This window comes from Anoplopoma fimbria, chromosome 23 (assembly GCF_027596085.1).
Source record: "Anoplopoma fimbria isolate UVic2021 breed Golden Eagle Sablefish chromosome 23, Afim_UVic_2022, whole genome shotgun sequence".
NCBI classification, from domain to species: domain Eukaryota; kingdom Metazoa; phylum Chordata; class Actinopteri; order Perciformes; family Anoplopomatidae; genus Anoplopoma; species Anoplopoma fimbria.
Genome location: NC_072471.1, coordinates 3,510,539 through 3,654,717, shown reverse-complemented (window position 1 = coordinate 3,654,717; position 144,179 = coordinate 3,510,539). Strand labels below are relative to the sequence as shown.

The following is a 144,179-nucleotide window of genomic DNA, read 5'->3' as shown; positions in this document are numbered from 1 at the left end:
TTTTATAATTAAAATGAGGATTACCCCTTAAAACATTTGACCCTAAAGTGAGTCAGCACATCTGGATTTTTTTTTTGCCTTAGAAGCCAAACAGCTGGTCCATCAGCACAAACACAAAACACACACAACCATCCCTCCGCACTAACCCAGATCTCCAGCTTGCCGTTCTCCTTCTTGCATCGCGTCGCCAGCGAGTCCAGAGCCACCGTGGCCTCAGACTTCAGCTCGGCCGTCCTGTCCTTCACCATCACGTGCATGATGCGTCCGCGGTGGATGTGGGCATCGAACGTGGTGTTCCACGGCGGGTACATGGTCGGCTTCTTCTGCTTGTGCACTTGGCCCTTTTCTGGAAAAAAAAACCAAAAAGCAATATAGATGAAAAGACTCTTTTTTTTTTTTTTCTTTTTTTTATATTGGCAGGAGTTTTACTTTGAGCTTTAGTCGGCAGCGCACAGGAAATAAGATGAAAAGAAAACTGCACTGGGTGATTTTCACTTTGACTTTCACTTCAATACCTAGAAATCCTGTGCGTCAGCAAATACATTCTTGTTACTGGCAGCTTCGAAGATGAGACCATCACTGGAGAGTCAAATATTCTCTCGACAGACTGAGTGTATGTTCTATATATACATATATATATATAAAAATACTTTTACAGAGAACTGGGGGAAGGAAGTGCCAACGACTAATAATGGTTGAAGAAATCTTCTTAATGGAAACACTGACACATCTTAAGACTAGAAGAGGCACAACTGGAATAGAAAATATTGACATTATACAAGACTCAAAATGATGGCAACATGACTGAATAACTGATGGAAAATATGTGAAATATTTTCCCCAAACAGTTTTTATGTTACTGTCATTGCTTTATGTTGCAAATCTTCTGCCCCACTAGAGCACTAAATGTGTATTAATCCGCCAATGCAAATAGTCCCCCAAAAAATGCAGTTTTTACTTCAGTTTGAGTTGCCTCTTCTGAAAACAACAATGCCCTGCTGATTTAGGAATTTATTGAGCATTTCATTTAAATGAAAGAATAAATTAATGATGTTTTTAAAGATTTGTCTTCAAAACAAACAAAAGGGCATGGGCAGGGAGTCATGGGTAAGATTGCCATGAGAGAGAACTTCTCTGTTATTTGTTGACAATAACAAAAGTATAGAATATCACATGCCTCGAAAGTTTTGATTAGTATCTGGAAGATGGCGAAGGGTTTCCTGCCAGAGACGAAAACCAACACCAGGAATGAATCTGGGAAAACTGGATGAATGTTTAGAGTGTCACTCTCAGGGGATTAAATGTTCCCTCACAGTCCAAAGCTGTCATTTAAAGCTGAAATACGTCAAAATATGTTATTCTAATTCCATATGCAAGTGTTGTTAGATGTAATAACTTCACAGTCATATTCTCCTCTGTTTTCATTGGTAATAACATTTATTTGCATTGCAGGATGTTTGATATTCCATATGAATGTTTCACCACCTGTCGAGCAGATCGTTATGATTATCTTCTCACAGTGTTGAGGGATTTTCTATCGCTTCACATGGCCAGAAAAAAAACGAACGCTTTCTGGTCTTCATAATTGACATCTGCTGATTTTTCCACGCAATAACATCCCATATCCACTTGCATAACAACCACATGCCATCCATCCTGCTGCCTCCACGATAAAGCCTAGCTAAGCTTTTTACTCCCAAAGTGATCTGCGGGCCTTCTCCATCATCGGCTCATCGGCCGTCCGTCCACCGGCTCTGCCAGCTGCTGTCTGTTCCGATTAAATCACACAGAGAGGAAAATATGTCTGCTTTCTCCCCAGACCCATGAGCTTCCCTTTTCAAAGAAAGTTACGTGGCGTTATGCAGAGAGAGAGAGAGAGAGAGAGGGAGAGAGGTGACATGTTTTGATGTCAGCCAGTTCCTGTGTTATTCTGTGAAAAAGTATTTATACTCAAGCGTGCTCTCATACCTCTGCTGCTCTGAAGGAGTTTAACATTTCCCTCTTTTAACTGTAGGCGTGTTATCAAAGATCTTTAATAAGGACTTAAATTGGAGTTTGTTTGAGTCGTTAAATTCAAAGTTATTGCTTCGTCCTTTCAAACCAGCTCAGGTATAAACACAGCACAGCTGGAGCTCCTCTTGATCACTAAATCCTCCTAAACCCAAAATCTAAAGAAAGTCTATTAGCAGCATTTTTTTTTTTTTTAAGTACAAGCGCCCTTGACTCAGCGTGCAGGTTTGCCTCATTTGAATCTAAAAGTGGAAGTTTACCAAGAATGGCCCACTGTTTGACTCCAGCAACAAACTGTGGAACGAGCCTTTTTTCAATTACCACAGGGGATTTATTTCATGTTAGGGAAACACAAAAAAAGGAAACTGCTAAGAGTCGATTACATAAGCAATTACAGACAAACAGAGCACTTTAACAAGTTGTGTTATCATGAGTGTCGCTGAAGAGATACATTGGCTTGATGTCATTAAAACCCAATCAAAAGAAACCAGCAATGACTGTATCTACTAACAATTGTTGTCTATGATCTTTGCCATATAACTCTATTAAAAACTCACTGTTGCACTCGATGACATGTTCCTTAATCACCACGAACACACACACACTGTAGTTTATTTTTAATCAATCCCACATACAAATACTCACTAAACCACCAAATGTGGATTTATTCCGCCCCCAATAATGCACTACTTCCTCCTTTGTGACTACTTTTTGCTAAAAAGTACAGTGATCAGCTTTTTTAGGAAATGCCTAATCCTTTCATAAAAGTGGAACTATATATATATGTGAGCTGTTTTTTAGATTTGTGTCCTCAGTAGGAATCAATGGGCTTTGGTAGGCAAGTCAGAAAGTATTGAGAGAGATATCATCATTGGTTTTCTGGGTTTTCATAAGGCCTGTTGACAAATAGAAATAGAATATCGCCAGTCTTATTATTTAAGGAAAGAGCTTATGAACAAGCTTGTGGAAATACAAGTACAGCTACAGAGGTACAATTTGCATCAAAAGGCATCACTTAAAGGAACAGGGTGTAGATTTTAGGGGTATTTATTGGCAGAAATGGAATATACTATCCTCTGTGTTTCGTTAGTTTAGAGTGAGGAAGGAAAATAACTCTGGATTAGGCTACTAGTGCATGTTACCCAAAAACAAAATTACAAATGTTTCCTTCCCAATGTAAGTCTATTTGTGTCACTTTGGGACCAAAGGCATCACGTGACGGACCCGAAAATTGTAATTCCACCGTTTGGCCAATATATAAAAATTTGCCTCAAAGTGCGGTCCTCTTAATGGGGGCTTGGTTTCTACCAAACACTGGCTCTAAAGAAAGCCTTTTAGCTTTTTAAATAACTTGCAGGCCACCGTAGTTCTTTGAAAAGTTTGGAAATGGAGGGGTGAGAGGAGGGGTAAGCAGTGTGTTGCAATCTGCAACTTCACCACTAGATGCCTCTAAATCCAACAAACTGGTCCTTAAAAAATACTACTACTATGTTTACTTGATACCTACAGTAAGTCGATTAAAAACATTTTATATTTATATTATTTTAAAGACTAAACATTAAATTGATTCATAAAAAAAACCCTAAAATGTACAAGTATTTAAAGCCCTTTTAATCTTTATTTGCTGGAATAGACAGGCCGAGAGAAGTTAACTGAGCTTCCTACGAGTTGAGCTGAAGCTTTTGGCCAATCCTGATGCCTACTTTATATTTTAAAAACAAAATACCATGAAAACAAAATGACTAGGCGATCCTTTCATGCTGCATTTCTGTAAACGACTTCATGCTTAGCCGAGTCAAAAAAAGACTAAGAGAGACTTTGTAGAGGATTTCAAAAGAAAAGCTGTTTATTGAAGATTTCCATCTGTTTTGTTTGAAGATGAAATCAGCCGCAGTGAGTCAGAGTGTCTGATGGGAGATATAAGTGTTTTTTTTGTTTTTTTTTTCGAGGTGATTCATCATCAGCTCTTAATTTAACAGACTCAGCATGGTGCCACTGAGGTGACGTGTCCGCCAAAAAGCTGTGAAACCAGAGGTGGAATGTAACTAAGTATATTTACTGAAACACTGTACTGTATTTCCAATTCTGAGGTACTTATACTTTACTTTTTATTTCTACTCCACCAAATTTCAGAGACAGATATTGTTCTTTTAGTTCCACTACATTTATCTGACAGCTTTAGTTACTTTGTAGATTAAATAATAAGTACAAAATGTATATAAACTAATAAATTATGATATATTATTAAAGGTTAAGCTACCCAGCAGGACATTAAGTTATTAATAAGCTCCACCTTTCTATAACATTTCAAATATGAACACATTGATGCACCACCAGTTATCATTCAGTAAGATAATATATATGTATCTGAAATGGGCCATTCTGCATCATTAGTACTTTTCCTTTCAGTCCTTTTTTTTAGGCAGAATTAATAGGATTTTCCATAAAGAAACAATGTACAGACAAAATATAATCATAACTTATGACCCACTAGAAGTGAGTGACGGTGTCTGGTTCTGCAGAGACCCTGCCTTCTGCCTTCTAAGTACATTTTGATACTAACATGTTTGTACTTTTACTTAAATACTATTAAATAATTGACTGATTGATTCATTTGCTTTATTTTCGTGTCATGTACATAACGTTCCTAACCCTCATAGGGTTTATAATGCACCAAGGACACAGCTGCAGTGGTCAAACATTTCATAACATTTCATTAATTTACAAAATTGCAGATAATTTCATCACTTGGTGTTAAACATTATATTCTGCCTTCTCTCCATGGCTTGGCAAATACAATCTGCTACAAGAAAGGTTCTCTTCCTGTAGTTTTTCATAGTCATCTAGCTAAAAGAAACCAACATTAAAGGCAGGATTTTTACCTGTAAGTAGAGTATGTTGTACTTTTACTTAGGTTTGTAATTGTTCAGTTAAATGTTGTTCGTGTTTACAAATAGAATCCATGGCAGTTTCAGTGTAAACACATCATATGAGCTGTAATACTATGAGTAGTGTCATCGCCTCAAAGTCTCCAGTGTATTCAGTCTTGAACAAAGGTGAAGGGAAATGAAACTAAGAGACATTTAACGTAAATGAATGCACGTGGTCTCTCTCTGCAGCCTCGTTCAGGACCTTCTTGTGGTTTCAGAGAGGAAAGAGAAGCACCAGGGCCCTCCTCTTTCCTCTCAGTGACTCTGCTCTGTTTTTAGCTTCATCCTGCACTCATATTCACCAGTGGTTAAAGATAGACGGATGCAGAACAGAGATATCTGCTCTGAGTCTGTTATCACGCTGGGAAGTTTCCCATTGTTTGGAATCAACAACGGCAATGAAGATGTTAAAAAATAAAGGATATTTAAAAAAAAAAAACAAGTGGCATTTACTTTGCTATCTTTATCCGTTTTTGAATTCTTAAACATATCCAACAATTTGGAGCCTGCCATCCGTAACCACAGTGTTAAAATATAGATACCACTTCTACATTTCTATATTTATTCCAAACCACCCACTGTTGTTGCTTTACTGAACATAGAATGCATCATTTCCCTGACTGGCAGAGGAATTAATGTTTTTCTGAGGAAGAGCCAGTGAACATATGGAGCTCACAAGGTCACATGTTTAAGCTTCTATGAGCTCAATGGAATTAATGTTGCAATACTGTTTGGTGTTATCAATCTTTTAAAGGCAGTACAACAAAAATGTATGTGTACATTCATCCGTCGTAATGGACAGAGGTTCTGAATTAGCGCATTCTGAAAATATCAGAGAAGACGCAGACAGCTGAAACAGCCGTTCAGTCATGTAAATTAGAGTTTTGCTATGTCAGAATTTTGCAAAGGCAATTTTCTTAACCTCTTTATTCGACAAAGGAACTCTTTTTTAACGCACAATTCAGGAAGTTTTATAGAATTTTGTCGTTTCCTGTTAGCTTTTTTAATGGACCCTCAAAATGTGTATAAAAATGTGTGAATGGGAACAACCCTAGTTACTCCACTATAACCGCTTTCCCACTAGAAACTAACATATCCTGAATATAACAGCATTTTAAGGAAACACTGAAGCGTGATAACTCTTCACAACAGCTTGTACTACAGCGTTAGTCCCGCCCCTGACACCGATTGGCTAATTGTTAGCCCCCCTCCGGCATGCATCAATTGGTGGATTTACTTTTTAAACAAGAAATCGCTGTTTCATGTGATGATCACAGACAAATTGGTCACCTTGGTTGAGGGGACTGATTTAAAACTAAGAATGATTAGAACCACAACTGATTATCAATAAAAGGTAAACAGATGCTGAGATATTGGTCTGACTCTACCGGGATCAAAACACTTAGTTGATAAACCGAACAGAAAGTTTGCTGCAAACAATTCTGATAATTAATTCATCGTTTAAGGCGGTTTTCAATCAAAAACACTGAATATTCTCCAGTTCCAGCTTCTTGAATGTGAGGATTTACTGCTTTTTTCTGCCTCATATCATTGTAATCTGGATATATTTGGACATTTGAAGATGTTCTCTTTGGCTCTTGGAAACTATGATGAACATTTTTTTAACTAAATCACAAGAACCACATATAAAACCCACCTTTTTCTTGTTCACATCACATAAACACAGTATATATTTCATAAACCCAAGCAGTCACATACCTGTGTCGATGGCCTCCTTCATGTAAACAGCACAGTATGCGTTCAGCACCTCTTCGTGGTAGGCCAGACCGGGATCCATCTCAAAGTTGGAGAACCCGATCCTCAGGAAAGGAGACATGGCTGCAGGTTTCTGACCTCAAATATCTCCCAAAAAAACCTCCAGGAAACCTCCGCAAAGAGGCCGTTAGCCAACTATCCTCCACTTCAGCACACCTCGACTGCCAGTTTCTTTCCTCCAGAGGAGAGAAGAGTTGGGCGGGGAGGAGGAGGAGGAGGAGGAGGAGGAGGAGGAGACTTTGGTGTTTTCCGCCCTTGACGATTCAAACAACCTGTGAGAGGAAGAGAAAAAGAAAGAAAGAGAGAAATTTTATCACCCGTGACGCCGTAACCACAAACTCTGAGCGAGTTTCCCCCCCTCTAAAAACGTAGTCCTCTACAGCACTTTAAACTTAATCTGCAACAAAACATCTCCACACATGGAGACAAAGAAATCTAATCAACAGTACCTGTTATGTGGGGAAATAAAAATCCCAACGCAGACCTCTGAACCTGAATGCAGCTAAAATAAAAACAACCATACCTTCAGGACTTGTAAACAGCAGCTGTCACACAAAAGCCTTTGAGCATTTTATGAAAATACAAATAATCTCTAAATATAATCTCTTTGTGTGATCAACCACTAATATAACTACAGCAACCATTCGTGCTGCCTCTACTGCAGCAGATTTCATGGCAAAGTCTTCCCTCTTGGTGACGGTCAATGTGATATTTGAGGCCTGCTGGAGAGCTGTGTGTGTGTGTGTGTGTGTGTGTGTGTGTGTGTGTGTGTGTGTGTGTGTGTGTGTGTGTGTTTGTGTGTGTCTGATGTGTGTGTGTGTGTGCGTCCCGGTGGTGGAGAAGGAGGCAGCGAGGTAACTATTAATAGAGCTGAAACACTAAACGCAGTTCAGGAATATGCGACCTCATGCGCCTGAGTCCGCAATACATGTTGTCACGACCGTCGTCGTCAGAGGGCGAGTCAGCCTCTTTCCTGTAAACCTCACTGACCCTGAGTCAGTGGTGTCATGTGGACAGACAGACAGACAGACAGAGAGGCAGATGTGTGAAGTACAGTGGGTGGATTAGACATTTTAACATGGAGTATTATTTGTTTTATGCCCCATCAAAGTTTAGATACTTTCATTTGTAGTTTAAAGCTGCAGTGATCAATATTTTCATCCTGACAATAAATCACTTAAGGGCTGTAAACGCACCGATTTGGGCTTTTACATAATAATTCCATATTTCAGGTATTGTGAATACTGTAAATACTAATCCTACGAGGTTTATACTACCTTTTGGCAGGTAGTCCAGAAGAAATGTGTCTCTTGGGAAAATTGAGACAAAAGTCCTAAAAGTGGCTCTTTTTGTCCGACAAAAAGTCCAAAACACCAAAGTATTCAATTCAATGACACAGAGGACAAAAAAAATATCACATTTTACAAGAAATTAAATATAAAGCGATAAATAAAATTGTTGCTATTATAATACTTGTACCAGCAGACAGACACAGGGAGTCAAAATAGAAATAGAAAACTACTGATGATGATTTTTGTAGCTTTATCACTTTTGTTTTTCCACTTTTCCAGAATCTTTTTCAATTCTCATTAATATGTCAGTTTAAGTTTCATTCAGTGATTTTTTTCTCCCTAGATACTTGTTATGACATAATTAAGAGTAGAAAGCTTGTTCAATGAAACTGAGACACAGCTGCAGCCTTGTTGTATGTTTTGGGTTTCAATTATGATTCTTAGTTTTTTCTTAAATAAACATAACTTACATAAACATCTTTATCTGAATTTAGCTATGCCCTTCCAGTTGCAAACGTAAATTGATTTTGATATTGTAATTCACACACCTACACACCTCCACTCACACACTCCTCCCACCATCACAGATTCAAACATTTGAAATGTGCAGCGCTGCAGAGCCTCCTGTACAGTTTGAACCTGTTGTTGAGAACGACTTCCGGTTGCCTGAGTTACAACACTGTAACCACACTTCCTGTCTCTTTTATTCTTCGTGTTGAAGCCTCACAGGTGGGGCTGAACAAACACTTTATTCAAAAACAACAGAAAACACGGCTGCTCTAAGTTCACAGAAGGTGGGCAGAGAAGCTGAAAGGATTCAAGTTGATAGTGAACTAAATAAAAGTCAGTAGATAATAAAATACAGACCTGATGGAAAAGACTAATATATTTAATATCACTTTATTTGAAGTCCCTATATGTATTTTTATAGCAATTAATATCCGTAGCTGCAGAGAGTTTTGTGTGTTTTCCTTTATAGGTATATTTTAACGGCTGTGTTTACAATGTTACGGATGTAAACAAACTCCTATCAGCATCATAAAACATTAATTACCTTGATTTATTCATATTTAATGCTCCTTCCAGTATTAAAAGACCTGTAATTTTAAATTGACTGGCGGTTTATGGGGGTCACAGGTTGTACTTTCAGGTTCGTCGTATTAGATTTGTCTTAAAACTATAGAGGTTGAGACAGAATTAGAAACACTAAACTAAGCTTTGACCTCAAACCTTTATGTGACTCTAATGTGACTAATGTGAGAACAGATAACTGTGGTTCTAGTTACACTGAAGCATGATTCTATTACATTGCTGTGCTTTTTGTGCCATAGAACTCTATGTAATGAATCTGTTACGGTTGAGACTGTGAAGAAGTTTATCCAAGTACAAATGATATGTTTTTAAAAGACACATTTTTTTCTTTTTTTTACTTCAGATTATTATTATTTTTCTTTTCTTGACTTCATTATTAACTTTTTTCGAATTAACACAAAGATCTGGTTTTCTTTAATTGACCATTAAACCTTTTTGAGACTTATTCCCTTAAACTAATTTGAAACCTGCAAAGTTAATTGAATGTTTTTAAGAAAAGTGCTTACTAAATATTTTGTAGAGATTATTTTTGTTAAATGGATTATCTGCTTCCTGCTTCCTTCTTCCTGTCATTTTCATCCTATATTTATATATTTTTTTATTTTCTAGTTCAATGCCACACACCACATGTGTATTATGGGTGGGATCATCCTTCATGCACACATCTCTATTAGCAAAAAGTGTTGTTTTATTTGTATTTTAATCTAGTTTTGTATTTATTTATCACTTTTTTCCTTTGCTTTTCTGACTCTTGAGCTGCAGTAACAAGTGAATTCTCCCCCGTCGTGGGTGCAGGAATCAATAAACATCTAATGTTCAGGAAGAAGTAGAACTATAAATACAATGCTGTCAGGCCCTGAAGAAGGATCGCTGTTGCAGAAAAACCTCCTCTGCATCATTGAATATACTTGTTTAAAACTAGTTTGGACCGTTAATGTTTCATGCACATATAGTTTGAATCAGAGGGAGAAGAAAATGTCACATAATTAGATGTAACACGCGATATGAAATGAACCAAATACTGTTCAGCTTTTGAGCTGATGTGGTGACGTCCTAATGGGATTACTCCATCTATGCCCTCTTTCTTCCTCATGAAGTAGCTGTACTTTAAATGTAAGAGGATTTGGACAATACCAACACAGAGGTCATTGTTGAAAAACAAGCTGCTGATCTTTATACTGTAAACCTGCCGCTGGTGAAGTCTAATGCAGGTTTTCAACACATAAAACGTAAACAAAAGCTTATTCATTCTGATTTTTGAACGTTTCATTCTAGTGACGTTTCTCTCTTTTCAGAGGGAATAAAGCAGACTTTCATATGTTGTGTTTTCTCTGAACACACACTTTTAAGTTGTGCAGGCATCAGAGAGGTGGATTTTGCTTCACCCATGGGTGCTCAAAATGCCACCCCGTCCTCAAACACACAGGTGGAGACACAAGGAAGGTCAAATACTAGGGGTGACCTTTCAACAAAGCTTTCATGAGGGAGGTCAAAGTCAAAACGAGCCTCCCACCTGAACCCTCTGTAGCGGGCAGCATCAAAGCACAGTGTGTGTGTTCATGTGTGTGTGTGTGTGTGTGTGTGTGTGTGTGTGTGTGTGTGTGTTGTGTGTGTGTGCACCAAAGCTCTTTGAAGTTTCCAAAAGAGGATGAGGAGGAGGAGGGGGTTTGTTGTTATTGACAGGAGGTCCATGTCTGTGACAGAAGCCTTTGACTATAGCTGCCGCTGTGAAGGGAGCCCAGACGCCCCGAGTGTCCCTGAAGTGGTCCCTCATTCAATGATAGAACGTAGTACACACAAAGGATGTGGCCTCAGCAGCTCTCGTTAATTAATTATCTTAAAATTAGTTCTAATTTAGGGCACGTTTTAATGTGAAAAGAGGACAAGAAGACTGAAGTGCTTAAAGTATTTTTCCTTCAGAAGATACAAATATGTTTAGATGTTATTGTTTCTACAAAATGATGATGTGCATTTTGATTTGCAGAAATGTACCTTAAAGTAAAAGTACGTTTTCTGAAGTATTTATGTTGGCTGTCTAATTATAATATTGCACTTTTTTACCCCCTTTATTTATCTTGCAGCTATAGTTACTACTAGTTACTTTGCGGACTCACAAATCACACAATATACATATATAATAGAATAAAATGAGTTCCGTCTCAGAAAGCTACAACATTAAAATACTGCAAACTTGTTGAGTTTATTAGTGAGGCTGGAATGTATCTATTTATATTTACTCAAGTAGTGTACTTGCATATAATTCTGGTGTGCTTTACTCGAGTATTTCCATTAATATGGTACTTTTTACTTCTACTTCACAACATTTCAGTGACAAATATGACAGCGATTACAAGTTACTTAGTCTTTTACAATTGTATATAAAAAGTAATGTATTCTAATTGTTGATTTAACATCCAGAATGTATATCAGGTCGTTTAAATTAGTTCCCTTTCAACCAGTTTCAACATTAAAATGATGCTTGCATGCTACGTTTATTTGCAATACTGTAATGTAACTAATTAGATGTACTTAAGTACTATACTTTTGTACAGTTTTGATGTACTTCATAAGATGGTATGCATTGAAAACACCTGTACTTATGTTTCAGTGTATTTAACTGTATTGTACTCCTCCACATGTATTTGACAGCTGTAGTTACTTTGCAGATCCTGCACAATGAGTACTTTTACTTGTGATACTTTAAGTACATATAGCTGATAATACCTCCATACTTAAGGTAAGATTTTGAATGCAGGACATAGTAATGAAGTATTTTTTTTACATTGTAGTACTTTTACTCAAATACAGGATGTGAATACTTCATCTCTTACAGATACTGCAGAACATAGTAATCAACTCAACAAAGAGTGTTTTCTAAATTTAGTCAAACAAGCTAATAACAAGCTCACATTTTAGTTTCCAACACAAAACACACAAAAACAATATAGAGTACTAAAATAGAAACCACTTAGCCTGTCAAAAACACATGCAGCCCTTAATGTTGTATTTATCTTCCTAATTCAGTGTCAAAGGTATGAAATGCATGTTGTATTGAAAAAGAAACAAACTCAGCAGGTCATTGATGCTTTAAATATCAGGAATAGTTTAGTTAAAATGAATTAAAACCCAAAGAAAGTATTGAAAACAGTCGCACTAACCTGTAAAATAAGTTTTAGTGTAGAAGCTCTCCATCCGACCAGTGCGCTCACAGACAGAGGAGCGGAGCATTTAAGCCTAATACTATGAGGCGTTCATGGATGGTCGGAATATTGTCTACTACCTCAAACAAATGGTCAAACTGGTGTTTAATAAAGTAAAAAAAACACACAAAACAAATAAAAAATAATAAATAATAAATAAATAAATAATAAATAATAAATAATAAATAATAAATAAATTAAATAAATAAATTAAATTAAATTAAATTAAATAATAATAAATTAAAATTAAATAATAAATAAATAAATAAATAAATAAATAAATAAATAAATAAATAAATAAATAAATAAATAATAAACCCTTCCTTTGCAAAACAAAGCAATATAGTAAACATTTAAGGAGTCACATGCATAGAATTTGTGTTTAATATGAAATAAAAATAATGATACATTCAGGTACTATAAATAAAATTTCTAAACTTATTCCCTGCTTTTGCTTTAACTTCATGTCATTTGATTTCTAACAGACTTAAAATGTAACTTTAGTGTGACACATTATTAGTTTAGAATATGCAATATCCGAGGTGACATTGAACGCAGCATTGATCTGCCCACCAACGTACAAAGTGAAACTTCTTTATGAAACGACAAAACAAAGAAGTAGGATTTATAGGATGCATTAAGTGAGCTTAGCTAGGGTGCGTTTTTAGTGCAGTTCTCAATTCAACATGCACATAAACAACAAAAAAGTAGGTTTGTAGAATTTAAGTAATTTATGTTTGCATGATTTTCTTTTGCAGAATTAACTGTTCATTTTAAATAAGATGTTGAAAGTCAAAAATTGTGGATTACTAGATGTGTTGACAAGCAAGAAAACATCAAACCACCAATTGTCAATGTATTATTATTATTATAAATATTATTATTATTTTTTATTTTTTTTTTTTTATTATTATTATTATTATTATTATTATTATTATAATTATAATTAATAATAATAATAATAATAATAATAATAATCACAAGACCTTTGACTAGCTGGTGAAGTAGTTTCTAAAACATCCACCTGTGATACATTTAGTTCTGCTTTTGGATGATGAGTCATACGATGTGACATTTCAAGATGATCTTTAGAGGAAAGTCGAGTTAACGTTTTCTCTGATGAATCATACCTGAAACATCATCTTTCTTCTCAAACCATTTTTGAGGGGAAATGTGGCTTTTTTGTCTTTCAAGAATATATACTTTTGACTCATCAATTACAGTTTATAGTGAATTTACGCAGAAACATGAACAACATACAATAAAATACAGCCGTTAAAAATAAATGAGTTGAATCAAAACTTCCCTTAACAGAAATGTAACATTATAAGCTTCAACAAGTTGTTTTTATTAATGCAGCACTGTTATATTTCAATGAATAATGTTATTCATGTCTAACCCCTGTAGTCTGTATAATTTAGTAATGCAATTTTTTTTAATTTTAGATAACTTTATCTATCCTCTAAAATGTTTTGAACCAACAAAACATGTAACAAACCATGTTGAAAAATTAGTTTTAGTCTTTTTTTGGTCTTTTAAAGCTTATTTTTAATTAACAAAATAGTTTTTGCATTTTAAAAACAAGATAGATTTCCAAACAAACAGCAGGAAAAATTACATTTAATTAAAAAAAAATGCTTGAAACAAGTTGGCATTTTTTTTAAATTATTAAAAAAAAATACTATTTTAGAATTGAATGACTGTAATATTTAGTATTTCCTCCAGCAGGAGGTGCCAGTGTTCATGTTATGACCTTTGTGTTTGCAGCATTCAGGCAAATACTTTTATTTGGATTAATTTTAGGAGAGTAATGTCAGTGATACCTGGAGAAAAGAACTAATAATAGTTAAGATTAAATGCTCTAGATTTACAATATAGTAACATATATTTAATTCATGTTAATAATATGACTTGAATGGATCTGTTACAGTTATATTGGGCGTCATTAAAGGCCCGTTCATCCATACATCCCTCCATTTATCCATTTATTCATCCATCCATCCTGCTTCGGAGGCGTAGAGAGCCGTCGGCCTCCTCAGCCAATCAGAAATCAGGAGATTAGACGCTCTTAAATGCAGATTACACGGCTGCCAATCACGTTCACTCGTACTCTTTTTTTTTACTTGTGCCTGAACGTCACATCCATCAAGTCATTCACAAAGTAATGCATCGTGATTTACATATTTTTATGTAAAATCATATAGCAGAACAAGAGAGGCAGCGATGTGTGTTAACTGTGTAGGTGAGGCCACACTTCCTCTTCCTGTGACGTGTTGAGCACTTTTTAGGTATTTTTCAAGTGAGTGTCATTGTTTCACTTCTCGACATAAACACACAGAAAGAATCAGTCATGATGTCATGATGTCATGGTTACAGTCACAGGTCAAACACAGAGAAGAAGAAGAAGAATGATGCTCTCATTATGAACAGTCAGCAAAACAGCAGACGGCCATGTTGGTCCTGTTAGTGTGTGTGCTTTGTATTTACTGTCCTTTACTTTCCTTTACCGTCCTGTACTGTCATTTACTGTTTTTTACTGTCTTTTACTGTCCTGTACTGTCATTTACTGTCTTTTACTGTCATTTACTGTCTTTTACTTTTCTGTACTGTCATTTACTGTCTTTTACTGTATTTTACTGTCATGTACTGTCATTTACTGTCTTTTACTTTCCTGTACTGTCATTTACTGTCTTTTACTGTCATTTACTGTCTTTTACTGTCTTTTACTGTCCTGTACTGTCATTTACTGTCTTTTACTAACATGTACTGTCTTTTACTGTCCTGTACTGTCTTTTACTTTCCTACACTGTCTTTTACTGTCTTTTACTGTCCTACACTGTCCTGTACTGCCTTTTACTAACATGTACTGTCTTTTACTGTCCTACACTGTCCTGTACTGCCTTTTACTAACATGTACTGTCTTTTACTGTCCTGTACTGTCTTTTACTAACATGTACTGTCTTTTACTGTCTTTTACCGTACTGAACTTTCTTTTACTGTGTTTTACTGTAATTTTCTGTCCAGTACTGTCATTGACTGTCTTATACTATCATCTGTACTGTCTTTTGTTGTACTGAACTGTCTTCCAATGTGCTGAATTGTCAATCACCGTCATTTTCTGTCCTGTACTGTCTTTTAGTCTCTTTTACTGTCCTTTAATGTCTTTGTCTGTGCTTTACTTTCCTATACTATCATTTACTGTCCTTTGTTGTACTGAACTATCTTCTAAAGTGCTGTACTGTCATTTACACTAACCTGTACTATCTGTCCTCTCCTCTCTTTTACTGACTGAACTGTCATGTAATGTCCTCCACTGTCCTCTTATGTCTTATACTTGATTCCCTCTACTCTCCTTTCCTGTCCTCTACTCTCCTTTCCTGTCCTCTACTCTCCTTTCCTGTCCTCTACTCTCCTTTACTGTCCTCTAATACCAACCTGTATTATCCGTCCTTTGCTGTCTTTTTCTGTCCTATTTTGTCCTATAATGAACTGAAATGTACTTCATGTACTCTCATAATGAACTTCTAATGTCTTCTGCTCTGTTCTGTCCTCACTTGTCCTATTCTGTACTCCACCATTGCACACAGCAGTGTATCATGGGAGTTTTATTTCTCTGTGAGAAAACAGAACAGCAGCTCCTTTAAGAGCCAAATATTATTCTTGGCTCGTAGCTCGTCGTGTGCTAGATGTTTTGAAACTGCTTTGAATTTCCAAAAACCTCGACTATGAGCTGAAAGAAAAACTTCTTTTGGGATTTAAATAATTTAAAAAATATATTTCTTTAAATAATATTTTCTTTTTGCTTGTGGTTTTAGCCATATGCTGGATTATAGGAATAAACCTGTGAATAATGTTGGCAGCGAATGTGTTGAGGCTGTATAATATGAAAAAGTGTTGGAAAAAGGAAAATCTATGTGCTGGCATTTTATTTTTCTGAAACTGTCTGCTGCTACTGAAAAATGTTAAAGTTAATGCAGGAGAGGAACGACTTCCCAGAAACCGAATTAGTAACGTCTGTTTTCTGCCACGTTTCCCAAGAATCCAGTTGGTTTCTCCTCCTTCTCTTCTTGTTATTTCATCAAGAAGACAATCTGTTAATGGTTCTGTTTTCTTAAATCCTTCCAACTTGGAACCCAAAAAAATCTGCAGGTGTTTTCTTTAGTTTGCAAAGACCAGCGCTCCCTTTTTTTCTCTTCTCTCTTCTGTGATGTGAAGCAGTCCATCAGATTTCCTGCCAAAACCAACCTACAGAGGTAGCTCAAGGCTGACGGTCTTCACAACATTGGTGTCATTCATTTGACGGCTCAACCATTAAACTTTTATTCTATTTAGCACTTTAAAAATTCAGTTTGCTATCAGTGAATTGTACCGAACACCAACTTTCATAATGTTTTAATAGATTTGTCTCTGCTAGAATTTGAATGCAACTTCTTTGTTTTTAACAAAGCTGCTCTGAAAAATAGAGTTTTTACCCAGATTACAGGTATACAGATATCCTCTAAATAGTTTTAAACTATAATTCTGTCCCCATGAGCTTTTTGTTAAACAAAAAAACTGCAAATACGACCCCAAATGCTCACCGGGCCTGTAGGTGGTGTTAAAAACCAACATCAACAGTAACTAAATCACCAGAGAAGAAGATTTTAAGCATGCTCAGTGGGCATATTTTCTTTTTGGGCGGTGTTAACAAATAGTAAACAATAGTTAATTACTTCTATATTTGTACAACTTTTATATTTGATGCTATGGTGAAAAACAAAAGACGACTGGTGTGGAAGGATGACAAGGTTGAGTCAATGCTTAGAGTCACTTTACAATATGAGGCGATGAACGCTCAGGAAAACGTTGATTGTGAATCTTGTTATTTGAAATATTCAGACGTTCTTTGTGGAGCTTTCAGGAATAGTATCCTGCCACTCTGAGATGGTGGGGAAAGAGTTTCCTAGACAGGGCCTCACTCTGAATAATAAAGTCAGATATTTCAACACAAAACATCAAACTCTGTCTCTGCAGGTCTGAGGGTTGATATCACGTCATTGTAGAGTCCCTTTTGTGCTGGAGGTGGTTTTTTCAAACCTACTGAACTATATTTTTGTGAGTCCTTTTGGTGGGTTTCCCCGTGAATTGCTCTAAATTAATCCTCCTGCTGAATATGAGCAGCAGCAAATCCAGTTAAAAAAAAAATAATCTAATCAGTTACCTTTTCTGTGGAGAATATGAATTCAGATGAGGTCGGAAAGAAATCTTCTTATTCTCACTCCCTGATTTAGACAAATGATGAGAGTCTGCATCTATTAATAAAAACCCAAATATTAATATCTACAATTTCAGTTAGTTTATTATTATTTTTAAATAAGAGAAGGATTAATAAGAGACAAAGAAGAGTGGAGGGCATGTAGTTGTAAAACGTTATTCTTTTGTACAGAGCATCAATACGGGATTGAGGGACGGAGATTCTACTTTTTTTTGTTGCCATGGAAACCAGCCCAGCAGCCAACCAGCTGCTGCAACAATCCAGAGAATCCCCCCACACACACACACACACACACACACACACACACACACACACACACACACACACACACACACACACACACACACACACACACACTCCTCCTCCATCTTTTTTTTACACACACGACCCCCGTTTTCTCTGCACATTCATATTGCATACCAGCACATGGATTACTATAAGCCGACCACTGAGTGTTTTTACAGTAAAAAACACACACACACACACACACACACACACACACACACACACACACACACACACACACACACACACACACACACACACACACACACACACACACACCTTTCAGCCAATAACCACACACACACACAAACACACACACACACACACCTTTGCATGCACTTGCGGTGCACAGAGGTGATGCATTACTAAACTGTGACATTGCTGTGCAGCAGTTGACGATAAAGGGTGGGGACACAACAGGAAATGAGTCAGCTTATTTGAGAGCAAACTAAGATAACGGCAACATTCAAATCCAACAAAGTGTAAAAAAAAATGAATTTACCTGCCAGGAGCAGGATGAGTTTTTAATTTAAATCTTAAACAGGCCAGTTTGTGACCACAGAAATACTGTGGGCACTCACACACAAATAGAGCGTGATAATTGTCTTCCATTAAACATCTGGACAGTTTACGCTGAGAGGAGTACAGTAAGATATAATATGATTCAAGAGAAAACAACTGGTAGTTTGAAGAAGATGTTTGAGCAACAGAAAGAACAGTTGGAAGGAAATGGAGAAATAAGAAAGAATGAAGTATTTCAGATACATAAATAACTTTATTACAGACGACACGATTATGAACACATGATACACAAATGTCATGTTTACATCCAGTTTTCTTTGGTTTGACTTGAGATCTTATAACTAAATCTACTGCGTCATTGTCTTTCCACCTTAAAGGGTTTACAGTTTTCCACCGACTGCTTATTTGGATGAATCAACTCCTTATAATCAAATAATGGTAGTGAAGGAAAACAAGCATTGAACTGAATTGAGGGCGGCTGTGGCGTAGTGGAGAGCAAGGTAGTTCTCCAATCAGAGGATCGGTGGTTCAATACCCGGCTTCGGCAGTCGATGTGTCCTTGGGCAAGACACTTAACCCCAAGTTGCTCCTGAAGGCTTGCCATCGGTGTGGACTGGATGTTGCATGAATGTTAGTTAGAGTCTGATGGTGGCACCTTGCATGGTAGCCTGTCATGAATGGGTGAATGATATGTAATATACTACTGATTGTAAGTCGCTTTGGATAAAAGCGTCTGCTAAATGACTGTAATGTAATGTAACTGCATTTTATTTTGAAAATTCTTTTGGTCGAAATGTGTGATACGTTTGGATGGAAACCCGTCACAACAAAACTAGTTATGTGCACTTTCCAGTATTTTCACACACTTATAAAACTAAAGTGATGACTTGATGAAACACATTTAATTAACACATTTATTAAGAATAGTAAATCATCTTTATTTGCACCCTATTATTCACATTTGTCAGATTACTTATCTCTACCATGTATTTGTTTTCTGTGCTGCTGTGACACTTTATTAGGAATCAAAGAAATCCTGTCACATGTAAAGAGACACGAAAAAATCTCAAGAAAAAAACTGCTTTTTATTTAAAGTATATGAGATACTGTGTCCACTTGATGAGATAAATCAGAAAGGAAAAAACAAAAGACTTCTGCAGTTTAGTTCAGACAGAAACTTAACTTATCAGAAGTTGATGACGCCGACGGTCCGATACCTGATATTGAATAAAAGTCCAGATCAGCCAGAAGTGTCGTTCCGCTCTCACAGTAGTTTGTTATTCTCGCTAACGTGTTGTCTACGACTCCAGCGAGGGTTTTAAATTTCCCTGACGCAGTGAGGAAGAGGAGGGCTGCGTTTCATCGACCTTCTAGAGACGGACCCCCCCACCCACCATCAACACGGGCCCGGTCTCACATTACTGACACACACACACACACACACACACACACACACACACACACACACACACACACACACACACACACACACACACACACACACACACACACACACACACACACACACACACACAGGTGATGATTGGGTCAAACTCTTGACTTTGTGTTGGTTTATTGATTGTTGAGGTCCAGAGGTGAAAATTAACTACATTGAAGTACATTTATTCTGCTTAAGTACTGCACTTTACTCAAGTATGGAGGGAAATACTGTACCAATACGTTTTCTTACTCCACTAGAATGATGTGACTGCTGTAGTTTCTGCTTACTTTGCATTTAAATATTTTATTTTCACAGCAAGATAAACTCTTAAAATGTGTCTGTTGTTGAGTCTAAAGAAACTCTAAAGAAAACAGTTTTTATCTTGAAGACGGAATGGATTTCAAACATTATCAAAATAGTTTTTAGAGGTTTTTTTAACATTTAAAGGAATTTGTTATCCTCCTTTCATCAACAACAGAAATAGAACGCTCATAAGATGTTGTTGACTAATCGATAAGTTGAGTAGAGATCTGTAAAACTAAGTTGTTCTGCAAAGACCCCAACAAAAGCACCACTTTAAATCTTTTCTTGGAAATAAATTATTCAGCTTGAAGAAGCATTAAAAAATGACTAATCGACCACAGAAATCTTAGTTGACTAAGACCAAAACAATCGATTAGTCGAGTAATCGACTAACAGACCAACCTTCAACTAATCTAAATTGCTTAAAATCCTCAAACCTGTATAGTGGAGACAGGTTTAATACCTTACATTTTAAATTTTGTGGATTTTCCTGTGATGTACCTGAGAATATGATGGGATTTATGTGATATCATCAGCTCATTGTCTCTGATTGTAATTCAAAATCTCCTTATTGATGCATTCACACAAACGTACCAGGTCACTTTCTGACAATCTTCTGTATACTTTCTTTTCTTTTACTTAAGTCCATTATCAATTTTCCATGTTTACTGTATGAAAAAAAGAATGGGGTGACGACAATATCTGGGATCAATTAAGTCTCTGATTAAAATAATCTGGTATCTTTCAGTCAATGTCGGCCTCCTGATATGATGGATACGAGGCAGTTTGATTGATTACATGCTGTATGTATCATACAGATCAATATGACACCAGAGGGCAGAGAGAAAAAACTGTAACCTGGAGTCAATTCCTATTAGAGATGTCAATGCAATTTCACCCCAAGTGTGCTGATACAGTATCAGTATTTTTAGGGCTGCAGGTGAGATTTGATGTATCTTAATAACCAATAACTTCTCCACCTGCTCTGATACAACAAATACCTTTCATGCAGTTATTCCCTGTGACGAGCCGTCGATCCACGTTTGTTTAAGATGATCGTTTCCCCGGCAACTTCCTCTCCTCACACTTCTAATTTGAATGATCTATATTTTTAAAAACATCTCTCAGGGTCTTTGTTGCGTTCAGTGTCCCGTGTTTCTAAATCGACATTTAATACATTTTTCTACTCTATATATTTACCTCTCCCATAAAAAATAACCATAACTGTACTCTCAGGAAGCTGTCATATGAATCTAAGACTGTCTTTACTTTGCATGAAAGGAGAAAATTGAATTGGTTTTCTATCACAAATCCTATCAAACACTGAAGTTACAGCTTTATCTACATATCCAGCTGCTACACGTTGACAAACTCTGCAGCCACACTGAAACTCAATTACCGGTTTTCTATTGTTTTTGCATGAATATATTAAATATTACAGTTCCTAAAATTAGTTCCATTGTTCCATTTTATGTCTTTTTTTTTTTCCTTCATTCTGCTTCGGCGTGAGGGAAGCTGAGATAAAAGGTGCAAAACCAACGTTGAAATCGCAGAGTGAGACAAACTTGTGTGGGTCTTTTTTTAGCATTTCCTGTGTCAGATCATTCAATGTGAATTTTCCATGTAGGCAGTCTGGTCGGCCAACTCCTAATTATACATTTCTTTTTCTTTCTTTCTTTTTTTTATTCCCTCCCCCTTTGCCGCCCACCCGCAGTACTCAAACACACTTCTTTCTTCCCACACCAGTTCTGTTGTGTCCCAGTCCTCTGCTGTCTCCGTTCAAAGCAGCAATTTATTTCCAGTTTTATCATTTCATCAATTCCCCCAATGATAACATCAATGAATGCATTACCGTTTGAAAGAGAGATGAAGGGGGCAAAAAGAGATGGATTTAAACCCTCTCTCTCTCTCTCTCTCTACGTATCAGATGTATGCCTTGCTCGGTCGAGCCAGGCGTATGGAAATGGAGCTGAGGCAGATGGGAGGGAGTCCCACAGGCCGTCCAGATGACTAATGAATAATGAACAATAGAGAGGGAAAAGTGCTCCGTCGTATAAACAGAGGTGCGATGTTCAAGATAGGCCACCGTTCAGCCCCGCCGCTAAACATTAATCAATAGTGAATCGCGTCCTCTCCCTCTGAATCACGCGAGCGCGCCATCAATTTGCCTCCACTCAGACGTCTATTAGCTTATCAAAAGCTCAGGGAGCGCATAATTTATGAGACATGCCTTGCTGGATTCAGATGGTGATCTGTCGATGCAGGGGATACATGCATCTCTCTGTGCAATTCATTAGGAATAAAGATGGATTATTCCCAGAGGGAGTGTGGAGAAGTTTTAGTAGAAATTAGCCGTGTTTGAAAGTTTAAAAAGGCCGCTGCTGTAGGTGATGCACTTTGGGAGCATTTCTGGGACCCTTTAAAAAAAACAAAAAAGGTTTTTTTATTCCTGTGGATACAGGCCAAATGTGGAGGATCACGTGGGGGAGATTTCCATTGCAGCTACTGAATTATGCAGCTTGCTCTCAGTCTACTGTGAAACGGCCAGTAAATGTGAGGTTTTACAGTTTGTCCCTCAGTGGAAAACCGGCGAGGGGGTTCGTATCTGAACTGCCACTTTGAACTCTGTTTTTCAACACATTGACATGTTACAAATTTGTGAAGTTCTGGTTTGAAGTTCATGTTGGGTGTAGAGAAAAAGTGAAGACGGACTCAAACACCAAACTGTACTGAAGACATTCGTGCATCATTGACCTTCACTGACTTCCACTAGAAAATTAGGCCACGAAATAGCACAAAATAGTTCCCAAAAATAGAAACCAGTATCTTTCTTGGGCTTGGTTAACATTTCAAAACTCTATTTCATGACATTTTTACATATTAAACCCGATAGTAATGAATAAGATTTGAAAATGAAGTCCTATACTTCATCCCTTAACACCCAGGTTCTCTTAAATTTGAATTGCTTTTATTGAAAAACTGTATATCACTGTCTGACATTTTACTGCACCTGACCGTCACAGGTAAATATGCTAGATATATTGGGCATACTTTTACTCACATTTTTCCAAATGTTTAACCTGGCACAATTGGTAGGTTTGAAACTTGTGAATCCCCACAAGAATTTAAGATAAAGAAAAATGTTTGGCTGAATATTGTGAGTTTGTACTGAAGAGGATTCAAGAGTAAAGTCACATGATAAACCCTGAGACCACAAACGTAATATGCAGAAAGCTTTAAACCTTTCTTATTTTGTTGTGTATATATACTGTTCCCAAAAGTGAATAATTATACTAGGAAAGTTTGTCGATACAAAATCATGATGCAGGGGCCACGATTCAATATATTGTGATACAGTATCAGAAAACATATATTGCAATATTTCCTGACACCACTATCCATCACCAGTTATTGCATGCATTTTGCCTTTTTTATATATCGACTTTCACACCTTCAGTAAGCGTGACTTTTTTGCAATATATACATTGTTTTTTGTTCTTTCTCATGTTTTTTACACGAATAAATAAAGCACATGAAAGCAGGTGGAAAGAAAAGGTACCTACTCACTAGAACAACTTGGTTCCTGGTTCTTGTTTTGTTGCCCCACCTGTCTATTTTTCTATGGATGGATTATTAAAGCCAGGCCCAGGCATGTGTAAACTGAAAACCAACTGCCACTAGAGGGCCCCTAAAGAAGCAAATCACCATTTCTTTTATATTTTATGTACACATTGAAGTTATGTTGTCCCTTATTTGCTCAGTTGTTCTATATTTGTACTCGCTGCAAGAAGCAATCAGTTCTGTTTCCATGACTATTATTTCTGCAGCACATATTTGTGACGCTGACTTTCCAGGTTTATTGGAAAGATCAAACATGTTCTAAACATTCTAGAGATAAATTAAATGCTACTTCTTGATCTGGAAACACGGTTTTGTCATTTACAAATGATAGATACAACACTGTATCATCAGCATAATGTCAGTTTGTTCCAAACAATCAGACATGAGCGACTTCTTCTCAGCGAGAGGAACTTGTCTCTTTGCCTGCTCACACTTCTAACCCACAGCTGACTGCAACAAGTTCACACATTTACTGTCTTCAAGTCATAGCGTAGACGACAGAAAAAGAACATTGTACAACACCCTGTAAAAAAACCCAAAAAGAACTTGTGAGAGGCTGCAAGCGCCGAAACACTGATGAAATCTTAGCGTGTTTTTAGAGATGGTGACTTTCTACTTTTAGGGTTCAGTAAACAGTCTGAAGTAGTTCAGTGGTGAGCTGACAGACCGAGCCTCGTCTTCATCACATCTGATTGTTCTCTTTCTTTTTCTGTCAAGCCTTTAAACACAGTGTGTGCGTTTGTGTGTGTGTGTGTGTGTGTGTGTGTGTGTGTGTGTGTGTGTGTGTGTGTGTGTGTGTGTGTGTGTGTGTGTGTGTGTGTGTGTGTGTGTGTGTGTGTGTTACGGTGACCTAGATTTCAAGCCTGCAGAGCAATGCAAGTGATTGGTTGGCTTGTGTGTGTGTGGAAGAGACAGAGAGCTCAGTCTATGGTTAACCATACACCTCGCCTTCCCCCACATCTACCCATACCTATAGACACACACAAACACAAATTACCTTCATCCAGATGTGTCCTGTCTCACAAATTTAGTGTTTTCAGTGTAAATTGTGTTTTGTTTGTTGGTTGATACCAATTTGGTTGTGTTTTCATGATTTATGCACCGTTATTTTCTCTGTTGTCGTCACTGAACGGCTCTTTAACTTCCTGAGTGGATTAATGATGATTGTTCATTGTAGTTTTGTTGATTCATAAAATAATGTTTTTGTTAGATAATTTCATGGTGAAAATGGGGACAATTGGTCCTTCACCTCTGTGGGATTTAGTTGCCAGTGTGTTTAACGATATTTTAAAAATTCATGTCACGATTATTGGAGGCCAAAATATTTATGATTGACTCTATTATCCCGATAATAATCAAAATATGCTAAATACTCCTAAAACGGCACTTAAACAAATTGAATCCCTTTACATTACATTTAGTTAAGAAAATAATATTTAAAATATGTATTTTTTTTCAGTTAAAACATTTAATATTGTATATGTTTTGCATCACAGATAGACACACATTGTTTTATAAACGTCCCTTTCAGCGAATAACAAATAAACAAACTCATTATTATTAAGATAATCTCATATAATGATAAATAAATAGGAAAAAATATCTTTCAGGCTCTTCTTTTAAATGCTACCATGATAGTGACGTTGACAGCTTTTTCAAACACGATGATTGCGTTACGACAATCCTAGGTACTCGGTAAAGTTTAGTACACATACAGGACTCTAAAGAGAACACAGAGTCTTGATCAGGTGTCTGGCATCTGACCAACATGTTTCACCATGAGTGTAGTATTGATGTTTTCTCAATTTTTTAAATATAAATCTGTGGAGCTCGACAGTTCACTCCTGACAAAACAGCAGCCAACAAAACAATCTCAGCTCAAGGTTCACCTACTCGCCCACTCAGGAGTCTTTTCAGCTCTTTTTGGTTGCAGAATGCTTCATCTATCTGGTAAAATGACGAACATAAGTGACTTTTATGTCAATGTTTCTTACAGTTTGAATTAGACATGAAAGGACGTTATTTGACACCCGGTGAGAAAGAGATGTGCTTATTTTCTCTCATGCTTTATGCAAGACATTATGGTGGATATTCATCTATTCATCTGCACAGCTTGCATGGATGGAAATTGACTTATATAAGGAGACTGTTGGTTACATTATAACTCTGGTTGTGTGAGGAGTTTTCAACCTCTTTTTTCCCCCTGATTGTACCGCAATTTAAAAACAAGCTCTTTCACAGCGTTTCATACTTTTATTAAACAGATTATTTTCTTTTTTTGTGCATAAGAGATAGAGAAGCAACCATACTGAAATGATATATTGATCCAATACTGATTCAGTTTGCTATATCGGGGATTGGTGAGAATGGGCCAGTCTGGTTTTGGATACCATTATTTCAATAAATAACAATTCAGTACATTTATATATATATTTAGATTTAACAAAAAGAAAGCTATGTTTAGGTCAAGTTCGATGTCTCCTTACAGATAAAAGAACCATTCTAGTCTCTTCCACACAGTGAAGATTGAATGACTAGGGCACTTACTCAAACATGACACCAACATGAGAGGGGTTTTAAAGACCATGTCATACAGGCGAAAGCTCCACAACCGTCAAGTAAGCAAACTCTTGAGCTTAATACGTCCCGTAAACCCAACAAAAACTTTAATCCTGGCCTTGGGGTTCGCTTGTTCGCTTACTCTGGAGCTTTTGGGCATATCACATGGTCTTCAACACACGTTTGAGCAGATGGGTGGACATTGAGTTTAGACCGTTTATCAGCTACTGTATTGATACGATTATTGACTTTTAAAGCCGTTGTTACTGTCTATATTTTACTTAGTTTACAAACTTATTTCAAGCCCCACCATGATGTTTTTACTAAACCTAACTAAGTGTAGTTTTTTTTTTTCCTCAACCGAACTGCCGTCACCATAGTTTTGTTTGCTAAACATAACTTGCCATAAAATGACATGCAAAAGGCCTAAAATTTGTAATAAAGATACGGAAATGTCAGAAAATGTCATTCTATTTATAAGCCTTCCCATGAGATTACATCGGTTAACTAGAGATGTGCTTATTAGTTTCTTGAAAATAAGTAATTCAGCATGAAAAAGCATAAAAAATTATATTTGAATAAAGAAATCTTAGTCGACCAAAACAATCCATTAGTTGACTAAACTACTAAGACGGGGCAGCATTAGTTTGCAGCTGTGCATTCAGATTAAATAAAATTGTTAAATAAAGGAAATAAATAAATATGTTAACAATAAAAAGACAAAACTTAGCTTTTTGTAAAACATTTTAGTTTTCTTACAGGCATATCTAAAGCATAAACAACAATATTTGACTAAAGAAGACTGAGTCTAAAACAACCCATTAGTTGACTAAGGTCAGCCTTACTTTGCAGCTGTACATTAAGATTAAATAAAATTATTAAATAAATAAATACATACGTATATAAATAAATATGTTGATAATAAAAAGATTGTAAAACACATTTTACACCCAAATATTTCAGAAAATGTTCCTATAATTTATTAAAAATATCAGATATAGGTCATGAAGTCCAATCGACTAATTTCTAAAAAGGACGACATGAACCTACAAACTGACGTATATCAGTCTCAACATTTTCTGTATCGTTCTCCTTTCCAACCACCAGACCTCGACTCGCTCTCCCTCCCCCTCACTTGTCCTCCTCCTCTCCTTTCTTGAACCCCCGCCTCCCACCATTTTTTTCCTCTCAGTCTCACCCACAGCAGAGCCCTTGAAGCTGCTCGCTGAGCCGCTCCAGGATAATGACCCGATGGCAGCTCTGCTGAACTGAAGCAATGAGAGAAACCGTGCTGTGAAGCTGATTCTACTACCAGTGGTTTTAAAAGCAGACTGAGAAATATTATTGATTGAGTTTGAAGACATAAAATAACTGCATTTAAAGAGACTTTTATACTGAAGAAACACAAGTTTTTGACAGTGGAATCAATTGATATTTCATATTCAGAGTGTGATTTCCTACATTACCCAGATTGAGTCTGGCTGCCCACAGACAGACAGACAGACAGACAGACAGACAGACAGACAGACAGACAGACAGACAGACAGATATTTGTTCCATTCAGCTGTGGGTTCAGTATGTAGGAGGAAAGGAGCCATTCAAGTATTATTTTCCAGTCAACAGTGTCATGTATACCACAACATGCCCTCCGACTGCATTGCATTCGGCTCTTTATGGAACAATCTTAACATTTGTTTGCTAATTTGTGGTTAGCAAACACGTGGTTTGCTATTTTGGACTCGTTACCATTCCACTATATATCTCTATTAGGCATCAGTTACTCTGATAAATGTGCAAGAATGCAACATTGTTCTTTCTGTTAGGGACTATTGTTAGTTTTACTTCTTATAAACTTTATATTATAACTTTTGTTTTATTTCTAATGTTGTATTTCCCTTTTTCTGTTTTAGTTTAATTATTCTACTAAATTACTATATTGGTATTCTAATTTGCCCCTGTGTCAGTATTACTTCTTCAAACGCAGTGTGTTTTGGTATTGGTTAGGCCCTGAAGAAAATGGAAGTGATACGTTTTTTCTTTGTATACTTATACAACGGTTCATATGATATCTTATTTTTTCGTGCGTTTTTCTACGAAAATCCAGCAACACGTGTCAATTTCCGCTCGTTACACACATTCAATCTTCACAGGAAATAACTTTAAGATCATAAAATACTTAGTTAGGTTTAGGAAAAGATCATAAAATACTTAGTTAGGATTTAGGCAACAAAAGTTAGGACGTAATTTGGGTTAAAAGAGCTACAGAAGTACGGAAGTTATTGGACCAATAAATAAACGTTGTCTCCTCCTGCATGGCCAGCTTGACCTTTTGCAGTTTTTCTACTTCCTGGTTCAAGATTACGTGGATAACATACAATTTGTATTTTGATGTATTTTTCTACAAACGATGTGTGAGAACAGTGGCGCCAACAATAATACCAGATGGAAGGAAAAGTTGTTTATTTCCAATTTAAATGTTTTACAAATTGCTGTTTCCAAGATGAAGAGTGAACTATGAGGCCAATTACTGTTTTTGGGGTTAGTGTCTTAATATTTTCAAAGATGCCAAAGACTTAAGATTTGGAAGCCAAACATTTGCATAATTTTGGACTTTCTTTTGACCTCTTTTGACCTCACTTTCTTGTTGTTTATCTGCCGCCATACGCCGAAAGTGAAATATACGAAAATGCTTAAGTCATGTTGTCTGATTGGTTAGGTTCCACACAGGAATAAGGAAAAAATGGATCCCAAATATCATCTGAACTACATTTCAGTGATGGATTGTTTCTCTGAGAAAGACAAAGACGAGCTCTGATCAATCAGTCAGACAACACGACTGACAACATATCTGATCTCCCGTCGGTATCGTTGAGCCGTCAAATCTGTCGCCACCTTTAACTGGAAGCTACTGAAACCGCAGCGAGCTGAATATGAAACATGAAGGACCCCGTCTGCTCTCGCTCAGGGCTTCCCTTTTCATATCACAAACGTCTGTTTACACTTCTGCTGTCATGACTTAGTCTGTATTTCACAAACAACACGGCAGGGGTGAAAAAAAAAAAGAAATCATGCAAAAACGGACGTTTGATATGAGGTTGCCAGGCAACAGAATAAGGTAGCAGCTTTTTCAGAGTGACTCAATACAAAGTGTCAGAGAAAGCTATTAAATTAATTCAGATGCTCCGGTACAGAGAGCTGGTGAGGCACGACACATCTCGCCTGCTGAATACACTCTCAATGTGAATCACCACCTTTTGTGATTTTTTTTTTTCGTTGGCTAATGTTACACAGCGAACGGTGTAAATGAATCAGCAGATCAGGCCCTGTGCTTCATGCATGACTAACATGGCGTCAACCGGCAAATTATGTAGCGACATGACACAGCCCATCATCGCCACATTGACGGGGTAATTTGTTTTATTTTGCCACCAGGAGCTGTTCTGCAAATATAACACCTTCCTAATGGCTCTGTCGTTTTCGGAAATAGAGTTTTCATGTTGCTGCTGACAGTGTTTTTTTTTTTTTTCCAGTTCATTTTGTTTGATGAACTAGAACCTGTCAAATTCACAACCATAATTTCATTTTCTTTCAACACTTTTGCCCCGAAGAACACTCCTAAAAAGATTAGCATGGTGTGTCGGTGAGCGGTTCAAATCTGATTTTAGAAATGAAATTGTTATAAGCAGGAATTGGTGTTCATTTATTATTTGTAATTATTTTATGTTGGGTAAGGTGCATGCTACAAAACTGATTCAGCAGCCCTCCATGACTGAATGAATGTTACTGTAACAAATCTGTATTTATATATATATATATATTAACGAGCAACCTCCTTAAAGGGTCAATAGAGAAATCATGATTAACGCAACAGGAAGGAAAAAAAATACAAACAATTTCAGTTCCAGGATGATTATTTTGGACATTGCTCTTTTTCTTTTCATATCCTGATTTAGACTTCAAAGCAGTTTGAATTGATTTAAATTTATATATATATATTCATCTTTTTTACACTTCCAAGCTACATGAATCTCATCTTTTCTGCTTGTGCTCTGTGCAAACTGAACTCTCTCTAATGATTGGCTGATCCAAGTGTCAAAAAACTGCCAACTATAACAATCAAATTACTAGTCAGATTCATAATCAGTTTTTATTCAGGGTTAAGCGGTTAGGCTTCTTTGATATAAATCAAATAGTTACTAATTTTAATCAAATATTCTGGCAATATTAGACATAAGTCTGCTTTTAAGACAACATCCAACATCTGGGAACTTTATATTCCTTGGTTAAGAGTTTGCTGCTAGAAAAACATCCAATGATGCAAACAGTGAATAACAATGAAAGCTCTGGAAAAAGCCAGTAAGTAGACCTTGAGTCAAGATTATTTTGGTCAAATAATAGTTTAGTAAAGACTGATCTAATGTTAGCACAATGGTGTCGTGGAATAATCTGTAATCTTTTCATTCCTGATTTGAATTTATCACTCAGTTCTGTTTGTTTTTTAGTCTCGTAACATTATTCTGTTTACTTAACAGGGTGTTGCTATAAAAACACGTCTGCTCAGTCAGTTTAAATAAACGTGAGTAACTCTAAATATACTTGTAAGTAGCTTTTGAATAAAGGATTGTAACTTTATCGCAGGATTTCTGGGAGCTTGCATCGATACCCTTTGAATGAAAATACATTTTATATTTCAAGGAGATAAATTGCGTCTTTTTGTTTACACATCTCAATTTCAGTTTTTTGCTCTCGGTGGCATTTTGCTTTGTTTTGTTTTGAAAACAGCGTCTCATTTCATGTGTAATTGCTCCGTCTGGTTTCTGTGGAATACATTAGTGTCTGTCAAGGCCTGTTTATTTTGGTACCGCGGAATAAGTTAAGAAAAGTACATTTAGAAATCATTGTGATTTATATTAATCAACCAAGAGCTATTTGTTTGTTTATGACTAAGGTTTTTGTTCCACCTCCATATTAGTCAGTAATTACCAGATATGTTACCACAGACCTGTGAGGTGAACTCAAGTAACTCGTCATTGACGTCATGCCTCATGTTCCATTTGTATAAATAGATTTTAAAATGGTTATTTTATGCTATTTATATTAGAATTTGAGATATTGTCATACAATTGATGTGTCAATTTTTAGCTTAGATGGCAATTTTACTTTAACGGCCACTATATCATCGACGACATTTAAACAAACTATAACAACCATGCATCCATTATATTTAAAATGTCTATCATAACCATGTATCCATTATATTTAGATTCCCATTTCAACTTTTTATCCATTAACTAACTATTACAACATTTATCCATAAATTCTAAATGTCTATTGTAACCATTTATCCATTACTTTTAACCTTTTCAACGGTTTATCCTTAACTCTTAGATGTCTATTGCAACCATGTATCCATTAGTTTTAGATTTGTTTATTTCAACCATTTATCTAATGCTTTTAGATGTCTTTTTGACTTAAATATGCATTACTCATAGATGTCTATAACAACCATTTATCCTTAACTCTTAGTTGTCTATAACAACCATTTTTTCATTACTTTTCATTAACTATTCCAACAATTTATCCAATACTTTTAACAACTGCAGAAGTTCCCCTTGTTTGGGAATCACTGTTCTAGCCTAGGGCACTACAAGTATTACCTAAACAACCATTTATTGAATGAATAGTCTCTCAAAGCACAGTTTTAAGTTACTACAAGGAACTTTCATCTTGTGTAGTTTTTGGCGGTCCCTGTGGACGAAAGTGGTAGTGTTTCCGAGCACCAGACTCCCTTTAGAAAACCTCTCGTTTAACGGCAGCAGGGTCTGACAGTGGCTTATGGTTCTGGTCCCTCACAGTAACTTTCAAGTAATTCCAATGCTATAATGCAGAGCTACATGCTATACTTATATTACTCATTAATTATTCACACTCCATCACCTAATAGATCAGCTGTAACTTCTAAATGATGAGTGAGATGTTAGTTAGCGTTTGATTGTTTCAGCAGAGAAGCAGCAGGAGGAGTCTGGTTCCTCTTCATCTGTGACTTTGTGCATCACTGTTTGTTTGTTCTGTTAACCACAAAGAGGTCTGACTTCCCATAATGTCATCGTGCATAAGAGGGCATCTGTTAACCCTTCGTCGTCTCAGTCACAACTGTGGCTTCACATATGCAGAAACGGGTTTCTATAGATAGTGGCAGAGTTATTTGCTTGAAATGGTTAAAAGTAATTACTGTTAATAAGACATTTGTAAACAGATAGTTTGGGATGAACTAGAAAAAGCAACATTTTCTATTATCCAAAATATACTTGTATTCAAAGGGACTTTTGTTTTAGTGATCCTCAAACTGTATCTGTTAATAGATTACATTTTTGCACACATTATGCTGTCATCGTAGTTGTCGTAGTAACAAGACAAATAGTCTTATTGTGAAAGAAAGATCTAACCAAACAGATAAAAAATCAATAGAAATTTATTTTTTCTCACTTATCAAAAATATCTGCAACACATTTGCATAGATGGACACAGAATAGCTTACACGATTGTTCCTCACGTGATTGTAACGATGAGAAGTGAGCGACGCAACACAAAGTATCTCAGAGGGCGTTTTCTTCCCAAACATAATTTCTTTCCTGTTTCTGTTTGTGAAATATATTTTAGGGGTTTGTTTCAGCGATAAAAGGAGTTTATAGTCAATTAATTTCTCTCAATTCAAATACATAATTACTCCTTAGAAATAAGGATAACAATAAATATTTCAAATATATTACTTCTTGGTTTTTTAAATACTTTCAAATATATTTTTCCAGAACCAATTATGTCACACAAATAGGGAAAAAAACCTCAATGATTGTTTTTAACTTAAATGCTATAATGCTCCTATATCACAAATGAAATGGAAATGAAAAGTAAGAAACACAAATGTCTTCAGAACCGAGTCCTCAGCTTTCTCTTGATAACTTCTTCACAGGTCAGAAAAACCGCAAAACGATTGACTCCGATGTGTTTTTGTTCTGCCGGAGTCGACATCTGCGTCACATTTTCACAGAAATATCCCAAAATGTAATCCTTCAACATCTCTTCAAAGGGAAACCCTCTCCTATTGTAACTCAGTTTGTGCTTTTCCAACGCGACCACGAAAAAATATCCCTTCTTCTTGAATGTAAAAAAAACTCCATATTTCCAAAAAATCTCTCCACCAGGCGGCAGCTAATCCAAGCGTTCCCAGTCGTGCAGGACCAAGATGTTTTCTTCTGCTTGTTCAGTTGGCGTACTGTCTGTAAAAGGCCACCTTGACGCGCTCGATCTGGTGACACAGTTTGATGGCGGGTCCGAGCTTCAGGTCCATGCACTCCTGTACGGTGGGCAGCGTTAGCAGCAGCAGGGCCTGACCGTCGATGTCCTGCACAGGAAGACACAGTACATTTATTTGTTTCTTACTTAAGAGATGATCTGAACAAGTGTGAGTTTCTGTGAGCTTTTTTGTTCCTTTTTGTCTATTGGTAGGAAGGTCAGGCGTGTAGTTGTGATGGTAAAGAAAGGTGTTGCGTCAAAAAGTGTCCTCACAAGTAAGTGTGTGTGTGCATGTGTGTGTGTGTGTGTGTACATACCTGCTCCTGGAAGATGTTGGCGAGGGACCCACAGTCGGTAGAGTTGATAAACTGAACGACCTCGTCTACGCTCCACTCCAGAGGATTACTGTCCAGAACCAGCTGACCCTCCTCTTCCTCCACCTGACACACACACACACACACACACACACACACACACACACACACACACACACACACACACACACACACACACACACACACACACACAATTAATCAACTGTCAATTACTGAATCCCAAACACATTTTTTGGTTAATTGCTCAACTAATTACAATAATATTTACAATAATAATAATTAAAATAATATTATTACAGTGTTACTTATAATTGTTATGATAATAATTACAATAATAATACATATAATAATCATAATAATTGTAATTATTATAAAACACCTAAAGCTTGCAACCTTTTTGGATGTTTTTTTTGTTCTGGTATGGAAAGGGTTAAAATAAATTGTTGGCAATGTATTTGGGCAGATATAGTATAATGTAATATACACTATACAAAAGACAAAATATGGTCAATATTCATCAATCCATGTTGGTAAAACATTAGTGTCCTCTTCAAGGACATTTTAAGTAGGGCTGCAAATAACGATCATTATCATTAAAGGTAGGGTTGGTAATCTTTTGAAGCTATTAAAAGTACAATAGATTTTAAACCCCCCAAAAACACAACCCAATGGTGTCAATTGTTTTCCAATGATAGTAGCTAGTAGCATTAGCTCCAAAAGTTGCTAAATTTGGCGAGAAAGTCGGCGAGACTGCCACCATTCTTTTCAGGTCTGTCGTTCTTCACCTGCATGTCTTGTCCTTTGGCCGGCTGGTACTTGTTGTTCTGGGTGTGAGTCGACAGCGAGCGGGTCGACCTCCTGCGGCCCTCGGCGGCCCCTTGGCTGCCCGTGGCGTTTCCCGCGCTGAAGGCCCGGCGCAGCGTGGCGGCCCGGCGAGGGCGGCTGCTGGACACCTCCACCGAGGAGGCGTCGGTGTGGTCGTCACGGGGCTCCGAGCTGGTGCCTTCACTGCCCGACTGCAACGCCAGCTCTTCGTCCTCCTCGCTGTCCTGAGGGAGAAAGAAAGGGTCGGAGTCAGGACGGCGTTTTATGATTTAGTTGGTGGCAAAACCTCAGACACCACTCCATTGTCGCTCTAATCCCTTAAAATCTATTTTAAATTGAATAAAACTCTGTGTTTAATGTACCTCAGTTGTTCTGAAAACATCATTTTAATGCTCTTTTTCATTCACTTCGGCAACCGATTTAAATTAAACTTTCATTTTAGACATACTGTATATGTAAACTAGATGATACGAGTCATCAAATATAGCAAAGCCACATCAAAGTATTTCTGTTCCTCCCCATTTTAAAAGCAGTTTCACATGAGTCGCCGCACATATTTAGACATTTTTCAGTATTTTAATGCTACTGTGCTGTTTAGGAACTCATTAAAAAGGCAGTTTTGTTAAAAAACAACCAAAATAAAATGTTATAAGCAGTTTTTTGCCCAATGAAAAATGATTCAACATGTCAACAAGTCAAACGGCTAAAACAATGGTTAAACTTTCCGGCTCCTCTGGCACCTCGTAGGTGTCACACAGGAGGAGATATTTGAGCTGCGTAGAAACAGCTAAGATTAGTCTGAAGTTCCTCTTCAGTGACGTAGGCGAGGACTCATGTTTTCCTCAACAGTTTCAAGTTTCAACAAAGGACTTTGGACATGTTTTCTACCTGGGGTTCGGTTCCAGGACCAGATTCCTTAAGATCCACTAGAGTCTCTTATTGAATCTTTACTGTTTTGTCAAATCAAAAAAAGTTAAATCAAATTATTAATGGTTTACTAAAATAGCTGCCGATTAATTTTCTGTTGATCAACTAATTATTCCAGCTCTACAAAACAAGTTACATTTAATGGATCCAACAATTAATTGAGAAAATACCCATTTGTTGTAGCCCTACTCGGATCAATCACGTTATTTAATTATCCTGGTGACCGACACCAGTCTGACCAGTAAACACTCCGCATCTTAGTCATAAAACACATGAAAACACCCACGAAACAATAACTCATCACAGTTCTGTCTTTGTGCAACATCACACATAAAAACAAAACCAAGGCCCTTTAATTGGTGTAAATCATAAGTGAGTAAACTCAAATTAAAAGCTCCTCTTCTTTCTGTCACACTTAGACATGTTTAAATTTAAACACTGGATTCCGACTGTTCTCTCAGTTGGAGAGAGTAAACGTGTTATCTAACCTGCGGTGAGCCAGCAGGCGTGAAGTCCACCGCGGACGAGCGTCTCTTCTTCTGCACAAAGATGGCTTTCCTCTTCTTCCTGCGGCGCGTCGGCTTGGCCACGTCTCCCTCCGCCGCCTCCTCTCCTCCCATCGGCTTGGACAGCTTCCTCTTCTTCCCATAGTAGTAGGCTGCGGATGTTGACAACAATACAAATGTTTAAAAAAATCAATCCTAGCTGCTCATCAGAGGCAATTACACTCTGAGGAAGTGATGCGTGTAATCACACAGGGACTCACTGTATTTGGTTTTGGTCTGGACGGAGCAGTTCTCCGAGCACTTGTCGGTGACGAGGACGGGGCTGAAGAGGTTCGGGCAGCACTGAAGCTTCATGCACACCTTTCTGCAGAAGTCTGGGATCTGGTCTGCGAGGCGGACGATCCGGATGGTGGAGCGATAGGTTTTCCCTTTATATCTGGGAGGAGAGGGGAGGGAGGAAAAAGAGGAGGACTTTTATTTATGAGACGATGCATAATGACGCCGGAATGAATCATGATTGCCCGTGCGAATATGATGTCAAAGTGGGCCGTTTTTAGTGAATTTAGATCGTCTGGTTGATTATCCGAGAGAGCGGACGGCGACGTGGGGTCGATTCTGCAATCTCCTGTCTTAACGGCGAAGGTCAGGAGGGGTGAGCTCATCTGTTGGCGGCGCTCAAGGACAAATCTGACCTGCAGTCTGATGTGATTGACTTCTTAAACATTCAAAGAGATTAAATCCTAGATAATATCTGCAGACTAAAATACTTAAATAAGCTTGTTTGGTCTTTGTTTCAGGTTTTAAATATCACTAATAAAGGAAAAGATTGAATGAAGCAAAACAAATTCCACTACATCCGTTGAATATATATTTTATGCACATTAAGAATTGAAAGAAGAAAGATTCATGGAAGATTATAGGTCACCAAATATTCCAAATAGCTTCATCTCTTGTGGTTACGTACAGGAGCTAATATGATCAATTTGTAAAATTTAAATTATGTAATTTCTCTTTTTTTTTTTAAGTTTAAAAAATCCAAAATAAAACAATATATGTTTTCTTACTACAACCAACATTAAAGAAAAAAAATTCACAAATCTGTCTCAGAACAATAGTCAGGTGTCCACATGAACACATTGCAGGACTTGTTACTCCTGCTCACTTTTTCTAAATTGCTCTCTAAGTGATCGTTTTTTCTGAAGTTAGTATGAGACTTAAGTCAAATAAAGTGTCTTTTGTAAGTATAAAATTCCCTCTTTGTGTTTCCCTGTTTGGCTGCAGTGGCGGGATAGAACAGCTGAAATATACCTACTTTATCTGAGTAACTTATTACTAGCTTTGGATATTGTAATGTATGTTACACAAATGTGTATTGTGTGGTCTCATAAAGGCCAGGCAAACAACACTTCGCCTGTCTTTTGTTTTAAGACAGATTTGAAACTTTGTGAATCTATCCTTTAATGCCTGTTGCTGTGGAAACCCCAAACCAATGTGTATTAATACATTTTCAAAAAAAAAGGAGACCTTATCTAACAGAGATAGGAGAAGAGTCAGAACCAGCCTTAAATTTGATCAGAGAATTAATTAAATCCAAACAAGACCAAATGAGCAGCAATAAGTGTTGGAAACTTTCATTATTGATTTATCTTTTAGCAATTTAGTTTATAAAATGTCAAAAGAAATGGGAACAAAAATCACATCGCTTCTTGAAATATCCTGTTTTGTCTGAGCAACAGTCCAAAACCCAAATATATAAAGTTTACAATGATGTAAAAACAGTTTCAAAGCATCACTTTTGAGAAGCTGAAAACAGCAAATGTATTCTTGATAAACAACTTAAATTATTAATACATACATTTCCAAAAAATCTAGGTAAAGTCAGTCCAAAAAACAAATTTTTCTCCTGCGATAATCAACCAGAGCTTCTAACTAGTCCCCTCTTATGGACGACTTTGGCTCTCTGGGAAGCAAAAGTCCCAGAAAAATTAAAAGTACCTCCTTTGTTTAGTCGTCAAAACAAACAGGCATGAATGTGATCACTGTGCTCCGCTGCCCCGACGCAGGTGACTCACCAGACCCCGTGACCCGCCGAGGCTTTCTCGTTTCAGCCAGGCAGTTTTTGATTAGAAAACACAGAGAACGCAGCCCCAAGCTGTGGAATATTTTAGCTCTGTGCAGAGAGCAGTGTAAGGAAAAAATGCAGACCTCACAGAAACCACTGCAGTAACAAAACATACAAAATTCAACAGAGGAGGGCAGAATGGACTCGTAGGGACGGAGAGAGGAAAAACACCAGGTTTCAACTGTGAGGCCTGAGGATGGTATTTTAGGGAAGCTGTCGTCATAGTCATAGTTTGATTTATAAATATAAAACATAAAAAAAACATGGAATCGAGAATAAAAAAAAGAATAAATTGCAAAAAACAGAAAAAGACCCAATGGAACGTGGTTGAATCTGTTCTATCGTATTATTATTATAATTATAATCATTTTATTATCCTACTATATTTACTGCTGCTGTTATTATTAGAAGTCGTAATTATTCCCATCATTATTCTGCTTACTACTCGCATTATATGAATCATTTATATCATATGCATTGATATAAATGCATATGTTTTTCATGTGCAAATGTCGTATGATGAACAGATTGAAAAGCCCTCTGAGGCATTTGATTTGGGGCTAAACAAAACTACTAATACTAAATTGATTTAAATAGAATTATCCAATTTCAACAAATCTTTTTTTCACACTTCTGTGTTTTTTTCCCCTCACTTGGCTTTGAGGGTCTCCTCCTGGCAGTCCCAGCTCTGATCCTCCAGCTCCTGCAGCTCCTTCAGGACTCGTCCGGGCTTGTAGGCGGCGTTGATCAGCATGCTCAGCAGCTGCAGGCGACAAGCGCAGATTTAAAAAACCAAACAAAAAAAAAAAAAAAAAAAAAAAAAAAACCCAACAAGTCCTGGTTCAAAAATTCTCAAAGAAAAAAAACCAAACAAAAACATGAGGGGAGGACAAACACGGATCACCATCGTCTTTGCAAATCTCAAACTCTGACATTCACATTCACTCTCACTCTCACTCACACACACACACACACACACACACACACACACACACACACACACACACACACACACACACACACACAGTCTCAGGAGAAATTAGGAGTCTGTTTTTGCTGAGCGGTGTGTATAAACACACTTGACTGACAGCTCCTCGCGTCAAAACGAAGGCACTGCTGGGAACCTGCAGGTGGCTAACAAGACATCCCTGTCTCACCCCTCCATCAATCACCTCCCCCTTCCCCCTTTTTACTGTTTCTGACATCAGCCCACCTCTTTGAGGACCAGTGTACATTTTCCAGGCCCGACGGCCTGCGGCAGCTCGGCGATGCGTCCCTTGTTGAGGTACGGTCCCGAGAAACAGCGGTGGTTGACAAAGATCTTGGAGCAGCAGTATCTGCCGTTGGCCGAGCCTGAGATAGAGAACCGTAAACGGGAACGTTAACTAACATGGAACTCAATATGATGCACGAAAACTTGGCTTAGGTCTTTTAAAATGTAGTCACACGGCTGTTGTACCAGATTTTATTGCCAGATCTGAGTAGTGCAGAATATTTTTTTATTTAAAATGATCTTGCACTGAATTCTAAATAGGCAACCACAACACCACCTCGAAGAAAATTTGACACGTTAGAATAAATCACGATGCAATCTTCAGGGGCGTCTCATTGAAAAAACATTTAACTGAATATAAATGTGACTGGATACTTCTGGATATATTTTAACCATCATATCAGTTTAACAGAAAGATAGAGCCCTTATGATCCAATCATTTTTTGCACATTTTTATTATTATTATATATTAACACTAAAAAGTCAGATTATTCAACAGTGTGGGTGTGGTTAAATCAGATTTCATTGACAGTGACTGAAAAACATCACAACGGTCATCACATTCTGATTCACATATTGCAAAATCCTAATTTTTTTGCAAAGAAATGTGCGGCTCAACGTCAAACAGCAAAAAGAGCACAGAAAAAACCCCAAATGTACAAATATCTCAATGTAAAAATAACCAAAACTATATTGTAAATTTGGTAGAAACATGCGTGTTCATATAGGAATCAATCACTCAGAGTAAGAATATATGTTTTCAGGGTCTTTAACAGTGCATGCTTTGTAAGATTAAGATTTTAATGCTGTTTTAGTCCTGACTACAAAGCTGCATGTTTAGTGGTTATTTTAATGCTGTTTTGCTGACTACAAAGCTGCATGTTTAGTGGTTCTTATATATATATCTTATATATATATATATATATATATATATATATATATATATATCTCAGTAATATGAGACTCTTAATGCCCAGTCCGAGAGAACTTCCTGTTCACGTAACCCCCCGCTCAGAGATAAAAGAGGGTCGACATAACAAATCTGCCCTCCGCCCTTCCTGCAGCCCTCGACTACAACCGGCACCTGGAACGGCACCGCTAGGGCAGAATAGTAATTAGGTGAGGGGATGAATATTCATGAGCGAGTGGGTGGTTTTTTAAAAAACAGGGAACTTGGAGGGCAAAGGGTCTCGTGGAAACAACAGAGCCCACCGCTCTCTTTGTGTTTGAACATACACGTTGTTTACATACTGAGCACCTTTCAGTCTGGTCGAAAAAAGAACTCCTTTCTTTGCTCGGTCTCCCACCATTCTATTTTTAGGCACTTTTTATTATGATTTATTTGTATTTTTGCATTGAAAAACTGCACAAAAAACATTCTGAAGTTCATGCAAAAGGTCCGTTGTTTACAACAGGTAAAAATGTAAACATATACATTTATTTTCACGTCCAAATAAATGAGTTTATATAATGTTTAAAGTAAATAAAGCTTATTTAAAACCTGCGTGATTGGATGTGTGGTGGAGTGACACAAGCATTTAGTTGTTAAGCTTTTCTTGATATGAAAAACAGAAAGTTTACAAACATTTTCTTTAAGGAGAGACTAAATTTAAACCACTTTAATGTTGTTAAAGCCTTTCTAGCTCTGTGTTTCTGTCTTTTGTGGGTGTATTTTTCTGTTTCCAGCTGATAAAAGGCCAAAGACATTCATAATAGTTTAAATGTGACGGCAGAAAAATGTTTCCGCTCTCTAAAGCATTAAATGAGTGTTTCCTTTGCAGCACAATTCAATAAGGAAATAAATCTTCATTTTTGTTTATTTTAGTGGCATATTGTTTTGTAAGAGGAAGAAAAAAAAAAAACCTTTGCTAAAGAGGAAATGAAACTCAATAGGACAAAGTTCAAACTGTAACCACGAGCTGCATCTTGTTGCAACTTCTCTTTGTGTTTCGAGGCGTAAAGGTTATTTTTCTCCGGCTTTCAACGTGTTTTTTGTAATTGTGTCATTTGTCAATTTCTGCACTTTATCCTTTTTACTGTGTAAAGCAGTTTGCTCAACAGTGGATTGTTTTTTCAAACTTGTATTTATAAACAAACTGACCTGACTTGACTTTAATAACAAACATTATTTTCTCACCAGTTTGGTTTTTCCTGGACTGAGAGAACTTTTTTTATTATTTTAATACATTTTTAGTATCACTTTTTATCCTCTTCTTATAGACGACACGGTTTAACTTTGGCTTGTGTTGCCAAAAGACCCACTAAAGCCTATTTCCTTTCCTTCACTCTTCCTTTCCTTTCCTTCCTTCCCTCCTCTTTCTTTTCCTTTTCCTCCACTTCCTTTCCATCCCTCACCTTCATTCTCTTTTGTTACTTCTCTCTTCTTTCATTTCCTCTCATTTCCTTCCCTCTCTAAACCTCCTCTCTCTTCTTTTTCCTATGTCTCCCTTCCTTCCCTTTCCTTTTACCTCTCACTTTTTTCCTTCCCTCTTTTTTCCTTTCCTTCCTTTCCCTTTCCTTTCCCCTTATTTCCTTTTCTTTCACTCCTTCTCCTTTCCTTCCATCTCCCTTCATTCCCTATCTTCTCCCTTCCCTCACCTTCATTCTCCTTTTACTTCCTTTCCCTTCCTTCCCCTCCTTTTCCTTTCCTTCCATCTCCCTTCGTTCCCTTTCTTCTCCCTTCCCTAACCTTCATTCTCCTTTCTCTTCCTTTACTTCCCTCTTCTTTCATTTCCTCATCTCTCATCTCCTTGCCATTCCTCTTCTTTCCCTCCCCTTTTCTTTCCTTCATTCCCTCCCCTTTCCTTTCCTCTTGTTTCCTTTAGTTCCCTCTCCTTGCATTTACTTTCCTTTCCTCTCAGTTATACCTCAGTCTCAACACTGAAAGGTCCTATTGGAATTCTTACTGGTTTGAACATTATAATATTTCTCTAACACTTACAACACACAAGTTTCGATTGAATGTCGTCAGATTAATTAAAAAACTTTAAACCCAGAGTAAACTACAGAGAGAGACAAAAAAATCATCTCTTTTTAGAAACACTGTATTCAATTTTTCACTTAATTATCGTATTCTGCGAACAAAGAAGACCATTTTTCAACCCTTCATGCCTCTCACATTGAGGTTTTTTGTTGTTATATTGATCCTATTAACAGTAGTATTGATACTTTAAACAAGACTTAGTATTCTCAGTATCAATACTACATCTACTAATTCTCCAAATATATATAATATTTACATTCATGCCAGCTGTGTGGATGAAAACATTAATATCAAGCGTTTTATTGATGGCATGTGAGCAAATAGGAATTTAAGTATGCTCCCAAATGAACCTCTTGTTATTCAATGTTGTGCACTGTCGGACATTAGAAAATAGGGAGGACGTAGAACAACACACTGTCTAATAAATGATGAAATTGATGAGGGGGGAGTCGCTGTCTTTAACGGCAAAATACATTTAAAATCTATTGTTGTGAGAGAACTGAAAACATTATTTATTCTCGATGCACATTTGCGACCCATTTGCCAAATTATAAATGTTCTATCACATCTGAATAAAGACCTAAAGCCATATTTTTAACAGATAAATGTAGTCAACAATGTTTCATGTCTGTAAAAAGTCTCACAAAGAAACAAACTAAATACTGACTCCTCAAAAAGTGTGTCTGTTTACAACGTAGGAGTATCTGAAGAACGGGGGGTTTCCCCTCAACGCTCATCACCGCTGCTCATTAACATTAATCACTGGGGATAAATCATGTGTAAACGCGGCGGTTGATTACCTGGATCCATGGCGACGGGCTGGCAGAGGCTGACGGGAGTCGTCTCCACCGGCTGGAATGGAGCCAACCTGCGGGAGAAGCCAATCAATACAGTCAAACCACATCAATAAGAAACAAATCTAACTGATCCGATCAGACAGGAAACAACAGAGCAATCAAACGATCGGTCTTTTTCGCAAACAGCTACTACAGTTTACGTCGGATTTAGAAGCAGGTGGGTTGGAAAGCAGCGGGGGGGGGAGGAGGGGGAGTATCGATGAAAGGATTCCCCGAAGGTGAGAAATGGAATTAGTGGTGGGATGAGAGAGCTGACAAAGTGCCGCCGGAGACTTCATATTTCTCCCCTCGTACTCCATGTAACATGTCATTTGTCAACAAAATCAATCAGCGCCCCGGGAAAGTGATTTCTGCTCAAAAAAAAAAAAACATCCACCGTTTCAATTAATGTCTTCGGAGTGACAAAGAGGGAGAAAAAAAGCCTCGGGGGGGAGTTTTTATTTTACTGAAGAAACCTGGCCTTTTTTTTGTTTTTAGTTATTTTGGCTCACAGGTAGAAAGATGGAAAAACAAAAGAGTGTGAATGAAATCATTTATTTTAGAAGTGAAGCAGACGACGGCTTCGGTTTGATGGATGCGTGTGGATGATGTTTCAATTTTCCATTTAACACTTGAGGAGCAGTCTGAATGTTGAATGTATAGAAAAACACCACGGTAACTCTTTGTATAAAGGCCTTTTTAAGATGATGAATAACATTATTATGTGTTAATAAAAGTATATTTGTTAATTATAGGCATCATAAACACTTTAGTTGTTAGAATATGAGAATACGATATTTGGACGGGACCTTTAAAAGTTTTACATGATAGACTTATCGTACAATATATGGACATGACCTTGGAAATTTTGCAGACATTTCAGTCAACCGAGCTCAAGAGTACATTCATTTTTTTTGTGGCTTTATTTTATTTACGTTTTATTTATTTAGCATATTTGAATATTTTTTTTCACATTCCAATCCTGACGTCTGAATATTCTGAGGAATTAGAGGATCATTGCTCTTTGAACAGGTGTACTTGCATTACCTTTTTATTATCAGTGACATTAAATGGTCTTAAAATGTTATAATAGTGTTTATCTTAATTATTTCTGGGACAATATAAAGCATCCAATAAAATAAGTTAGTAGTTGGTAGTAAAAACTCCACTTGTGATAAGTTTTGATCGATAAACGTCTTTTCTTACTGTTTCTCTGGCTGGACCACCGCGATCTTCTTCTGCTTCTGGCCTGCAGAAAAAGGAGAGTCTGCATTAATCTGTGACTCCCACGTAAAATATGTGTGTATTTAATGTGTGTGTGTGTGTGTGCGTGAACATACAGACAGGTTTGAGTGGAGGGGTCAGAGGGTAAGCGTTGGCCTCGCACCAGCCGACAGGGAAGATGTCCATGGATTCTGCTTCCACGATGCACTCTGACAGGGGCTTCACCACACCTGTAGACCGGGGGGGAGAGAGAGGAGGGGTGAGGGAGATGTCACCAACACACACACACACACCTTCGTATTGAGGCACAGCAGGAGTCCTCTGACACTTAATCCTCCCACACACACACACACACACACACACACACACGTCTGTACCTTCCAGTCGGAGCCACAGCAGGCGTCCTCTGACCTGTGTGATCTGAGCCACACACACCTCCGCTGGCCGGTGAGGGTTCACCGCCTCCAGCCACATGTCCTTGGCAAAGCCCCTGTTCTGCCATGTCTGAACACACACACAAACACACACGCACACACACACACGCACAAGAAGAGAGAGAATTTATTTCACATTTCGGAAAATGATCTAATCTTTGATAACCGAAACTAGGACTCAAGACTTCAAGATATGAAAACTGATTATCATCTTTTACGAGGTGCGATAAAAGTGATTTTTGCATGTTGCAGTGTAACCATAGCAACTATAAAAAGTGGACATAGTCATAGTGCTGTCACCTATTGGTTTGTGGACTGGCATTTTGAACATCATGCTGTATTGAAGAAGACTTGAAACTAGAGATTGAGACCATAAACTCATGTTTACAATGTTTACTGAGGGAATAAATCAAGAGAGAAGTAGAGTCATTTTCTCATAGACTTCTATACAACCAGAGGAGTCGGTTTTTATGTCCAAACAATGCCATGTTTTTGTTTAATCGGCTGGCACCAGCGTACATTTATTCATGTGTTATCTGATCTGATTAATTAGTTTGTAGACATGGGTTGTAGTCCAACGTCTTTGAAACAGGTGTGTTCTGGTGTTTATTGAAGGTGACGAGACTTTTGTCAAACCAACCAGTTAGACCTCATCCATGAGGCCTTTTCTCTTGTGAAAAAACAAACATGTTGTGAGAAAACACTTCAGAAAAAGTGTGAAACTCGTCCTTGTGCTGCTGTTTCAAGAAAGATTGGGAGTTTTTGTCCTCTTCACTTGAAAGCGAAACAAAAACTTCTTCAGCAGAAGTGTTTTCAAACTGTTTGTTTTCATTTTACGAGAGAAAAAAACAGTTCAAGGATGAGGACTAACTGGTTTGTTTAGCAAACTCACGTTGTGTTAACTTTCCCACCTTCAATAAAGAGCAAAGCTTCCCCAAGCTGTTCTTATTGAATTGCTTCTGGGTGACACACAGACTTGCCTGTTTTACATCTGCTTCACTCTTGTGTTAACAGGTTTTTCTAGTAAAGTGCTTGGACCTTGGGAACCTTTTGTAATTCGAATCCTAAATTCCAAATGATATAATTCAGAATAGCTTAAAAACAACTCTGCATTTTGTAAATTCTTAATATGAATCTTACATCAGGGAAGCAGCCGTCGGGGGCCGCCTCCGTCCCTCCCTGCTTCAGGTAGTCGGCCCAGTCGAAGTCGTGGCCCTCGTAGCCCGGGGGCCGCTCCAGACCCACGCCGTTCTTCAGACTCCACTGGACGGGAAGGATGCCGGGCGAGTTGGCGTGACACACCACGAACCGCGGCTTAGAGTCGACGGAGAGATCGTCCAGCGTTACCTGGAAGTAGATCTCATTGTAGACCTGGGGAGGGAAAAAAGAGAGCGGAGAAACTTTTAACATCTTTAATTTTAATAAGAAATGCTTATTTTTTTTAGTCTCCATCTTCTTTTATTGTTAAACGGGCACTTGCTTTTGTTTTGAGACTACAAATGCAGGAAAGATGCTTTTGAGGTGCATCTTGGGAAATGTAGGATCCTGATTTTTGTTCAATACCTCAGCTTCTGCTGCATTGATTTATACCTCTTTCTTTTAATTGTGCAATACTGAAATTGCTTGAGGACGCTTTTAAGTCTTGTATGGAAGCAAATAGTGAATTTTAAACATTATTGAATACTTAATATTACATTTGTTAATATCTATGAAGTTATAGCATTGACGTATTTTGAAAAATCTGCTAAATTCATGTTTTGAATTTCCGTCCGGGAAAATTCAAATAGGAAATTTCAACTTGGAAAACTGTTTCTCAAAACATTTTTTGAAAAACTGCCACATTTTTGACTTCAATATTTTGATTTAGCACCTATTATCACAATAAAATCACTACTTCATTTATTTGTATGTCATAAATCAGAATGTCACAATCTTTCAAAACATCAGTAGTGAGCTAGAATTATTGTTTTTTAAAACAATGAAGCACTAAATATTGACTATTGGTGGTTTTATTCCAGAAAAGAGAGGATGTTTGTGTCGTACGGTGAGTCTACTTGTAATGCAACACACATAACTCGCATACAAACATAATGATATTCCTTTGTGAAAAAACAGAAGTCAGCTTTACACTTATGAGATAAAATACTCAAGGTAAAACCCGATGATCAAGGCTACCTTCTTGGCAGAAAGCCATTAAGAATTCAATGCCACATTAATAATAATGAATGCTTAAGGGTGGAGCCTGCTTTATATATATATTCTTTTAACAAATAAGTCATTGTTTTGGTTTTGTGACTCACCTTGGAGACAGAAACAGGGCAGATCTGTAGCCGCTCCCACGGAGATACCATCTCCAGCTTCATCCCCGTCTTGAAGGTGTGCTCAGGCAGGTCCATGTGGTCCTGACACAGTAAAGTCAAGACTTTTCAGACTAATGTGCTCCATTTTGTGAGACGCAACACACACATGCAGGACAATGTAGGTCACGCAAACTCTGCTGGGTGGGCGTGTAATGAACGAGGCCTAAATAATTGTTGCTTTTTGTCACTGATGATTCATATTTCAGCCATGTGGTCACTCCTCATGTCAACTACCAGGTTCTTCTTCTTCTTCTATTCGTTCCAAACCAAATACAAAATGTAAACACATCACTTCCTGTGTGACGGAGGGAAACTAGGGGAAACCAATACTCAAAATATTAACTAATAGTGCCTTTGTAATCAGCGACAGCTTGATGAAATACTGTGTGTGTTGGTGTTCGTGAGTGTGAATAAGTTTGACCCTGTTTTGGTCATAAATTTTTTATTCTAGTTATTGCTGTTTGGATGCTTTTTCCTGTGTTACTCCTGTTCTAGTTTTTATAGTTCTAGTTCAGGGGCAAAACTTAAATCAAAAACTTGTATAATTTAAATCCGTTCAATCATAATTTATTCCATTACGTTTTATTATACAGGTCCATAATTTTCTCGAAACTTGTCTCTGGAAGATAACTATTTAATTTGGTGGTGATAAGGAGGAAAAAGACAGTGTTGAATCGGTACAGTTCTAATTAAATACTTGTGTTAACTCTCTCTAAGTGCACAATGTGAAATGTATTTTCATGCAAGTTTACAATTCAGCATAAGGAGACAAATTAATAAAAATGACCATTTAACATAGGTTTAAATAGATGTATTCATCATTGTTTTTCCCTCTAATTGTTGCCAAATTAAACAATTTTGTCAAGGAAACTCACTAGTAAATAATTAGCAAATAACAGACGTGTGAAATATTACGTTCCCATTCATTATCCCAGTTTCATATCATAAATCAGCAGCAGACGATAGAGCAACAAAACAACAAAACAAAGGTCATCTCAACCAGGTAGTCCTGCAGTCTGGCTCTGAGCCAACGCACACACACACACACACACACACACACACACACACACACACACACACACACACACACACACACACACACACACACACACACACACACACACACACACACACACACACACACACGACTCACCTTGAACACCTCCAGCGGCAGCGGGCTCTTCAGTCCGTCGAGGCGAGCGTCCTCCAGAGCCTCCTGCCAGTCGGGAGCGCTCTTTAGAGACCTGACCCCTGAAAAGTCGAGAGATGATTTGAAAAGTTAAAGTTAAAATACATAAAGTTCCTCAATAATCAGCAGCTTCTGTAAACTATCATCAATTGTTATGCATCAAATTTTATTTCATTAAAAGGATTTTTGTGATAACTATTACTGCTCCAAGACTTTATGCAACATTAACTCCTAATTTTCCCATTAAATATCTTTAAGTTGACAAAAAACAACATTGTTTGACAGAACAAAATACATTATCAGTATCCGTTTGTTCCGAACATTTAGAACTATTCCATTCTGTTTTATGCATCATATTATACACAGGAGCATGAAAATATATAGGGAAAATCTTATTTTTATTATTATGTTTTTAAAGGCATAAGTTTTTTGAATTCAACCTGCAACAATTGTGCTAATCGTTTAATCATTTAAGTCATTTCTTTAAAGCAAAAATGCCAAAAAAAATACAGTTTCAACTGCTCGAATGTGGCTATTTGCTGTTTTTATGGTCATCCATGATAGCAAACTTAAATTTAAGTTTTGACTGCTGTTATTGACATTACAAGTGATTTTAAAGACACTTTGAACATTTATAGACCAAACTATTAAGACATAAATCAAGAATATAAAAAGCAGATTAGTTGATAATGAAAATAAAATTGGTCCCAGTCCTGATTTAAACTTTCCAAACAAGTTTTAAATAAATAAATACATAAAAACAAACAATGAAAAATGTCTCATTAAGTTTTTCATAAACATTGTAATTCATTTTGAGAAAATCTAAATTCCTTCTCGTCACCGCAGCAGTTTCTGACCAAAATGCGGTAGATGATTATTAAACTGATTATCACCTGTGGGCGGTTCTAAAGTGAATCTGTACTCCTGAGCCCAGCCGAGGGGGCGGAGCCTGACGTCCAGGTAGAACAGCCAGGTGTCCTGAGCTTCGTGGTCGTCAGAGAGGCCGGCGTAGCGCAGACGGAGCCTCCCTCCCACGTTCTGGAGGACCCGGACAGGCCAGTAGAGGAACGGACCCGAAACGTCCTGAAGCTCCAGAACGGAGCCCTCGACGATCAGGTCCACAGTGTTTTTACCTCTCAGAGGCTGAAAGAGAAACACACAGAGAGACAGTGTTATTCAAAAACCTCAAAAGACCATCTCAGTTGTTTATTGGTCTCCTGGTTTAACCTGGTGTTATCTGACCATGCAGGTATTCAGGTAGGATAGTTAGGCTGCTCACCAGAACTTCATGAGCTGAAAATAGACTCTGCCATTCATGTTTTTTTAATGCTATTTGAGACAGAAATCTAAAAAGAACCCCCAAAAAACTTTCATTTACTTGTTAAAGAAGTGTTTAAGATGCAAAAATATAAAAATATACTTTAATTTACTTGCTTAAAGAAAATGTTATAAATGTAACAGCCACTTTTATTTACTTGCTTAAAGGAGTGTTAATGACACAAAAAAAACTTTAATTTACTTGTTAAAGAGGTGTAAAATAAGCAAATAAAACACTTTAATTTACTTGCTTATAAAAGTGTAAAAGATGCAAAAAAACACTTTAATTTACCTGCTTAAAGAAAAAGTTTAAGGCCCAAAAGAACATATAAATTTGAATGTTTAAAGACGCATGTTTTTGCTTCCTTTTTAAGAGCTTTCTTTTTTCATCAGAGATCTTTTCTTTATAGTGTATTGTATCCCTTTTGTGTTTTGTTCTTCCAGTTTAAGAAAACAATCATTTGACATTCTGATAAATACACTTACTGGCTTTGTTGCCGAGGGTTAGATGAGAAGATTGATGCCGCTCTCATGTCTGTCTGTTATAAATCAGGCTGCAGCCGGCAGCGGCCTTCTGGCTCCAGATACATATTTACTCTCCAGACATGAGAGTGGCATCAATCTTCTCATCTAACCCAGCATGGGTCAACTCATGTCATTACCCATCATGCAACAAAGGACTCTTTTCTAGAGATCATATTCCAGGACTTTTTCACTATCAATGATCATCTAGCATGATTTGACAGCCGGGGATGTCTGCATGCACTAATATGTTCCTCTCTGCGGAAGTCTGATTTAGAGGAGCTGCAGTCTAAAGTTATAACATCTTACATGCTAAGAAATGATGACTTATTGATCATAGAATAATGCAAACACACCTGCAGAAGTACAGCACTTCACTTTATTGCAAAGCTACCGCTACAACTTATTGTAAGTCGCTTTGGATAAAAGCGTCTGCAAAATGACTGTAATGTAATGTAATGTAACAAAAGTTTGATATTTTATATCATTTTCCATTTTACTCCATTCCTTTTTACTTAAATTGTGTGTAAAAAGACAATGCAAGCTCGGTCAAAAGTACCGTTAGCCAGTATTTAGCCTGTGTTCATTGTTTTGAACCTTGCTTCATATTCATTATAAACCCAACTCTCTCAACAATTCCCATCACGCTTCTGAAACCACTGCTTTTAGCCAGTTGAATGACAAAACTTAAACATTTGCAGCCAAAACAAGCTAGCAAGCACGCCTGCAGCAACACCAATTTAACATTATTCAACTGTTTAAAACAAGTTAGAAAGAAAGCTACGTTATGTGAAGTCATTCAATCTGCATGTTACCATGTGACGTTTCCACAACATAAGCGAGAACAAACTCTTGTTCATAATCGTAAATATGATCCTGAATATAACTTTCAGATAGTAATGTTATTCTTTTTTGGGAGCTCTGATTAAAAAAAAAAGTAGTTCATTCTCCGCTAAAGGAAAATAGGAGACATACTTTTCCAGGAATTTGTACTTTTCCTCTAATTTCCCATGAGTTTTAATGACTGGAATTTGGTTTTCCAGGTTTTCCAGGACGTTTGGCAAAAGCTCACAATGCCCCAAAAACCTGTTTTTTTAATTTGCATCAAAACCAGTCTGTGTTTCATATTTCAAGGAACTACAAATGAAATATATACTTTATGTAAATCTTTCCTCTATCTTTCTAGAATGAAATGCGATAAGAGCCCCCCAAAAAAGCTGTTGTGTTCAAACATTTGCATTCATTGAAAATCTAGTTGGTTCCATTTTTTAGCAATGACATTAAGATCTACTGGAAACTACAAAAGTTCAGTATTTTCTTTTCTGTCTGAAAGCTTATAAAGCACGGAGAAAGAGTAACATTAGGGAGTCAGATTTGTATAAAAACAATCATTTCGATTCGCACGTTATTGTCCCCCCTTCCCCCCAACATGTAACGTTCTCAATGGGAACCCACTCACCCCCTCCAGCAGGTTGGCCGGTGCCGTCCTTGCGCCCGTCAGGTCATGAACGAGGAACTCTGTCCAGTCGCTGTATTTCTCCTTTATGGCTGCAAAGAGACAAAAAAACAAAAAACACACACATAGAGCAAAGACTGAGAAACATACAAACAATCAGAGTGAGTGTAAAGTGAGCACGCTGTTGTGTCATGGTGAATTATTAATGTTGAGCCTCTACGTTGAACCGTTAAGTGTGGTCACCAGAGAACAGCATGCATGAGTCAGTGCATGCATATTTTTGCAAACACAAACACACAGCTTTTTTACTTGTATATATATATATATATTTTTTTTTTAAAGGCAGATATCAATATTTAAAATTAAACCTGCAGATGTGAAGTATTTTACCAATGAGTGTCTAATTTTTATGCAAAAGAAGTGAGAAAAAAACTAATTGGTATTCATTTATCTTTCCCTAAAAAAAAGCCTTGACGGCTTTATTCACGCTGCAAACATTAATGCTCTGATTTATGGCTGAGACCAGATATTATTTTTAAGACTTGCATCTGGCAGGTTTCTGCAGACGTAAACACATTAAAATGAAAAACACTGATTAATGTCGTGTTGAGCGGTGCCATTAAAATGTTAATGTCAAGATTGACAGCTGCAAATTTGAGAATACAATAAAAAAAAAAGGAGGCAAAACGAAAGCAAAACTTTTGATTGGTGGCTATTTTCTGTGCAGAGATGTCAGATCAGGTATCAAATGTTAGCGTGTGACTTTAAACTTCCTCTGGAAAGGAAAAATGGTGCATGAGATCAAAATGAATTGAGGCTGAGGTCACACTTCCAATAATTAGATATGTGTCAACTTTACGACCACATCTGAAAGCAGCCAAATTCAGAAAATGAAAATGTCATACTCAGACATGAAGAAACAGATCTGGAGCAAAGATGAGGGAAAGAAAGCACCAAAATCTTGATTAATGTTTAAATAATATGAATTCTGACAGAAATATTAAGAATAAATTCAGTTTACCAGACAGATGACTAATTTAAAAAGCATTAAAAGTTTATTTATGTCAGGGCTTCCCCCTAAAAGTCCCCGGTGTGGTATTAGACTTGCTGGCTGATTAGTCAGCTTGTAGTTCGCAGAAGACATGAGGGGAAATTACATCACTTAACTGAAACCTCATCCAAAAATGATCACACAGTCGAATTAACTCTTCTCTAAGTCAACATTATAACCTGTTGCAAGACTGTTGCGTTAGACTGCAGTAGTTTAAGTTGGGTGTACGACAGGAAAGTGAGTGAACTTTCAACCAGGCAGAGTCTAATAATAATAATTGCTTGCATTCTCATAGCAATGCACACATGGAGGCAGAAAAAAACACAAGACCAGAAAAGTTTTTTGACCTGAAAAAAAGGTCTATCGAGGGGTAATGTTTGGCATGTATGCTGTAGTTCAAATCAATCTGCTTTTGGAAAAAAAACTAAAACCATTAAGACAGGCAGGAGCAGCTTGACTGTTTTATGTCAAAAACACTGCTGTTAATAAAGTTCATGTCATTCATCAGCATCCAGAGACTGGAGGGACTTTAAAAAGACCTGCACTTTTACTTGAAGACTTGAATTTGCAACTAAGGACTTAAAACATATTTCTCATTTTACCTGTAGTTCTATATATCGATCTAGATTTTTTTGGTGTGAGTTGCCGAGTGTTGGAAATACCAATCAAACCAAGGCATGTTGCTAGAAACACGTCGCATTTTTCTAGCGGATTTGAGACAAACAACTTTTCAGCGCCGGTCACATTTGACCGAGGCATCCAATCAAATCGAGCAAGAGGAGGGCTTTTTTTTACTTCTTTGCCACTGACTTCCTGTTTTGATGCCGGTAGGTGTGGTAGAAGCGGACATTGATATTTGCGTTTTTTATTACGATGAACTACATAATTGTTCCCCTCCCCTCATTCAACAGCAGAACAACAGCAGGAGCTTTTTTTCGAATTTTTTTCCCCCGTTATTTACATTTGGTTGCCTGGTTGCGCATTCACGCACCACTCCACCTCATCAGCTGTGTTGCCAACTCGCTTTGCCCTGGAGCATCTTCGAAGCGCCTTTTGCGATGCCTTTCGTTGTTAAAGGGGCCTATGTGTTACTCAAAGCGCCAGAAAAATACTTTAAAATAAGTTCAACAGCATCGTCTCTGCCCAGAAATCATGACCGGTTACTCAAGATAATCCACAGAGCTTGTTGAAAGAAAATGGTTACAATCAGAGGCAGACATCTTCACGGACGATATCTCCAAAACTAAGCAACTCACAACAAAACAATCTAGATCGATAAAAACACCACAAGTCAGAGGAAAAATATGCTTTTTGGATTTTTTGGGGTGAACTGTCCCTTTTAAGTTGAGTGTAATTCTAGCAAACTATTGACCTATAATATGCACAAAATGCCGAGTCGTGCTAAGAAAGTTAACTTCCAGCACATTTGCATTTTGGCCATTATGTGTTTTTTTTTGTGTGTGCTTCCTGTTTCCCACAGTGCAACAGTGTTACATAATTCCTGCGTTCATGATATCAGTTCTGATGTCAGTCCCCCCCTCCCCCCTCCCCCCCAAAATACAGAGCTTACATTCCAAGGAAGATGCTGAATGGCCTTCAGAGCTCTGCATGTTTTTCCTGTTACTCACGTTAACACACCAAATAAAAAGCCTCCATAAAGTCAGGCACTTGTTGGGAAACGTTTCCGAATGAGTCACGGCTACAGAATGACGACGACACGCTGTGTGAGCTGACGTTCCCTGCAGCAGCGATTAGCATCAAGCTAAAGTGAAAATGAAATGGCGTCGATTCACTGAAACATGCAGATAGTTACATGAGTTTCTGGGTTTGTTTTTGTTGGATCTTTGTGGGTTTTTTTTTTTGTTTTGTCTTCCAGGGTAAAGAGACGAGAGAGTAAATTAGTCCTTGAGAATGGACACAAGATATTTTTACAAACTACTATAAACCACAGGGTTTTTATGCATTAGCTTACTGGGTAAAAGACAGAATTTAGATTAAAGAGATTTATTTCAAACACGTAACAAATAATAAGAAAACAAAACAAGAATAATGAATAAAATGAATAGTAAACAAATAGAGCAAATTATAAATAAATTAGATAAATATATGTTCGAAAAGGAAGAAGTAAACACGAATAAGGTCCTACTACTTTAATAACTTAAAAATGATCTTAATTTGTATTAAATATGGACAGAAATAATCAAAATAAACAAAACAAAAATTTATACAAATTTTAAGAAATAAGCTTCACAGAAGAATCCACTTAAATAATTTAAATAAATCCTGAAAAAAAACTATTTTAAGTTCTCAATTGGGATGTTTAAACATTTTTCAACATCTAAATTTCTATTTTTTAAGAGGATTCTTTCAGCGACAACAGATTACAATTAGGCGCTTTTTTATTGCTCGATTATTATCTCATAATTATATATCTCTCAGCTGTGAAAGCACGAAAATAAAAGTATGACAAGAATGTTTGCGGTGGCAATGTAGGAGAAATTCCTGATCGGGTCACATGACACGTTGTTCCACCTGTTACTATATGTTGTAATTATAATATAAGATCTCCGGTTATTAGTTCCACTTCATGTTTACAACATGCCTCTTAATTATCTTATTTGTACCATCAATCACTGTCTCGTACTTTAACTTCAGCTGAAACTTCCAAACAACATTTTACATGCAAAGAATTTACTTTTTTATAGTGTTTACAGCTGTAATTATTTAAAGTTTCTCCTTTCTGACAAATCTTTGGCATCAAACTAGTCATGTATGAATAGAAACATGCAGCTTTTTAAGAAGATGCTTGCTTCTATTCTTTCTCTTTTATACATCTGTTTTAGTTTTTTAGATACATTACGTGTTTTTTTTGGGGTCCTGTGAATGTTTACGTTTAAGGGACGAAGTTTAAGACGAGAAGAAAATGTCTCTTTAGAAGTTTGAGCCTTTTCTAGTTTTTGGGGGAAATAAATCGTTTCCATAAATGACTTTATTATTATAGTTATTATAATAAATCATAGATTTGAGTAAATAAAACCGACAGTTGGCGCCACAGAGGCTGCTCCGGATTAAAAAAATACAAAATTGTCTTATTAGATCAAATCAATAAATCCTCTCGTGGCTCTGGACTCCAGAGTTCCTCCCTTTTTTATCAAGAATGTGGATTTTTTTCCCTCCAAATAAATCAGCCTTTTCCTCTGAAGCTAACGCTAACGTTGAGGCCTCGTCACTCTCTGTAATAGTGTTTTTTCCTGTGAGACTATTTTCTTTCCTTGCTGCTGCTGCTGGACTTTGTAAGAGTGCACACACACACACACACACACACACGCACACACGCACACACACACACACACACACACACACACAAACACACTCTCCTGTGTTGATCTCGGTGTGCAGAAATAGATAAACTATTTTTACAGATCCTGCCCAGATTACTCATGAAGCCATTTAGAGCTCAGCCGAATGGTAGAAGCAGAAGCTAAAACATGCAAACTTCCACCTCCCTCACCCTCTCTCTTTCTCTCTCTCTTCCTTTCTTCCAGTTTCATTATACTGTATTTTTTTTTAATATAAATAATGATCTATTTTCCTTTATTTCCATCCCAAAGGCAGCAGACACGTCGAGGTGAAAGCCTGACTTTCACATAACAATAAGTGCATAATTAACCTTGAGGGAAGAGCTACTGAAAACATCCCCCTCCCCCTCCCTCACCCATACAGCTCCACTCTCGCCGAGCTAACCTCCCCCACATTTGTCTCCCCCTCCTCCTCCTCTTCCTCCTCCTCCCAGGCTGCACCAAAGCTGGCTGAAGTCTCCATGCAAATATCTAGCATTAAATACACAAAAAAAATATTTGCATATTGTGCTCCAGCTCCTCTTCCCTACCAACAACCCTGTGCTTTATTTAAAAGCTTTACTTTAGATAATCAATGTTATAATTAAAGAAGAGAAATCATCTCAGTGCTTTTTTTTTTTTTTTTTTTTTTTTTGTGCAGCGATCACAGCAGTGCAACAGATTCTAATCAGAGTTAATGGGAGCAAATTAGGCCCGATTCCCCCTCCGTCTTATCCACTCATTATGCGTCGCCGTGGAGATGAGCCGCCCTCTGAACGCACAAAGAGTAGAAAGGCCGAGTCAATTCAAACAATTACCTCCTTCCATTATTAACCGACGGACCTTTTTTTTCCAAAATAGGCCGTGAGAATAATCTCCAAAAATGTCACACAGGGTGCAATCTGTGTGTTTATTTAGAGAGTTGTGTGTGTGTGTGTGTGTGTGTGTGTGTGTGTGTGTGTGTGTGTGTGTGTGTGTGTGTGTGTGTGTGTGTGTGTGTGTATGACGGTTTCAGACGCCATGATTTTTTTTTATGATCCTCTTCACGACAGGGCAGGGGAGGTTAGAGCAATTTGTGTAAATATGAATTACTCAAGTGATGTTTGTGGTGAGTGTTAAAGAGGCCCAAAGGACCAGAGCACATTAAGGTGTGTGTGTGTGTGTGTGTGGATTAACATTGTGTCTCCATTAATGAAAAACCTGCTCAGGTTGCCAGTGGTGGAAAAAGTACAAAGATCTTTTACTTAAATTTTAACTCTAATTCTATACTGATGCCTCTTTAAGACCTCCATCAGTAAACGAAAGCGTCAGAGAGAAGATTGTCTGTTGTGGTTTTGTTTCATTTCTTTAGGATTGTTTTACATTTCACATTCTGATTCCAATGTCCAAGTTAATTGCTCTTTAAAAAGGGTGTACTTGCATTATTATACTATTATCCAATCATTATATCGGTGTCATAAAAAAATGGTAATAATGTTGTTTATCTTAATTATTTCTGGGGAAATATATCTTCCTACAAAACTAGTTTTTGTGACAGGCTTTGATCCAGCTTATGTGATAGCAAACTGATTATTTGGGCTGTTCGTGGGCAGAACAAACTATTTAAGTTCGGAAACTCAATGAGCATTTTCTGACATTCTATAGACAAAATCAATTAAAGAATCGTCACATTCATTGATAATGAAATCTATCGTCAGTTGAAGCCCTAAATCAGGATTGCTTTGCGGCATATAATTGAAGCGAAACACTCTGTGGTGGTGCCATGAAGTCGAACACTTAAATATGAATCAATTCCTTCACCATAGAAATCTACGGCATGAAGCGTGAATCCACTTTTAACATCAATTAATAAAATGTTTCACAACGGGTCACGCCCAAACTAAAGCAGCCCTTTGTATTTTTTCTCACCACGTGTCAGCCTGAATGCAGCCTAACTCTTAAAACACCACACACTACACACTACACACACACACACACTACACACACACACACACCACACACACACACACACACACACACACACAGGGTCTATCTCAGAACATCATCTCCAGCCGGTTCTGGCAGGAAGCCGTGTGGTGAATTCATTATGCAAACGATCTCTGTCGGGATCCGTTCAGCGAGCAGCTACCTTACCACATGACCAAACTTGTGATGGAGCTTTAAAGCTCTCAACATGAATGGATGAACGTCTCATGCACACATGCAGACGCACACATACGTGAACACGACACAAGCTTCCCTCTCTGAGCCCGACCTTGAGGCTTCAAATACAGTCGAAATAACATAAATATGTATACAGTCAACGGATTTATTGCGTTTTTCTGCTACTTATTTGCTTTCCTGCAAGAAGCTCATAAAGAAAAATACTTATTTTACAAGATCTGCCTTTTAATCCTCAAAATTTGCTTTAAATTCATGCAATTTCCTCTTTAAAATCAACATAATCTTTATAATAAAAACGCAAATACAGGTTCATATTTTAAACTAAAACCTGTATATTTTCAAAGAGCTATCACATATATAATAACAGTTCTTCTCCGCTAAAAATCAAACAAAGTTGTTCAAATGACTTTTTAATTTCTAAAAAAGAAAAGAGCAATTACGCAACAGAAGAGCTTGCAGCGCTGCAGACTCAGAAACAGAGAGGCTGATTAGTACAAGCGCTGATTTGATGAGCACAAAAAGCTTTGGGGAACGCATCAGTTAGCAGGGAAGGAGCGTTTAGAGGGTGTGTGTGTGTGTGTGTGTGTGTGTGTAAGAGGGAGTTTTACGAGCGAGTTTGACGAGGGATTAAGGAGTGTTTGTTTCATGTGGTTTGTCCAGTTGAAACACTTCTTTCTTTGAGGAAAGAAAAATCCTAGTAGGACGGTTATTGAAAAGGCCTGAAGATTTGTCAAAAAGGCAAAAGTCTCTGCAGATACAGACAACGACACAACATCAGATGTTACACGATTATCGTAACCAATGGAATTCCCAATAAACAAGATAATGCTACCAGTCAGATTCATCTTTAACTTTGTTTATTGTGTGTTTCGTCTCTTTTTGGCAAATGAATTGAACTCAAAATATAAGTGAAGAAAAATTATTTTATAAAACGACTTAAAAGCAACAAGCAGCTACAAGTCATTTTCAATGGAAGCCGGTGACATGAAGCTACAAACTTACGCCTGTTTGAAACGTGTTAAATATCAAAGTTGAGCATCAACCAATCAAATGTTTTTGTTTCACCCTTAAAAAAGAAAGCAGTAAGCCTGTTCCAAGCACTATTCAAACAACAAAAAATGAAAACGTAGCTTGACACGTTTTGTTGCTCTTGTCGCTCGCAGTGTGAACAGATCAGAAAAACTTATATTTAATCCAAGAGTTCTGAAAAAAGGCCATATTTGAACGGACACTATATTGATCTTAGTGATCACATTGTGGTGCATATGTTGTTTTTTTCCACCATATATATATTTTTTTATAGGATTTCCACTCATGTCACAAGCCAAAAACCAACCCAATCACATTCATACATAGAAAAAAGAAACAACTATTGTTCAAAGACTACATGTCCTTTAAACTTTTCTGGGGTGTCTCAACAAAGCACCCTTAATACTTAATGTTGTTAATGTTATCAGAGACTGTGTATAATAAGAAGTGGACTGAACGTCAGTATGTACGGCACATTTTAAACACACAGCGGATCTTTAACTTCTTGACCTTTTCTCCCCTTTGACTCATCGTCTAGCAACATGTTGTCGGTTTTGTTTTGTTCCTGATACAGGACACGGTTTGCCTCTTTATCAAAGCATCACATTTCTGGCCGAGCTGCTTTTTTTTTTTTTTTTTGCACAAGTTATCACACGAGCACAGCTTGGCACCAACAGCTTTGTGTGTGTGTGTGTGTGTGTGTGTGTGTGTGTGTGTGTGTGTGTGTGTGTGTGTGTGTGTGTGTGTGTGTGTGTGTGAGATCACTCTGCTAAGACACACTCAGCTAGAAAAGGAGTCACATGCAAGAGGAGGCAAGGCAACTGAGCTGTGAGGTCACTTCCTGCGTGGAGGTGAAAAGAGGAAGAGGAGGAAGCAGACTGAACATGCAGCTCCGTCAGCGCTAACACACAGTGTTGATTTCATGTTAGCCGCTAGTGAGGCAAGGCGAGTTAGTCAGAGGCACTGTTAGAGCTGCTTACCTTTTCTTAGGTAAATGTTATCTGAGAAACAGAAAAACAAACAAAAAGGAAACAAATAAAAACAGGTAACCGTGACACAGGTGGAATACAGACTCTCCTCTCTCATATTGCAGATGACTAAGCAACAGAAATGTGCACAACATGATGCAAAGCCTTGAAATGAAGCAACAAAGGGATTTCATCCTCAACTTGATACCACAGAAGCCCCTTTAGGGAATATAGATCTGCCTGCATTACATGATTTATGCTTCAGTTTGCGTCATTAAACATGCAGATGTCGGCTGTCTATTATTATATTTATTAAAAGAGAAAAAAGGGAAATATGAGTTTTCAGAGAGACACAGGAAGAGTCGGTTAATAGTGGCTGAGCTCAGTGGTCACTTAGTTATTAGCTTCATAATGAACTTCAGCTGATGTTACTTTTCTCATTTTTTGATCCAACCCTAGAATGATGGATTGAAAAAATTGCTTTAGTAAAGCATATAATATCTTATTCAAACATGCACAAGATTAGATTTCTCTAACATGTGTTTTGTGCACCTTCAAAATATTCTCACTGATAGAGCATGTGATCGTTTTCCATCAAAATATGTTCCTATGCTGCCTAGATTACGTTATTTTGCAACACGTTCCTCCCCATTTTGCAAATACGTTCAATATAAACATTTCCCTGTTATCCATAAAAGAGATCGTAATATGCACAAACAGAAATGTGTTGTATATGAACACCATACATTTTCTTTAAATGTAGTTTAAAAACATAAAAGAACTACAATTACACCTCCTACAATTTTTATGTAAACATATTTAAAAACGTCGCATCTGTCCTGTTAGACAACCAAACAATCTGAACACATGTTTGAAATACGCAATTCTGAAACAATTGGTAGATCCACAGAAAATTAACTGGCAACTATATTGATATGAGTTAAATAATTTCTGCAGGAAAATGCATACCAATTTACTGGTTCCAGCTTCTTGTAAAATGGGCTAAAATTTCAAATTCAGCCCATAAATATGATAAAGGGATTGCCCCAACATGTCTCTTAACATGAAGGCAGCTGAGGCGGCGCCTAGTAGCTAACGGTGCTAACAGTGCAAACAGCAGCAACAGTGCTGACAGAGCTAACAGTGTTAACCTGAGGGGGAACACTAAGGGGGTGAGCAACGACGCTGTTAGTCGGAACGGCGTTGACAGTTTAAACGCCGTATAAGCGCAGTGCAGACCAGCGTCAGTTAGCTAGCCAGTGGGACACGCTAACATGCACTAAAAGGCATACATGGCCGGCTAAAATATGATGTTCTCCTGTCTAAACTTAAGACGTTTATTCGATGGACACTAAATTAATTTGCAACTATTTTGATAATCAGGCGTCATTTGAGTCATTCTTAAAAATCCACTGGTTCCAGCTCCTTTAATGTGAACTTTTGATAGATTTAATGGTCTTAAATAAAAGTAAACTGAATATATTTTGCATTGTTGGTCAGACAAACAAGTAAGATGAATGTCAACTTGGCCTTATGGAAGTTATGCACTTTTTACTATTTCAATTTGTGGATGATTAATCGAGAAAATAAAACTAAAGAAGCTCAGAAAAGCTAAAGAAAAAGCTTAAAATGAATTCGGTTGTTTCCTTGCTTGAAAGATAATCCACTGAGATGTGTCACTTTATGAACCGCCTGCTGCTGCGAAATGCAAAAGAGGAAGTTGGTAAAAAAAAAAAAAAAAAATAGGACATATGGAGCCGGTGTGAGGACGAGGACACCCGAGTCAGGTGGAAACGTATCCAGGTCATCTCCACAACAACGGAGGCGCACGCCATCTATCAGCGGGGAAGTGTGGAGGAAAAATAAATGGTCTGAACAAAGCTAAGGGAGGGGGGGAGTCATCTATCTGAGGGGGGAGACGGCTGCAGGTGGAAATGTGTCGGATAATGGGAAAGGGGACAGTAGGAAGAATCGCTTTGTTTTGGGAAAAGGTTGAGCTCAGGTGTTAAAGATGTTCATCGAGATTTGTGTTTCGTGGAAAAGTGTTTAGATAAATGACAGTTGAGCCCTCTTTACAATCAAAGCGCTTTAAAGGAAACTCGTCTTTCCACTCCGTTGATGTAAAGAGTTTTTTGAACGTGTTAGTCTGTTAGTGAGAGCGTTAAGGTCAAACTGACAGATTTGAAGTAGTGAAGCAACCATAAGCTGACCCTTTGTGTCCTTTGATGCCAAAGATATAAAGGTTTTCAATCAGATTTCTTTACATTCAGTAAGCGTCAAAGTCCAAAAAGCATCACAATTCATAAACTTGTTGCGTACGATAACTGCAAGACAAAATACAGTTAAGGCTCATTGTTTCCATTTTTTTTACAACTTTTTGCCGATTTTTTTTATGTTCGAAAAACATTTTTAATTCAAAAAAAGTTGTTGAACTGGGTGCCCTAAAGGTTACAGGTCAGACAGTTCAAGTCTGACTGGGAACCTTTGACGCATGATATATTTTATGCTCTAAAAAGGCAGAAATGTCTCCTCCAAAAACGAATGAAATCAGTTTTATTTATATAGACCCAAATCCCATATTTTCCTATCCTTAGAGCCTCTTCCAGAAAAACAAACTCCCTCTTCCAGGAAAAAATGGAGAAACTAAAATACTCTACACTTATTAAAAACATGATTTATCCACAGATTTAAGGACATCTGAACGCCTCTATTCGCACTTCTTTACAGTTAACAAGTTACAGCTTCGACAAACACAGCTCAGAAAATTGTTCGCTTCCACAAACTAAATAGAAAAAATTGGGGATGGAATGCAAAATGAGGTTCCAAATTACGATGGAATCCTTCAAATGAATAAAATAATTATTGATATGTAATATACTACTGATTGTAAGTCGCTTTGGATAAAAGCGTCTGCTAAATGACTGTAATGTAATGTAATGTGAACTATTAGCAAAGTCTTAAAAGCCAAACAGCACGGGCTGAGCCTTAATTGTTTTAATCCCTCATCAGGTAGGCTGCTAGCCATTCTAAACATGTGTCTACTTCTCACTTAGTGCAACCTAATAAGAGCATTTTGAAGACATATCATGTATAGTTTTTATTTCTCGGTCCCAGAGGGACAGACACATGAGACGGAGGACTTTCTTGGTTTTCTGTCAAACTGCTGATTTTGACAGAGACATTGTGCTTAAACTGTTTTTTTTTTTTTTAATGGTGAATATCAACATAGAAGCTGATTCTAGAGATCTACCGATACCATTTTTTCCTATTACCAATTCCAGTACCTGAACATACCAGCCGAGTGCACTTAAAACTCAAATATATATATATTATTAATATTTTGAAATAGCTGTATATTGCTAACCCTGTATTGCTGTTAAATGGTTGCTAATGCTTAATGAATGGCCTGGCTCAGGTTAAACCCTTCGTAAAACAAATACAGAAAGAGAATTAATTCCTTAAAACTTTCTTTAATCATCTAACTTTGACAAAAAAAAGTAAAAAAATAATGCTGTCATTTTGTTAGCTCTGGCTACGCTCTCGGCAAGCACTCGCATATATCCATCATCATGCTCAGTATCGATCTAGCAGAAAGTACGTAGCGACGAATCAGAGGCATTTCTGATACAGGTATTGGTATTTGTTCAATTGTACTAAATTCCGCCATAATCTCAAAGTAATATGCTTTTAATAAAGTTGAATAAATCTCTGAACCCTCAATTTGTATTGCAGCAAAATATGTTGATTGATCAAGTTATAACAACTACTTGGTAACATTAGTGCCTGATTGTTGTTTGTAGTTTTCTAATTCTAATAGAAGATAACGAGCCGTAAAGTTTAATTATCTTCTGTCAAAATGACACCAATGATAGGACAGTAAACCTATACCAGGGTCATGTGACTGCTTGAGTTTCCTCTTACCTTCGGGGGGCATGAGCGTCTTGTTGTTCTGGGTGCACCAGCCCACCGGGTGCAGCTCGGCCGTCATGACGTCACACCAGAAGTCGGCCTTGCGGTCTTCGCCGTAGCCGCTGAAGCGCAGCAGCAGCAGCTGGCCGCACGTGGTGATGATGGTGGCGACCCAGTACGAGTCCGGGCTGCTCTTATTGGCCACTTCCAGCTTCATGCCCGGCTGGAAGCTGCTCTGGAGGCTGATCTCCACCTGAGAGAAGCACAACAGTATTTTTTTTAAAGTTATAACAACATTTTACTCAACAGATGTCAGTTACAATGCTGAGAAAAAACTGTGCACACACAACTAGAGTGTGTGTGTATGTAGCAGGTCAAAGGTGAAGCAAAGGGGAAATTTGTGGACAGATTGGGTAATAAGTTTAACGTTGGGTTTGTTTGCAGACCGTCCGATTGCTCGTGTTGCTCGCTCTGTTGGAGTCAAACTCTGAAAATGTTATGCAAAAAAAAAAAAGAGCTTTTGTTTAAAGAACTTGAAAACTTGGATTTTTCTTCATATGACTTAATAAGGAATAATCAAAGTTGAAGTTCAGAATTAAGCATTGTTTGTTTGTATGTATTAACATTTAAACTGCTAAAACAAACAAATGCAGAAATCTCTCCTGCAAAATAACCAAAATGATTCCGAATTTGAGCGATGGGGTTCTGCATGAACACATCATTTTCTGCCAAAGTAAAAAGTTCAGAAACTAAAAAACGATATTAATGTTTTAAAAAACAGCAATCATTTTGACCAAACTGTGATATTATTGTAATGTGACAATATTTTGTAAATTACTATTTGTGCTTTCAGAATATATATTTACATGATAAGAAACAGACACTCGGTCTAAAGAGGAACTCCACTAATTTAACACATAGAAGGTCATTTTATGGTAAAACACAAAGACAGACTGTGAAGACATTTGTTTTATGTCTTTGTAAACATCCCTGATGATGTCAACAAGGTCGACTTGTCCTGACGTTGAGAAAACAACAAATGAAGGACTGTGTTACAAGATGAGGGCACGAAGGCTCCGACTGACCGTCTCACACAAAGACAACATTGAGTTGCATTTTGGGAATTGTAGGATCCAGGATCTCTCAGCTCCTTTTTTTCTGTAGTCAATCAACTTTATGTAAATGTATATTAACAAATAGCTGGAGTAGCCCTTTAACTTCACTAAACTAAGACACTTAAGAAATCTATAAAAAAATGGGTCACATCACTGCAAGTTAGGTTTAATTGCAATATTGCACGATTAGTGTTGAAAAAAATCTGTCAAACGGCAAAATAATTCTGATAATCACTTATTTTTATGCAAAAATTTGACTTGCTGCTTTTTACTGTTTTGTATAATTGTAAACTAAATCTTTTTTGGGGGGTTCTGGACCAAAGTATTTAACATAATTAACTATTAAATAGATATTAAAGTAAATATACCACACAAAATGACCATTTGTAAATCAATAACCGAACTTGTGTTACCTTGAAATCTTGAGATTTGTAGTTGAAGCCCTAATCATAACAAATATTATATAATCATTAAAAATAGAAAAGAACATCGCCCAGATTTAGCGTCAGATGAGTGACGGCCCTAAAAGAAAACCTCTGCACTCAACAGCAGCCTTGTCCTCGTTCACGAGAGAGTGATAAATCTGTATGTCAGTGAATGCAGCACGGCATAATGCGTTTCCACCACAGCCACAGGGCTGCTATACAATTCTCCAGAAGCCCGACAGGATGTTCACATTCAACAGAAGAAAATAAAACGCACACACACACACACACACACACACATACTCGCGAGTGAATGGAACAAAACAAAAAACCTAACATCTTAGAAATAAACACAATACAAATGGCCCTGTGACTTCCTGCTACAACAATGCAAACGTGCTGTATCACTCTAGTTCGGCTTATGTAAGAGAGCGACGGGGGCAGCAAATAGTGTGTGTGTGTGTGTGTGTGTGTGCAGGCCCAAGAGAAATCACTGTTTCAATTTGTCCAGGCACAGAGACAGAGAGAGAGAGGGCGAAATGAGGGAGAGAGAGGGAGAACCGAGAGCTGCACTTTAGTGAATCACATTTTTTTTTCTTGGGAATTCATGGTCTGTTTCCCAGTGACTCAATCCACTTACCAACAAGGCAATTTAGCTTCTCAAGAGACCTCGCCCGCTCAAAAAATAAATATCACCACACAGACAGTTTGTCCGACATCGCTCATATAACAAAAAACACGTCTACTTAATCTCGCTCCTTATTACCATTCATCGCTCCGAGTGATGTAGGAATCTTAAACGCCGACACGCTCCTTTAAATCTTAAAACACCAGCAGACGTGGTCTCGGTTGTTTTTTGCAGGCCCGTCCTGAGCGCTGTGAGCCTCATCGGGACGGACAGCTGCTCCACGCGGTCAAACGCTGGAGTCAGCTGAGGTGGATAAAGACTTCGCATCCAGGATAAACTGCCCTCTCCCCATCTGGCTCTCTCCTGTGATGTAACACGTTAATGGAGGCAAAGCTGTGTTTGTGGTTATTTGGGAACAGGCCGACTGTGAGCAAAAAAAAAGTCTACACTGATACGTCTGAAAATGTTATAACTATGTACTGAAATGCCCCAAAACATGTAATGTTCCCAGCAGTCGTGGAAGTATTCAGATCCTTTATAAAGGTAAAAGTACTAATACCACACTGTGAAAATACTCCCCTACAAGTAGAAGTCCTGCATTCCTTACTTAAGTAAAAGTATTATCAGCTTAATTTACTGAGGAACTTGTGGCAGCTGTGGCGTAGTGGAGAGCAAGGTAGTTCTCCAATCAGAGGGTCGGTGGTTCGATACCCGGCTTCAGCAGTCGATGTGTCCTTGGGCAAGACACTTAACCCCAAGTTGCTCCTGAAGGCTTTCCATCATGTGTGGACTGCATGATGAATGTTAGTTAGAGTCTGATGGTGGCACCTTGCATGGTAGCCTGTCATCAGTGTGTGAATGGGTGAATGATATGTAATATACTACTGACTGTAAGTCGCTTTGGATAAAAGCGTCTGCTAAATGACTGTAATGTAATGTAACTTACATTTGTGTGTTGATTTTGGCGGCCCCTGTGGACAAACGTGGTAGTGTTTCCGAGCACCAGAGTCCCTTTAAAAAAACATCTAATTTTACCGCAGTAGTCTCTGACAGTCTGCTCAACTCAGTCCTGGTTCTGGTTCTACCATGCCCCCTTCCCTCCAGTGTGTCCAGTAAAAGGTCTGGGTCCCAGCAGAGTGGTGTTGGTGTTGTCTCCCACCACGGTCTCTGCTGGATCTGGGTCTGTCCACGGTGGACCTGGTCTCTGCTGGACTCTGAGCTGAAGGAGTTTCTGGTGAACCTTCATGATTTCATCTGATTTCACCAGGATCCGACCCGGTGGCTCCGATGACGAGCTTTAAGAATAACTATATAGAAAACAGACAATCTTCTCTCTGATGGTCTCGTTTCGTAACCAGCTGAAAGTTCCTCACACTAACTTTAAAATACTTCAAGTAATAATATTGAGTGTGCAGTAAAATGTTCTAGGATAAGAAAAGTGCAGATGTGTCTCCCTATCATTTCTCCCTACCGGCTCTCTTACAGCCAAGATACATTTGTTCATCTTGTGTCGTACATGACTTTAGTGGATCGTCACATATCCGATATGGAATTAATCTGCGGATGCTCCAATTCCAAATGAGACCAAACTTTTCTATGGATGTCAGTTTTCGAGCCACAAAAAAGGGCCAAAATGTGGCCTTGAATCAGACCAGTTAAAGACCATAGCCGAAAATTACCTTTTGCTACTGACGCACTTGTCGATCACTTGTGGCCGCTTTCCCGACGGTTAAGAGGAGTGAAGAGTCAGCAGTTAATAACGGCATTAAAACAGTCTATTAAATAGGCTTGAACGCCAAAAAAGTTGTGGACAGACGGACAGGCTCACTCACAAACACGACCGAATACATAATCACCCCACAGGTTTGCACCTCACAAACAACGCTTAGGAATGTGGCCATGCATTAAGTGCCAACTTGCAGTAAAAAAAGATTCTTCTTCACTACTAACCTTTGATTTTTTCTGTTTGTTTAGTATAAAAAAGTAAAGTAAAATTCACAACTGGCCATTATGAATGAATGAATATTTAATAGACTTCAGCTTTTTCTTGGAAAGTAAATTCATTCTCAGCTTCTTATGAAGAACAACAGCATTTGCGGAAAAACTAATTAGCTGATTCTTTAATTCAGTTACCCACATGCCTCATTAACACACAGCTGCTATCAGTTCCATCAAATCGGATACTGAAAAGGAACATTTTCCACTTATAACAAATGTAAATACAGAGATTTAGTTTGGCTCTTGGCTCTGAGCAGCAGGCGGAGATTAAACAGGTGAGTTTGACACGTTCAACAGGTCGACCAGTTGCTGTTGGCAACTCTTCATAAGAGTTTTAGTTGACATTTGAAACAGTTTTTAAAATCTGATGAGTCAGTTTTCTCTAGAATCTCTTTTGTTTCATGACGATGTGAGATAAAGATCAGGCTTCTCTTAGAACCGACATGGCTCACACTTACAGTAATATACCTCCTTGAAAACACAGACTTTGGTGTATTTCTAAATGAAAAACTGCTGTTTTAAAAATACTTTTTGGCACTTTTGACGTCTATTGACTTTCAGGAAATCATACGGTTATAATCTGACTTTAACATGTCCTGGTAGCAAAATAAGGAAATGCTTTTTTTCATGAAACACTTCCTTTCTAATAATGTCCAAGTACGTTTCCTGGAAAAAAAAATGAACAGTTATCACTTTAAAAGTTGTCACTTTACCTTGATATACTTTTACTTACTGTTGTTTGTATCTCTGTATATATTTATTACTTCTCCTTACACATTTACATTTATTATCCCTGTTTACATTACAGTTTAATCATTTTGAAATATTTTTTATTATATTTTATATTCTATTTATGTTATATTTCGTCCCTTTTTTTTTGTCTCTGATCAATTTCTTTAATTTCTTAAAAACAACATAATTTCGGGCGGTGAGATATGCCACAAAAATTTACGCAGCTAAAAATAAAAATGTTATGCATCTTAACAAAATATAAAAATATCAGCAAGTCATGGCAGCCATACCCAAAAAATAATAAATAATTAAAAACAAAACTAAATAAACAAAGCAAGAGCAAACAACAAAAATCGTCTCTGTGCTTGGAATGATTAATAAAAACAAATCTATGCATCATCTTGGTCGTATTCAGCCCCTATTTTAACTTCAGCACTATTTTACGTCTTATATTTGTACTTTTGTATTTTCTTTTCATACATTTTTAATAAGCATTGGTGGGAGATCTGAGAGGATTTTCATTGCCGACGACTGCTTCTCTGTAATTGTTGTGCAAATGAAAATGAATCCCCTGAACCTGAATTGACTTCAGAAGCACTTGTTGATTTTGCAGCCTCATTTGTGAGCAACGAAATATCAAATATTTGTCTTTCACATATCTGTCACGATTCGTTTTGTGACCTTCCTACACACACACACACACACACACACACACACACACACACACACACACACACACACACACACACACACACACACACACACACACACACACACACACACACACACACACACACACACACACACACACACACACACACCAAAGTGCTTATTTGTATACATGCTCATGTTTTTGACTTGTGTGTCATGAGGGATCAGAGCCAATGAGAGCTCTCGATTGGTGTCCCAGCTCTCCCCAATATGTTGTTAAAGGATTTCTGCATGTGGTACTTATCTACGAGGCTGTGTTTAAAGGATCTCTGAGGGATGGAGGTTTTTAAATGGTGAGGTGTGGATCACACACAGTCACTCACATGTTTGAAGGTGGTGTGAGGGGCGGCGTTAGCACCCGTCTCCTCCATGTACTCCTCCCAGTTAAACTCCGCCTCCTCCTCTTCCATGGAATCTGCATCTGAAAGAAATAAAAAGCCCGTCAGTTATTGGCAATATAAAAAAAATGTAAAAGTGCCGCCTTGTCCTGAGGCATTTTGTTTATGCGAGAACATGTGGGTGGTAATTAAATACACAGCAATGCTTTGTAGATGTATCCAAAACACAACAGGACAATATCAGTTCAGTGAAGTGTGTGTTGTGTCTCTGGTGACTCTTCAGTGTGAAGAGAGCGGGACTGAACCTGCTCTGGCTAATGATGGATGTTTGTTTCCATAGAGTGTTGATGTGTGCTCGCGTCTTCTCATGCACACACACTTGTTAACAAACAGAGCGTAACCCTTAGATAGCGCCCGATAGACACATTTTGAGTCAGAAATCACACTTTTTCCTCAGTCTCACACTTACAGCTGTAATTATTAAAAACATTACTTTTTTTTCTCGATGATCTTGCTTCATAATCAACAAATTCAGACTTTTTCTTCAGCATCAAAAGTGAATTTTTATGACTTTTCAAGGTGCAGATTCAAAGTTTCTGCAGGAAGTACAAAGTTAAACTTAATTCTTTCAATAATCTTTATTAAGACTGTCACTAAATCAGGTATTCGCTACACGATTATCGTGGCCGATAACAATATTATCTCAATATCTATGTACAATTTTAAAGAAAAATAGAAAATTCTATCTCTAAAGTTCATCTTTTGCTGTGTTTATTGTGCGTTTTGTCGCTTTTTTATTATATATAAATAAAACAATTTTAAATTACCCTCAAATCCGAGTAAAGGGAGATAAAGAGGGTCTGTAACCGTAAAAGTATATATAAAATGATCTAAGAGGTGCTGTATTACTCCCACAATATAAACATATGTGTATTATTAACATGAAATCATTATTTCATTTTTAAATATCACAGTTATCGTCATATATGTCGACACTCCTTCGACAGAGAACACAACTGAATACCTGTCATACTGGTTTAAGTATGAAAATATAAAGAGAAAAACCAGGAGGGATGATGAAGCATACAAGTATTTATCAAGAACATGAATTAATAGATATTTATATCATATTGTATCAAATCTAATATTATAATAATTAAGATTAAAAGCCTTCCTGCAAACTTAAAAAGTAAAATCCACAAGAGACTGAAGGTGGAACCGACCCGTCCACATTCAAGGTAAAAACAAAGCTTCAGGGCCTCCTCACCTGTCTTCACCTCTTCTTCCTTCCCATTGGTCGGACAGTGTGACATCATCGCAGTCAGGGCCAACGGCTGCTCCCGGGCTAGACGCTGCATCCTGCACCTCCACTTCCTGTTAACCTTTGAGCCGAGAGCGTGTCGGTTATCCTTCACTGCATCTCTCACTTTCCCTGACAGCGGTGGAAACGGAGGAAAAAAACAAAACCAAAAAAAAGATGAATGCAGTTAATTAAAACGCTGCCGATTCATCAAATAGAGTCTATTGTTCACAAACAATCCATGACATTTTGAGAAAGAAACTCCCCTTATTGTCTCACAACAAAGATTAAAACTAAAGGAAGTTTATAAATGCTTTGACATTTGCTCAAATAAACAACCCACTATGTTTCGTAAGAATTTCCCCCGGAACAATAATGACACTTTGCATTTCCAATGAATTTCCAGTTCCCTTTAAATAAACCAGAAGAAGTGGATTGTTCACATGAATTGAAGAACCTCAAAGAAGCTTAACTTAACCAACATAAGATCCAAGGATAAGACAGCTGATCTCTGAAAAAACACTCAGCAGCCAATTGAAAGTGAAAGAAAAGAAACAAAATAAATAAGATCTTGCAGTTTTTTGCAGCACTCAAACTTATTTAAAGCATAATTAAAGCGGAGTAGAAAGCCTGTTATTGTCTCTAATTGCAGACCGACCTCTGCTTCTCTTCAGCGTTCTGTAATATCAGGTTATGCATATTGTCTAGATTTGCATACAACAGCAAAATAAAGCCTGCATCAGATAACCAATCAGAGTGAAACAAAGCGGAAGAACTGGAATGACAACAAGCCGGCAAATTAGTGCGACTCTGAAAATATTCATTCAGGAGAGAGAATTAAAGAGAAGCGCAAAACAAAGTAGCTCAATATGGAAGGTTGAAAGAGGAAACGTTAATATGTATTTATACAAGAAGGGCGGTTTAATGTTGGGCCATGATCACCATGATGAATTAAGAACAATCAGTTTCACTAATGAGGTCATTAGTTCTGCTGATTAATGCATCAATTAACAAATGTTTCTTTGTCAAAATGGGTTTCGAAAAAACTGAGATTTATTTATTTTTTCTGATGTGAAAACAACTTTTGACTTTAATTTATTTGCAATTGTTCTTTACATCTTTTGGTTTTAAATATGAAGCAGCGTCTCACTAACACTGACTTTGATTAATCAATGTGAAGCAAACAAATGATCTGATCAATCAATCAATCAATCAATCAATCAATCAATCAATCAATCAATCAATCAATCAATCAATCAATCAATCAATCACCAGCTGAGCCGAATCAAACATCCCATTTAGTTACAGGATGACAGTTTAAACAGTCGCCTCATTCATTTTATTTGCAGCCTTTGCTTTGTGATCTGGTGTATAAAGATGGGAACTGATCAAATTGTAATGATACCATTTACATTATTTATTGCTTTATTGATTCCTGATGTATTATTGGTTAGAATAAGAGTATATACAGGTTTATTAGCATTAACTTACTTTTATTTCTTAATCTCTGAACAGAACATACACCTCGCATTTTCAATAACCTTAGAAAAAACTTAAAGAGTATGTCAATAAACAGGATTTTACTTTTGGGAGTCGAATCGTACGCTTGTTAAATCTCTAAAACACAACATTCCTGCACTTTAAGAACATGACGTGTCCACAAATGCTTCAACATATTGCTAGTGTTTACATCCTTGGATGAAATTGTCATTTTTCAAGTATTATAACTTGATCCGTTGACATCTGCTCTTGTGAAATGCAGCCACGTTGTTTTCTCAAAAAAACTAGAACATGATACAACGTGCGTACGGCGTTGCGTTGCATGGAAAACAATAAAGCATCGATAAGACAGACATGAGATTCCAAGGAATCAGACAACAAACCCATTCCCAACTCCCAACCCTAGTGGTACATTCATGTGCTACTCAGTGTATTTGACAATGTTTTTCCTTTTTCCTGACATATTCAGCATCTTGCGACCCCACAGATTTCTCTCACGACCCCAATGTCTGGAAACACTAATCTAAAGCTCTTGTGTTTGTAGATATTTTTGAGACTGGGGATGTTGAAATCTGGGCTGCAACTAATGATTCATTTCATTATTGATTAATCTGCACATTATTTCCTTGAATACTTAATCATTTGGTCTACAAAATCTCTGATTTGACGTTATCAAATCTCTTTTTTGTCCAATTAACGATCCAAAGTTTTGCTCAAAAATCGATTATAAAAATAGTTCCCGCTGACTTTTCTGTCAATCGACTAATTAATTAAGCTACTAATCATTTCAGCTCAAGTTGAAATCACAGTATTATGTTAAAGGTCTTAACCACTATGTGAATATTTAATGAACTCCTTCTATTAAGCGTAATTAAAGTTTAAAAATAAGACAAACAAGAATCAAGACGGCCCTGCGACAGACTGGCGACCTGTCCAGGGTGAACCCTGCCTTCGCCCATTGACAGCTGAGATCGGCTCCAGCACCCCTGCGACCCTTAACTGGATAAGCAGGTTACGGAAAATGGATGGATGGATGGAGAATCAAGACGACACCTGTAAACTATTTGTCTTGGGGTTGAATCGTAATCCAATTTATCTAAAAGGTAAATTACAGAGAATATATGTTGTAATCGAGTAAAAAAAACAGCAGATTTCAAGTCTTAAAAACTGAAAAAGGCCCATGTTTAATCACAAAACTGAATTTATAATCTAAAACTCTTTTTATTTCTGAATAATCTGCACAAAAATCTGTGAAATTCCTAAGAAAATGATCATCTTCACATAACAACAGACCCACACGCCTGGTGGTTGTCCTGCAGGAGGTCATGTGTTGCAACATCACAGATGACTCACCCCCTCCCAACTTCCACCCACTTCACCAACCTGGCAATTAACACGGACTCTCTGCGTCACACAGCCATTCCTCAAACAACTCTCCAAAAAAACAAAACAATCTGGCTCTGAACTTTAAGAAATCCAAAAGAGCAGAAAAGATCCTTATTCTGGGATTTAGCAAACAACGCATCCTGAGATGGAGGAAATAAAACAGAAATCAGATGGGAAAAAAAATGTCCAAGAATCCTTCTGAGGAGAAAGTCCTCCGTCCAAAAGACCCTTTAAATCCAGAAGAAACGAAAACACACACACGATGCACGAGCTGCTGTTTGAGCCGAGTGTATTTACAGAACTGTGAGGATACGAAGGCACTGACAGTCCACACACACACACACACACACACACACACACACACACACACACACACACACACACACACACACACACACACACACACACACACACACACACACACACACACACACACACACACACACACACACACACACACACACACACACACACACACGAGGTCCCGCAGTGGCTCCAGCAAACATACATTGCGTAAACAACAAGCTGAGCTAATTTGGCTCACATGACGCCGTCTCTCCCCCCCCCTTTTCCCCCCCCCCACCACCTCACAGACTATCAGTGTTTCTCGCCCAAGAGCCCTACAATCTCCAGCAGCATTGACACATCGCTGCCGTCAGCATGCAGTCCTCTACGGCGCTCATTAAAACGCATTAAAGGGCACTCAAACAGCTGTTTTTTTCCCCTTAAAATTCCCCTTAAGAGGCGGGGGGTTTTTTCACCACACTGGATGACATATTAAAACCCAAGATGCCTCATTTCTATAGGTACACCAATAAGAAATGAACGTTTAAACAAGCTGATAACTAAGGTGTTAATCAAGTAAACATGGCAATGGGTTTTGTTTCCCCTTAAAAGGCTTTTTCTTCTCCACACTGCCGACAGCATCCTGAAGATAAAGGACTGAGCAACATATTAAAACCCAAGATGCCTCGTTTCCATAGTTACAGCAAACAGAAATGAACGTTTAAACAATCTGATAACTAAGGTATTCATCAAGCAAACATGGAAAAACTTTGTAAATTGAAGATTCGTAGGGTTTTGGACTGTTTAATACAGAAGTAAAGCAATTTAAGAACATCATTTTGGCTTTGGGAACCTTTATTCACTATTTTCTGCACTAAACGCTTTCATCTATTTATCAAAAATATCATCAACTGATGAATTAAAAATTCAAATGATGATTAATTGCAGCCCTGATAGAAAGTGCACTCCAATGCTGGTATGAAATAGTAAAAAAAATCCCCTTAAGTTGCTGTTTTTTTCACCAAACTGCATGACAGCATTGGTTAAATTCAGCTATTTGAGGTTTGAGTGACATATTAAAACCTAAGATTCAACATTTTTATAGCTACTTCAAACTGAAATTAAAGTTCAAACAATCAGACAATACAGTTATTCCTTAAGAAAACATGGCAAAACAATAACTTCCTGTTTTATATCATTGTAAATTAAAATTTTGGGGGGTTTTGGACTGTTAATTATAAAATCCAAGCAATTTTAAGACAATAATTTGAGTTCTGGGAAAATGTTTCACTATTTTCTGACATTTCATACACAAAACGATTTAATCTATTCATTAAAAATATAATCAACGGATTAATTAATAATGAAAGCGGTGATTTATTGCAGCCCAGATGGAAATATTCTGCCGTTTTTTCGCCGTACATTCAGTGCAGCCCTAACATACATAGACAGTTATGTTTTTTGTGTGATTTTGGGTCTGAACTCAAGGACATTGAATTTAAAATGAAACAAAAACTATATATGTGGTTAAAAGTGCTGCCTGAGCTTTAGTTAAAGGGTTTTAACAACCGCATGAGATCTGAGGAACTGAAGCGCTAACGTTTTCAGAAATTGGAGGCAAAATTTGGTTAAAAAAAACTCACAATGACAACTCAAAACCTTGAAACTTAAAGTTGTTTCATTCCAAATCCACTGTTCTGTTCTGGAGGTCAGAGCCAAAACAGAAAAGAACAGGAAATGTGTCATTGTCCAAATACTTTTGGATAGCATTGCTCATTTCCCCGGAAATTTCATCAGGACATATTAATCATCTTAGAAAACTTTTGGATTGTCCTCTGGAATTCTTTTAAAAAGGTCACGCATTTTTACTCCTCTCATCAAGTTCATACACTTTCCCCCGAGCTCTGAGGAGAATGTTCTCATTTTCTAACACCGACCCACATTTACGTTCCTCCCTATAAAATAGATCTCCTGTGGGTGTGAATAGTTTGTAAAGATGGAAACAAACAAAAGCAACCTTTTTTAAATCAATCACAGCTAGAAAATCAACTTTAATCATCTCTTTTAATGCTGTTAGCTCCCAGCGAGCGCTTCTTAATCTGGTCCCTCACTGGTTAAACTAGTTTTAGAACCCTCAGGAGCAGAAAATCCACAGGCTTTTGTTCAGAAGGCCGCTGTCAATGTCAACTATGTGACTCCTCCCTTTTTTTTTTTTTTTTTTTTTTTGGGTGCAGTATTTGTTCCTTGATGAAGCTTACTGGCCTGCAGCGTCCCTGAGGGAGGAGTCCAGATTGGGCACTGGGGGATTAAACTGGTCCGGGAGGGTTAATCTCAGGACATTTGTTTCCCCCTCGTGGTCTCAGATTGAGAGGGTTCTGGATTTATTGATTAGCCCCCGAAGGGTCGCTGGGCATCCACATGTTGTCCTCCTGCCCTTTTCCCCCCCCTAAACCCATCCATGCCAAAGACTTAATGGGAGGATTTAGGAGATTAACTGCCACTGCATGAGCTCGGGGTTTTATTGCATTACTCCCTATTAGGTTCTCCTCTTTTAAAACCCATCCAAGAGTTGTTTCCTCTTGGCAACAGGAGGCCTTCATATAACAATTTGCTCTCTGTTTCCGCCTCTTGATTCCTACTACTTTTTTTTTTTTAATGTGTACACAATGCAGCCTGTGTGCTTCATGCACAATTACGATGCTCACTGAGATCAGCTATAAAATGATGAAGTGCAAACAGCAACAAGAAGAGAAGAGCACAGTAGCCAGAGGAGGGGAGGAAACGGCTTCCTACAAACAGACACTTAAAGCCCACACAGCACCAAGCTTTGAGGCTATTTCTGTGTTTTGCACACAGGAGAGGTCAAAGCTGACATTTCCATAAGTCCTCCTCCTTATTCAAATACAAGTGGAGTTGGTTTGGTAACTGAAGACAGACAGACAGGGAGAGAGAGAGAGAGAGAGGAAGAGAAAGACATGCAGAGAGACTGACAGATGGACAGAGAGAGAGAGAGAGAGAGAGAGAGAGACACAGACAGACAGATATAAAGACATGCAGAGAGACAGAAATACAGACAGAGAAAGAGAAAGACATGCAGAGAGAGAGACAGACGGACAGATAGAGTGACAGCAGAGAGAAAGACAGAGACAGAGAGAGAGAGAGACACAGACAGAGAAAAGAGAAAAAAAAGAGAAAAAAAGACAGAAAGAGACAGAAAGAAAAGAGAGACAGACTGAAAGAGAGAAAGACATGCAGAGAGAGAGACAGATGGACAGAAAGAGAGAGAAGAAAGACATGCAGAGAGACTGACAGACAGATATAGAAGGAAAGAATGACAGGCAGAGAGACAGAAAGTTGACAGAAAGAGAGGAAGAAAGAAAAGAGAGACAGAATATAGAAGAGAAAAGACAGAAAAAGAGACAGACAGAAAGTTGAAAGAAAGAAAGACAGACGTAAAGAGAGAGAGACAGAAAGAAAGAAGAAAGAGTGACAGACAAAAAGTTGACAGAAATAGATAAAGAGACAGACAGAAAGAGGGAAAGAAAGAGAGAGAGACAGACAGAAAAACAGAAGAGAGAAAGAAAGAGAGAAAGAGAGACAGACAGACCTGACTTCATCACTTCCTGTAAAGTGTCTCTTTCATTCAGACTTCTTCACTGTCTTGATTGTCTTTGAGAGGAAACATTCAGCAGCAGATGATTAAAAAAAACAAAAAAAACAATCCAAACCATCAATAATGTATCAATAAATGCTATTGATCTCTGGAGAAAATGGATCCTATATTTCTTCTACCTTCATTCATTCCCTTTAAAAGTGCTGCTTTCTTTTGGGACTCCTCCATCCTCACTCAGCAGCTCCGTGGAAGAAAACTAAATATATAAATAAATATAAATATATATTTAGAGCAACAAGAAGTCTGAAAAGCATGATTTATTCATTCAGCGTCGGCTCCATATTGTCTCTGCTCATTATGGTTGACTCCTCCAATAATGCAAAACTGTAAAAACCCCGGATTTGCAGATCGCCACGCAACAACAAAAAAAAAAAAAAAAGAAATAATAATAATTATAATAATAATAACCAAATGATCTGCCTAATCGGTGCAAATGACCCCCCCCAAAAAAAAACAACAATAAACTGGGAGAGTGAGTGTGGGGGGGTATATATATATCTGGCTGCTCAATCACCAACATTTTAATCTAAGATTAAGCAGAATGTGGATTTAAACCAGCCTGCTGTCGGGTTTATTAGGGAATAAAACGATATTAATCTGATATAACGCGTCGAGCCTTTTTGGATTTTTTTTTTTTTTTTTTTGGGGGGGGGGGGGGTGATTTTTTTTTCTTGTTTTTGTTTTTAGTATAAAAGTGAAAGAGGAAACGTAAGAAGTGCACATGAGGAAGATGAGGCTGCTGGAGGGGTGTAGCCGGGCAGCAGGCTGGCACACACACACACACACACACACACACACACACACACACACACACACACACACACACACTGCTGCTGTACTTTGCTCACACTCACAACTGCGGCGGAAAAAAACTCCCACGGAAACGCACAACGCACACTTTGAATTTAATTGATTAAACCTCGTGGGTGTCCATCAAAAGAGACAGACCCGAGCCTGCTATCTGCTCTCGTTTTATTTTTTCCTCATTCAGAAAGATTTTCATTTTCTCTCTCACACACACACACCACCACCAAACCACCACCACCTCCACCACTCTCTTCTTCTGTGAACAACCATAACCCGCCATGTTGAAAGTGGCTTGACATTTGTTGGCAGTGTCCGGTGTTCTCCTTAAAGGTGACGAGGTGAGGAACAGATAAAACATCCCAAAAACACCTCCAGGGTCCGGTCCCCTCCAGCAGGGACCCGTGGACACCACTTGGCACTGGTGCGTAAAACCCAAAAATTGCGTCGTTGTCCTTTAAAACAGAACATTTAACATTCTATATCATATCAACATCCATTACATTTCATTAAAATGACAGAAAAACAAATAAAGGAGGGGAAAGAAAAACAAGCTAGAGTGCCACGACACAGCGTGCTCTGTTAATTACAGAGACACTTTTTGACACAACTTGCGACTGTGGACTGTCTTTCTGGTGTCTACACACACACAGCATCGTGTTTTTCTATTAAAGCAGAGGGTTTAACTCTGCTCCGGGGTTATTCCCGTCGACACAACCACAAAAAATAACATAAAATAACATAAAATAACATAAAACACAACGCAGCAAAACCCTTCCAGGTCCGCGCGCCAGTCGTCACCTGTCTTACCTGTCCAAGTTTTTTGGGTCGCCTCTCCTCCTCGAGACCCCCTCTGTTCTCTCTCTCTCTCTCTCTCCTTCTCTCTCTATGTCTCTCTCTCTCTCTCTCTTGCTCTTCTCCTCGAACACAGCAACGCGAGGGACGTCTTTCAGCTGCTGCCCCCGATTCAATATGGCATCTCCCATCTGCGCATGTCCCCAAAAAAAAAAAAAAAAAAAAAAACACATCTACAGATATTTTTCTAGCCAACTAACCCTTTTTTTTATTTTAGTGCAGCAGCAAATAAAAATGTTTGTTTAGTTTGTTTTTATATTTATGAAAAAAAAAAAGAAAAAGGGAAGTAAAAGTTCAGACAGCAAAACCCGGAAAACTGTGTCACACACACACAGATAGTTATTCTGTTTTCTTATAAAAAGCTTATTATGATGCAATTTAAATATCCATTTCAATATATTGTCATTGTTGGAAGCTCCAATTGAATCTAATCTGTCGTTTTTTTGGTGTTTACAGTTTTTGAATCCTAAACATTACAGTTTTATTAAAAATGAGGGGGGAAAAAAAACACCTATAATCATAAATACAACATAAAAGTGGTATTACATTAAGACATAAACATAAAATATAGCTGATGAAAGCAGAAACACAACTTCCCCCTCACCTCAAGCTGCTTCTGTGCATGAATAACCCTGAAAAGTCAATAATTTATGATGTTTTTATAACCCTTTGTCCTTTTGACCACTTACTTTTCCTCCTTTTTTTTTGTTTTGGCAATCACTTTTCTCAAAGCAGCTCTTGAGAAATACCCTGAGATATTTTGTTATTTTTTAAACGGGCCCACGTGTTGTCAAAGTCAACAGTATCCTCTAGTGGTGGCAGCATTGCACCACGTTGTAATAGTCATGCTCAAAGGTTCAAAGGTCGCCACATATTTCCATAAACATAAACCAGCTCCAGTGAGAATGAACCTCACTGAACTCTCAGGGTGGAATGAATGTTGCCTGAATAGAAAGTGAAACCTAAACGATACCTCCGGTGTAACACGAGGTTTGTTTGGGGGCATTTTCCAAAAGGGCTAAAGGTAAATGAAAGCATGTTCCTGGAAGTTCACTGTAGACATTTGGGAAACAGCAAAATAAAAGTCAAATGTTTATTGTCCATTGAACCTTTAAGCGTATATTGTTTTGTTATTTTTCTGGAAATCCCCTAGAAAAAATCACCAAAATCCCCTGACTTCCACCTTTACCCCCTTATCTTAAAGGGTAACGAAACTACAAATATGTATATATATGTGACACATTGGGTCTCATATTAGTAAGTCAATGCATATTTGTATATTTATAATTTATTTTGTTCTCTGTCTGTCTGTGGAATATAATGTGGCTACACAACATCCATTTGGATGTTTGAAAATACATGTTGTCAAGATAAAAGTTCATTTTCTTTAGTGTATATTTCATAACTTAGAGTCAATATAGAGACATGGATGTTTGGCAAAGTACATTTTTTTAACTGAAAAAGCTTTTAAAGATGAACTCAAACTAGATTTCAATAGTTTTTTTTATATATTCAGTCAATTTAAAGCGTTCCCTGTGAGGTGTTTCTGATTAAATTGTGGTTTAAAGAAAGGTGGAAATCAACTTCTGGGTCATAACACCCAAGGGTGAGTGAAATTTGAGGGATCACCAGATAAATAAAAGGATAAAACACTGAAAGAATATAATTTATTTTGCAAATTTATCTTCTTTTAATTTGAAATACTGGATCAATTCAGCTTCAATAAACATCCTTCAATATCAACTACTCAGATTTGCTTAATTTTAAAGAACCAGAAGCCCCAAAAAGGTTTAAGGAGAAAGCCACCAAAATAAAGCTTTTATATTATTATTATATTCCTTTATTGATCCCCCAGTGTTGCAGCAGCTCAACTACACAGACACAGACAATTCATACTATTGCAGCAGCTCAACTACACAGACACAGACAATAAATAAATACTATACAATACAATAAATACATACTATACAACTACACAGACAATAAATACACATACTATACAACTACACAGACAATAAATACACATACTATACAACTACACAGACAATAAATACACATACTATACAACTACACAGACAATAAATACACATACTATACAACTACACAGACAATAAATACACATACTATACAACTACACAGACAATAAATACACATACTATACAACTACACAGACAATAAATACACATACTATACAACTACACAGACAATAAATACACATACTATACAACTACACAGACAATAAATACACATACTATACAACTACACAGACAATAAATACACATACTATACAACTACACAGACACAGACAATAAATACACATACTATACAACAAAAAAAAGATAGAACACATACTATACAACAAAAAAAAGATAGAACACATACTATACAACAAAATAAAGATAAACTGCAGCATGGATTTTATTCTGAAACCTCTACCGGGGAGTTCAGTGTTGCATGTTTGGCGTGGGATCTGGTTCATGAAGACACAAAGGACTCCTATAGAGAGGCAGGAGGAGAGGCGCTCGTGCCGGTGTGATGATGCTGGAGGAACAGATGGTTTGGAGCGTGCGCCCTGCTCCATTAATCTGCCAGAGAAGGGATTATACGTGCGACTTGTGCATGTGCCCGCAGGCTGCACGAGGCAGAGAACCGGTTTTGGGGTTTTGTTTTGGCGAGTGGAGCATCTTCTGAAGCTTCAATGCACTCTTTAGTGGTTATTCCCAGAACCAGTCTGCTTTAGAGGAGGTTTTTGTAGTCAAATAAAGCAAAACAGTCATTCATTTAGGCAATTATTTATGCTTAGATCCCAAATATTCAACAAATCTGGTGGAATAATACTACCTTGTGCAAAAAATGTCAATATACAGTATGTGGAGTATTAAAAAAAGGTGTGTAGGTCAGTTAAATACTGAGAAAAATGCATTTGTTTTGGGATTTTTCTCAAGTTTACTGTGTCAACGCGTTCCCTCTGCAGCTAAAACACATTTAAATGTTGCCAGTTTATAATGTTAATGTGAATAAATGTACATATTTAAAAGTTTTGAGTCCTGTCAATGCAGTTTTGTTGTCATTTGCACTCTATATTAGCAGTTGGATCTATAGAAGTGACATTTTTAGAGCCAAACTCAATGCAAAATCTGGCTAATTCTATATGGAGATAGCCAACTTTATTTTCAACTATTTCATATTCAGACAAATCAGAGTATTTGTCAAACCACTGATGTCCCTGATTGTCTAACATGTTGGCTCTGTTCCTACCTGTAAGTCTTATAATCCTCTAAATCTCTAAATTGGCAGTCTATAGATCATTTTGTGATTAGGAATCCACTTCCTGTCTGCCTGTCATCTTCATTCATAAATAGAGAGCAGAAGGAGTTGTCTTTATGACACACTTTGAACCTAAATACATTTGACCCAAACCAAAAGGAATTCTGCTGAGAGAGGCAGTCAATTTAGACCAACCAACAGGAAATGCAGTAAACTTTACTTCAAAATAAAAGGTGGAAATCACAGTCATGATGGGAACAAAAGAAATGAATAGGTGGCTCAATGGGGGGGATTGATTGAATTGATAAGATTTTATTTTAATGTACTTTATGCAAATAGATAAATCCCATGCAAGACAGCAGCAGAAATACTTGCGTATAAAATAATAGGCCTACTTGAATCAGATAGTTACTAAGAAGAAAGAATATTGTCCATAAAATAGATGTAATTTACCATAGATTTTACAGAAGTATTGACTTTTGCAAGAATGATCAGATTCCTCAATTTCTGTTGCAAATGTATGAAGTAAGAGCAGAAAACATGAACGCTTTCTTTCCCATTTCTAGTCGTACATTAAGGAAAGAGAGCGAGCAGATATATTTCTTGTGATTTGTGATAATTAACAGATGACAGATAGTTTACGCAATATGAACATATTTAGGGAAGACTGCATTTGCATCACCCAAAAATGTAGTTTTGATAAATCATCTGCTTATTCAATTCAATTCAATTCAGTTTATTTTGTATAGCCCAGAATCACAAATTACAAATTTGCCTCAGAGGGCTTTACAATCTGTGCACATGCTATCTGCTTATTACTGTTTTAAATGAGTCTGTATGTTGCTGTTGTTATTTAACTCACAATTAATAACTATTTAATAATACAAATTAAATGAAATCCACTGAGCTGCATAAAGAGAAGCCTCTCCAAGTTATTTTAAAAAAGTAAGATAAGATAAGATAAGATAAGATAAGATAAGATAAGATAAGATAAGATAATCCTTTATCAGGGAAATTTGGCTTACAGCAGCATAGAGTTAAAGTGCAAACAAGAGACATAGTAAAGAAAGACAAGATAAAAATAAAAAATGAAAAATAAAAAAATAAAAAAAAACAACAAGTATTATAAATAAGCAATAAAAACAGTAGAAAAACACAATAACTGAAATATAATATTTACAGACAGAAAAAAACTATTTTAACTATTATTGCACAGTGCAAGTGTCAGCGTTGAAACAAAAGTAGACATTTGTAATATGTTATATTTAGAGGACACAATGCAAAACAGATTGTCACAGTTTTTATAATCTGTCACTTTGTTTTTCTGTCTCTTATTGTGAAGTCTGTCGGTGCGTAAAGGAGGGTTAAGCCGGGTTTAACGCGCAGAGGGAGCGCTCCTTTCCTCTCCACCGGTCGTTGTTGGTGTTTATCCAGTCAACATGGACCTGTCCGGACACAGAGAGGTCTTCCTGGAGAAGAGATCCGTTTCTGAAGTCACAAACATGTCGGACATCAACCAGGCGAACCCTCACGGCTGCGACAACGGAGCTCTGACGGACCGGTTCGGCGTCCTGATCCAGGGTCTGCTGGCAGTGGTCGCCTTCAGCACGCTGATGTGTGAGTATCTTCTTTCTGTGGGGATGCAAATGAACAGTGCAACACCACAGGCTTTGTCTGCAGAGGATGCATGAAGCAGAACCTGCAGAAAGGTGTTTGTTTTTTGGGTTTTTTTAAAGGGAAGGTCGAGCACACGTGGCGTTTTGTTGACGTTTGTTTACGCAGCTTTTCAGTGGTTTGGCACCAAATGGCATTGGAAAAAAATGTGTATTTAATATTGCTTTACACTTGTTGAACATAACTTGACTTATAAATGTTGTCTTCTAACTTGGGCATGGTTGAAGTGCCATAGAAACAACATGTTGTGAAGGATTATCAGCTGTTTTGTCAGTTATGACAAATAGATAAATCCCATGCAAGACAGCAGCAGAAATACTAGGCCTACTTGAATCAGATAGTTACTAAGAAGAAAAAATATTGTCAATAAAATAGATGTAATTTACCATAGATTTCACAGAAGTATTGACTTTTGCAAGAATGATCAGATTCCTCAAGTATGCCTACCACACTGGTATGTGTGCCTATAGGCAAAGCAGCATCACAAGTTGCCATATTCTGAATGGAAGTGTCGTGATGGTTTCTCCCTGTGGCACAGTGGCAGGTTTTGGTGCCAGAGCTTTGTTGTTTATGCCATTTAATGACCAAAACACCAACAATAAACATTAATTCAACAGTGACTGCTTCCCAAAGTGTCATGGTTGATTTACAGAAACTGGATCTTCAGAGATGATATCTGTTTCTAATTTAGATACCACAGTTTTGAGCAAATTGCATCATAATTTCCGCCATTTTCACTGTGTTTTTGAGTGCCTGCCTTAACAGCAAAACAATATGCTCCTTTCACAGTCAGGATGTGGATTTCAATCTGAATAATGGCTATTGATTGCTGAATAACTTGTGATTCTGTGGCAGCTGACTCTGAGAATGTTGGACATCTTAACCACTTTTGGCACCACAGGCAACGATTAGTACTTCTGCAGCGGTCACAGGCTGGAAGGTGGGCCTGGTGCCGAGTCAAGCAGCAACACTCGATCCATTAAGCAACTTCTGATGGTTTGTTTCAATGCATGAGCGCTGAAACTCAACCATTTATGTTCAGTGATGATTACATTTAAGATAAAATTGAATTTATTCTATTGTGTCTATGAATCACTTCACATATTTCAGCTAACTGACTTATTTGAGCTGTATTTTCTTTCTTTTATCTCAATTCAGAGCCTATAAAAATGCTTTTATTGTCAATTTACCCTTGTTTGGGATACATTTTTGCCACTGAAATGACATAAATGTGAACTCCTGTACATCCTGTGTAGCATTAACATATTTCATGAGTGTGTCGGCATTTGATATTGTTGTTTAGAGTGTATTTAAAAAAGAAAAAGGTGATTTTTTTTCAGCCGAGTAGAAGCCTTGGAGCAGCAAAGTGTTGTAGAATTAGACCAGGCCTTGAGGGTGACTGAGATCAATGAGCTCTAACCTCCACTCAGTTACCTATTAGTAGATAAATCAATACCCCCCCTCCTCTCCTTTTTCCCCCTTTCCTGTTCTCAGCATGTCGTTCTTGGTCAAAGCACATGGATCTGTTAATATTTATACCACATTATCGGTGTGCAGCCGAGCTTTAAGAGCCCTTCAGCTATGATCCCGGTGGCGGTTTGCCAAGTCACAGCCGACTCTGCTCCATGCATCCCTTTACTCAGCCGTGTTTAGAGTGCTCTTCCTCAAAGCTATTTTTGTCAGTTTCCTTCCATTGAATCGTCACTATTCCTGCACTCGCACGTCCAGTGTGTTCCTTCACTTATCTGATGCAAAGCTGATGTTTGAAAACAGCATTGTTGTGCAGAGAAAAGTTTTATAAGCCGACTTATTTTCAGAGTAAATGTTGATAATCTCACTCTGTCTAAAATGTGCAATGCCTGTTTTTCCAAAGACTTTTAAGATCAATTTGACACACTTTAAATACACTTAATGCCATTTTTAATGTGTCTAACATCCTTAAAACCTCTAAAGTTTTGTAAGAAATGTAGACCTGTAGTGATGTAGGGCTGCAAACACAATTATGATTAATAGATCCATCGTTTAGCTTAAAAAAAAAAGAAGAAGATAATATCACAATTTCCCAGAGCCTTAAGGGACATTTTCTTATAACCTGTGTTTCCACAGTCCAAAACCCCAAATTATTAAGTTTACAATGACATATATCGGGGAAAAGCTTAACACATAACTTTTTCAGAAGCTGGAATGAGTGAATGTTGAGCTTGATAAATTACTTAAATGATTCATTTATAATAAAAAAATGCCAATAATAGTTTCAGCCCTGAGGGAATCCAGTAAAAGTCACTTTAAATGGCTTCAAAAGTGTGAAACATGTAGGAAAAATACTTATTACACTGTGCTCCTAAAACCCACTGCTGATGTGAGTTTACGGACGTCAAACACGTCTGCAGGAAGCCTCACTCCTGTTCTCACATGCCGAGTCACATTCTCCGGCCTTGTTAGATGGCGAGATAGAGGAACAGTGTGATGCTTGTTCACCCTGAGCCCGGCGGGGAGGAACCAAGTGTTGTGGCTGAAAAATAAAAAAAATACAACAATATGTGAACGTCTGTGTTTTATCTGTCCTCGCTCTCTTTCTGCCCTGCAGAGAGAAGAACCTCACGATGAAGGTCAAATGAAACTGCAAAGAAACTGTATTACAAGTCAAGTGAAAACATTATTGATTAATTGATTGACTTCTTTTGTTTTTGTTTTTCAGTGAAGAGGTTCCGAGAGCCTGTCGGGATCAGACGACCGTGGAGAATCTGGTCAGACGTGTTTCTTCTTCTCTTTTCTCTCCTTCTACATTATCCTGTCCTTCATTCTGACATTTGACACACTTGCATAGACTTGTAAAGACAGTTAGCGTAAAGAAAATGTAGGTTGAACCCTTAATTCCTCTCATGAATTGATCAAACGAACCGATCCGGACAATAAAAAGCTTCACATTTCTCCCGCTGTCTAGTCTGTGAATATTATCATGGGGGTTTCACGACTTTAAAATGTTTATAAAGACAGAACATAATAGAATAAAGAAGTCAAACTCATAAAAATGTATTTTATAACATGCTCTATCTTACTTTTTCCAGGTTTTTTGACACGTCCAAACAGGCCATCGGTGCTCTTTTCATCCACTTTGCCAACGTCTTCCTGTCCACGCTCACCGAAGAGGACCCATGCTCCCTGTGAGTTAGTGATCAGCACAAACTAGTCACAGTGCGACTGTAAAAGGGGTGTCTCACTGAGAAACTGTTTTTCCCAAAGGTATCTGATGAACTTCCTGCTGGACGCCATGTTGGGGATGCTGGTCATCTGGCTGGCTGTGAAGTTGGTGTCCAAACTGGTGGAGTACAAACAGTGGACGCTGCTCATGTTTGGAGAATATGGTGAGTGATAAACATTGCTTTTTCTTTTCGTCTTTCCATTTTCTTTTTCTTTCTAAAACATAAAATGCCCAAAGAAGTATTTATGAATCAAACGGATAAATAAGCATAAGCTGCAGTGCTGGTTTCTGCCACCGGAGGGCGCTGTAGACTCACTGGAGGAAGACAGGGAGTAGAGCCAGCTTCTCCAGCTGCAAACCTCCTCTAGGAAACATTCCCAGTGGCTTCAGAGGGGGGTTATTACACTCACTCCCTCTACTGTTCTTCTTTTCTTATGTCTTCCTTCTTTTATGATTATGGTCAAGTTTATATTTGATCATTGGTTTCTCTCTTTCTTGTCTCACCCTATATTTCGCCTTTTCCGTCCGTCTTTGTCTTTCTCCTCCCTTCTTCCTGTCCTAATGACAGACTTGTCCTCCTTTGTGTCTGCTGTGCAGAAACACCCGTGTGACAGATCTTTGGGAAAGGTTTAGGTTTATATCCTACAAAAGATGCATAGTAGTTCGTACACATTGTTATTGAAATGCAGCATGTAACTGCATTCTTGAAGTATTTGTAAAAGGCAGCTTGTTTACAGTGGAATTATGTGAAAGCTACAGAGTTATTTCTGTGCAAATGGACATTAGCCTTATATCAAACAAAATAAAAAAAATGTGACATACAGGAGCCAAAAAATGTAATCAATAAAATTAAATAATAAGAAAAAAATTCACATGGGCCAAAAATAAATACTATAATAATATCAAATGTTAAATACATGTTTTTTTAATAATTAAAAAATAAGAATAATGCTTGTGTAACAAAATAAATGATATAATACAACATAATATTAAATATAGTTTTTTTTATATTAAATAATTAAATAAATACAATTAAATAAAAAAAATATTCTGGTTTTCCCCAAAAATGTATACGATGAAATTAAATCAATAAATAAAATCATATGGGCAAAAGTAAATTATATAGTAAAATTAAATAATAAATGAATTTTCTTTTAATAAAAATACAAATTAATTAAAATAAATGTTGCTGGGCCAAAATAAATACCATGACTTGAAATAAGGAATACAATCTTTCAACTTGGAAAAAATAAACAATTTCTCATGCTGAAATTTTAAAAAAAAGTCTGTCTCCTTCACTGGTGTTTGTCCACCTCTTGTCCTCCAGGTGACCCTCCCCAGGCGGCAGCATGGCTGGGTCAGTGTGGTATCTACCTGCTCATCATGGTGCTGGAGAAAGGTGTGATCAGCCTGGTGCTGCTCGTCCCCGGATGGTCCAAAGTAAGAACTCTATACAGCAACCTGTGCTGCCATTAAGTTCTATGGGAAAGATGCAGCTTGTGGCATGGGGAAAGATCTTGTAGATAGCCAAAAAGGGGGATTTTTACATCCTGAACTAATCTTTACCAGGTAAACCTGATTCTGTGAAAAAAACAGCAGATTTTAACAGTCTTCTCTCATTTCCATTTTTGGCTTTGGAGGTTTGAAATTCTCTTCTAGCATCGAGAGATAAAAGCCATCAAGATTAGTGAGAAAAAGACCAGCTTTTGATTCTAATGGAAACATAGACACAGTGTTTATGTATTTGAAGGACAGTTTGTTTGAAGAAGGAATCACATTTGTTTATTCAAATCGGCCTTTGCCATAGCAACAGAAGCCCTTCTTCGGAAAATAAAGGCGGGTTGTTTGTATATTTCTCAATTATCTATTTCCAGATAGAAGGGATTTTCTTTTGGAAAGCTCTAGAGACTCTAATTACTTTGTTTAGAGATGGTTTCCGTGCTCTTTAATGAACTCTCATTATAAATATTAATAGTAACACTAATTGATCTGGTGCAGGGGAGTTTAGGATCAAGTCTTGTCCCTTCGTACTTCAGTCTTTCTATTTGTATTTGTTTTAAATGGTTAAGGCCCATTTCATTCAGATTTGATTATTTTGCAGCATTGTTATTCTTGTAATACAATCTTACAAGTAAACCATAAATGTATTGATGGTTTGTAAATGTTGTCTGTTTTATTATGGAAACATGGCTTGACCTAAATTAAGCAAAGTTTATTGAAAATACACTGGAAAAGCAATGTAAAGGCTTTTTATGAACATATTATGAAGTATTAAGTTATTTTACCAGAGTAAATTGAATGTAAAACAATATTTAATGTAAAACAATAAAATAAGAATAGAATAAAATAGATGTACATGTCATACATGCTATGCACGAAACGAATAAGTGTAATAATTTAAAAGTAATAATTTAATTATATATGTTTTTTAATTGTAGAAACCATAACATGTTTATCATTCTCAACATCTGGGATTCTAATGCACATTTTTTTTGCAGCTAGGTTTAATGTTGAATTATAGAGGAAATTTGTTTTTTGATAATAAATAAATGGGCAAATTATCATTTTTTTAAACGGCAGACAAGAGAGTGTTGATGTACATATCTGTTGTTAATGTCTTAAGTTCATATTTAAGATATTTACTGATCATTTTTCTACCAAACATCACCATGATATTATAAGAATTCAGTGTTTAGTCAAGTGTTATAATCACATTTTAGATGGTAGTATTCAAAAGCACTTGATAAAAAAACAAAAGTTCTTCATTTCAAAAGAGTTTCTTGACACTTCAGATTTTTGTTCAGCCTGATGTCGGTATGTTAAACTTCCCTCTCTTCCCTTCCAGTTGCAGGAGGTTCTGCTGAGCTACATCGCTAACCCTCAGGTGGAGCTGGCGCTGGTCATGCTCATCGTGCCCTTCATAGTGAACGTGAGCTGCACTTTCATGATCTAGTTGTTGTCACATTGCCTTATATTGTTGAAGGGAAGGTATGGATTCATTTTGAAGTGTGCATGAATGAGGTACTTCATGGAGTGTGGAGAAACAGACAGGAGTACCAGCACTGGAGCAAAGTAATGTACTGTTGTGGATGAATTTAAGACACCTGAAAGAATCAATATCAGTTTAATTGTATGTTATATTTATAATATTTTCACTGTTCTACTTTGCTATAAGACTGCCCTATCTACGCTTTCTTCAAAGACTGCCCAAGGACAAAAGCTGTTCTACTTTGCTATAAGACTGCCCTATCTACGCTTTCTTCAAAGCCAAAAGACTCCATTGAGAAAAACAGTAATTTTACTTTGCAGATGAAAAGAGGTAGTGGTCTATCGCTGCCTGGAATATTTGGTTTGTTTGTGTTATTGTATGACTTTGGTGTTTTAAAGGGTTAGTTTGGACTCACAAAAGTCACACAATAACACAAACAAACGAACAAATTGAGGCATTAGTAGACCAGTAACTCTTTTGTTCTGCAAGGTAAAATTACTGTTTTTGTCAATGGAGTCTGGTGACTTTGAAGATGGAAATGTTTGAAATATAGCGTTCCCTAAAACAGATTTTTTTAAGGTGTATAAAATATGTTTGACTGCTGCTGATACTCCTTTCTGTTTCTCCAAACTCCATCTACTGTAAATAATACACAGACTATGTACAAGTACCTCATAATACCCCACTTAAAAAAGTCTAAACTATTCCTTTAAGTTCTTTGAAACAAGAACTGAGTCCATCTCTGCAGCGTTAGTGACCCTTTGTCTCGTCTCTTTGGCTCCCCCTGTAGTCCATCATGTTCTGGGTGGTGGACAGCCTGATGATGAGGAAGTACAAGACGATGAAGAGCCTGGACGACTCCTGCGACTGCTCGGCGAAGAAGGCCGACTCGTTGCCATGGGCGACCAGCGAGGAGTCCCGGGTGAGAATGACCGATAGTGTAACGAGCACAGAGCAGAGTGAGCTCTTGTTAACAGACGTTTATCGTTATTAAACAACCTGCCTCGCTCTAGAGATCATTTCTGTTCATGTTAATTAGATCTTTAATTGGGAATTAGGAAAAAAAGAGGAACAAATCCACAAAATTTGCTTCGAGCAAGTGTTTCTTATGTCTAAAACATTTAACATAACTTTTATTTTCCAGATTTCTGTGTCCATGTTTTGATTTTTCAGTATTTATTTAAATTCTAGTTTAAGTAAAATACTTGCTTACCAGACCGCTACAGAGTAATCAGACGGATCCCATCTGCTCTGGAAGGGACTCGCTGGTCTTTTTAAAGGGATTACTTTGGATGTAATGAAAAAGTTCGCTGAAGCCGTTTCCCAAACAAGAATGTGACTTTAAGACTTTAATGTGTGTGAAAATGGGCGTCGATGTTGGATGCACCCGCACCTGTTGTTTTGGGGGGATGAGCGTAGACACACACACACACACACACACACACACACACACACACACACACACACACACACACACACACACACACACACACACACACACACACACACACACACACACACACATTTATCTCTCTCTACTCAAATCCAGTCCAAGAAACACTGAGTCAAGCTGTTTCCCCTTTTCCTCCCTTGTTACAGCTGAGTTTGTGGATTCTTCTTTCTGTTTCTGAGGTTTCGTTCCACCACAAGAATACACATTATCATTTTTGTATTTCCTTTTTCCTTTTTTCTGCTGTTGGATAACATCTTTTGTTATTGGTTGTCACGCCAAAAGTACGAAAGCCCCGAGATCAGTTTCTGGAAAAAAGTAGAGCAGGTGCTATCATGCTTTTGATGAAGTTTTTTGTTTTTGTTCTGGAAATTTAAAGGAGATTTCACACTAATCACCAAAACTATTTTCTCACTGGCCTCTGGTGGTAGTTACTCATCAGAGAGTATTATTCATATTTCTTTAGCAGCCCCAGAGTATTGTATTTCTGTATTTTTTAAAAATGTGTTTCTGATTTAAATGCTTGTCAGTAATGTAATGTGTCCACACCACTAAAACTGATTTTTGTATAATACTTAATTACTATAATTATATAATAATAATAATAATAATTATTATTATTATTATTATTATTATTATTATTATTATTATTATTATATAAATAGTTATTATTATTATTATTATTATTATTTTATTATTAGTAGTAGTAGTATTGTTAGTATTATTATTTCCTATTCCAAATAAATATTTATAATATATTATTATTATTAGTAGTAGTAGAAGTATTTTTATGGTTAGTATAAGTATTTTAATGCATTTAGTATTATTTATTATATTCTTATTTATTATTTTATTATATTATACAGCATTGCAAAGACAAGAAACAAAGGGAAAGAGAGAGAACGACTCACACGTGATCAGACATTTTTAATTGTCTCCTGTGAGTTTTGGGTCGAGTGTCGGTTTATCTGAGGCGCTCTTACAGGCCCGTTGTTTAATAGTCTCCTCCTCCTCACAGCACAGAAGTCTTTCCCCCTCTCTCAGGAAAGATGTAACTGACAGACATCACAGATAATGACTGTTTGGAGGTTCTCGACCTTTGTGTTGAGCTTGTCCTCCCCCCTCCTCCCTCTTTCCTTCTCCCTGGTCATCTGCCAAATCATCCAATAAATCAAGTCCTTCTTCCCTGGAATGAAAGTGACATTTAGGACTCGTTTCCACGCGCTGATGTTACGGAAAGCTGAGGGCAGTGGAGGAGGATGACAGATAAGAGAAGCATTGACTTGTACGAGGTCTCGGTGGGGGGCGGAGGTCAAATATATGACCACAATGCTTCTGTTGTGGCTGGTGTAGCTGCATGTGACAGCAAGGTTATAGTGGGGATGATGATGATGACGACACTGTGGGAGACAGCGACACACTCCCCGTCTTTATCCACATATCTGGGATCTGTTCTGCTCTTCAAAGCGGTCTTCATATCAGCTTCTCCACATGTTAAAACCGTAACATAAAGCAACATATGGAGGTTTTATAATGCCGTAAATGTCGTACAGTTGTAGAATTTTGCTCATTTTTGACTTGAATCCCGGCTGCTGCAGGAGAACGTCTTCCAGGATGCAAATAAACGACATATTTTCCACTTTAGGATGGGAATGCAGAACTGAGATATTGCCCAGATTTTCATCAAGGATGCAGAATCCAAACATATTGCTCTTTGACATAGCATTTATCAAAGTCTTGTGTCTCCCCTCAGGCCCTGCTGACCGTGGAGACGGACACAGACGAGGCTTCAGAGGGGGAAGAAGACCCCGACAACGCTGGACCAGTGCCTCCTGTGCAGTACTCTGGAGGCCCACTGAGACCCAGCTGGGTGGTGGTGTAAACCCAGGTGATGTTACCTCCCACACGTCCATCCGCTATCCACACGCAACACCCTCTTTAAGAGCCTAAAAAAAACGAGCGCAAACACAAACAAACCCTGCAATCCTTAACTCCTCAAAGGTCTAAATATCAGCTTGGCCCGCGAGCGAAGGCACAATTAAAGCTCGTCACCTGTGAACGTGCCTTTTCCTCTGCACCGACGCTGTGCACGCATGTAAATTGAAATAGCAGTTTTTAAGCTCTTTATCCGCTCACCTTTGCTGCCTCCGTTTCGCTGCAAGAGAACATCAGAGGAAACCACAACTGAAACGTGTGTGTGTGGAGGGAGATTATTAAGGAGGGCAGCGCCTGCAGGGCAAAATTGTGCAGGTGGTAATGAAAAAAGACTGAAATAAATCTGTCCTCTCTGCACATTGGGGAGTTTTTAGAAATGATGTCGCTCTAAAGAGAGTCATTTATCGTGTATCGTATTCCAAAGAGGAGAGAGTGAGTGAAGTACACTAAATAAGTGCATATATAATCACGTAAAAGCCACCTTTTTTAATTAAGGTTTAATTATAGTCATTCCGGCGATTTCTCCCTCTGGCTGTATACTTTAAGAATAAAAGAAGGTTAATGGTATTTTATTATTAAAACCATGCATGTGTTCATTTTTGGGCTGCTGCAGTATTGACGGACCAAACCTGTTGAAAGAAGAGGTTGTAAGGAAACATTCTAGTTCTTTGCAACAGGCTGCTTTAAAAATATACATTCATCTTTATTTGGTTTAAAGGACCAGGTGACGCTATGTTTCTGCAATGATTTATATATTCGTTGTAAATGATGGAGTACTGGGGACAATATTAGGGGGGAAACCACTGAGATGTTCAGAATAATGTCGGAGTATTTTGAGAATACATTTGTAAATGTTACGACGGAAAAGTTCAAATTATAAGAGAAACGTTTCTAAGGGCTAAAATCATAATTTTATGAAACGGATGTCATGATATTTTAGGTGAAAATAAGTCTGAATGTTTCTAGAATCAACTAAAATGACTAAAATGAAATAGTTGGTCATTTTGGGAATTGTGTTTCTTTGCATTCTTTCCAAGAGTTAGCTTAGCTTAGCATAAAGACTGGAAACAGGGGGAAACAGCTAGACTGGCTCTTTCCAAAGGTAAAAAAAACATACCCACTAGCACCATTTTTTTTGGACTAATTATCACTTTATATCTAGTTTGTTTTATTCGCACAATATCTTAAGTCTGAAAAACGACCAATTTGGGTTTCACAAGGGTTCATACGAGGGACAATACTTCTTCTCCGGGAGCAGCGACACAGACAAGCTAGCTCTTTCCCCTTGTTTCCAGTCTTTGTGCTAAGCTATGCTAACCATCTCCTGGCTCTAGCTTCATATCTAATAGACCGATATCAGAGTGGTATTGTTTCGTATTTCGGAAAACAACAAATTATTTTACTTTTAAATTATGTTTTGTGATATTTTTCAAAACAACAACCCTTTTCTTGGAATGTTACATATATTCATTCTTTTATCTTTTTTTTTTCTTGTAAAATTAAGCCTTTTTTCTCTCAAAATATTATGACGTTACTCTCAAAAATCTCTCTTTTTATATCCCTAAAAATGGCCCTAATACTCATACTCGCAGTGATATTCTCTATGGGATGAAACAGTAGCTGTATATTACACTTTTGCAAGTTACGGCAAATTCCTTTTATTTATTCTCTTTATATTTTATATGTATTATACTTTATATATTGTGGTCCAATCAGTGGTGTCTGCATTGGAATAGTTAGTTTTTTTTAGTGAATGAAGCAAAGGGGAGACTTTTGAGAGTCATCTCCAAACTACAGCTAATAAACATTTAAATTGTTATTATTTACGGTTTCAAAGCCAAAAGGTCTACATTTGATGTATTTCTTCTGTAATGTTTTATTTTGTATTACAATGTATCTTGTGTATTTTTTTTAATTATAAACCAAATTATGATCATGTGGATGTCATCAGCAGGTGATGCTTCTTACCGAATGTACCTCTTTAATCTCTGCTATGAATAAAGATGATTGACACATGAACTGGTGTTTGGTGTTGAATTCCTGCGGGCGGCCGAAGGGGGGGGGCGATGACAGACGACTTGAGCGAGGACCTGGCCGGAGCACACCTGTGTGGGCGGGGCCAGCAGCCCTGTGACCTCCAGCTGATGACAGGGCGGACTATGGAGCTGTATTTGTGCGTCAGGTGTGCATCTAGTCATTGGCGCTGGGACAAGGGGTTAGTTACCGGGGTTGGTCTCCGTGGTAACCAACCAGGTGTGATCTTCAGCTCGAGGTCCGCCACATCTAAGACATGTTAGACATATTTGTGAGAAAAACAACGGTTGTCTCAGAAAAACACCTCAAAATGTGGGTTTAAGTGTTTTATTTACAATAACAACATTATTCAAAACACTAATACGCATTATATAATAAAAAACATTTAATTTTCATTAGAAATAGTACAAAAATATATTCAAAAGATACAGAAAGACAGATGAAAATGTGAAGTTTTGTCATTTGGAAACGTCTGCTGGGATGTGATATGGCTGCAGAGTGAAATGAGTCCCGTAGATGCTACAGTTTGGTGACATCACACTCTGTTGGTCCCGTGTGGCCAGTCCTCCGTGTCGAACATGTTTGACGTCAGATAGTCCTCGTACTGTCCGTCTATCAGCTTGGCCGCGTTGTTCCGGGCGAACCAGCAGTCCACGCTCTGAGTCCCGCTGTAGATCCTCCGGCTCTTCTGCACCACCGGCACCGAGCGCTCCTTCACCTTCAGCACCGCCGACGGCTTCATGTCTCCTTGTGCTGGAAGCTCTGCCAGACCCACTTCCTCATACAGGAACTGACCTGAAAGAAGACATGAATAAAGGTTATTTTAGTCTCAGTTGAGTCTTTGAAGGCAAGTCAGTAAATCGTCAGAAATCGAGACGTTTCTTTGCACAAATATACAAGGATTCTGAATTATTTTAACAGAACTCCATTAATGGCAAGAAAGAAAAATTCAAGGATAATACCGTTATTTTAGTCAGTCAATTTTCATCTAGGCAAATCTACCTTCATGATGTTCTACTGACCAAAATAGTGGCTTCTAAAACAGCATCAGACACTAGAACACTCCTCTGAAACTCAGGTTTGTCTTTGAGCTCCTTAACGCAAAGTCGGCAGGTCAAATTGCAGGTTAATTGCTTAATCGACACAACTAATAAATTGATTACAAGAAGTTCTTTTTTGGGGAGGCTTTTGGTCTGGGCTGATAATAGCTATATTGTGTTACATTACATTACATTACAGTCATTTAGCAGACGCTTTTATCCAAAGCGACTTACAGGAAGTGTATTCAACATAGGTATTCAAGAGAACTACTAGTCACCAGAAACATAAGTGCATCTCCTTTCTTAAACAAGCATCTAAAAGCATAAATCAGAGCAAAAGTATAGTGCAGAGGCAAATTACTACGAAAACAATAATTGCAACAAACTAATATGAATAGGATAAGTTCTGTATGTCCAACAATGTGCTCTGGATCTCCCAAGATTATCATTTTGATTTTGATTTTGATGTATTTAAAACAAATGGCTGAAGTTACCAGGAAATTCACAGAGAGTCTCTTATGTTTTTATGACGACCTGTCAATTTCTCTAGCACCACCCTCTCTAAAGAAACAACAGATTTACAGGAAATTTCACATTTCACAACATAATAATGGTAATTATCATGTTGTTCATAATGAAATGGTTGTTGTTGTTGTTATAATGTTTGATCTCTGCTTTTGCTGCTTGCAGCTTTCTGGTGAGTCTGACATATATTATTGTTTGACGTATATTGTTGCTTCTAGTTGCTGTTTTTCTTGCTTTAGGTTTTTTCAGGCAGAGGCGGGACCAAGTCACAAGTAAGTCTCAACTCTTTGCAATCAAGTCACAAATCAAGGCCTAAACTTTGACTTTAGAGTCCTAAACAAGTCATAATGTGCTCTTTACTAAATGCAATAATATATAATATTTACAAAAAACATGTTTTCTTTTTAAAATGTGTTAAAACAAGTGTGACCGAACTTAATCTTAAAAAAGTAGTGCTGACATTGCACTTTTATAGCATGTAGCACTATTAACCAGAACCTTGAATGGATGAGTTTTGAATGTTTGTGTCTTGTCTTGTTGTATTTAACTCGTGTTGGAAAAATATGAGAATATATCAAGTATTTTTAAGTCAAAAGGAACAAAGTGAGGAGTCATTGGTGGTGATTTTTGTACATTTTCTGACTCTAGTCCACACCTCTGTTTTTATGTAATTTTATATTTGAAACCCTCATCCTCACTTACCCAGCAGGCCGTGGCAGTTGTGCGACAGCCCCTTGCTGTTACTGATGTAGAACCCCAGGTGGTCTCTCTGGTAGGGCGCCGGGTTCTTGTACTGATGCAGCAGGATCACGAACGCGATGTTCCCTCCCACCGTCACGGTCACGTTAGACTTCCCCACCACGGACACCGACAGAGCGCCGCTGTCGACGGCGACCGTGGAGTGGCAGGGCAGCACCATTCTGTCCCGCCCGTCCAGGATGACCTTCTTAGGGGTCACCTCGATGTAGGCCCGTCTGGGGTGATCCACCACGATGGTGATGGTGCTGAAGTAGGTGCGCTGCTGCTTGTGGCTACCAGGCGGAGCAGGGGCGCCGATTAGCTTACCGTTCACTGTCACACCTGGAGAAACATGACATGTCAGCATAAATGATGTGTTTTTTGACCTGAAATACAGGGTTTATTGCCGTGTACTGAGGTTTTCTGAGGAGTCTTACCAGAGTGCTTGTGGTCGGACACCAGGCGTAGGATGTGTCCAGGCTCACCGTTGATGTTGAAGCACACCGTCAGTTTACTGAGCGGGAACTCCACCACAAAGTGGGGGTCACCATCCGCTGAGGTAGTTTAAAGGTTAAGAGAAAGAGGAAAAAATACATTATTTAATTAAAACACTTTATGTGACAGTGTGAACCAGTGATATCAGTAAGAATACGGCAGTTTTATTAAGTAGTATACAGAAATATCGACATTGCAAGTAATCTCATCTTTCCGGAAAGTTATTTATTAGCTTTTTTTTTTTACACTGTTGGGAATTGATAGCATAACTAACTGACTCATCTTTTATCTTGTTCTAATATTACTATCCGGCAGAGTCAGAGAGGTCCTCTCCTTAGTATCACTTCTGGAAATGTTGCATATTTTATTATGACATAAATACTTAACATAACTATGTTAACATACATATTACATATGTTGTTTTTCATGGCTGATTCTGACTAAATTTGGCTGTTTTGGCCAAAAAACAAGTAATTTGGTTTTCCAGTATTCTCCGCCAAAATTGGATAACTAGCCAAAATGTTGTTAAATAGTTATATATTAAATGTGATTAAATCGTTGGTGTCTGGTAAAAATGTATTTAAAATATGGAGTTCTGTTGGGTGAATTATGTCTCATGATGTCAATATTTCTAGAATCCTGCGATTCTGTTATACAGTACAGTTAAAGTATCCACTTAGATTTGAAAAAACTCATGTGACTCAAATGAAACTTTAAAACTAGAGCTTAGATCTGTCTCAGATTTGATTTCATGAGATCGTTCATATCTTTCAGCCGGCGTCTCCTCGGCCTTGTGAGAACCGGCGGAGATGAATAGAGAGCAGCAGTATAATGACAGGGCCATTAGCCCTCACTAACTGCCTCTGATGGGGTCCCCTCTCTTTACTGTAACACATGCACAAACTTCTCATCTCTTGACTGATTGCGTGTGTGTTTGTGAACATGTTTAAAGTGCCACCTGTGTCGGTATTTCAATTAGACCCTGCGTTTTCTTCTCCGGTCATGTTCAGAGGCAGAGCTCAGACTGTCTGACGAACCTCCAAATTACAGGCCGCCCACGCAGAGAGTTTAGCGAGAGAGTGTACTGTACATTCCCCCTCTGCTCTCTTTCAAGTCTCTCAAAACTGTATATATGTGCTCACAGTGTGTAGAGAAAATGTTTACATGAGAGAGAGAGAATGTGGAGTCACCTGATGTTTTGGAGAAGGTGATGGATTTCTTTGCCAGTCGTCTCTCAACTTTACCTGCAAGGAAGATGATATTAATCTACTGCAATGAGTCAGAGGGCTTCCATTGTTTGATGCGTCCTTTTAAAATCTTCTCTATGAGAACATTAACCGTTGGTGGGTCAGTTATGAGTGTAATACAGGGTGTCTGAAGAGAGAGAAAAGCCTCATGGTCTACATGTTCTACTAACCAAAAATGTGGTTTGACAATAGCTGAAGTTAGCTTGGAGTTACAATGGCTTCCGCAGGTGACCCAGTTAAATGGCTTAAAAAAATTACATAAAAATAACCTTTTCCATATGTCAATAAGTAACCTGCAAATACTCATATTTTTACCACAATTTGGTTAAATGTAGCTAAAAAGATAGCGTTAAACACATGCAAGCTTTTTGTAGCCACATTTAGGAAAATATGAGCCTGTTCTCCAAAATCTAGCTTAATAAACAGCCTGTCTGTTGCTAGTTTAATTAGCTTGTTGCGTTATCATTTGTGTCCTTACATCCTAGCAAAAGGCAGAAGAAGTTTGCTATTTTGCATTGAAGAGGATTATCTTACAAAATTGATTTTAGAAAATTAAGTGGACATTATAATGCTTCTTTTTGGCCATTGGTCACAATTGAAATGCATTGTTACCGTTGTAAATCCAAGCAAAGGACCAACTTCTTAAACCACAGAAAATATTTGATACTCAAAACAGTTTTGATGGACTATTCTTTTGAAGAAGTCGCTAGTAGTTGTGTACTTTTCAGACACCCTTTACAACCAAATCTAGGAGACACAACCTCACCAATCTTGTTGCTCAGAGATGAGGTCTGGCTGCCTGGCCTCCTGTTGGGTTTCTCTTGCTTTCCGTCTTCTGCGTCATCAGGCAGGTCGTTGGCAGCTGATACCGCCTCACCAGCTGATGGGGGGATGGTGGGCGCCGGGGCCATGCTGCCGTCAGCAAGGACCTCAGGCTTCTCCACCACCAGGTTGGTGAGCGGGGTGAGGAAGTGGTAGGTCATAGACAGATTGGTGGCCTGCTGGATGTGGTCTTCCCTCTCCTTGCTGGTTTGGCTGCGCAGCCGCGACCGTAGCCCATCCTTGACGCTCAGGAAACCCCACACGCGTTCCACAAACTCTTCAGCTATTGAACCCAAAGCAACCCCTAATCCCTCTGCGACCCCTGACCCTGGAGTCTTAGCTCCAACCGCCATAGCCGCCATGGCCGCTTTCACGTGTTTCTCAGTCTCCGTCTGTCGGTGACGCAGCGGGACGTCGGTCTCCAGGACGATGCTCCGGTCGTTGTTGCTGGCCGTTACCTGGACGTGGAGAGATTCTGTGCTCTGGTTGGACAGCTTACCCGCGATGACGATCTCAGAGCCGTTGAAGTAGTTGGTGAACAGATGCTGGGTGACGTACTGGACGGAGTCCTCGGTGTAGTTGATCCGTATGTCGGAGAGCAGAGGAGTTCCTATCTCATCGTAGAACCTGGAAAGGAACGAGGAGTCATCTAGGATTCATCAGAACAACCTGACCATATTCACTTCTGGAGTCCCAGAAGGTGTCAGCACCTTCCAAAAGGACCCATTTGTATAAATATCCCCTTTGCCCCTTATGGCGAGGACATTTTTATGCTAATTATAGTTTAACTTAAAACTATCAAGTTGGCAGCCCAAATTAATGCTAACTCAGAGCTTGTAATACCCTACTTCATAGGATATGACTGTAAATTGCCTTAAAAAATTTTTTGGGATTAGATGTATTTATTTTTTCCTCCTTGCAATGTATCTTGTAGCAACACCAAAACAGATTGCAATGTCTCTCAGAAAATAGCCTATGTTGTTGCACCTACCACTGGAAATAATCAAGTACCAAGTATTGAAACTTTTCCAGTCAAAAGATACCTGCAGTTTATCCTTTTTCGTGCCCAGATCTTGCAAGAAATGATCTTTTAGCCAATCCCCGCAAGCGTTATGTGCGATCTGCCAACTACCCCAACAGATCAATCCCATATAGCCGGGATTCCCTGCCTGCACAAAGCTCTCAACATGGAGATGTCTCAACAAGCGGCAAGCGGCTAACAAAGCAATCAGTTTTAACCTTGGGGGGAACTGATGGCTGGGCTAGATCCTACCTCTGTGAGTTTGGGGACGGCGCTATCAGTAGTAACCTTTGCACTATGCAGTGCGGCAGCAATAAGTTAGCCAGCGGGACACTAACAAAGCTTCCATTTACATGATGGGTATCGAATAGAGTGCAAAATTGGTATTGGCGTCCATTTAAGGCTACTGAAAATGTTACTGGCATCTTGTTTTTTTATATGATACCCAGTCCTAGTTCTTACTCCCATTTCGGTTTCCAATGGATGGTTCGTTGGTATCGGACGCCAAGGGACACTGATCAACTGGCGATATTTGACAAGATTGGAGTGAGAACAGTTTGTTTTCACCAACCTCTGCTCTATCAAAGATATTTTTAGCCTTATTCGTCATTGCTTATTTTACGCTTTATTCTCACAGTACCCAAACATGACAGCTGCCTATTATTCTCTGTTGATCATCAATCAGTCACACGTTCAGTGCCTTTTGCTCAAGGGCACATCAGTTTGTGAGGCAGAAAACGAAGCGTGTTATTACAGGTTTCATCAAATGTCTTGGTTATTCAAACAGAGGCCACCTTCCGGCCATAAAACCTGCTTGTCTAACCTCTTTAAAGCTACTTCCACCCCACTTCAGAGTTTGTGCACACGTTCATAAAAGAGTGTGTGTAAAGCAAAGATTGCGAATGTGTGTGTGTTTGTGTGTACAAGTGCTCTGTCCTATCCTTGTTATCACGCCGCAGCAAACCTCCTCACCTCTTAACCAGCGTGTTTGTTCAAGCCGGACGAGGGCTATTATCTGCAGAGTCTATCTGTTAAACCCAGGTACATAATCAGATGCAGGTTTCACACACACACACACACACACATTCCTGCAACACTGAACAAACATCTTGTGTGTCCGAGTGTGGAAGAAGAGGGTTGTGTGTAAAGGATAGAAGGAAAAATGCCTGAGAGAAAAAGGGTAGCTGTTGTAGCCAAAGTTGAGGTTGATTAAAGAGGAAGGTTGTCAGCACCGTCACATTTGCGGTCTACGTTCCCTCGTAACTTGATGAGAGATGGACGGACGTGTCAAAGGGGAAGACTGGAGGGATTAAGGAGAGCTAATTGCTTAATAAGAGGCGGATTAAACACATGTGAAAGGGGAATTTGACACATTAAAAGTAATAAACAATGATATCTCCTTATAAATTAGGGTTAGAGAAGATTAGAAAAGATAGTTGAAATCCCAAAATAAGAAATAAAAAGTTCACCTTTCCTTTTTTCTGTTGTCAGATGTAAATCTTAACAGTGCCTTCTTGCTTCACGCCAGTTTCACTCGAGTTTTACTACACTTTAATATCAGTTTCAGACTGTTTGAGACCACTTTCACACCCTTTTCAGACCACTTTGACTTCAGTATCAGGCCAGATTTAACATGGTTTACCACCAATTTTAAAACCGTGTCAAACCTATAGTTTGCTCTGGTCCGAATCGGTTGATCAGATTTTCTGTTGGTTTGGTTTCTTTTTTTTCCCGCGGGAAAAAAGGGTCTCTAAAGGGTCTTGCGGTGTTTGTTTTGTTTTTCTAAATAAGAGACATTGTTAGGCCAGTCTTTGGCCAGTTTCAAATCTGTTTTAGGTCCGTTTAAGACCAGTTTCAGATGATTTATGAACCAGTTTCAGGTATAAAAGAAGCCTTCTTTATTTATTTTGTCTCCATTAGCACCATTGGATTCCTTGGCCTTATAATAGCAGTTGTGGCCACCAGTATCTTGAAAGTGGCTCTTCTAGAAGCTAAAATAATGAGCAATCCCCATATTGGTCGCCATTTTACACATCCAAGATGGCTGCTATGGGTTAGGGTAAATCTAGGAAAATGTGATAAACTGGATTAACGGAGAGCCCAAAGCACTCGCTTACCCTTTGAGCATAGCGCTGGCGTCGGCGTCCTCGTTGATGCGTCTCATCATCCCGCAGTTTTCCAGAGCCATGCGCTCCAGCAGCCGATAATCAACGTCGTTCCCAATCCCGATGGTGAAGATGCAGAACTTCTCTTGAACGGCTGAGCGGGTGTTGCCGAGGATGGCGGTGGACTGGATCTCCCCGACCGTGGGTCGTCCGTCCGTCAGGAAAATGATGAGGGAGACGCTGTTGGGGCTAGCGTCGGGGCTCGAGACGTAATCTCTGAGCAGATTGGAGCCGGTCTGGATGGCATCATCGATATTTGTGCCTGCAGTGAGGAGATGCCATGATGGGTTATTGCTCAGACAAAAGTCATAATTGGAAAAAGCCCTTTATATTTAATCATATTCAAACCAGAAAATGTTCTCATATGCATATGCAAGTCTTTAGTGAACCATGCATACATGTTGCACCAGAGTCACTTCAAGTTAAGCGAAACCTATTGACAACTCTTAACACATTAATCAAACAAACAGATTCATTTTTATCTATCAAAATATACGAACTATGCAGAAGACAAGCCAAAAGTGTAGTAATGTCTCACCTCCATTGGGCACCAGCATGTAAATAAACTTCTTTGCGTCTCTGATGTTGAGGGGCGTCACTGATACGAGACTATTTGGCTGCCAAACTTTGATCCTATTGGAGAAGCTGATGAAGTTGAAGCGATCGCCGGGTCGCAGATCCCTCAGAATGGTGAACAGAGCATCTTTAGTCTGAGAAACAAAGAGAAATAATGTTATCTTGTGTCAATCTGTATTAGAAAACAAGTTGGAGGGTTCCGTTTGCCATTGTTATACATTATTTACAATACACAGAGGTTGTGTAATCCTGGCATTTCATCCCTAACCATTATCTTATTTTTAGCCTACCTGAGTTTGACTGTCTCTCTGAAGAAACATGACAGAAATCCATAAAACTTGTTTGATACATACAGCAGGGTTTGGGCTGTTTGCAGATGATTCAGCGTTATACCTTTTAATCAGTATTGTCTCCACCAAGGAGTTTATGGTTTCTGTCAAGTTGTTGGTTTGTTTGTCTCTTTGTCAGCAAGATTACGGAGAAAATACTGGCCCGATTTGCATGAACCTTGTTGGAAGGGTGTAGTCTAAACTAAGAGAGAAGCCATTATATTTTGCAGCCGATTCGAATGACAGGATGGAAACACAAAGTCATTTTCACTTGTGGAAACGGCCTAGGCGGAGGTCTGCACTCTCCAAATGACCTTCTAGTATTATATTGTACAGATGTATTGCTATATGTATGATCTAAACAGCAGTCCACAAACCAATGGGTGACATCACGATGCCTACGTCCACTTCTCATATACAGTCTATGGTATCTTCTGACGGCCTTCTAGTTTGCTTTTAATGTGAAAGTCTTAGAAAATAGACGAGCAAAAGTACAAATACGTCTTCCTACTTTTCTGAGGATTCACAATGTCAGCCTCTCTGCAGCCCTGAGTGTGGGCGCGATATATAATTTGGCTCTGGGGGGTTTATAGATGACTATAAGGACCGTATACAGCAGGGGTCAGAACCACAGACTGACCCACACTGAAACCCTCTATTGTGGAGCCACATCAAAACACATTTGTTGTTCTGTTCATTCGGTCCGCTGGGGGCTGGCGATGGAAGGGGGGGCGGTTCGAGGGGTCGAGGGCACTGTTGTCTAAAAAGTTCCATTACCCCATAGACGCTGACCTTCCTCCCTCACAGCATGGCCTTGTGTTGTATGTTCTTTCCACTTTTCATTTTCTCACTGAAAGAAATCTGTTTTTCCTCTTCTCTCTTCTGTGTCTGCTCTCACGGCAGCTGCAGAGATCAGATCTGAGTCTGGCCGAGGGGATTATCGTGCTATTGCAGATGGAGGAAAAGGTCTGATATTGATATTCCAGTGTGGGAGTGAGGAGGTGGGGTGTTGGGTTTCTGATCCAATACAGGCATTGAAATTCTGCTTAATATCAGGGTAAATTGCTCAGACACACTCTGGAAAAGTAAGAAGTTCATATATTCTGGTAAAAAGTTGCAACTTTTGGCCGATTATGTAAGATTTAATGTGAAAATAGACCAAGCACACCTGTGGTTTTCCATCACAATAGAGTTTGACAAAATAATCTTAATTAAAGGTCCATTTCTGGATATTTTCACCCTGTAATCATGATCTTTATCAGCAGGTGGGATTGCTCAGGACCCCATCCACTGATGAAGAACGATAGATGCAGTGAAAAGCTCTGGAAAAGCCAGTAAGTGGACCTTTGTCAAGAATGAACTTTCAAGCTCAACGCCACAGTTACTCTTCTGTCACATAAATTGTCTTAACGCTGCATAATGCAGTTAAAAGGACCTTTTATTAAAGTTGGGGCTTTCAGTTACTAACAAGAGGCTCTGACATCTTTAAATGATTAAATGCACAATTCACATTATTGCTTCCTCATAATATTTTTTGCTTGTTTATCTTCTGGGATTGATTTTATAACGACATCTTATAAGTCAACATTCTTCAGCAGTGAAGGTTTACATGACCTTAATGCATATTTCCCTCTTTCCCCTATATTTTAAATGCATTTTTCAAAAACCTAAACTTTAAACCTATTATATACAAGTATAGTATAGATTTAAGAATGTGGGTTTACATGCAAAATTACCAAAGCCGTATACAGCGTCTCTACATCACTCCTCCACAGTCCAAATATGGTCACTTCCTTTCACTGGTTACAAAGAACCAAGATGGCGACGGCCAAACTGACAAACTCAAGACTTCAAAACAGCAGTCAACAAACCAATAAGGGACGTCACAACAACTAGGTCCACTTCTTATATACGGTCTGTGAATACGACCCATATTTACCTTTAATGGTAGGCGGCTGTAGTAATTATGACGAGAGCAAAGGAGGAAGGCAGGAAACATAGTTTTAAGAGCGACAAAGTCCACATAAGACACCGCTGTTGGAGTCCTGTGTGAACGTAGCCTAATTTATGTAACTAACTTAATTTGCATAATTTCAGTCACTAGTCAACATACTTATTTTAACTCCAACCATGATCTTTAAGAAAACCCCAACCTTTCTCCTATGCAGGAGTGGAAACCTACTCGGAATCTGACTCCATTCACAATCCCCCTAATAGCTGACACATTCCTGCAGCTTTAACCTCACTACAGATTTTCCAGATATCCAGTGAGTGTGCTGCTTTACCTGTCTGATCTTCGTCCCCAACATGGAGGCGCTGGTGTCGATCACAAACACCACATTCTTGGGCACAACCGGCAGGTCTTTGGGGGCAAAGTAGTGCACGAAATGGCCGTTTAGAACCTGAGAAAGAAAGAAGTTTATAGACAGTGAGTTGCTGTAGTTATGTGTGTGTGTGTGTGTGTGTGTGATTAGTAAATCATAGTTTGGTTCTGCAGAGAGAGAGAGAGAGAAGAGTTTGGCAGCAGAGTGACCGCAGTGGCAGGCAACCAGATAAATGAATCACTAACAGGTGGGTGGATGAGTGTGCGTGTTTGGGAAATGTCTGTGCACACTTGCAAAATATGAAAACTATAAAATTGTTTCACAGTCTGCTTTTAATCATCAGAACTTTTCCTCGTCTCTGTGATTCAAAGGAGCACCTGAATGTCTCCGATCCCCATGTCCCTCTGCACGTCGTAGCGGATCACAAAGTCTCCCAGGATGCCGTTGGTGGTGATCTTGGCCTGCTGGACGATGTTGGGGCTGAAGGTGATCTTGCAGACGTTCTTTTCGTTTTTGATCACAGTGGTGACGGGAAGCTCGGGCTTGGCTGGCGGCACAAAGAGAGACCGGAAGTGAGTTTGTGTTTTGAAGCAGATTTAAAAACTCTGGCTTTATGACTTGATATCTGTGTGTTTAGCTGAGCTGGCCCGAGATAAATACAATTTAAGTATTTGCTTTAATTCTAAAAAAATTATAGATAATATTTAGAGTTATTAAAAGCAAGGCACCATGAATCTTCCCTTTTTGTAAAATATTCCTGTTGCTAGAATTTAAATAATATCGGATAAAAACTTGAATGAATCCTGCATAAATAAAAGGATTAATAATACATTAACCCTCCTGTTATGTTGCGGGTCAAATTGACCCGTTTCAAACTTTGAAAATCTAGAAAAAATATTTTAAGTACTTTTTCAATATGAAACTTCTTCTACTTGCCTTAATTAGTGTAATCAACGTTAAAAATAAAAATTGGACCCGGCAGTGAAAGTGGAGGTTATAAGAGGTCAGAAGTGTCAAGTTTAGACCATTTCGTTCTTTGCAAATGTGAGACAAGGTATTTCTTACCCCCTCCCTCCATGTTTCACCCAATTTCTCTCTCACACACACACACACACACACACACACACACACACACACACACACACACACACACACACACACACACACACACACACACACACACACACCATATTTCATCCCAATCTAACGCACACACTCTCTTTCTCACTACCCCACCTGTGCGAGAAATACAGAAACTATTATGACTTTGACGGGAACCTTATATTTTCCCACGGTGAAAACTCATGCTCAAACATGCAAAAGAGTTGCTTGGAAGTCCTACCAACATTAAACTATGCAGCTACACACCATAGAGCATCTCACTGTAAGACAACATGAGCGACAGAAACTAAAGGATGACAGCTCTGGAGGCTCTGGAACACATCCTTGATCACGACAGTCAAATAGAGGAGGATGTGTCTGAAGATGAAGACCATCTTGAGGTCAATTCAGATTATGATGAAAATTGATATTCCTATTCCTCCAAGCAAAAAAAGTGAACTCCAGTGGTCATCCTCACCCAATATACGACTTCACAGACATCAAGTCAGCTTTTGAGCTGGTCATTCCCAACTCTATACAGAAACTCATTCTAGAAATGACTAATCTAGAAGGGAGATGTGTTTTTGGGGAGAAATGGAAGGAGCTGGATGAAATTTACATGCATTTATGGGGCTCCTTATCCTTGCTGGGGTCAATAAGTCACTATAAATAAACATAAATAAAGTTTACTTTTAATACAAATCTTTACGACTCATTTGGCTTGATTTTTAAGTGAGCGGGTCAATATGACCCTGAACAGAAGAGGTGTCTCATCTCTATTTATCTACATCACCCCATTAAAAAAAGAAAGTTTCAAAATGTAAAAAAAAAGCCAAATAAGAATGAAAAACGACAACAATATGTGATAAAATGAACATATAAATAATCAAATGTTCCTGTAAAAACCTGGAGTCTTGGTGCCGGTGCTCCTGCCGTTGCGGAGCGGCAGCACCTGGAGGTCGGTGACGGGCGAGTGGTCCACGATGGTGACGTCCAGGCTGAGGCGGCTGACCAGCTGCAGCGGACGCAGGCTGGTCACGAGCTCGTAGCGACCCAGACGCCGCTGCAGGAGCTCCTCGTAGGTCAGCAGGAACACGGCCCGGTTCCGACCCGGGATGCTGGCCGCCATCCTGAACACCTCCACCTCCTCGGGACTGAAGAGGAGAGGGGAGGAGAGAGGGGGAGACAGTGAGAGGAAAATGTCTCTTTATATAGTTCAGTAAATCTGGTTACGTGATGAAGAATTCCACACTCAGTGGTTAAAAGTAGCCTAAGTACATTAACTGAAGTATTGTTATTAACTCGAGTATTTTCATTTAACGCTTTTTATAATATTGTACTTTTTTACATCACAAAATTGTTTTAAGGGCTAAAATTACTTTTGAAATTAAGATTTTAAATACAAAACACATCATCAGCTAATAGTATATAATAAAATATGATACATTGTTACATATTAAACTACCAAAAGTACATAAATTAGCTAAAATTAACTAAACCTGGACCAACGATAACATTAAAGTACTGCTTACATATTAATACATCAATAATAATGATCCAATATTATGACAGTAGCCAATGTGCATTATGAGTACTACTACTACTTTATAAAATTTTGTAGCTAATACTTTTTGAATGCAGGACTTTTACTTTACTTTTTACTTTTACTACTAATGGAGTATTTTTAATTATGTGGCTTTTCTACTTTTACTTAAGTAAATTACTTGATAACTTCTTCGTAATCTTGTTGTAGCTATCCTAGTTGTTTTAACTTCATTTGGAAAAAAGTATTCATTAATGTAAGTATTTAATGTTTAACTTTTATTGTTATTATTACTTCTTTAATGAACTAATTGACTCCAGATTGGCTGAAATATGAAGGTTAAACAAACTGCAATCAGAAGAGCACCAGCCATAAACAGAAAACAAACAATTAAATATAAAAGAGAGAAGATGAAACTAAACATTGGAGCAGTTCATGACAGAGGAGGAGAAAAGGTGGAGCAGACCAAGTGGTGATATCATGACAGAGTCTCACATCTTCTGCTCTTTTACAGCGGAGTCAGTGAGTCACCAAATCTCATTTAACGAAATGTCACTTTTCATTTGACAGCTTGGAAACGGGACGTCATCGGTTCCACGTGTCACCTCTCGGGTCACAGATTTACCCGACAGTCGTTGAATTCTGGAGCAGAGATCTTATTCAACACACACTTTCTGTTTGTGGCCTTTAAGTTGAGGTTTTACTTGTGATATTAACAATGTGGGAGGAGCCACACACACACACACACACACACACACACACACACACACACACACACACACACACACACACACACACACACACACACACACACACACACACACACACACTCTCGGGGTTTATCTTACCTTGCATCACCTGACTCTTTGTTCCGTGCTTTGCTGTTCTCCTGCTTGACCCTCTTTCCCTTCGGCGTGACCTCGCTCTGGTAGACACGCCCTCCGATGATCCTGGTGCACAGTGGGGGAGGTCAAAGGTCGAGGATTAGTGCACTGCTCATATTCAGGACCACCTTTTGTCGCGTTTCAACCGGGTGCTCCCACACAAAAAGACAGAGTTTTTAGGGGGAGGTGAAATCCTGTTGTTTCCTTTTTTTTTTATGGGTGCACGTGAAGGAACTCTGGTCACTGTGTGTGTGTGTGTGTGTGTGTGTGTGTGTGTGTGTGTGTGTGTGTGTGTGTGTGTGTGTGTGTGTGTGTGATTTAACGGTAGTATAAAAGTTTCCACCCTTTCTTGTCTCATTGCTACGGTTTCCATGGCAGCAGAAACATCATAAATCCTCCCAGTCAGACAGGATGATGTTATTATTTTGTATTTCTATTTAATTTCTTCGTATGAGGTTTTTTTTTTTTTGGCTTTCCAAAAAGAGTTATTGCATTTATAGTTGTATCTCTGCTTTCGTTTTTGAATACACGTTGTTTATATTAGGACTCTAGACTGGCTGTAGGTGACACTTACTTACTAAAACTTGCCAAATCTTTCTGATAACATCATAGTATTTCAATTATATTCACATTGATTAGAATGAGCATCTTAATAGGCACTTGTTTGTAAAATCATTGTTGAGCAGGGGTTCCGAACTTTGGTTTCAGGCTCCTTCTAGGGGTCCTCAAGATACAACTGAGGGGTCACAAGATGATTAAAGTGATAAAAAAAGATGAATTTTAATATTTTTAGTGTCGTTTCTCAAATATTTTGTTCTTTTCTTCAGGAATACTGGTTGATTTTAAGTCCTTATGCAACTAAAACGTCCTTCAAATGCAACAATCCTTCAGTCTAACTGCTCTCAACACTGAGGCCATAACCTCTGATGAAGATGGAGAAATGATGAAGAGTATCAATGCGGAAAGAGTTTCTTCTCATGTGTCCCATTTTCTCTGGTGAGTTTTATGTTATAGCACCAGTTGAAAGTTTACATTCTCCTCAGTAGGTTTTATCTCCTCTGAGAAAAAAGAAGTTTTTCCTCAGAGGAGATAAAAGGTTTCCAGGCCACACTTATGTCAAACCCTTTTGATCATATTGATGCTTTGATCATGTAATTATGCTTTTAGGTCCACTATCTGTGAGCTGACTCTTCTTACATGGTGAAGTTGGAGATGTAGGCGCCAGCGGGGATCTGGAACTGGAAGACGCCCTCTGCAGCGGCGGAGTGCCGGTTGAGCATGGCGCAGTGCACCGCGGTGAAGGCATACCGGGAGATGATGGTGGTCTTGATGGAGAGCTCCTGGATGTGAGGTTTAGTCTCCTGCAGAGGGGACGTTAAAAAAAACCCGCAATCAATGCAGAACCACCCACAAATAATATCAAACTGGACTTTTATATCACTTAAACGCTCATTTGGCACGCTTTTATTATTACTAGTCACATTACTATTACTATTACCTGTACCATTAAGCATTTTAGCTTTACTTCCACCCTGAAGCCCTTTTGCTTTCTCGCTTTGCAGGTTTCCATGAATCGTTGTGGTACCTGGACCGTAGTCGTGCCTCCTGCTGTGAGCCGACTGACACCCACTGCTACTTCCATTATTATTATTAGTCACATTACTATCCCTATTTTCATGGCTATAATTCTACTGTAATAATTGCTGCTGTTATTATAAGTAGTCTTATTATATGAATCATTTATGTCATATACATTGAATGTGTTGTATCTCTGTTATGCTGCTCATTCTGTACACATGACATCTATTGCATTCTGTCCATCCTGGGAGAAGGATCCCTCCTCTGTCGTTCTCCCAGAGGTTTCTTCCTTTTTTCTCCCTGTTAAAGGGGTTTTTAGGGGAGTTTTTCCTGTGCCGATGTGAGGGTCTAAGGACAGAGGATGTCGCATGTGCACAGATTGTAAAGCCCTCTGAGGCAAATTTGTAATTTGTGATTCTGGGCTATACAAAATAAACTGAATTGAATTGAATTTTACGCAGCACTGCTGTGCGTAATTACCCTCCTTCCCTGTTGTATTTCTATTTAGCAAAGATATTTAATCACAAGAACTGAATTCGCCCACAGTTACAGTTTGTTCTCATGAGCTAAGATCATTGGATCACAGATACTCTGGCACATCTGCGCGTCTTGGCGCACAGAATAGAGTAACAACAGATGATTTTCAATAACAGAAACTAAGTCACGCTTTCTGGTTTTGCTTTCTGAAATATAAAATGATATTTGATCAAATGTTTTCTTAATGCCAGGAAGGTCAGTCAAGCTTAAACTCATGAACCCTGAGAGCACTGGGAGATTAACAGGCATCAATATTTAGTTGCTGTGCCAAAGTATCACTTTTAAGATGCCAGAATAAGAAAGGGAATTGTGTTTACTCTTCATTTTAAAACAAACGTGAAATTATATATTTTTTCCAATTGTTTGTCCAAAAATGCATATAACAGTTTTACACAAACCTTTAGCCTCTAACTTTAAAGAATGTAGATTAAATAATCTTCATATCTGTGTAGTACATGTTTCTTTACCTTGCTGAGTAGAGTTTTCACCTGCCTTGGGACCCTGCGTGGTGCCTGTGTGTACAAAAAAACAAAGAGTCAGGATGGAAAATCCAAACACCAGAATGTGCAATTCACTTTTAAAAGGTCTCACGATGTCTAAATCAAAGTCTGCGAGCTCGGAATCAATATCATCTCCAAACTGGGATTCCTCCAGTTGTCCCAGTGCAGTCGGGCTGAAGCAGAGCAGTAAACTCAGCAGCAGCATCTTTGCAGTCCTTCTCAGGGAAAACTCAAAAGGATGAATGGGACATTATCCTCCAGGTCTCCGGGTCTCCGTGTGTCCGGATCAGAGTGACCGGACAGAGGGGTGAGACGGCGTGGGGGAGAACAAATACACGCCCACCGACTGGAGGAGAGAGATGAGGGCTTTCTTCAGGCCCACTCCTGGATGAGTGGCAAATTGGGCTGCTGCTGCCTTCAGGGAGTGTCTGAATTTTTGCAAGTATGAGTTAAACCCTGAAAAAAGTCCCTAAAAATGTAGATTTGTCAAACCATTTATTTTATGTATTTTCTCCAAAATAGTCTTCCTTTAGGAGAAGCTGTCCGTGTCTTGAATCTGTCTTTCTAAACTATATATGACATCAGCCTGATAAACAAAGGACATTTTATTTTAAAGAATTTATTTGTGTATTTTAATATTTTAGAAAAATTATATTTATTTTATTTTTGTTTTGTCTTATGTTATCTTGTCTTATAACCTGTTTTATTTTATCTTAATTTTGTATTATTATTTTATTTTATTTGTCGTTGTGGTGTGGGAGGGGTAAACAGTAGCTGTTACAAATATTCAGTCAGTGTTGGGGAGTCTCTTGCTTACCTCACAATCTATTATATTTATCATTCAATATTTGCATCACATTATTGTTTTTTCAGTTACAGTGTAAACAAAAATCCCCCATAATTCCTATTATTTCCTTAAAAATCAATAATTTAGTCAAACTCAAACTGACTATAAAACTTCCCCTTTCAGCACTTTTGTAAAAGAGGGACATAAATGCTTCTGCTGTTAGATGTACTTTGGTGCCTCCTTGTGGTCACATTGCAACATTACATCTTTCTCATGTAATCTAGGGATATGTGCTTTAAAAATGTTCATCTTTTTACCTTTTTTTTTTCTTCAAATTGCCACATTAATATCAAAAACACACCTGAATGATATTTGACCAAAAGTGCACCATTACAATCAGTTTGTCCCTTTTAAATCTGATCAACCCGTCTGATGTGAAATCTCTGAGAATGAGTCAAATCTGTCTTATTTACCCTGCACACACTGCAGGTCAAGTTTCAAAGTTTCCTTCTCGTCTCTGGCTTACATGAAACACAACAAATATTGACCGGGAGTGGGAGTCCATCAGTTCAGTGGATTTTAACCTTCAGCTCGGCTGTGTCTCCTCCAGGCTCTCTGCAGAAGCAATATTTTTATTTATATGTGTGTGTGTGAGAGGGTGTTTGTGTGGAAACATGAGGCGTCTGATGCTGCTCCTTCTGGGGCTTCTGCTCCTCCAACAGGGCCGCTGCTTTGAGTTTGTGATAGATGGAGAATGGGAGGAAGAATGGGTGAGTTTAAGGGTGTAAACAACCTTTTTTTTTAGACAAATATCAATGTTAAAGTATTTGTTCTGATTTATAAATGTAAAGAAAGCCAAAATATATATTTTTTCATTCTAATGTTTATGAAAAGATTTCTCATCTATTGTTGGTTGTTTGTCCCTAATGACTGTCGGGAGGACATCATGTTCTTTTTCATATCGTTGTTTTTTTATGTGATTTTAGGATTTTCACAAGTGAAATTGAGACTCAATTCTAAGAGGAAAAGTTTATTTTTCAGTGTTTTTTTATGTCATTCGAGAGCTTTTTGTGTATAAGTGTGCATTTTTTTTAATGAAATCAAAATTTTTGCCCTGACCTTTGACCTTTCTTTTATGATGTCTAGAGTTAGTCTGTTTCTCGTGTTGCAGAATAAATAGAAAAGTGTATGTCTTATAAATCCTACTGGATACATTCTACTTGATTCATTTTCAACAGACTTTATTTGTTGTGTACGTTTTAGTTATTCATATATATATATTTTATTGAAGCCTTGTATTTTTATATCTATTATGTCTAAAAACAAGTTTAATCACATGAAAAAAAACCCAATGAATAGTTGTAGAAAAAATACAGAATTTATATTGATTTGATTTTCCTTTTCTCTCTGCCTCCAGTCCGAAATACGGGATCATCAGGAGAGACACAAGGTGAGATCTCTTCACAAACAACCTGACTTTCTTATTTCTATAAACATTTTCTCGTTGATGTTGCAATAACGGCAATAATCGATCCATGGAAAGCATCTTACTGATTATATAAAAAATGAACAAGGCATCATCAAACGATTGTAATCCTGTCTCATGTGTGTTTTATTAACAGCAGTTTCTTTATATTATAATCTTCTCTCAGAGAGCAGATTGAGACAGTATGGAGCTGATGTGTTTGTGTGTTTCAGAGAGCGATATTGACCAGCGAGGAGCAGGAAGACTTTGAGGTATGACTCCTCTCCACTGTGACAGAGTTTAACCTTATCAAATAGTCAATATGCTGCTGTTTGAAGAGATCCCCGTGACTGACAGGTTATTGACTTTGTTCTGCACCAATCGTACTCTCATTCTGTCTTTCTCTTCCCAACAAATCAAATCAGTCGGGTTATTATTTCGTGATTTTATCAGTGAATAAGAAAATGTATTTCACCTGTTTTTAGTGTCATAAATTCAGTCACGTCTTGGTTTAAGTAGATGGCAAAAGGTTTGATATTGTCGTACAGTTTTTGTTTAATTCAAACAAATTTAAAGGATTATGTACAGAGGAATAACAGCTTAAGATCTTTAGTTGTTTGTAGTGCACAGTAGGATATAATTGAAAAAGTAATAATAATGAAATGAAAAAGACGTCAAAAAGTGTGGCAAAAATCCCATTAAGTTTCAAGGTAACAAAGTCCAAAACAAGCAATCTTGCAATTGGAAAACACCAGCCGCTAGGCCAAATCAGGCCAGGGGCGTAAACGTGTGTGTGTGTGTGTGTGTGTGTGTGTGTGTGTGTGTGTGTGTGTGTGTGTGTGTGTGTGTGTGTGTGTGTGTGTGTGTGTGTGTGTGTGTGTGTGTGTGTGTGTGTGTGTGTGTGTGTGTGTGATCTCAACACACCTGTAAAGTTCCATGAGTGCGTCTTGCACATTTGCAACGCCATCGACATCTCAAATATCTGTCTGTAAACATATAAACTCCTGGAAAAGTTCTCAAAACCTCCTCTGTGGTACAGTGGGTGTCTCCATGACAACATATTGCAAAGATGACACACACACACGGTGAAATCATCACTTTGTTGCTGTCACAGCTTCTAATAAAGAGACTTCCAGGTCAGAAAAAGTAAAGAATTCTAAGAAAGAGAAGTCCTATATGTCAAAAGAACATCCAGGAATCTTCCCCCTTAAGAGCTCTAAGCACTCACATCCTCCTCCTCCTCCTCACTTCTTCTTCTTCTTCTTCTTCTTTCGTTGTTCCACCTGCACAGGCCATCCGTGGAGAAGACATCACCGTCAAGAGCTACAAGGTGGAGAGCCGCATCACGTCCCGCTTCTCCCACACCACCGTCAGGAGCTCGGTGGTCAACTCGGGCTCCAATTCGCAGAGCATCGGCTTCAACGTCCAGATCCCCAAGAGAGCTTTCATCACCAACTTCACCATGTGAGCCCCGGTTTCAAACCTTCCAAACAACCTCTTAAAAAGAGAGAGAGTTCTGACTTGTCACTGTCTTTTTTTTTTTCTCCCCAGGAATGTGAACGGGATCATATTCGTGGGCTCGGTGAAGGAGAAGATGGTGGCCAGGAACCTGTACGCTCAGGCCAGAGCCAGAGGCAAGGCGGCGGGCATCGTCAGGTACCGGAGCAGCTTCTGTTGGAGCTCAATCCTCCGTGGAGCTCAACGGTGTCACTAAACGTGTTTCTGCTCCAACAGGGCGAACTCCCAGGACATGGAGACGTTTAAGACGGAGGTCCACGTTCCTCCCGGCAGCAACATCGAGTTTGAGCTCCACTACCAGGAGATGATGACCAGGAGGCTCGGATCCTACGAGCACTCGCTGTACCTGCAGCCCGGGAGGCTGGTGCCACAGTTCCAGGTGAGAATAACATCCTGATTTTTTTGTGATTGCATGAACCACCAATCGTTTCTGACCCGAAAAAATCTCTCCAGGTGGACGTTTACATCTATGAGCCGAAGGGAATTTCCCTGGTAGAAACAGTAAACACACTCGGAGAGCAGTTTGCAGAGCTGATCCAGGTCACACAGTCCAAAGATAAGGTGAGAACAATTCTCTGAATTTGTTATTTGAGTTGATAGAAAACGAAGAAATCTGCATTTGCACCAAAGTAAAATTATCTGTTGGGATGATGGAGCCATGGATTATTGGAGAGAACTAAAACGCTTCCTGGGAATACTTTTGGGCTTCGTACAAATTGAGTTGTGTTAGTTCTGGACCTTTAAATAGATCATATATGTTGTATTTATTCTAAAGTCAGGGTGCACCTAATATTGCATGTAGATCTTTTACCACTGACGTGTATCCACCACTCAAATAAATAAATAAATAATAATGTGTCAGCAGGTTTAAAGGGTTGTATGGTGAACTGTGTGTCCGTGTCCTCAGGCTCACATCGTCTTCAAGCCAAATATCCAGCAGCAGAGAAAGTGTGACAACTGCACCGGCACCGCTATCGACGGCGTCTTCCTCATCAAATATGACGTGACGAGAGACAGCAACGCTGGAGAACTGCAGGTGTCACTACCTCATCAAAATCTACTCTTTAAAGCCTCATTAAGTAACTTTAATATCACATGAGGTTAGAAACGGTTTTCACTGTAGCCTTTCTCCCTTTCTTCAGGTCTCAGACGGACACTTTGTCCACTTCTTCGCTCCCTCCAAGCTCTCTCCTCTTTCTAAAAACATCGTGTTCGTCATTGACGTCAGTGGATCCATGTGGGGAGTCAAGATGAAGCAAGTGAGTTGTTTGTTTACGAGGAGTTCTGTGCACTTTGACCCCTTCAAACCCACATACCTACATCCTTAGTCAGGCCTAACTCTAACCTACACACTCCAAACTCACAGACTTTGAGGCACGTTACTGCAAATTCCTCGAGAGCTGTTTCTCAGAGATTTTGAGCTCAAATGGACACATTCCATTAGTCTGCATTTCTGCAGACTTTGCCTAAGGGAATCACCCACAATTCATAGTGTTGTGACGTTAAACACGTGGGATACAAGTGGAAGATGAAGACATAAAAAAAAGGTAAATAAAGAAGATGGCACAGCCTGGTGGATTACATTCTCACAGAAACATTAAGGATTAAAGATGGTGCATAAAATCTGACTTTTCTTACACAGCTGGTTTACTCATCAATAATTTATTTTCCTTTTTTTATTAACTATGTTTTGACAAAAAGAAGTAAATAGATTGTTTGAACAATTTCCTCTCATAAATTAAGGAAAGCGCCTTGAGACGTTCAAATCAGGGATTAAAAAGTATAAAATGAAGCCACAATTGTACATAACATGATATGAAGTTGTCAAGGTAACGTGATATGCCTCAAAAAAATGTTTTCTCATTTGTGTATATATAACATTTCGAACCGTTGCAACCTCTCACACTACCAGGTGAGGTCCGTTAAACTACTGAGGGCTTTGGGATTATTCTTCTCCACTCCTTCGTGAAACGCTGCCACCCTGTGGTCATTCTGCAGAGTGCATTTAAAAAACGCTATCCTCTCTCACAGACAGTTGCGGCCATGCAGGCTATTTTGGACGACCTGTCCATAGATGATTACTTCAGCATCATCGACTTCAACCACAACGTGCGCTGCTGGAGCGAGGAGCTGGTCGCCGGATCCTCCATCCAGGTCTCAGACGCCAAGAGATACATCCAGAACATCAAACCCAACGGAGGTGAGAGAGAATATGAACTATTCTTTAATCAAGTATTTTATCGCTCTGATTAGGCTGCTAAACATCAAAATCTGTGTGTTTGTTACTCTACTTTACTGACTCCAGGTACCAACATCAACGAGGCTCTGATGAGAGCAGTCCAGATGTTGGTGAGGGCGTCCAATCAGGGGCTGATCGACCCTCGCTCCGTCTCCATGATCATCCTGGTGTCTGACGGAGACCCCACTGTGGGTAAGACGGACTGATCCAGCTGCTGTTAAAAGGATTATAGGTTGACCCTGTCAGGTTTAGCAGTTTATCCACCCACAGGAAGTAAGAATGCATTGAAATAAAAAGTGTAAAAACATGAAATCATCTCAGTAAGATGTTGATTTCTTGCAGGTGAGATCAAGCTGAGCACCATCCAGAAGAACGTGAAGCGGGTGATGAGGGAGGAGTTCTCTCTCTTCTCGCTGGGCATCGGCTTCGACGTGGACTACGACTTCCTGGAGCGGATCGCCATGGAGAACCGGGGCATGGCCCAGAGGATCTACGCCAACCACGACGCTGCAGAACAGCTACGGGTACGACAACTCGGAGCAAAACTTTACCTTCAGGAAAACAACTCGGCATCACTCAGATCAGAAGCATCTTTGTTGTCTTTGTGAAAGAGGAACTAGCTCCCTGCATCATATTTTCTGTGTTATATTTTGGAAAAACTTGTATTTTCAGATGGAATATGTTGTATTTTCTACAAAGCAACAAGGTAAAAGTGCAGAACAGTAAAAACTTAGACAAAAGTCATAGTTATGAAGTCTTGGTCTACATGATAAAACCAAGCTGACGTCATCTTGTGAGTTACAATACAACTTATGCATTACTTTAATATGTTAAATTGTTCAAAATGCAAAAGGTAATTTCCCTGTGAATGCAGCATGAAGATATGTCGTTCTCTCTCTCTCTCACTTTATTTATGAATGATATTGACCTGATCAAATTCTAGCAACAATATTGAACAACATTTTTGCTGTTTTATTGTGACATGCAGGAGATCAGGGTTTAGTTTCCCTGATGCTCCTTAAAGATTACCAACACCTTCTTTACATCCCCTCCTCTTCTTCGTCCCTGCAGACGTTCTACAGCCAGGTCTCCTCTCCTCTGCTGAGGAGGATCGCCATTCAGTTCCCAGAGGACACCGTGTCGGACGTCACCCAGAACAGCTTCGACAAATACTTCAGCGGCTCGGAGCTGGTGGTGGCCGGGAAGGTGCTGCCGTCCGAGACCAACACCCTGACCAGCTTCACCACCGCGTCAGCTGTGAGTTAAAGAAAAAAAAGCATGCTTTTAGGGTTCAAGGTCACGAGGTCACGGGAAAGGAAACGGTGCTACCAGTGTCACATGTCCCGTCTCGTCCTGCAGGCCCGTATGGACATCACCCTGGAGACGGAGGGGGACTTCACGGAGCTGGACACGGAGCTGGCCAAGCAGCAGCACTCGTTCACGGGCTTCGCCAGACAAATGTGGGCCTACATCACCGTCAAACAGCTGATCTCTGAAAGGTGAGAGGCTCAACAGCACACAGAGGGATGGAAGAAAGAAAAAAACAAGAAACAAGAAGCTTAATTGGCAATTAGTGCAAATAAATAAGCTTAGTGTCTTTAATAGTCTACTGGAAACTCAAATCTGGCCTTTAGGAAACCCAGCAATGTTGTTTCCTTTAAACTTTTATGATTAAAATCAAATACATCAATTTATCAGATGAGATTAAGCTTTTAGTCTAAGAGTTATTAGCGTTATTAGCATAACAGGCTAACGGATTACCCCAAAACTAAAAATGGCTATAATTTTGCTTTTCGTTAACTTGTTTGTGATGTCCATTAATTCATCTATTAACATGCAACCTTTCCTCAATAGCATAATGAGCACAAATAATGTAAACATTAGGTCAAAATAAGGAAATGTCTATGTTTAAGCTCTTTTATGTTAATGTTTCTAGTCTATGTCTTTGTTTGCGTTCTCTGATCATTTCAGATTTTCTTCTTTAGAAGCTGATACTGATTTTATTATGCTAATTATGCAAATTGCCCAACATGCAATTCTTAGCAACCAAGTTGAATTTTATCCTCCGGGCCTGTGAATTAAAATTCATTCATGAAAATTCATAGAAAACACCGGGTCGGAGAATGTGCCAGTAGACTAAAAGTGTATAAACGTGATGTTTATTTTGTCATATATTTAAACAGTGTTTCTCTCCTGCAGGTCTCTGGCTCCCACCGCGGCCAAGAAGAGGAAGATCACCCAGCGGATCATGGCGCTGGCCGTGGAGCATCAGTTCGTCACTCCTCTCACCGCTCTGCTGGTGGAGAGCGAGGACGCCAGTGAGAGGCTGCTGGCAGACTCGCCAAGGGACCCCAAACACGGCTGCTGCTCAGGTGCCTGACAGAAGATACACCGTTTTAGTGTTTGAAAAGTGAAGGCAGTGCTTCATGTCTTAAAGCTGCATTCTCTCTAGTGACCATCAGGGGGCGACTCCTCTGGTTGTATAGAAGTCTATGAGAAAATGACTCTACTTCTCTCTTGATTTATTCCCTCAGTAAACATTGTAAACATGAGTTTATGGTCTCAATCTCTAGTTTCAAGTCTTCTTCAATACAGCATGATGTTCATTTAGTCAATGATGCTCCATTTAGAGTCAAACAGACCATAAAGCAGGGTATGCTTTAGCGCGGGGCTACCTTATGGTTGACGGGTCGATGCCACGGCGTCCAAATATGGTCACTTCAGTTAAAAAAAACAAAGATGGAGACGGACAAAATGCCAAACTCGAGGCTTTAAAACTACAGTCCACAAACCAATTGGTTTATATGCATTTTATATGTTTGGTTTTGAATGATGTCTAAATTTTATTTTAAAGGATTATATTTGGGCATGTTTTGCCTTTATTTGACAGTGTACAGACAGAGACTGGACATGAGGACAGGTAGAGGTGTACGACATGTAACAAAGGACAGATTTGCAGCAAGTTTTGGAAGCAAATTTCGATTTTTTTCATTGGATCTTTATCCGACAAGAATGGTTTGCTATTAAAATATTCAACATATTGCTCTTAATGTAATCCTTAATGACTATGTCGATTAGACAACACCTGCTTTACCTTTTAAATGTGTCATGTGTACGTAGGAGCAGGAATAGGAGGAGGAGGAGGAGGAGGAGGAGGTTCGCTTCCAATGAATGTGGTCTACGAGCCTCCACCCTGGGTCCAGATGACCACCTCCGCCCCCCCAGGAGAGGCTCGGGAGGGCCCCAAGGAGTATGTCCTGCCTCAAAAGGTCACCATAGGTAACACTTACACACACACACACACACACACACACACACACACACACACACACACACACACACACACACACACACAAACACAAACACAAACACAAACAAACAAACAAACATTTCTGATTTCTTTGGAGCTGCAGTGTCAGATCTGATATTTACTCAGGGTGTTTTCTCCTCCAGTGGACAACGACCCTCACTTCATCATCCACCTGCCCAGAACAAACATGGACGTCTGCTTCAACATCGACTCCACACCCGGAGACATTCTCAACCTGGTGTCCGACAGTGGAACAGGTACCAGACTGAACCAAACGTAGTATAATATGTGCTGCATGTTATAGCTGAGCATGCAGCATTTTATCATCAGAGATGGATTTTTTTAAACTGTGTTTATACTCTCTAGTTACAGAACATACAAACCCCCCACACATATGGATGCAAACATATGTACAGACAAGGTATAACAACAAAACTAATGTAAAATATCATATTAAAATAATTAAAGAGAAATAAAAAGATAAGGAAAGTTAATTAAAAACATAAAAAAATAAAAACATTAAAAAATATATTTAGGAAAGGATAGGGGGGTATTTAAATAAAATAAAATAAAAAAGGGTACATAATACATGTCCTTATACAATATAAACTTGATCTTTATGGTCTATATATATATATATATATATGAACAAACAGGACCGTGGAATGAAGAATGAGGAAACCTGCGAAGGTCATGACCTTTGGAAGGAGCCAGGCTAGTTATTTCCCACTGTTTGCAGTCTTTATGCTAAGCTAAGCTAACCTAACCATCTCCTGGTTGTACCTTTATATTTAACAGACACATATGAGAGAAAAATAAAGTTAAAAGCAGAAAAACTCGGTTATCAGATGATAAAAGATGCTCAACAATGTTCCACTCATTTATTTGCTGCAACTTTCAACTGAACCTTACTTTAAATTGACATTTAATATCAACTTTTCATATTTTGAGCTTTGCTTTTGATGCATTTGTGACTTTGAACTCCCGTCCTAAAGGCCTCGTGGTGAACGGTCGTCTGATCGGATCCAAGCAGGCGCACAAAAGCAAACTGAAAACCTACTTCGGCTCCATCTCAGTCTACTATCAACCCAACGGAGTCAGCGTGACCGTCAACACCGACAGCGTCGCCATGACCGACGGCCGGAGCAACCACTCCTTCACCTGGGGCGCCACGGCCGACATCACACAGGACGGGTAAACCGACACAACAACTTTAATCACAACATCTTCCTCTCCGCCTCGATGTCAAGCTCATTTATTTTTATTCTCTCATGTTTCAGTGTGAGGATCTCCATTGTGAAGAACTCCCATGTTACCATCACCATAAATAATGACACCCAGGTGATGGTGTTGCTTCACCGCGTGTGGAAGAAACATCCGATCAACGTGGACTTCCTCGGCGTCTACATTCCCAACGACAACCCGTACTCCCCTCTGGTCCACGGGCTCATAGGTACGTCAAACATGAAGCCTCAAGACTGTAGAAAAACATGGATGAAGTCACCCAGAGGTCACCAAAGGGAGGAGATGTTTATCAGATGCTGGACCGATTTAATCTAAATTTGGAAAATCATCTATTCTATGAACTTATATCTGCTAAATGGAACAATGACTCTCAGAACTACAATCAAAACACACATCAGAAAGAGTCAAATTAGCTGTTGAGATCTTAACAAACAGATGAAAAAGTACTGATTTTATAATTCAAGTAGGGCCAAAGAAATTGTTATAGTCGACTAAACAATTAGTTGAGTTTCTCCACAAAGAATCACACAAAAAGCACCTTTTTAAATCTCGTTTTTACCAGACATGAGCTCAGAAGTTTCTTAGAAATAAGTCATTCAGCATTAACTTTAACTCATATTGATTTTTTTAATAGGGTGACGTTTTGTCCAAACTCTACCTACTATAGTTAACACACTATATATAAGAACCTCATACAACCACACTTGAAAAAATCCAAACTATCCATTTAAGATTTTTTGGTTGAGTGGAAAAGTGGAGAATAAGACACATTTATAAAGCAATTTACACCCATTTACAGCAAAGTGTAAGAGTAACCTAAAATAGTTTTTAGTCCTTTTCTGTCACATTTTGAACTAAGAGCCTTGTTTCCATGGTAACAGGAGTCAGCCTGCGTGCAAAGTGTCTTACTTGATTTTGTGAATATGGTAATCATAGCCATTAACAAAAATAACAAGCTTGTTTTATCCAACATGTCATTTTTAGCAATTTAATAATTGTATATTTAATGTTTAACCCAGGATTTAATTCTAGTTTAAAAAAAAAAGGAAAAACCTTTAAGAGCTTCCAGAAAATGAAACTGTCCACTCAAACCCAAACTGAGGTTGTATTTGCTTGTGATTGGATGAAGCGTGTCTGCAGCCTCATCCTCCCACTGACCCCATTGATCTGGTAGATTAAGAGCTGAACTGTGTGTGTGATCTCTTCAGGGCAGTTTTCCAGAGAGCCTGAGGTGAGCGTGTACGACATGCACCAGGGAGTCGACCCTCTGAAGAAGGAGGCCACCATGATGGTGAAGGGCAACAAGCTGCACGTTACCAGGTACGTCTTAACTTATAGAACAGATATCTGGACAAACATGTTTTTCTTCTTTAAACTATAAACTCTTGTGTGTGTTTGTTTTAGGGGTTGGCAGAAGGACTACAGGCGTGATAAGAGACGCGGCTCCAGCGTCTACTGCTGGTTCATACACAACAGCGGGAAGGGCTTCATCGATGGCCACTACACCAACTACATCGTCCCAAACCTGAACAGCTTCCTGCCGACGCTCTGAGCTGCCAGAGACGCGTTCAAGTACCCCTTAACATTCACTACACCCGTTTAAAACAGTGAAAAACAGGAGCCAGAAGAAAGAGGGGAACACAAATCTCCCACTGGTGTTTATGTGCATCCATTTCCTGATTTTATTTTGTCTTTTAAAATCATAAGTGTCTTTCTTTCTTAATTATTTTTCAAAATAAAAGCGGAATCATTTTTTTGAATTTTTTTATTTTGAACAAAATTTACATTTCAAAATGTGAAGATCAACTTGGATATTAATAGAAAATAAAAAATAAACAAATTGAACACATTGCTCCTCTTTGATGACTCACTGCCGGGGTGATGATGCGTTTATGTACAGGCGTAAAAGTGGGGAAAATAACTCTGACACAGTAGAGTCCCTGAGGGTTTGAACAGGAAGGTTGTGGGCTCAGGCCAGTTTGGAGAAATCCTCGTAGGCCACGTTCACTCTGTTCCCCTTCTGTTGACCCTGAAGACGAGAGAAGGGGAGACTTTAGCTGCAACACACAAACTAAATACAACAAATGAATAATAAAACATAAAAGTGAACACAGCTGATGAGAAGAAATAACTCTAATGCAAGTTTTTACAAATTAAGTCTCATTTTACAGATTCTTCTAAATGAATTTAGTCAGATTTTCTTTCCCCTTACACCAATATTTTTCATTTTAAGTAACATATTTTTCAGAGCTAACGTCCCTCCGCTGAGCGCGTTAATCAGCACGAGTCATCAATTAAAAAACAGTTTGCCATCTCTTTTCTGTGGATCTGGCGTCACCATTCTCAATACGCCTTCTCACCAAACTTTCCTTTGCATTTCATACAAGTCGTTAACATTATGCAAAAAGAAACGTTATGTATTTTGGGGACTTTTTGAAGTGTATTATCACACGGGAGGAAAGCTGAAAACCCTTTTGTCTAATGTGGTGTGAATACAGTGTATTAAGTTCAACCACCACTAAGTGTGAGAGGTGATTAAAGGGTTTGTTCACCATTACTATGGTCAGTAAAAACAGATTTTCTAAATTACCAGTGGTGGCATTTAACCATGAATAGAGATAAATCTGACCAGGTTTTGTTAATGCTGCTAATATCATTGACAATTTGATTTTACTTTTTTTTTTTTTTTTTTTTTTTAAATCCCCAGAAAAATCTCTGTCTCACTGGACACTTTTTGCAGAAAGACATTATTTTTTCAAATAATTTCGGTGTCTTTTAAATATATTTTCTTGTGTTTCAAGAACCACAAACGAAATTTCAGACACTTGTATATTGTGTATAAAAACTTAATAAAATAATAAAACCCAAACTATCGGCATGGCGAGATAACCCTAGAGCCAAAAAACAAAATATGCTTTTTGTAATTTGGCTGATGCTGTTTACCGAAAACTATGTTCCTGATATACAGTTTTAAATCGGCAAATGTCAGCAAGAAAAAAAACCATTTCATGTTCAATTTACAGACGTACAGTTAATAATAAACCAATGATTAACATGTGACAGGTACAGATGTGAGAGCAGCCTCTGGAGACACTTACAGACTCGAGTGTGAGTGTTGCGCTGAAGTTCTTCTCGTCGATTCCCTCCAGCAGAGCCTCCGTGTCTCTGTGCGGACCGTTCAGGATCAAAACACGTTTACCTGCAGGAAGTTTGACAACAAGAAGCTGAGGATGATAGAAAGATACAGCTGAGGTACAAGATGTTCCCAGCGTGGATCAGTGCTACATTCATTAATACTCTATAGAACGCCTCTTAGAGAGTTTGTGGTGGTTCACCTGGTGCAGGTATGACCGTCTCCACATGATTCTGGTCCAGTTTCAGTTTGTCTCCGGAGTCGATCATCTTCACAACGGCTCCGTATTTATCTCGCACCTCCTACAAGAAAAAAAAAAAAACATACATCTTTTAGCGACACATTTCTCCAACATGTTCGTAAACATGCAGTCAGCTGTAAAGCGTTTTTTTTTTTACCGTGATGACGGCCTTCTTCTTGTGGTACTTCTCTCCCAGTCTCTTGGTGACAACTTTGACCACGATGTTGGGCTGCAGCCAGTAATCCGTTCTGACCGACTGCTTCTTCCTCTTCTTCTCCTCCATCTGAACGAGACGCATTGAGATTCGTATGAATACAGACTGAATGCAAACACACATAAGAGGATAAAAAAAAACATAATCGTCTTCACCTCCATGATCTCCTCCAGAGCAGACTTCTTCTTCTTCTCGCTTCTGGTTTCTGAGCTGGTGTCTTTCCTCTTGGTGGAGGACGCTGCTGCTGCTGCTTTCAGGGCACTAGCACCCAGAGCAGAACTACAGGGAGACACAAACAAAAGTATTAAGTTATATATATATATATGCTTCATAATAAGACAGCACAGTAAGCAACATGCTAAGACCTCTGTACCTTGATTTGGAAGGACCAGCAACAGATGAAGAGGCGCCCAGGTTGAAAGCAACTGCAGGAAAAACATGTGAAGGTGAGCGGAAAGAAATGTACAAGAGAAATGTGACAGATCACAAAACCAAAGCAAAAAAACAAACCTTTTTCTTCTTCACTCTCACGTTTCAGCTCGGTGAAAACTGGAGTTTCCTACAAAATAAAATATTTGTCTATTAATTTGAATCTATTAATCTTTATTTGGCCGAACTGATCATGCAAGAAGCTGGAGTCCACACGTCCAGAACTCACCTCTATCTCCTTGCCGTCGCGGCCTCTGCGGACCTGCTCCTCGATGAACCTGGCGCTCCTCTCCTCGTCGTCCAGGTCCTGCTTCTTCTTCCTCGCCTGCTCCTCTTGGCGGCGGATGGTCTCGGGGTCGCGGTCGATGTACTGGACGTACCAGCCTTTAGGGGTCTCGTCCACCTTGGCTAAACCTGGAAGCAACATTCAGCTGATTATTACACACTTAAAAATAATCTTTTTTTTTATGTAGCAGTACCTGGTTTCTAAATATTGTGACTTTTTATATTAACAAATGTTTATTTTTGAAGCAGTGGTATTTCAAACCAAAATCTTTAACACTGTTTATTTAAAGAGAAAAAAAAATTGCCATTCACACATTTACATGATCGACAAGATCAAAGGTCATTTGACAAACTGCCTTGTTTATTAAGTAGCCATGTGTTACACAAAGATTGCTTCTAATGTTTTTTTTAACATGTACTTTTATTCATTTATCTATTATTAACTTCATAACCATTTTCCAAAAAATTTACTTATTTAATCCTTTAAATTTAATTGCTAACTTCTTGGTTCACAACTGCTCTTCAAAAGATTGTTCAAGATATTTGTCTGCCTTTGCAATAAACTTCTAGGCTCAAATCAGCCTCAGTTTTAATGAAAGCACAAAGAAGGATTCAAAAATGTAAATTGTGATTTAAAATGTTGTGATTTTTTTTCTCCAATGCAGACAAAAATTATTATCTTAAAAGGAACGTAAAAAGAATCCAAACTTGAAAAAACAAGATTTGCAAATATATTTCTGAGGCTCACACACAAATATTTCTTGTTTTAAATAAATACAATAAAAATCCACAAATGTAGATGTTGTTTCCTCCATTTTCAACCAATCACATGCAAGATTCTGTTTAAATATAAATCACAAAATGAATCCTTCTGTGTGCATTTGTTAATATTGACACTGATCTGACCCCACATTATATATATTCACTCATGTTATGTACTTTATTTACTTGATATTGTCATTCTAGTGCTTCCACTTATCTCTGCTCTGCAAATATGTTAACTGTTGCACATCTTTTGTAGTTTACCTTCTCTGCCCAGCCACTTGGTGAAGTCGGTGAGGGTCTCCCACTGTGTGGAGTTCATGTGCACGTGCTCTCTGTGGCTGATGTATTCATTGTAAATGATGTTGTTGTGCACTCTCTTGGTTCCTGCAGATGAAAAACAACACAACAACTTAATGACACAGCTGTTGTCGCCCCAAACATCTGGATGATCTGTTGTGGGATCAGGACTCACCGAACCGTCGGCTGAGCAGCTCCAGGAAGTCGCTTTTGAACTCACTGGGGAGGAAATGAAACATTAATGAACTATTTTAAAGCACTTTTTTTTTGTTTTTCCAATAACTTTATTGAGACATTTGTTCATACATATAAAACACAGACACATACAAATGCGTATGAGCTTTTTTTTGCGACAGGTATAGAAAAAAAGAAGTTCTCTATCTGTGTGCTCCATCGCTACAGGAAGTATCTGTGTTTGTGAGGGGAGAGTTGGCGGACAGGACTTAAGTGCTGTTATCACTTCTGAAGCTCCAGGGTCAAAGAGACGAGAGCCAGCGAGTTACTGCTGTCAGACGTCATCTCCATTTTCTGGAAGTCCACTTAATCAGCGTCTCCATTTGTGCTTCACTACCTTCAAAAGTGACCCTGATTCAATAGATTCAGTACTTTCAGAGGCTTTCATCTCTCTTTGCTCTTATATTTTTTTTCTGTTATCCAAAAGCGACATACAAAACATCCCTAAAGCAGATGTATAAGTTTTTCCCTGCACTTATGACCGGTTAAAAAACAATAATCAACCGTAGCTGATTAACGTTAAATCTGTGAGTAACTTGACCAAAATGAAAGTCTTGGCTAGTTGTGTTGTTTCAACAATCCTGTTAGCCAAGTGCACAACTATATAAATGTGTTCTTTATAAACTGTTCATGATATTTTCAACAATAAATATATTTAGTTTTACATTTAGTATAAGTCAAATTTATATATATATACATACATACATACATACATATATATATACACACACACATCTATATACACATATATATATATATATATATATATATATACATTGTTGTTATTGTGTTGTATATTGTTGTTTTATATTGTTATATGTGTTGTTATTGTTGTATATTGTTGTATAGTGTTGTTATTGTGTTGTATATTGTTGTATATTGTGTTGTATATTGTTGTATATTGTTGTTATTGTGTTGTATATTGTTGTATATATTGTGTTGTATAGTGTTGTATATTGTTGTTATTGTGTTGTATAGTGTTGTATATTGTTGTATATTGTTGTTATTGTGTTGTATATTGTTGTTATTGTGCTGTATATTGTTGTATATTGTTGTATAGTGTTGTTATTGTGTTGTATAGTGTTGTATATTGTTGTATAGTGTTGTATATTGTTGTATAGTGTTGTATATTGTTGTATATTGTGTTGTATATTGTTGTATATATGTGTTGTATATTGTTGTATATAGTGTTGTATATTGTTGTATATTGTTGTATATTGTTGTATATTGTTGTTATTGTGTTGTATATTGTTGTATATTGTTGTATATTGTTGTATAGTGTTGTATATTGTTGTATATTGTTGTATATTGTTGTTATTGTGTTTGTTGTTCGCTGCTGCTGGCTGGCTGAGGGCTAACCAAACGAAATATCGTTGTATCACTACAATGACAATACAAATCTATTCATCTTTATTATGTAACTCACTCAGAGAAGTAGTCCATGAACTTGTTGGGGTCCTCTGAAGCCAGGAGCAGCTGCCTCTGGTGGGACTCAGACATGCAGTGGCATTTGAAGCCATTCTGGAAAACACAAATACATTAAGAAAAATACAACAAATACAGTTAATTAGACGGATTTAAGGGGATATCTCACCTCATCTCGGCATTGTTTCTGGCACATTTGACAATACCACCTCAGCTTCTGCAGGCCTTTTGATTTGATCCGGTTGGCTATCGCCTTAGGGGAGAGAAAATCCGCTTTCCCCATCCTGACCAGCGACAAAAACCGCAAAAAAAAACCCCGCAACTTGTTTATAAATCTCTCTTAAAACCGAGGAGAAAAGGAAATGCTGTGTTCGAGGCTATATCCGCATGTCGAGCGTCATAGTCTCGCGTGAACGGTTAAATCACGCGAGAACTGTGGCTGCGTTCACGGACTTCAGATTTCACACAATGTGGCGTCATGGTGTATTTCAATTGCGTTAAAGAGCACAACAAAATACAATACATAACAAATAATGGGCAAAAATACAATTCTTCCCAACAATATAAAATACTTAAAAACATTACTTATTTTTTACTGTACATACAGTACCAGTCAAAAGTTTGGACACACCTTCTCATTAACTACTTTGAAGAATGTAAAATATAAAACTGGTTTGTTGAGCATTTGTTTGTTTACATACATAATATATATATGTGTTCCTTCAAAAGTTTGGACACCTTCAATCATTCAACTACTTTGAAGAATGTAAAATATAAAACTGGTTTGTTGAGCATTTGTTTGTTTACCACATGATGAATGAGAAGGTGTGTCCAAATATTTTGATATGGTACTATATACATATATAGTATGCATATAATGAGTAATCAAAATTACACTAAAAATAAAGTTCATTGAATGAGAAGGTGTGTCCAAACTTTTGACTGGTACTATATATATATATATATATACATATATATATATAGACATACATTTATATATATATATATATAAATATATATATGAATAAACATATCATAAATCCTTATTTCATATATACATATATATGTAAAGACTTACATTATACATATTCTATATTATACGATATATCTACACATATAAATTGTCCAAATTTTTGACTATACATATATATATATATATATAATATATACCATCAAATAATACATATACATATATATAAAATAAGACATACATTGATATATATATATCCATAACTTTTATATATTTATATATATATATATATATATATATATATACATATACATATATATGGACACAAGATAAAATATAATCTACAATGTAGAACTATAAAAAATAGAAAAATACATATACAATGTTATATATATATAGAAAAACCATTGACTGAGAAAGTGTGTCCAAACTTTTGACTGGTACTGTATACATGAGAGTACTGCAAAATGCAAATTACACTTTAAAGTTCAGATTATTGACTCAATCATTATTATTAGATAATTAGATATATGTTGAGTAAACACATCTTAAATCCTTCTTTCATCTCTCTGTAAAGGCTTAATTCTGCGTGATTCTCATCTTAACGACATATCTGTCAGTCCCCGAACGCACCACTCGTCCATTTTGCCTTCATCTTGCGCATGCGCAGATCCGTGAGTCTGACCTTCATAGCCGCAACCATGTTCGCCAGGACCAGCGCGTTGGTGTTCTCCCCACAATGGTAAAGTCAAACGTGTTTAAATACTTCCACAGCAGTCTGTACTTGTATATTATGTTGTAGTACACCACGTAGTACTTGATAGGAGTGCGTGTGTGCATTATAGTGTGTGATATGTGCAGTTATTGAACGCAAGGACGTGTTTTTGTGGAGGCCCCTAATGAATGAAGCTAATGCTAGCTTAGCTGGCTAGCTTAGCTCACTAGCTCACATGGTCTGACATTGTGGGATAAACTTGTGATTTGAGCCAACATTTAACTAATTAATGATTTAAATGCTTTCTACTACATTGTGCAAAGCTGTCTTTATATATAAGATGAGTTATTTATAGCTAAATGCTGACTGTCAAAGCTAAAGTGTGCAGCATAGCTAAGCTAACTGATGCTAGCACACTTGCAGCACAAGCTAGCAGTGGAATTGAGTGTTCTTGTTGGTTCAGTTCCTGTTAGTCTTTGCTAGTGACACTCTGGCTGTGCTGGCAGTGCTGTTACCTGTTGATGATGCATGTATCTGAAGCTCACCTGCAGTGTTTGTGTTCACAGTGGGCAGGTCAGGAACATGGCTACCCTGAAGGACAGTAAGTATACTCCTGTTGCAGAGCATAAACCCACACTGATGACACACCAGGTGCAAAATAGTAAAGTATTCACAAGCTTTAAAGGCTGCAAAACATGGTTTGAATCACTTTTAGCAATATTTTACATGCAAAATAGTGCTTTACAGCAGACACAATGTTTACGAGATCATTCCCTGTGAGGTCTGTTTTGGTTGAAGGTGACTGCTGGAGACTTGAGAACAAATCATTTAATAACCTCAATTAACTTTGCTAGAAGATGCTGAATTGCACAGCCTCTCTTAGTGATTCACAAAAGGTTATTTCTGTTTGCCAGATGGGTTAATGTAGTTTGATGTGCTTTTAATCACAATTACAGTACCAGTCAAATGTTTGGACACACCTTCTCAATCAATGGTTTATATATATATATAAATGTATGTCGTCTTTTATATATATGTATATGTATTATATTATATATATATATATATATATTTTCTACATTGTAGATTAATATTGAAGACATCCAAACTATGAAGGAACACATATGGAATTATGTGGTAAACAAACAAATGCTCAACAAACCAGAATATGTTTTATATTTTACATTCTTCAAAGTAGTTGAATGAGAAGGTGTGTCCAAACTTTTGACTGGTACTGTATATAATCTCAGTTTGTGTGTAATCCCCACCGCTGTCAGGCTTATTAATATCCTTTCTTTTTCTTTTTCTTTTAGTCACCATTCGGTTGAAGTCCATCAAGAACATCCAGAAAATCACCAAGTCCATGAAAATGGTGGCGGCTGCCAAGTACGCTCGTGCTGAGAGGCAGCTGAAGCCAGCCAGAGTGTACGGCACCGGAGCTCTGGGTATGTGCACCTGTCTTATCTCTCACTTGGTGTTTTATTTTTAAATGTTTTGAGACGGGTCTAATTTTTCATTGTTTCTTCTCCAGCCCTCTACGAGAAGGCCGACATCAAGTCGCCCGAGGACAAGGCCGCCAAGCATTTGATCGTCGGCGTGACTTCCGACCGTGGTCTCTGTGGCGCCATCCACTCCAATGTGGCCAAGGCCATCAAGAGCGAGATCGCCAGCCTGACCAGCGTTGGCAAGGAGGTCATGGTGATCAATGTGGGGGACAAGCTGAGAGGCATCCTGCACAGGTACAAATGGAGACGTTCATCTTCAGAACATTTAGTGGAAGACACGTGGTCAGTGTCGGGCTTTTCTGAGCAGCTGTTTATTTATGGCAGAAATTTGGTGGTATTTATAGTCTTGTTTTAGGTTTAAAGGGTTAAGAATAACGAACTAAGTCGCAAATCAGATGAATTGTAGCTTCCGTGTTGTCAGTGTTTGTAAGAGCCTCATGCATAGTGGCAATCATTTTATGATGCTGAAGTTTATATTGCATTAATTTGATTATGGTTTTGTTGGCAGGGAAGTTCAGCATGCTTCACTCCTTTTGAGCCAAGATAGATTAATGGACCATTGATACAGAGATTTGGAAAATGAGGATGAAATACTTTTCATTGCCATTCTTTCCTAATTTTTCAAGTTTTCACCCTATTTTATAGAACTCTTCTCTCAGCAGGGTGAAACAATATTATCTCAGTTTCATGAGACGTGTCTGATCAGAAAAATAAAAGAATAAGTGAGCAGTTGATGATTTACTGTACCATTAACGCCCACTGTTCCCGAACAGAACTCATGGAAAACACATCATTCTGAACTGTAAGGAAGTCGGCCGCAAGCCCCCCAGCTTCGCAGACGCTTCAATCGTCGCCGCCGAGCTGCTCAACTGTGGATATGAGTTTGACCAGGGCTCCGTCATCTTCAACAGATTCAGGTACGCTTTTCAGTTTTTAGTTTTTCTTTGTTTATTTGAAATTTTGTAAAATCATTTTCAAGTTGCATGAGCGGGGGTAAAATAAAGTGTTGTCTTGATCATTTAAATGAATCTCTTTCTCTCACTCAGGTCTGTTATCTCATACAAGACGGACAAGAAGCCTATTTTTTCAAACGAGACCGTTACTAACGCAGGTAATGTTGTTTTAAAAACAAAATATTTTGCACAGATCCTCGAGGTGTCCCCAACAAAGAGATACTGAACGTCTTGTGTTCCTCCCCGACAGAGAGCATGGCCGTCTATGATGACATTGATGCTGATGTGATGAGAAACTACCAGGAGTTTGCTCTGGTTAACATCCTCTACTTGGCCATGAAGGAGTCCTCCACCGCTGAGCAGAGTGCCAGGATGACTGCTATGGACAGCGCCAGCAAGAACGCCTGTAAGAACATATTTCCATTCCCTCCTTTTATGAGTGTACTGTTACAATGTTACTCCAAACAAAACGATCATCTGAAGGGCTGAAGTGTCTTTGAAACTGTATTGAGAGATCCTTGTGTGACATCTCTCGTAAACATTTTTTAACAGGAAGAAAATGGATATACTTGCATTTATTTAGCACATCTGACCACTTAAGGCTCTTTACACACTTAATGTCAACATTTAACCCGTTTACACACACTGATGGCAAAGGCTGCCATACAAGATGATAAATGACTCACCAGGATCTGATCTAATGCTCGTTCTCACACTGATTACCTTGGGGAGCTGATTAACTTTCCCAAGGACACTTTTGCATGCAGAACCTGATTCATACCATCATGAGAAAATCGATGTCCATCCTGATCTCGTTAGGCCTGCACAGAATCGCTCACAGGCATACCGGTTAGATTTGTGGCCAACTTGCTCCGACGTTATGCACACATTGGCAACTCTTTAACCTCAAGAGATCGAGGCATCCGCAGTTTTTCATTATCAATTGCAAAGACCACCAGATATACACACATTTCCATATATATGTATTTTGTTGTTTTTTGTTCTTTTTGTAAACGCCCCCTGCTGCTGATATCGTCCACTTTCCAGGCGAGGAGCAGCTCCTCTCGAACGAGCCTTATGCTGAAACAAACTGCATCATGTAGAAAATATTTGAGCGCACTGAAGAAGACAGTTTTGTTCCCATACTTAGTTTGAGTTTGTTACTTTAAATATCTTTTAATTGTATTTAATGTTGAGTATGATCATCACTTTTCACATCTTGTGTTCAGTGCTGCATTAGATTCTCCTCTTCCACAGTAGAGTTTTACATTTCTACATTGACTGACGTATTTCTCTCCCCGTCCCTTCAGCTGAGATGATTGACAAGCTGACCCTCACCTTCAACCGTACCAGACAGGCCGTCATCACCAAGGAGCTCATTGAGATCATCTCTGGAGCTGCTGCTCTGTAAGTCTTTTCACCGTCTGCTGTGTTTTCTCTGACTCTTCCACTGACTCGGCCTCTTTCCTTATATTCCTCCATCACTCCACTAACTTTTCTGACCCCTTGAGACTTCATTTTCTTTTCTGTCCTTTGAAATATTTTCTCTCTCAACTATGCATATCTTTTTAAAATGTCCCAAAGCCATCACATGACTAATTCCGCTCTCTGAACTAATCTCCTCCTCATCCTCTGCTGAACTCAGGACCTGAGGCTTGTTTTAACAGAGGAGGTAACAATGTAGAGAAGACTAATGTTAGGATCATTTATGTAGAAGTGTGTACCTTAAATTCTTTGATATTATAGTCTAGAGTCCCTTTAGGTTTTAGAGTATCTCCAGAGTTTTCACCTTGTTCCCATCCAGGTTTAAAGAACAGTTTGTGTTCACATTCTTAACTTTTTTCATTTTTCTTTCTTTGCAGATAAACGGGCGAGATCTTCGTTTCCATTACCTATAGCTCTTCAAAGACAGGTCTATACAGGTTGTCGAGAGTCTATGAACATTTGTGCTTCTATTTGTAAAATATATGGAGAAATGAAACCTCTTAAAGAATCCGCACTCTTTTCATCAGTCCCTGTATTTGTCTTTCCTCACAATAAATCCTGATGACTAAAGAAATAATGTGTTCTGTATGTGAATGCTTCACTTTTATGGAATTCACCCTCGAAATTTTGACTGCAGTCCACTGGATGATCAATTTGTATGTATTTTTTGTTTTATGATTTTTCTGGTCTTCTGCTGCCTCAATGAGTTTGTTTGTTTGTGTTATTGTGTGACTGGTGTTTTAAAGGGTTAGTTTGAATTCACCAAAGTCACACAATAACTCAGATGAACCGATGGAGGCAACAGTAGGTCAACAACTTCCATGTTCTGCGAGGTAAAATTACAGTTTGTCAAAGGAGTCTTGTTGCTTTGGAGAGAGCATAGATGGATAGAACTGCTTCAGTTCCCCACCTGAAAGGGCTGTCAAAGGAAAGGTAAATTGGGTAAAATATTCTTAATATAGCCTCCACTTAAACTGATTGACTTTTTATTTTTTTAGGTGTCCAAAATATATTTTGCTTTGTTCCCGTTCTGGTACTCCTGTCTGTTTCCCTAAACTCCATCTACTGTCGGTAATAAACTGACTGGATAGGTGCCTTATACAACCACACCAAAAAAAACAACATACAAAACTATCCCTTTTTAATTAGTAACTTTTTTAAGCAGTTGGGCTATGTGCTGATGTGACCAATCCACATTTGTTTCTTTGGCAGTGTCGTGTTGCCTTCCTAATGACAACAAAATCTTCCACACATTGACATATATAGATCTGAAATCAGCCTTGGCATAGTTATCAGGTGAGATCGGTGCATCCCTAATTTTTATCCACCCTTTTGTTTTTGGATTTGTATGAGTTACCAGGAGCGAGTGAATCAGTGGTGCGAGGAACTTTTATTAAACTGTCTAAATTTAGTACCGATACCTCCTATATGACCTTCATAAGTAACCAAGACCTTCAGCGAGAAGGTTGGCTATTTCTAGCCCCCCCCAGCAGCCCACTGCAGAGGCTCCTCCGGTCCCCATCGGGAGCCAACACCACCAGGCGGCTGCAGACCCACGATGTGTTGCTGGACTGGCTGGAGGAAAAGGAGCCACATGAGAACCGGGACCAGGACTGAGCGGTAAGACTGTCAGAACCTTGCTGCAGTGAAATGAGAGGTTTTCTGAAGGTAATCTGGTGCTCAGAAACACTACCACTTCTGTCCACCGGGGTCGCTAAAATCATCAGAAGATTAAAGTTTCTTTGATAACTTTTAGCAAAAGTACCACAGTGTAGAAATACTTAAGAATAAAAGTCATACATTCAAAATTTTACTTAAAGAAAAAAGTATTGGCTTTAAAATATACTTAAAGTACACTAAGTAAAAGTACTCATTGTGCAGACTGTATATATGTATGCAAGACTTTTGGACATACGATGACTTCTTTAGACATTTTATACTATGACTTTTAATGATTTCTTTTCGGCATGCTATACTATATTTTTATGAATTCTTTCGACGCGCTATACTATGACTTTTTTTTCTATACTATGACTTTGTTTCTGTACTATGACTTTTTTCGACATGCTATACTAAGACGTTTTTAATCCTTTTTTTCCAACATACTATACTTGTATAGCATGTCGAAAAAAGTGATTAAGTTGATGGAACAACAAAAATAGACACTAGGTACTGAAGCAAAAATCCAAATAATATAATCTTAAAAATTATAATAATTCAACAATTAATCAAATACATTTTTTTAACTGCATGATATGTTCTTTTGGCATTTGTTTTGCAAATTTTGCAATCAACTGTCAAGGCATTTGACCATGTCTTCTGACTCTTTCATATGTAGTCATTGCATTTATAGTCATGGATCAATGAATAAGTTCCTAATTATTTGTAGCTTCATCTAACAAGAGTACTCATCTCTTCTCAGTTCAAGTCTGTCTTTTGCAGTTCTTGAAATGTCCACTGGGCGGCGCCCTCTGATAAGAAATGCGAGTTCTGTCAGTCTTCAGCAGCCACCTGCAATTTAAGAGACACTTTAAGGGGCCAGCAGTGTGAAATGGCAACATAACACATTCTTCTATATGACAAAGGGTTTAGTTCTGGGTCAATTGAGCCGCTGCATTCAGATTCACTATCTGATCCCAGTGCAGTCTTTGTGCAGAGATCCTGTGGTTTCTCGTGTTAATGCTGTTTAGCTTTCTACTGTCAAATAAAGACAGAAAGACAAGACAGAAGGTGGTTTTGGTTTGCATTTATTATTGCTTGTGTGTCCAAAGTGTATGCTCTTGTGCATCTGTGTGTGTGCATAGGCGTGTGTGTGTGTGTGTGTGCATACATGTCCTGCAGGCCTTGTTTGTCTATTGTATTTGTGCTTGTTATTGTTTACTCCTGAGGGGAGTGGGGAGCGATTGCATCTGAACACTGAAATTACAGCGATGCCAGACTCCGATAAACACAGTCGGAGAGCAGCAGCCTTCCCATCTCTCCCCAACTCGCTGGCGAGGCCCAGCAATCCAACCTCACATGGATGTGGGTGAGGAAGGGTGAGGGGGGGAAAAACAGGGAGGAGGAGGGCTTTTTCATTTTGGAATTTCTGTAGAGCCTAGGTCACAATTGTGAAAGCAGAAGCAGATTGTCTGTTTATTTTTTTTATTTTTTTAATATATACAGTATTTCTGTGGAAATGTCGGTGGGTCCAGGTGAAAAGAATAACCAGGAAGTCTGTTTTTAAAAATGTTCTGCGAGACAGAAATGTATTTATTTATTGTCAGGATGGTATGAAGTCTGGAGAACAGTGAGTCTCTGCAGTGATACTTTTCTTTTCTGTCTTGATGCTTTGAAGACAAACAGAATCAGAATCAGGTACTCCACCTGAGTTTTTTAAGGCTTGTTTTTAAGGCTCTTTCTTGCTCAATAGTATTTATTTTTTTCAAGTAGCCAAGACCAAGTTTTTTTTATTGCAGGATTCATAATTTTAAATTCAAGGTGTGAGGCTGTGCAAATCATTTTAAAACAACTAGAGCTGAGACTAGAAGTCATGCCTTTATATTATTAAAATTTATTTCAGACACATGGGTCCATATAAGTTAGAAAAAACTTAAACAACAAAAAATAAATACAATACAATACGACAATACGAAGACACAGGTGTTTCAATTCAAACATGAGGTTAAATCTCACAGCAGACAAGGCAGATTCAAATGTGAGTTTAAGTTATGTTTGTTTATATATTTTATTTAGACCAATGCAACCACAGTTGTATACTACACAAATTGTTTAAAATTTAAATCTTGTTTTCATGTTTTTTTTTTGCCATTGTTTCTATAATTTAAATAACATTGTCTTCTCTAAAGCAGTGGATCCCATCCACCGTGCTGTGGACTGATGCTATAGACCTTGGATCAGTTTCCACTAGGCTGCAGGGAAACAATATAATTTGGCCAAAAAACAACATTTATTATGTAACTTTATACACAATTTGTGTGGGAATAACCTTAAACTTGAGCATGATCTCTGTGCAGCATCTTTCCTGATCACGTTACGTCGAGACACTGATTTTGAAAACGAGTCGTTCATTATTATCCAAAGTATTCAGTCCGTTATCGTCTACTTAGCCACTCAATCTGTGTGTGCCGTTCTCCTACAGAGTGCTGCAGGAATGAATCCTAAAACTGGGAAATGAGTCAGCATTTCTGCACTTCTGGTTTCTTACTCAAGTCAATTGCTATTTAAATAGAGGCCTGAAATAAGGTCTGTGGTTAACACTCAAGAGAACTTATTTTTGGATTGTTCTCTGACATATGATATGTTAGTAAAACCCCCTCCACTGGTTTATTTTGAAGCTTTTTAACATGTCTTAAAAAAAGGAATTGCAAACAAGTGTCTAAATTAAACTACAAAAAAGTCATCTCTCGAACACCAATTGACCTTTAGTCAAGTGGTGGAGAAGTTCGTCTTGCTTTTTACTTCTGCTAATTGTATTCACGCTTCAAAAATCACAAAAGTGGCGTTCATTTGTGAAGATTATCGTGCTGAAAAAAAGACATGTAAGAATCATAGACGTTGACGCAGAGCTTATTTTCTGCAATTATCCAAAACGAAAAAAATAAATTTATTTTTTCAGTGAGATGCTAACTTCCTGCTCAGGCTACAGAACACATAATCTCTGCAACATTCTAGTAAGATTGCAAAACTCTGTGCACACAACTATGGCAAGTACAGAGGGTCAATGTTGAACAAGAAGTTGGTCTATAAACTGTGATGGATGTTTATGACGGGCAGTTTGGATAATGGTCTTTCCTTTATTTTCTCTTCCGAGTAAATTAGATTAAACTTTTTCTTTTAACTGACTGTCTCACTGCTTAGGTTGTTTGTTTGTTCACATCTCTGCACTTAACTTTGTGCATATATGTTATCATAACCCAAAGGAAGGATGGCCAAAACTTGGAAAATAAGACCCAAGTTATGTCGAAAGTTTAGTGCAAAAAGGAGAGGAGAAACTGTCTCTCTGGTATTTTGCAGGATTCAAACCAGCAGCCACAAAGCAGAGACAAAAAAAAAAATCAAACCAACTGTTCTAAAATAATTCTTCTTTTATTATGTGTGACGATGAAACTGTGTGTAAAGTGTATAACTGCAATGTGACAGTTTGCACCCTAATGAAATGGCTTCAACAGTGAGTGACTGAAGAAAAAAAGGACTAAATGTGTGTGTGTCTGCGTTAAAGGGTGTGTATAAAGGTGTGTGTGAGTGTGCAGAACGAGTGAAGACATCTGAACATTGTGTTCAAGGTGGGGGGGGGCCCAACGCCGCCGCCGCCGTTCTGTATTAGCTTCACCTCGTTATCGTTATCGCCCTCCTCCATTGTGGCATGAAGGGCGGAAAATGATTAGAGGAACAGGTGACAATAGAGGCAGAGATTTCTGCCTTTACCCGGGGCAGCGCCACTGTCAGGTACAGCGGCGTTACGCTCAAAAGAAAAAGAAGAGGGGGGCGCACAAAAGAGCTCCTTTCTTACTTTAAAACACTCACGTCTTCTTCGGGAGTGCGGGAATGGGTGTTTGGTGGGAGCCAATTGACTCCCTCCATCCTTCTCTCAGGTTATCACAGAGAGGAAGATGAGAGCTCTGAGAGGGAGGAAAGAAAAAAGGACTTTTCCACTCCTCCTCTTCACTCTGAACTCCCTTCTTTTTTTAGTTTCCTGAAGAAGGAGAAGAAGAAGGAGGAGAAGAAGAAGGAGAAGAAGAAGAAGGGGGAGATAACGACGAAGAAGGGGAAGACAGGAAAGCGAGGCCGAGGCTGTTTCCCACGGCGACGTCTGCTCAGCGACATGGACTCTGATGTAGTAACGCCAAGGCATTATCTCTCATTCAACCCCCCCCCCACTGCTTCCGTCTTATCTCAACGCGTCCCCCTCTCTCTTTTCTCCCCCTCCTCCCCCAGCCTTACACAAAGCTATCAGCTCTGTGGACTTTTCTGACTATTTATGTCGGACAAGGTCAGGATCGTTTAAACCGCTCTGCCTCTCTCAGCCCCTGCAGATGAGATAGCGAGGGAAAGGAGGGAGAAACGATCGATTCCCGCCGCCACGCAGATTTATTCCCCTCCAACCTCCCCCCCTTCGCTCTCACTCTCCCCAATGGGGGTTGTTGCACCAACCAGGAGGGGAGGGTCGCCATTGCCGTTGGACGCCAACAGGCTCATCAGTCTCTTTAACACCCCCGTGGCGTTTAAAAATACAGTAGCAGGGCCTTAAACTGGCCACTTTTCTCCCGGTTCCCAATGAGCGCCAGTCCTCCCATCAATCTGGTGAGGCCTGTTGAGAGGAAGAGAGAGAGAGGGCGGGGGGGAAGAGATTTAGACAGAGGAAGTGGCGGTTTGTATCATTCACATTCGGGGGTGTTTTACAAATGAAGCGGGGCACTTACTCAGGCTGAAGGCTTGATTGTGAAGTGGGCTGGTGAGGAGGTTTACATGGGCTTTTATTTTTTCTAAAGGCCAATAAAGAGCCTGATATTTAGGGGGTCAAAGCTGCCGATAGCTGATATTTAGTGCCACTGTTCGGTATCTGTGATATGGTAATCCTCATGTCAGTCAGCTGCTTAGTAATGTGTTGTCTTTTCTTTAGATGTCTTGTTTTTTTTGGGATATTTTTAGTCTGTTTTAGCCATCAACCTTAACGCCAGTGGTAGCTAAGCTAACTAGCGCTAGCCCCGGTGTTATAACCCTGTTAGCAGACGGATCACAATTAGCTGACGGTTTGATGTTGTCGTTTAAATTTGGAGAATCTTAATGGTAGAAAATCCTCAGTCAATAAGCAAATAATTGGTTTTACTACAAAAGATATAGTATAAAGTTAAGAAAAACTAACCTTTGACCTTGATCTGGAACCAGGAAGT

General features: G+C 38.3%; 7 protein-coding genes across 10 annotated transcripts in view; 3 read left to right on the top strand and 4 right to left on the bottom strand.

The window, feature by feature from the left end:
• prkcq (protein kinase C, theta) overlaps positions 1–12,290 on the bottom strand; it is a 24,027-nt gene extending 11,737 nt beyond the window's left edge. The window contains exons 1-3 of the mRNA XM_054624289.1: positions 12,259–12,290; positions 6,660–6,988; positions 147–346 (exon numbers count right to left, since the gene is read on the bottom strand). Coding sequence (XP_054480264.1) covers positions 147–346; positions 6,660–6,777 — 318 coding nt within the window. The 5' untranslated portion in view covers positions 6,778–6,988; positions 12,259–12,290. The remainder of the gene's footprint in view (positions 1–146; positions 347–6,659; positions 6,989–12,258) is intronic.
• Positions 12,291–32,750: 20,460 nt separating this feature from the next.
• sfmbt2 (Scm like with four mbt domains 2) lies at positions 32,751–80,195 on the bottom strand. 2 transcript variants are annotated; one of them, XM_054624808.1, is made up of 21 exons: positions 80,051–80,195; positions 71,560–71,724; positions 70,278–70,375; positions 64,358–64,598; positions 60,449–60,469; positions 51,891–51,979; positions 49,486–49,735; positions 48,557–48,654; positions 47,344–47,445; positions 46,184–46,414; positions 44,987–45,113; positions 44,726–44,839; positions 44,592–44,634; positions 43,350–43,417; positions 39,507–39,646; positions 38,947–39,056; positions 36,432–36,607; positions 36,154–36,323; positions 34,699–34,962; positions 33,896–34,018; positions 32,751–33,687 (listed from the first exon to the last, which is right to left on the bottom strand). In XM_054624808.1, the coding sequence occupies exons 2-21, from the start codon at positions 71,648–71,650 to the stop codon at positions 33,547–33,549; spliced, it is 2,697 nt and encodes an 898-aa protein (XP_054480783.1). In that variant the 5' UTR covers positions 71,651–71,724; positions 80,051–80,195; the 3' UTR covers positions 32,751–33,546. The 2 variants fall into 2 exon arrangements, with proteins under 2 accessions (XP_054480783.1, XP_054480784.1); XM_054624809.1 differs by lacking the exon at positions 60,449–60,469.
• A 4,526-nt stretch (positions 80,196–84,721) lies between these two features.
• On the top strand, positions 84,722–96,619 carry tmem110l (transmembrane protein 110, like). The gene is made up of 8 exons (XM_054624743.1): positions 84,722–84,979; positions 87,735–87,783; positions 88,105–88,200; positions 88,280–88,401; positions 89,566–89,678; positions 91,084–91,167; positions 92,018–92,149; positions 94,431–96,619. The coding sequence occupies exons 1-8, from the start codon at positions 84,802–84,804 to the stop codon at positions 94,557–94,559; spliced, it is 903 nt and encodes a 300-aa protein (XP_054480718.1). The 5' UTR covers positions 84,722–84,801; the 3' UTR covers positions 94,560–96,619.
• Positions 96,620–97,072: 453 nt separating this feature from the next.
• itih5 (inter-alpha-trypsin inhibitor heavy chain 5) lies at positions 97,073–114,276 on the bottom strand. The gene is made up of 14 exons (XM_054624751.1): positions 114,163–114,276; positions 114,039–114,083; positions 112,654–112,817; positions 111,421–111,522; positions 109,936–110,183; positions 108,306–108,475; positions 107,890–108,006; positions 105,238–105,409; positions 104,652–104,961; positions 101,458–102,140; positions 100,635–100,688; positions 99,387–99,503; positions 98,914–99,291; positions 97,073–97,441 (listed from the first exon to the last, which is right to left on the bottom strand). The coding sequence occupies exons 1-14, from the start codon at positions 114,274–114,276 to the stop codon at positions 97,182–97,184; spliced, it is 2,934 nt and encodes a 977-aa protein (XP_054480726.1). The 3' UTR covers positions 97,073–97,181.
• Positions 114,277–115,410: 1,134 nt separating this feature from the next.
• On the top strand, positions 115,411–126,387 carry itih2 (inter-alpha-trypsin inhibitor heavy chain 2). Of its 2 annotated transcripts, none has more exons than XM_054624321.1 (21): positions 115,411–115,628; positions 116,276–116,308; positions 116,557–116,595; positions 117,615–117,787; positions 117,875–117,979; positions 118,058–118,220; positions 118,295–118,402; positions 118,749–118,877; positions 118,984–119,100; positions 119,873–120,041; positions 120,147–120,272; positions 120,423–120,604; positions 121,152–121,337; positions 121,440–121,579; positions 122,280–122,452; positions 123,207–123,359; positions 123,534–123,647; positions 124,386–124,584; positions 124,671–124,843; positions 125,844–125,955; positions 126,040–126,387. In XM_054624321.1, exons 1-21 carry the CDS (start codon positions 115,533–115,535, stop codon positions 126,185–126,187), a joined length of 2,838 nt encoding a protein of 945 aa, XP_054480296.1. In that variant the 5' UTR covers positions 115,411–115,532; the 3' UTR covers positions 126,188–126,387. The 2 variants fall into 2 exon arrangements, with proteins under 2 accessions (XP_054480296.1, XP_054480295.1); XM_054624320.1 differs by having other exon boundaries at positions 123,201–123,359.
• Positions 126,272–132,062, bottom strand: kin (Kin17 DNA and RNA binding protein). Its single transcript, XM_054624322.1, has 12 exons — positions 131,828–132,062; positions 131,660–131,754; positions 130,175–130,218; positions 129,964–130,086; positions 128,882–129,066; positions 128,734–128,782; positions 128,597–128,648; positions 128,379–128,502; positions 128,167–128,292; positions 127,971–128,070; positions 127,734–127,834; positions 126,272–126,664 (listed from the first exon to the last, which is right to left on the bottom strand). The coding sequence occupies exons 1-12, from the start codon at positions 131,939–131,941 to the stop codon at positions 126,605–126,607; spliced, it is 1,173 nt and encodes a 390-aa protein (XP_054480297.1). The 5' UTR covers positions 131,942–132,062; the 3' UTR covers positions 126,272–126,604.
• A 1,232-nt stretch (positions 132,063–133,294) lies between these two features.
• atp5f1c (ATP synthase F1 subunit gamma) lies at positions 133,295–137,853 on the top strand. 2 transcript variants are annotated; one of them, XM_054624713.1, is made up of 9 exons: positions 133,295–133,370; positions 133,910–133,944; positions 134,657–134,788; positions 134,875–135,082; positions 135,622–135,765; positions 135,895–135,959; positions 136,052–136,207; positions 137,112–137,208; positions 137,664–137,853. In XM_054624713.1, exons 1-9 carry the CDS (start codon positions 133,330–133,332, stop codon positions 137,665–137,667), a joined length of 882 nt encoding a protein of 293 aa, XP_054480688.1. In that variant the 5' UTR covers positions 133,295–133,329; the 3' UTR covers positions 137,668–137,853. The 2 variants fall into 2 exon arrangements, with proteins under 2 accessions (XP_054480688.1, XP_054480690.1); XM_054624715.1 differs by lacking the exon at positions 137,664–137,853 and having other exon boundaries at positions 137,112–137,212.
• Positions 137,854–144,179: the final 6,326 nt, after the last annotated feature.

Bases quoted from the DNA above. Each gene is read 5' to 3' on its own strand.
- sfmbt2 (XM_054624808.1), bottom strand. From the start codon at position 71,650: ATGCAGCGTCTAGCCCGGGAGCAGCCGTTGGCCCTGACTGCGATGATG. The intron at 70,376-71,559 runs GTGAGGAGGCCC...TATTTCTTTCAG, and splicing joins GGAAGAAGAGGTGAAGACAG to ATGCAGATTCCATGGAAGAG. The intron at 39,057-39,506 runs GTGGGCTGATGT...TGTCGCCTGCAG, and splicing joins GTACACTGGTCCTCAAAGAG to CTGCTGAGCATGCTGATCAA.
- kin (XM_054624322.1), bottom strand. From the start codon at position 131,941: ATGGGGAAAGCGGATTTTCTCTCCCCTAAGGCGATAGCCAACCGGATC. The intron at 130,087-130,174 runs GTGAGTCCTGAT...TTTCATCTGCAG, and splicing joins GCTGCTCAGCCGACGGTTCG to GAACCAAGAGAGTGCACAAC. The intron at 126,665-127,733 runs GTAAGTGTCTCC...TCTCGTCTTCAG, and splicing joins CAACACTCACACTCGAGTCT to GGTCAACAGAAGGGGAACAG.
- itih5 (XM_054624751.1), bottom strand. From the start codon at position 114,276: ATGCTGCTGCTGAGTTTACTGCTCTGCTTCAGCCCGACTGCACTGGGA. The intron at 102,141-104,651 runs GTAAGCGAGTGC...GTTCCTTTCCAG, and splicing joins GCCAGCGCTATGCTCAAAGG to GTTCTACGATGAGATAGGAA. The intron at 100,689-101,457 runs GTGAGGTTGTGT...TCTTCCTTGCAG, and splicing joins ATCTCTGAGCAACAAGATTG to GTAAAGTTGAGAGACGACTG.
- itih2 (XM_054624320.1), top strand. From the start codon at position 115,533: ATGAGGCGTCTGATGCTGCTCCTTCTGGGGCTTCTGCTCCTCCAACAG. The intron at 117,980-118,057 runs GTACCGGAGCAG...CTGCTCCAACAG, and splicing joins AAGGCGGCGGGCATCGTCAG to GGCGAACTCCCAGGACATGG. The intron at 123,648-124,385 runs GTACCAGACTGA...CCCGTCCTAAAG, and splicing joins GGTGTCCGACAGTGGAACAG to GCCTCGTGGTGAACGGTCGT.
- atp5f1c (XM_054624713.1), top strand. From the start codon at position 133,330: ATGTTCGCCAGGACCAGCGCGTTGGTGTTCTCCCCACAATG. The intron at 133,371-133,909 runs GTAAAGTCAAAC...TTGTGTTCACAG, and splicing joins TTGGTGTTCTCCCCACAATG to TGGGCAGGTCAGGAACATGG. The intron at 133,945-134,656 runs GTAAGTATACTC...TTTTTCTTTTAG, and splicing joins CATGGCTACCCTGAAGGACA to TCACCATTCGGTTGAAGTCC.
- tmem110l (XM_054624743.1), top strand. From the start codon at position 84,802: ATGGACCTGTCCGGACACAGAGAGGTCTTCCTGGAGAAGAGATCCGTT. The intron at 87,784-88,104 runs GTCAGACGTGTT...TACTTTTTCCAG, and splicing joins AGACGACCGTGGAGAATCTG to GTTTTTTGACACGTCCAAAC. The intron at 91,168-92,017 runs GTGAGCTGCACT...CTCCCCCTGTAG, and splicing joins TCGTGCCCTTCATAGTGAAC to TCCATCATGTTCTGGGTGGT.